This window comes from Amblyomma maculatum, chromosome 1 (genome assembly GCF_055883805.1).
Source record: "Amblyomma maculatum isolate TAMU_Amacu chromosome 1, ASM5588380v1, whole genome shotgun sequence".
Taxonomy (NCBI): domain Eukaryota; kingdom Metazoa; phylum Arthropoda; class Arachnida; order Ixodida; family Ixodidae; genus Amblyomma; species Amblyomma maculatum.
The window spans coordinates 95,435,867-95,580,045 of record NC_139344.1 but is presented as its reverse complement, the minus strand read 5'-3'; the positions used below and the strand labels follow the sequence as shown (position 1 = coordinate 95,580,045).

The window sequence follows — 144,179 nt, the reverse complement described above, 5'->3', positions numbered from 1 at the left end:
TTGCTGTGCAGCCACTATATATATCTTCCAGCGCTTTCACGTACGGCTCGTCTACCCCCTGATTTCGCAATGCCTGCATCACCGCCGAGGTTTCAACTGAGTCAAATGCTTTTTCGTAATCAATGAATGCTATGTATAGGGGCTGGTTATATTCCGAGCATTTTTCTATCACCTGATTGATGGTATGGATATGATCGATAGTAAAGTACCGTTTCCGGAACCCTGCTTGATCCTTTGCTTGATTGCAGTCTAAGGTTGTCCTGATTCTATTAGCGATTACCTTAGTAAATACCTTATACGTAACAGACAGTAAGCTGATTGGTCTGTAATTTTTAAGGTCCTTAGAGTCCCCTTTCTTGTGAATGAGGATAATGTTTGCATTCTTCCATGGTTCCGGTACCGTCGATGACACCAGGCACTGCGTATACAGGGTGGCCAGTTTTTCTAGCACGATATCCCCCCCGTCCTTCAGCAAATCTGTAGTTATCTGATCCTTTCCAGCTGATTTCCCCCTTTTCATAGTTTCTAGTGCTTTCTTGACCTCGTCCTTCGTCACTGGTGGAACGTCTGACGGTTTTTCCCTACCGCCAATCTCATTACGGTCCTGACTACTTTGGCTACTGTAGAGATCTGTATAGAATTCCTCGGCTACTTTGACTATCTTGTCCATATTAGTGATGACGTTGCCCGCCTTGTCCCTTATCGCATACATCTGGTTTTTGCCTATGCCCAATTTCTTCTTTACCGCTTTAAGGCTTCCCCCGTTCTTTAAAGCATGCTCAATTTTCTCCATGTTATACTTCCTTATATCGGCCACCTTGCGCTTATTGATTAGCTTTGATATCTCGGCCAATTCGATCTGGTCTGTTGGATTGGAAGCTTTCATACTCTGGCGTTTCTTAATCAAATCTTTCGTCTCCTTAGACAGCTTACCGGTATCCTATCTAACTATCCTACCGCCTACTTTTACCGCGCACTCAGTAATGATATCTCTGAAGTTATTGTTCCTTGCCTCTAGGGTAATGTCGCCATCCTCAGTTAGAGCTGAGTACCTATTCTGTAGCGAGATCCTGAATTCTTCTGCCCTCCCCCTCACCGCTAATTCGTTGATGGGTTTCTTTCTTACTAATCTATTGCGTTCCTTCTTCAGATTTAGGCTAATTCGGGACCTCACCATCCTGTGGTCACTACATCGCACTTTCCCGATTACCTCTACATCCTGCACAATGGCGGGGGTTGAACACATTATGAAGTCGATTTCATTTTTAGTCTCTCCGTTAGGACTTTTCCATGTCCATTTCCGGTTCTTCCGTTTGCTGAAGAAGGTATTCATGATTCGTAAGTTATTGCGCTCTGCAAACTCAACTAGTAACTCCCCCCTTGCTATTCCTAGAACCAATGCCATAATCACCTACTGCCTTGTCCCCTGCCTGTTTTTTTCCCTACCTTGGCATTGAAGTCGCCCATTAATACTGCGTCTTTACTTTTCGCATTGCCGATTCTACATCTTCATAGAAGCTTTCAACTGCCTGGTCATCATAACTACATGTAGGTGCATAGGCCTGTACAACCTTCAGTTTATACCGCTTATTAAGCCTAATTACGATGCCTGCAACCCTCTCATTAATACTATAGAATTCATCTATATTACCCGATATATACTTATTGACAAGGAAGCCTACACCTAGTTGTCGCCTCTCTGGTAAACCTCGATAACACAGTACATGCCCATCCTTCAGTACAGTATATGCTTCATTCGGCCTCCTAACCTCACTAAGTCCTATGACATCCCATTTCATGCCCTCTAGTTCCTCTAACAGCACTGCTAAACTAGCTTCACTAGCTAGGGTTCTAGCATTAAACGTTGCCAGGGCTAAGGTAATGTTGAACAGCCTAGGAAAGGAACAGAAGTTTAAAATAGCGAAGCGCTGGAAGTTGTAGGCGAGTATGTCTCCTTAGGACAGGTAGTACCAGCTTAGAGGATGTACTTAAATACATGGGATGAGAGCAGGAAGGCATCAGGGTCGATGGAGATTATCTCAGTAATCTGCGATTCGCTGATTATATTGCGCCGTTAGGGAACTCTGGGGACCAAATGCAATGAATGATTAATGATCTAGAACCGCAGATCCGGACCACAAAAGGAAAATAACTAAGAGGATAAGATTGAGATGGAGCGCATTTGGAAGGCACTCACACATTGTGACTAGCAGCTTATCGGTATCACTCAAGAGGAAAGTGTATAAAAGACGTGTGTGATGAGAGGCTAGTTGGTAAGGCATTCTGAAGACATAAAACTACGCAGGAGACAGGACACAGAACAGATGCAGACAGGACGTCATCGTAAAAAAAAAAGAAAAAAAAAAAAAAAAAAACAAGACGACAGCGGCTGACTTATTGCGCCGGGAATCCGCCTTTTGCGCGAGGATGTGGCGCCATCATGCGGGAGCGGGCGGGAAACACATTGAGCGGCAGTGTAGCAGACGACGCGAAAGCGCACCATACGAAATGGCCACGCCAACGCTGGTAGAAAGCGAAAGCTTCCCCCCTTTTTTTGGCCTCGGAGCGGAAAGTAGTGACAGTGATTGCAGCATATGTTCACGCAGTATGGGGGAAGGTAGAGCGTTTTCACAATCCACTCATAACGCACGTACGCATATACTATCTTCGTATTGTAAGAGCGTGTAGCGCGGGCCGTGTTCGACGTGACAGAATGAGACGCTCTCAGGGTGCAGGTTTTCGGCAGACAGGAGAGCGTGGGGGCAGAGAGAGAGAGAGAGGGATCTCAAAGGGCAAAGCAGCCAGGGGTTTGTTGATGCTGCAGAGCTAGGTGGAATCGTCTCCTGTGACTTTGAGCGGCGCATATGCGCGGGGTGTCTTGAGTTACCGAGCACAATGCGGTCACCGCGGCGCCGGCATGATGCAATGGGCGTCGCTTCCTCCTCGCGTCATCTACAACCGTGCAGCTACAGGATTTCATCCACGAAGATCGGCAGAGAGGCACATATACACACCCCGTGAAAAGGGCATTGTCCCGGCCGGAATGCACACCTGCAGGAAACGCGCTGCATTTTTCTGGCAATGTATGATTCAGAGCTGTAGCCGGTTTCTGGCCTCAGGAGTCAGAACGGATGTGGTCGCAGTGGTGAAAAGGTTCTCGGTGCGCAGAGAATGGTCATTCTGTTGTGAAAGGATCTCCAACGTTCATTTCTGCCTCCGCCGCGATTTCTGCGGAATTAACAACTTGGTGACACATGTGAATCTCCTACATATCGGATGCGCATCTCGGTCAGGAACCAACCCTGTTCTACGTCCAGAGCGATCCACTCTGTAAGTGAACGAGCATGAACCCTCCAGGAGACTCATTTATTGTGCCGGGCGGTTTCCTTGCCGTTGCAAACGGTTGGACGAAGACGGCGGTTATCAAGCTCCCTAACGAAGTGCATCTGATTGCGTACATTAAAGGAACAAAGTCCGGATGCTTTGGCGTGCACGAAGGCGAGCCTTTAATTAAAAAAAATACTGTGCGTCGTGCAAGTGTCAATAAGTGCGTCATATATGCTCCGAGCGGCAAAAACACAGATACTACAGGTATGTATGCATCTAAACGAAATATGCATGATGAAAAGTACCTACTGGAGTTTTCACCCAGGCTGTAGCGCACCAGTGATAGCTGCAATGAGGATTTCTTCGGTGCGTGATTGCTTCAGTTGCACCGGGGCCTGAAGGCGATGTATTTTGTCCCTTCTTATCTTTATGTGCGAAAGGGCTAGGTAGCTTAGATATCACAGGCGGCTGTGTGCGCTAGGCCGTAATATTTAGCATGTTTATCGTGACTGCCACCTCACTAACAAGAAAAAAAAAATACGGCGTTTTAATGCACTGCCGTTCGCGAGCCTCATGACCAGCTCAACCACTCGGCTCGCTAACGGCGGTGCATCACAACAAACACCCTTTTTTTTCTTCTTTTTAGTCAGGCGGCAGTCGCGATAAAACATGCTAAATATTACGGTCTAGCGCACACAGCCACCTGTGATATCTGCGCTACCCGGCCCCTTCGCACATAAATAAAACAAACGACAAAATAGATCGCCATCAGACGCGCCGAACAAATGCTCATTGCGGCTATCACTGGTGGGTTACAGGCTTGGTGCAAACTCCGGTAGATACTTTTCATTATGCACATTTCCTTTAGATGCATACATACCTGTAACGAAGTGTTTTTCGCACAGTCGAGAGCACGCAGTCGGCTGCCAAGGTCGCCCATTCACGTCTTGACGCTTGGTTGCCCTAATCCAAGCTTCACGCCGTTGCAGGTCGCGGCTCGCCGAAGGAAACCTAACAAAACGCCTCTTGCATCCCGGCACGCCTCGAGAGTGGCAGCCGTAAGCGGCACAGGTGGTTGGCATCGTTTTACCGAGGCTGTGAACGTGACCGCGCCTCCAGCCCCCGTGCGTTGGCTATGAGTGCGGCGACGAGAAGCGCCGTCGACGCCGCTCAGTGTGTTTTCATCAGTAGCCGCTGGGGCTTCGCGCATGCGCAGAAAACTCGCGCAAAAGGCGGATTCCCGCCTGGGAGGCGGCTGTGTGAACCTTGAACCACACGTGAGCGTCCCGTGAGTGCAATGTAAACTGACAAGCCCCACCTGTAGCTCCCTCCGACGAGTCAGCGCCGCGGTAGCTGGCGCCGTGCCGTCCGTGTTTACCTTATTTTGGTTGTGGTGTTTTCATTTGAAATGGACCTAGTGCGCAGCGAATACAGCGTTCATGTTTTGGTGCGAGAGAGTGCGATCACGGGAATCGGGATACCGAGCAGCAGTGCGCGGTTCGTCGACAATGAGAGCGTGCGCGTGAAGAAATGTGCGAAACAGTGAGCGGTGCGCCAACACGGAGAGTGTGGCTTGAAAACTGTGTGCGAAGTGCATGTGTGAAACGAAGCAGTGCATTTGTAATCGAGTGGTTAATTATTATTATAGCCGTCTATTTTAATTGTGTGTCCAGTCTTTTCTTTCACATCTTTTTTTTTTTTTTTCGTTCTATTGCTAGAAGCGACTCGACTACCAGCAGCGCAAATAGAACGCCTGTGATCAGATAAGGAGGAGCTGCGGTCTCTTGACAGGTGAGTTGTTCGCTGCATCTGAGTTCGGTTTCATTTGTATGCTTGCCGGCCGAAACGAGTTTCCCACTTGCTGCATGCACCGTAACTTTCGATTTTTTTGTCTCTCGTTTCTATCTGTAGTTGAAGAATGCTAAAGTTGTGGAAGAATCTCCGAGATCACTTTACTCGCGAACGGCTGAGGCTGCGAACGGGATGCAGACGGCCCGCCCGCAGTCGGCGATCTTTCTACGCATGCTCCGAAGAGAGCCGCTGACGGCGCGCAGCGCTGAAGTATAAAGGGGATATATTTCGTCTGGCGTAGCGAAACCGGCGTAGCTTGGCTGAACGCAAGCGACGTTTTCGCGCGCGCAGATTTTAGTTTGGATGCCTGGGCGCAGCCATCTTTGTTTGATGGTGGCACCCCGTAAGAGCCAAACTGGAAAAGTCCGCTCCTGCTCCCCTTGACGCCATCTTGGGCTGGTCTGTGCGTGTTGATGCTGCGGTGCGGCAGTGTAAAAGTGCTGTTTCGCGATGCTCGTGAAAGCTATCTAACACCTTGTTGCAATTTTGCGCTTTGTTTGAGTACGTCAGCAACCCGTATACCACCCGTTTGGCATGGCGACAGCTGTTGGAAACAGCACTAGCAGCCGGGGCGTCTGCGATGGACTCCGCTCCGCTTCCGCAGTGAGGATGTATATGTTGTATTTTTTACGATACATGTATTTTCAATTATATTTGTGGGCGAATCCTCTGCCCAAGGGATACGCAAGATACACACACAGCGGGCCGTGTAAGAAATATCTTTTATCTCACAGTCGGGTGCCCATGAAGATGCGGGGGGTCAGGGGTCGTTGCCAGGAGAGCAGCTCGGCAGCGGCCAGCGGGTCATCCAGGAGCGAAGAGGGCGAGGCGACGGCGTGCACCTTCCTTTATAACACTCGCGCGGGACCGGTTCTCCCGGGAACGAGCGGAGAGAGGGAAAAGGGTAGCGCGCAGGGAGTGCTGCGATGTGGAGCGGCCTTTTAATGTGACTGGCTTGCCGCTGCCAGTGGAGCGGGGCCCCACATATTTTATAATCGCAATGGTAACTGTAAACACAAACACATAGCGAATGAACCGTACGGGCCACTACCGAACGCGAGATACTGCAAAAGATGCTTTCCAGTCATCGCCGCATTGATTTAACGTGACGTGCGACCCATTTCGATATACGATCGAGCTGTCCTGCTTCAACAATGAATACTTTCAAGTTTTAAACCTCGATTCAAGAACAGCACATAAGAGAAGTGTCTAAAGTACCATCCGTCGACGTATTGATGCAGCCTTGGTGTTCGTCCTGCAACGCAACAACGTCGTATCCCTGTCCCGTACGTCGTAGCAGCATCGTTTGCCAGGCGTATTGTTGAGCAAAACGTCGAAAAACGTGCGCTCTCAGCTGCACCATGAACGAAGACGACAAATTCGCAGCCCATACAGCAGCGCACACGAAAGCGGCGCAGCCGGCTGGCGCGGCGGACGACGACACTCTCGCCGAGCGACTCCCTAGTCGTCGCTAGGCCTAAATTGTTTCGCATCGAAGACACATCCGACGGCGCTTTGTAATTACTCAGCGATAGAGTAAATGGTCTCTCATGAAACTGCCTTACTGCCGATCCAATTGTACTAGTAAAGGAAAGATGTAAATTTCGGAGACGCCTTTAGCAGCGGAGCCAGCAAGCAGACGATGAGCCGCGCACACCACCAGCGGGAACGTGTTGCAAAACTTGTTTGTATTGCAATTATCAATAACACGGTATGTGTCAGAAATGCGCAAAAAAGATTATTATTTATTATTTTTTTTTTTTTTTTTTGCTGTCGGCTTATTGTTTAAGTGAAGAACATATTTTAGCACGCTCTTCTTGCGCTGGCAGAAGATATCCACCGTATCGTTGGCGCGGAGGGCTTGCGGGAGGCACGGCCTGTCCGGCGTTTAGGTGTTTTTACTACGGCGAAGGAAGTAAGATGGGCATCATATTCGTGAGTCTCTCATTGGTACTAAACTATGCGGCTTACACAAACGTTCATAGGCGAATTAAATCAGAATAGACTGGAAAGCGGTGAAGCAGCAAAGTATCACAGCCGCACTCGGTCTGTCGATGCATGCTTCCCGCATACGCTGTCGGCAATCATCTTGCGATTTATTTGATTGTTTGTGCAGTCCACGATCACGCATTGCTGTCCCGATGACATTACCACTAAAAGGGGCGCTAATAAAGGTATTTAAGTCACTAAAACAACAATATAGCGAGATGCAAGGCTGCGCTGCTTTGCATGAAGCGTGCGAATGCACAATCCCCTCGGTACTGGCCACAATGGGCCGGCGCAAGGAATCTGGTTATAGAGTATTTTTCTCCTCTCCTGCTTGCTATTGGTCATCATCCTCATCATCATCCTCATCATCATCAGCCTGATTATACCTACTGCAGGGCGAACACCTCTCCCATATTTCTTAACCTCATCCGCTCACCTAACTTTCTGCCGCCCCCTGCTACGCTTTCCTTCCCTTGGAATCCAGTTTGTTACCCTAAGCGACCATCGGTTATCCTCTCTTCGCCCTACATGTCCTGACCATGTCCATTTCTTCTTCTTAATTTCCACTAGGATGTCGGTAACTTGAGTTATTTCTTTGACCCACTCTGCACGCTTCCTATCTCCTAATGTTACCCCTACCATTTTTCGTTCCATAGCCCTCTGGGTTGTCCTCAACTTAAGTAGAACTCTCTTAATTAGCCTCCACGTTCCAGCCCCATAGGTGAGTACAGGTAAAATGCAACTGTTGTATACTTTCCTCTAGAGCGATACCGGTAAGCTGCTAGTCATAATCTGCGAGTTGTGCCAAATTCGCTCCATCCCAATCTTATTCTTCTTGTTATTTCCTTTTCATGGTCCGGATCTGCGGTTACTACCTGTCCTAAGTAGACATACTCGCCTACTACTTCCAGTACTGGTACCTATTGTAAACTCCTGTTCCTTCCCGAGGCTGTTGAACATTACCTTAGTCTTCTGCGTATTGATTTTCAAGCCTACCTTTTTACTTTTCCTATCTAGGTCATCAATCATTATTTGCAGTTCATCCCCAGAGTTGCTTAGCAAGGCAATGTCATCAGTAAATCGCAGATTACTGAGGTATTCTCCATCTACCCTTATCCCTAACTGCTCCCATTCCAAGTCTCTGAATACTTCCTGTAAGCAAGCTGTGAATAGTACTGGGGAAATTGTCTCCTTGCCTAACACCTTCCTTTATGGGAATTTTGTTACTTTCTTCAACTATGGTTGCTGAGCAGCCACTATATATATCTTCCAGCACTTTCATGTACGTACGGCTCGTCTACCCCCTGATTTCGCAATGCCTGCATCACCGCCGAGGTTTCTATTGAGTCAAATGCTTTTTCGTAATCAATGAATGCTGGTTATATTCTGAGCATTTTTTTTTATCCTGGTTGATAGTATGGATATGATCGATAGTAGAGTAATAATAATAATTGGTTCACAGGAAGGGAAAGGCGCCGTATCTGTCACACTTGTGTCTGATTTCCGAAAACCTGCTTGATCCTGTGCTTGATTGCAGTCTAAGGTTGTCCTGATTCTATTAGCGATTACCTTAGTAAATACCTTATACGTAACAGACAGTAAGCTGATTGGTCTGTAATATTTAAGGTCCTTAGCGTCCCCTTTCTTATGAGAATGATGTTTGCATTCTTCCATGATTCCGGTACCGTCGATGACACCAGGCACTGCGTATATAGGGTGGCCAGTTTTTCTAGCACTATATCCCTCCCGTCCTTCAACAAATCTATAGTTATCTGATCCTCTCCAGCTGCTTTCACCCTTTTCATAGTTTCTAATGCTTTCTTGGCCTCGTCCTTCGTCACTGGTGGAACGTCGGACTGTTTTTCCCTACCGCCAATCTCAACACGGTCCTGACTACTTTGGCTACTGTATAGAACTCCTCGGCTACTTTGATTATCTTGTCCATATTCGTGATGACGTTGCCCACCTTGTCCCTTAGTGCATACATCGGTGCATTACCGAGAGCAAGCAGGAGAGGAGGAAAATACTCTCTAACCATATTCCTTGCGCCGGCCCATTGTTGCCAGTACCGAGTGGGCTGTGCATTCGCACGCTTCATGCATAGCAGAGCTGCCTTTCACTTCGCTATATTGTTGTTTGGGAGACTTAAATACCTTTATTAGCGCACATTTTAGTGGCAATGTCATCTGGACAGCACTGCGTGATCCTGGAATGCACAAATAATGATAAAAAATCGCAAGATAATTGCCGAGGGCGTATGCGAGAAGCATGCATCGATCGTTCGAGTTCGGCTGTGATATGTTTCTGCTTCATCGCTTTCCAGTTTATCCTGACTCATCTCGCCTATGAACATTTTATGTAATTCAGATAGACTTAGTACCAATGACGGACTCACGAATATGATGCCCATTTCACTTCCTACGCCGTAGTAACCACGCACGCCGGGCTGGCCGTGCCTCCCCCAAGCCCTCCGCGCCAACGATACGGTGGATCTCTTCCGCCAGCGCAAGAAGAGCGTGATAAAATCTGTTCTTCACTTAAACAATAAGCCAACAGCAAAAAAAAAAAAAAAAAAAAAAAAAAAAAAACTTTCTTGCGGATTTCTGACCCATACTGTGTTATTGATAACTACAATAGAAATAAATTACGCAACACATTGCCGCTGGTGCGACGCGCGGGTCGTCGTCTGCACATTTCCTCCGCTGCTAAGGCGTCACTGAAATTTACATCTTTCTTTTACTGATACTATGGGATCGGCAGTATGGCAGTTCCATGAGAGAGCATTTACTCTAGCGCTGAACAGTTACAAAGCGCCGTCGGATGTGCCTTCGATGCGAAGCGATTTAGGCCTAGCGACGACTAGGGAGTAGTGCTTGACTAGAGTGCCGTAGTCCGCCGCGCCAGCGGGCGGCGCCGTTTTCGTAAGCGCTGCTGTATGCTGTGAATTTGTCGTCTTCGTTCATGGTGCAGCTGAGAGTGCAAGTTTTTCAACGTTTTGCTCAACAATACGTCGTGCAAATGATGCTGCTACGACGTACGGGACGGGGGTATACGATGTTGTTGCGCCGCAGGACGAACTCTAAGGCTGCATAAAAACGTCGACGGATGGTACTTTAGACACTACTTCTTTTATGTGCTGGTCGTGAACCGTGGTTTAACTTGAAAGTACACATTGTTGAAGCACGACAGCTCGATCGTATATCGAAATGGGTCGCACTTCACGTTAAGTCAATGAGGAGATAACTGGAAAGCGTCATTCGTAATATCTGCATTCCGCGTTCGGAGGCTGCCCGTACGGTTCATTCGCAGTTTGTTTGCATCTACAGTTACCATTGCGATTATAAAATATAATTCAAAATACATGTCTCGTGAACGATACAAGAGATACACCCTCACTGCGGAAGTGAAGCTCAGTCCTTCGTAGTCACTCCGGCCACTAGTGCTGTTTCCAACAGCTTCCGCCATGCCAAACGGATAGTATACGGTTTGCTCGTGCGCTCAAACAAAGCACAAATAGCACCAAGGTGTCGGATAGCTTTCACGAGTACCGCAAAACATCACTTTCACACTACCGCACCGCCGCATCAACACGAACAGCCAAGCCCAAGATGGCGTCAAGGGGAGCCGGAGCGGACTTTCCCAGTTTGGCTTTTACGGGGCGCCACCATCAAACTAAGATGGCTGCACCCAGGCATCGAAACTTTTGGGTGCACGCCTGCGTCAAAGGAGCCGACGCACGCCGTCGGCACGCGCAAGGAGAAACATAGGCGGAAACGGACCCTTTCACCCTCCGTCCGGCAACCAGAAGAGAGAATGCCCGCACGGTCGCCTTGGCGGTACCGGCCCGTGCGGAGCCACTTGAGCCTTTTTGTCCGAGACGGCGCACTCGTTGACCGAGGTCGATGACCGGCCAAATAACACCGCATTCCTTTTCCGGCTCGTCTGTGTTGCTGCCTTAAGTCGCATCTAACTGTCGCCGTCCTCCGCAGCTTTTAGCTTGATGGCTCCGGGTTCCTGCCTGTGTGGTCCGAGACGGCTGCTTTCTTGCTCAACTCGCTGCCGCTGTTCTTGACAGCTTCTCGGCGACCGGGAAAATCTTGATAAGCTAGTGGTAACAATCACTCGCGAAGAGAGATGGGTTTGCGTTCACCCTGATGGCCTGGCTTAAGGAGAGCATCTCCACAGGCAACAACACCCAATGCGAACCAACACCAACAAAGGAAAGCATATAGTCAAACTTCCCACAAAACAAAACACTGCCACATGCGCAAGCGACCAGAATCCACATAAGATCCATCAGGCTTTTACTAAATCAAACCAATAAAACTACTCTGACCCTCTCAATTTTTCCGGAATCGTGATTCAGAACAAGCTTCCATGTCCCAGGTGAGGCCACCAAATATAAGTCCTGCAGGCTGTATAGGAAAACGTGAGTGGGTGTTCTGCAGAGCTTAGAAAATCAAAACTGAAATTTTCGTCAACATCACTCACATCCCCTTATAATCAGAATAAACGGAACAGCATTGCTAAAAATTTTGACTGAACATTAAGGTTGGCCATGGAGCGCTCTCCGAAGAAGCACACTCGAAATTGAGATCGCTCGAAAGCGGCAGTCCGCGATAGGCAAATTTGTTCCTGAAATAGTGCAGCAAAAAGCTAAGAAAAGCAATTCTGCAGTTGTTCGCTGTCAGTTCACCTGAGGGTAACAATTGTCAAAAAAGTAACTGGACCCCTCTGTTCCTCAATCTGAGTTTACACTTCTCATCAATGCGTCCCTAGCTCTCAGTGATGTAAGACTTCACAATCTCGTCTGGGTGCCTCTTTTTTCCTTTCCTGGTAGCGTTGACGTTACTGACATATGTCACTGGCACATACCTTCCGAAATTTCACATGTCCGAACAGCTTCAAAGCATTAGCGCAATACAAAGTAGCATTTCGTTCCACGAATCCGCAAGCTAAAAAAGACAGCTACTTAGAAACGCTACGAGGGAGTGATTAGAACTCCTGGCCTGTCGAATGGACTACTCTTTCAGGGGAGCCCTGCGAGGTCACGGCTGTATCTTTGTACCTCTGTTGAGGCGTAACAAAAGGCGTGGAGACACGGTCGAGACACGTCCCTGCTTGACCGCCGTCTCCCTGCGCACTCGTGGCACCATGCATACTTTTACCTACCCCGCCGGGGTGGCGCAATGGTTAGGGCGCTCAATATACTGTGCCCAAGGATGCGGGATCGAATCTCGTCCTCGGTGGCTGCTTTTCGATGGAGGCGAAAAGCGAAGTACCCGTGGGCAGTGCGATGTCAGTGCACGTTAAAGAACCCCAGTTGATCGAAATTTCCGGAGACCTCCACTACGGCGTCTCTCATAGCTTGAGTCGCTTTGGAACTTTTATCCTGTGCATGAAGTCGAAAAGCAATGCTCGACACTGAAGCGCAAGCCAGACGAGTCGTCTCCCGCCTCTCCCGTCGCGTTGGGCCTTTGAATGGGTTCTTCCTTGACTGATTTCGAGAAACCAGCTCCGCACATGCTACCGGCGATTCTTTTCCTATAGGTATGCGCGCTGTTGCGTTGCTCCTGCTCTAGTAGCGAACCGACCGGTAGCGTAGAACCGAGTCAGACGTCAAGCTGCAGGCACTTGAACATTGGGCGATGGTCGCCCGAGCAGAGACGGGCCGAGAGTTAGAGAGAACTTCACAAAGGTTTATTTGCATGGTGAACATCAGAGAAGGTACGCACCAGAGAGCACTCGAGCTCTCGTTTTTAACAACTTTCTTCCCCCAAGTACCTAGTTCGGGAATTTTTCTTTTTGATCAAAGTGCAATCACATTCGAGTTCCTGACATGCACACATTTAGGGAACCGCCCACCAGAAACGTCCTCCCAGCGCACTCTTTCCACTCTTGCGGCACGATGGCGACTCCGCCGGGGGAAGACAGACATGGGGGTCCGAAAGAAGGTTTGGCTGCCCAAGGTCGGAACCGTGCGCCACCCACGCTAACACCTAGCGCGGGAGCAGTCCGCGGGAAAGGAATGCGGTAACCGCTCTTCTCCATGGGAAGGGGGGGGGGGGGGGGGGGGCGAGATGACCCGCTTTTTTCTCGGTGCTAAGACGTAGGCGCCGCGGCGCTGTTTCCAAACACAGGCGCGTCCGCTCTTGGGCGAATTCGTTAGCGCCACTGTTCACAGTGCCCCCGGACACAAACTGAGGCAGCTGCTGCTGCTGCTGCTGTCGCTGCCGATATGCGACACATCGGCGCTGCGTCCTGAGTGGTTCTGGTGCCGCGAACTCTGAGGTGTCGCGTGAAGTCTTCTTGGAAACTCGGACGCCCATTTCAACACCACCGTCTCGTTACTCGGGAAGTTCGAAACGTAACAGCTTCTCCGGCGGCGGTTGAAGGTCCCGATGTACAAACGTCGGCAACCATTGTCCAGAGGGATACACGATGTCGTTCTGGTTGGGTTCACTGTTGCTGGTGCTCTGCTGCCCCCGGCGGTCTCTGCAGCTCCTCGTTGCTTCTTGTCAACACCAAGGAGGGATTCTTTCGCTCTGCAGACCAGCTCATTAACAGGAAATACAGCTTCAGTTTGAACACAAAAACAACAGCCACAAAGAGGGCAAGCACCAGGCCTCTATCTACAAGATCCACCAGGCTTTCATGCCAACATATTATTTTAATCCTTCTACTACTACCGCAGCACTTAAAACAACATGAACATTAATTGTCGGACAGTTTCTGAATGTGAGAAAGCTAAATTTTTTCTCTGCAAGAAGGTAGAGAACGTATTGAAAATAAAGCTTTCATTTTTTATGTGGAGGGATCTAATGATTTTGCTAATTCGCAACAGAGCAAAAAAAAAAAGGTAAAGGAACTAAAATAACTCTGCCTGTTTCTGCAAACACATAACAAAGATTGCATCGGATATTGAACTAAATGTGTTCCAGCGCAATCAATGCCTTTTTTTGTTTTTAAAATCTCACTGTCATCCACGTTCGAAAAGGATGCGTCCAGGCTGATACATTTAATATGGTTCCGCTGGGCCTTCCCGTTGAACTTCCGATTTATTTTTCTGGGAAGGTCGGATCACCATTACCGCGTCTCCAGCTTCAAAACTGCGTGATATCGTTGTTTGGTCATAGTACTACTTGGCCCTCATCTGCGCTTTACTCATTTCGCCTCCCGCGAGCTCCTGCCCCTTGTGCAGCCTTTCAAGTAGCGCGAGCACGTATTCTACCACCGTAGGTTCCTCTCCTCGGCCTTCTCACGATTCCCGCGAAGAAATCGGAGTAGCGACCGCAGGGAGCGGCCGTAGACCAGTTCGGCTGGTGTGAATCCCGTGGCCTCATGAGGTATGGTTCTCAGGGCCAACAGTGTTGCGGGCAACCTGCAAGCATCCCAGTCGGCTTTGCAATCAAAGCACACTGCCCTCAGTACGCGCTTCACTACCGAAGTACATCTTTTCTACCGGGTTGGACTGCGGGTGGTACACTGAACTATCGATTAATTTAATTCCACATCTCTCCAGTAACGTTGTAGTCAGTGCGCTGGTAAAAACAGTCCCCTGATCTGACTGTATTTCAGCGGGAAACCCAACCCGTGCGAAAATGGACATGAGTGCGTTCACAATTTCCACTGAGCTTAACTCTTTCAGGGCCACTGCCTCAGCAAACTTGGTGGCAGGACAGATTACTGTCAAAATGTGGCTGTAACCAGTCTTAGTCTTTTGAATGGGACCAACAGTGTCGATCACGAGTCGTCGAAATGGCTCCGTGATCACCGGCACTAGCTTCTTTGGGGCTCTCACTCCCGGCTCGCCCACTTTTTGACATGTGTCGCAGGTCTTTACAAAATTTTCCACCTCCCGAAAACATCCTCACCAGTGATATTCCCGCAGCAACCGAGTTTTTGTTTTCCTGAGCCCTAAATGACCTGACCGAGAGCTCCCGTGAACACAGTGCAAAAGATCGCCGCGGTAGCGTTGTGGTACGGCTAACTGGTCGAACTGCACTACTACTTTACTTTATTGAAGATAACTTCGATAAAGTATCCCAGACCTTTCTAAGATTATCACGTTTTTCCTCGCGATTCCTTCTCTCTCCATGTGCTTAAGATTTTTCAGTGTGGAATCGGCCCTTTGCTCGGCTATCAGGGACGATCGGTCTACCCCCCACAATCTTTGCAAGCTGTCAGATGGCGGCGTTATGAGAACCTCACCACAGGCCTCTTTAAACGCAATGCAAATCCTCGCTACTTTCTGACGTGTCTGGAACGTTTACTTCCCCGATTGTTGGCGCGTGGACTGCCTCTGTGGTGCCTAACGGCTCATTCTCAGACGCGTCAAGATCACCTGACGCTTCCTGTGTGATGTGCCGGCGTTTGGCAGTTAACACACCACTGGCCGTCTACTTTCAAAAGCTTTCTTCTGGCAGTCTTATACTTCAAGTGCTTCCTCTCTTACAATCGCACTTTTTTCTGAGAAGCCTACGCCTCGTGTTTGCTGTTTCTCTTCTAAAGGCTGCCCTCTCCACCCAGCTGCTTTCCTATTCTGGTATTCTTTCTTTGGGCTTCTGCCAGCTCTGCTGCCTTCGAAGCAGTCGTAACTTCTGGCCTGTCTTGCACCCAGTGCCTTATATCATCAGGCAAGCAAGAGTAAAACTGCTCGAGACCGAAGCATTGCGATATTATTTCGCTTTCGTCTTAAGCTTTAACTTCTTTGAGCCATTCCGCTAAGTTAGCCATGAGCTTGTACCTGAACTCCGGATAAGACTCATCTTTCTGCTTTTCAGCTTTGCGAAAATTTTGCCGGAAAGCTTCCGCTAACATCCTATATTTTTTTTTTCCGCAGACTACCTTTTCATAATCGTCTGCATCTTCTTTAGTCAAGCGGGCTATCACATCTGCGGTCTCACATGGCAACGGCGTCAGCAAGCACTGTGGCCACGTTGGTTTACTTAACCCTGCCTTCTCGCAAGTGCGCTCAAAGTTTACCAGAAACAGACCTATGTCCTCTCCTTCCCGATAAGGTTGCATAAGGTGTTTCATTCGGAACTACTTGCGTTCTACTATGCTCGATGCTACGCTCTCCTCACTTTCATTTCGAGCTTTTAGCACCTGCAGTTCGAAACGCTTCAGCTCAAGTTCCTGCTCTAAGCGCTCTCTTCCGCCATGCGTTTCTAATTTTTCTCTTCTGCTTACCTCTTTGATTTCTCTCTCTCAGCAATCAGCTTCAGGCATTCCGAGAGCTCATCGCCGTCTGCCTCAAGTGCCTCAATAGCCTCGATGATAGCTGGCGTTCTCGTTTGGTCCTGAAGATCCAAACCAAGACCTTTGGCCAACTTCAGTAAAAGTGGCTTTTTCAGCGCTTTCAAAATCATGGTTGTCCCGAGTGCTGCAATTTCTTCCTTTCACGAAACTTTTATCGTCACGTACTTTAAGAATTCCTGCTAACGATAAAAAATTTCCACCACCTTTGTAAACTTACTTACTACAAAGCCCGGTAATACCAGTGAAGAAAAGCCAAGCACTCACCGAACCTTGCAAACATGATTCCAGCGGAGTCCATTCCGACGCTGCGTTGCGTCTTGCTCCAGTATCGGACCAACCGGTAACGGAGAGCTGAGTCAGGCCTCATTCTCACAGCCGGTGCTTCTCTCCGTCGCGGCGGCACCGGCGGGGGACACCGCACGACGGATGGAGCGGCGCGATGTTCAAACAGAAAAGGCCGCCGGACGCCGTCAAACCTGTTCGGGCGGAGCTTCGCCGCTGCCACGTGACTTTACGTCAGAGCGCTTTTTTTTTCTCCTGCAAGAAAAAAAATACGAAGGGCGGCTGCCCTCCCTGCAGCGGTGGAAGCCGTGTACTCCGCGTCTGTACGGGGAAAAAAAAAAGGAAGCGTGCTGTCTCACGTGCTCTAGCAGCAGTTTGGAGTTAGAAAGCGTTTTCATCTCAGCTTTGGTAACGGTACAAACACCACGCGTACTGCGCCAAAACAAATGAGTATAATTATAGCAAGCATGTATTAAACCGCAGAAAGTTATGCTCACTCCAATAAAATTATTCTTCGCAATCAGCACAATCACAGAAAACGTAATGAACTATTCTATCAATAAAAGAATTGTTCGCGACAACATGGCAAGATGGTTTTGATACAAGTATTAAAAAATCAAGTTAGAATGGCGCCGACTGGAATATTTCACGCAAATCTGTCGGAAGTCGAGGTTAGCTGTGACGTCCTGCATATTGCAAAATTAAATAAAATCGGCATTTTTTGTTAGCCTCTCGTCCTTTGGTGCTTCAGTAGCTGTACGAAACTCCACGCAACTCAAGAATGCTATCAATATAAGCATTGTTCACCAGCATTGAAACGTTCCTGTCGATATCACCATTCGTGATATTCAGGTAGCGCTTAATATTTCGCTATCACCTGCAAGTGCAAGCAATGCGCGGCTTCAAAAGCGGTGGCTTCCTCTTGAAACGCAGTTTCGTCACAGCTTTTTTTTTTCTTTTTAAGGGTTCTCTGTCTTGCGGGGAGGTTGCGACCTTTTCTTGCATTTCTTTTCCCCATTGATATGCTTTTTCTTTACTTGCTTTCTTAGGCCTCCTCCCCTTGACGAAGTTTTCTTGCCGCGCCATTTACCCGCTGTTTGCATTTTTTTTTCTCTCTCTCTTTTCTTTGTTCAGTTTCATCCTCTGCTCCTTTCCTCACCTCGCCCATTACCTCTTCCTTTCCCTTCTTCACCTGTGTGGCAGTCCTTTTGACTTCTTCTTTACTGCATCGAACCTTGTTTGCCACTCCGTACTTGTTTTTGGTTCGGGCTGTGTCTATATAATGGCTCTTAGCTTAACTTGTGAGCCGCATGCTTTACATGATTTCAATTTGTCAAGAACCTGTTCTGCGTTTGGATTGACTTAGGTTGGTGAGAAAAACTACCAGATTAACTATTTGCAACGAGGTACCGTTTGCGTAGCTCCAAAATGAAAGTGAGTGAAATTCCAATTATGCTACTTGAAAATAGTGTTACCTCAGCATCTCAGATGAAAAAAAAATTACCCGTCTCTTATATTCCGCTTTTAGTGTCGCGACTTCTCGCAACAGTTCAGAGTTGTAACGCCTTCTTATGTCAGCCTCAGTACAAACACCGCACGTACTACGGAACAACAAATAGGTACCGATATATATCAAGCCAGTATCCAAGCTCAGCATAAATGCGCACATCTATATTATTATTCATGGCAGTCAGCGAAATCGAAGAAATCTATAGGAACATATATAATAACTCTGTCATCAATAAAGGAATGAGTCGCCAGAACTTGCAAAATTTCTTTTGATACATCCATTCAAACATACAACTGAAATATTGTTAAGTTTTGCAGGAGGTCATGTTTAGCTGCGACACCCGGTGCATTAAAAAAAAAAGAAAAAAGAAACGGCAGCTGTTGTCTTCTTGTCAGCGCGCGCTTCGCGGGGCGCCAAACAGGAGGGCAACCCCCGCTTTTTTTTTTTTTTCTCTGTGCTCGCGCACCGCCGTCTGCATGCGAGCCCGCGATGGCCGCGCGGCCGCTCCGCCAGCGCTCGCTCGGTCGCGACACGCAAGCCATGACGTTGAGTCACGTGAGAAAAGCGAGCGCGCTCACTGGTCCGTCTTTCGTGGGGCGGAGTCCGCCGCTCGCCGGACCGGCGGCGCCTTGGAACAAAAGCCCCACGGCGCCGGCCACCCGATTTTGGGGAGTTCTGGCACCATTAACTCCCCTTCTCGGGCGAGCGCCAGCGCGACGGAGGCGACGGAGGAGAGAAAAACCGGCTGTGAGAATGAGGCCTCAGACGTCGGGCTGCAGGCACTTGAACATTGGGCGGTGGTCCTCCAAGAAGATACGGGCCCAGAGTTAGAGAGAACTTAACGAAGGTTTATTTGCACGGTGAATATTAGAGAAGGTACACACAAGAGAGCACTCGAGCTCTCGTTTTTAACGCTTTATTCTCCCCAAGTACCTAATTATATTTTTCTTTTTGGTCAAAGTCCAATCACATTCGAGTTCCTGATATGCACACATTTCGGGAACCGCCCACCAGAAACGTCTTCCCAGTGCACTCTTTCCATTTGGCGACTCCGCCGGGGGAAGACAGGCATGGGGGTCCCAAGGAGGCTTGCTGGCTGCCCAAGGTCGGAACCATGCGCCACCCACGCGGACCCCTTGCGCGGGAGCACTCCGCAGGAAAGGAATGCGGTGACCGCTCTTCTCAATGGGGGGGGGGGGGGGGGATATTGTTTCGGTCTTTCCTCGGTGCTAATATGCAGGCGCCGCGGCGCTGTTTCCAAACACACGCACGTCCGCTCTTCGGCGAATTCGTTAGCGCCTCTGTGCAGTGCCCCCGGACACAAACTGGGGCAACTGCTGCCGTCGCTGGGGCGCTAGGGCTAAGGTGCCTCGATGTCTTTCACAGTGGCGTCGCCCCTCTGTCTCCGCGATTTAAGCACCGAATCACAACTTTCTTTCTACCTCCTCGTGCTCATGGTTTACGTTGAAGTAAAGGTTGCTTTGCACCCAATCACGCTGTGCGAGTAGCATTCTTTTTCTTTTTAACACTTATACGCAGTAATCGTGCCCCACGACTGATAATTCAGTAAAACATCGCATTAAAAGCACATATATTTGAAAAAGGCAGAAACATTAGCACACGTAAGTTGCGAGAAAATTCACTGAGCAAGAGGCTTAAGGCAGGTGATTGCCCAGTATAAGACCATAAGAACAAAGTGGCCTCTAAACTACGCAACGTGTAAACATTAAGTGTGTGTCACTGTAGCCGTATGCGCACAAATATAACAAGGACGTGAAGTAGTAAATGCTACAATTACTATTACGAAGTAGCAACGCAAATTCGCATACATATTTAGAGACTATCAAAAAGAATCAGCGAAGAAAACGTGATAACCCGTATAGAAGCGCCTTCTTGTGTCCTCCTTGGGTTAGTGTTTATTACGCTGGTTACATGAATTCAGCGTAAGAATACGTTTTCAACGTGCAGTAAACAACTGCACTTATGCCGGTAATAATGGCTCAGAGTAAAGGAATGGCGAACACAAACAACGTCAGAGTATATGCACGTTATCACGTGCGCAAGAATATGCATAATAATGACAAGTGAGAACTAGAGAGGCAAATCTAGCTCAAGAACAACTGGAACACACAGCAAATAACTAATGTCATGAAACAGGTAAGCCGTTAATCAGGACCTTTAATGGACATGCCAGAAAACGCGACACTTGCAAAAGTCACAAGGAGCAAATAATTATGTCTGCCGCATATACAAAATTTAAAAGGCTTACACGCATCCCTCGAACGCATTCGTTAAACAATCAAGAACCGACCGATATACAAAAAATTTTAACACTTGAGGCCAATTCTCTTCATGCAAATTATAAGAAAATTATTACGGTTATTTTAAAAGCGGACATTCACGCAAAGAGTGCAAAGCGAAAATACAATCAAGAACTGACTGATATAGTAAAATTTCGGTTATACGAATCTGGTGGAAAAAGAATTTGGGATGATACGAATTCGCGAAATTCCCCGGCCGGAGTGCATTGCGTACAATGTGCAAAATTTCGGATGTTCGGGCCACTCTCCCGCACCACTACGAGCACGTGTCCTGTGTCTTCTTCTCTTGAGTGTGTCTTCTTGCGTGCTATTATCTTTAGTCAAACTACGAACTCGAACGCGCGAAATGCGACCGCAACCTTGAGCACTACGCGATCACCAGCCGCGTTGTATGTGCGCATCACGAGAAGTTTGCGGTGATGCGTGGTTCGCACATCGTAGACTTTGTCGGGGACAAAAACGCACAAAAACCAGATCAGAGGGACATGTGAGGAGATGGCTGTTTTGTTCCCCTGATCGCCGGCCGAGCGGCCACTCGCGCGCGCGCGCGCGCGCGCGCGTGTGTGTGTGTGTGTGTGTGTGTGTGTGTGTGTGTGTGTGCGTGCGTGTGTGCGTGTGTGCGTGCGTGCGTGTGTGCGTGCGTGTGTGTGTGTTTGCGTGCGTGCGTGCGCGTGTGTGTGTGTGTGTGTGTGTGTGTGTGTGTGTGTGCGTGCGTGCGTGCGTGTGTGTGTGTGTGTGCGTGCGTGCGTGCGTGCGTGTGTGTGTGTGTGTGTGTGTGTGTGTGTGTGTGTGCGTGCGTGCGTGCGTGTGTGTGTGCGTGCGTGCGTGCGTGCGTGTGTGTGTGCGTGCGTGCGTGTGTGTGTGTGTGTGTGTGTGTGTGTGTGTGTGTGTGTGTGTGTGTGTGTGTGTGTGTGTGTGTGTGTGTGTGTGTGTGTGTGTGTGTGTGTGTGTGTGTGTGTGTGTGTGTGTGTGTGTGTGTGTGTGTGTGTGTGTGTGTGTGTGTGTGTGTGTGTGTGTGTGTGTGTGTGTGTGTGTGTGTGTGTGTGTGTGTGTGTGTGTGTGTGTGTGTGTGTGTGTGTGTGTGTGTGTGTGTGTGTGTGTGTGTGTGTGTGTGTGTGTGTGTGTGTGTGTGTGTGTGTGTGTGTGTGTGTGTGTGTGTGTGTGTGTGTGGGCGCCTCGTCGCCCCTGAAAGCGTCCCTCCCGCTCCACTGGCGCCGTCGAAGACACAGCCGGGGCCATAATTCCCGAAACTCGGCGGACCTGCACCACATGTCGGCAGAAGAGGTTCTTGGAAACCTAGCGGGCACAGCGATGGGCCTAACAAGACGCGGACGCCCACCTGCCCTGAAATTCGAGCTTACGAGGGGGCTGCGGGCCAGCACCGGGGACGCGAGGAGGATTCCTCTATTATCGACACCGCCGAACGAGCGCCGCGACGGCCAGGCTCCAAGGGCCCACGCAAGCGGGGGGCCCCTCTAAAGAAGAAGAGGAACAAGTGAATGCCTGTAGAGGGAAACACGGCCAACCGTCCTCGCACAGTAGCTTGTAAGACGCCGAAGAAAACAGTCGTCAGTCTGAATTTCTGTAAAGTTTCTTCCATGTAGCCATTAAATCAGTTTGTTAAGTTTCACCGGAGTTTTATTCTGTGACCAAATTATCTCAACGCAGACACGACGACAACAACGATTAATACGACAGACAAAAAGTTGGGTGCCGAAACCCGGGACTCGATCTGCCGTGGATTTGTGAGCTCAACGCGTTCTTTCAACGCTCACCTCAACGCATCCACGCCAGGGATGTCTCGGCAACGATTGGTCACAACTACCGATGTCATCGATCCGGTGAGCTTAATTATTGGCTAACTAATTGCGAAGAAAATGGAACGCCTTTTAAAGAAACGGAAGGTTTTGCGCTCGCAAGTTACAATTAAGGGTCAGCAACGAATTCAACGAGCGGCAAACGTCACTAACAACTACTGAAGCTACGTTGCTGCATGCTAGACTCAGCAAGCTAGAGCAACAACTTGATACTGTCAATACAGAAATTGAACCATTGGTACCGGAAGATGACGCAGAAAACGACTACGAGCAAGTATTTGAATATCAAGACCGGATCATAACCTGCCTCGCTGGACTAAAGCTTCAAGTTGATAGTGGTCCGTTATCAACGCAGGCTGCCGTGGAATCAGCGGGTAGTGGCATCATCAGTCAAACGGCCATGCCAGCCACTCAAACGACCACGCCAGCCCCCCAAGCGGCCACATCTGGGAAGACAAGAGTGAAGCTTGTGGTTTCTACTTGGTCATAGGCCACCAACCACCGCGGGTTCGAGCGTCGCGCGAGCCGAAGCCCCGATCAGCCGTCACCGCGCGCGCACTGAAACACTGCAGCGCGCACTCAACCTCCACCGGGAGGAGAGCACTTCGCTGCAAGGACACAAACCTCCAAGTTCACAAAGGAGACGTTTATTGAAACGCCATCCTCCAGCGGCACACACACACACACACACACACACACACACACACACACACACACACACACACACACACACACACACACACACACACACACACACACACACACACACACACACACACACACACACACACACACACACACACACACACACACACGCACACACATACACATATTTACAAACGCACATGCACGCACGTACGCACACACATACACATATATACAAAACGCACATACACACACATACGCAGTCACCGTGTCAAGGGAGCGCGCGAGGAGCTAGGCTCCCCTGCGCGCACGAAGTCACACGGAGTGCGCGCCGCAAGCACGCAAGGGCGTGCTGTGATCTCTCTCGCAGTGACCAAAGGGTTCCTTAGAGAAAGTGTGGGCAACCACCGCAAGGTACGCCTGTCGCGGATCGTTGGATCACGATCGACAGGCTCGAGTTGCGCTCTCAGGTACGACCCGGAGCAGACGAACTCGAGTACACACTGGTCTGCGCGGACAAAGGCTGGCAGACAGGAACAGTTGCGTACGCACCTTGCGATGTCTCGGAGGGGTCTCTCTGGGCCCCGCTCGGAGGGTCGCGCGAGCGCGGCCCTCGAAGCGGTGCCGTGTTCCCGCCAAAAGGCGCCAATGAGAACAGCCACTGGGACGCCAGGGCGGAGCTGTGGCCCGAACGACAGTGACAAGTCGTCCGAGCCCCTCTCCGCCGCCTCAGGCGGGAGAAAGGGAACGAGGAGAACAACTGGGAAGCGGGTGGCGGCCGCGCAAAGGGCAGCCGCAGCAAGCCCGAATCCCACATCCTCCTCTCCTTAATTGCCCTCCTACCCATCAGTGAAAGCACGCGGCAGGTCCCCAGCATGAGGAAAAGAATGCTATTCTCACGCAACAAGTCAACGACACTTCAGTTCCAGCAAGAACGATCTCGAAAAGACACCCTCAAGAAAGACAAACATTAGCAAGGCGCACAAAAAAAAAATTAACAAGATGACATGAAGAATAATGTACAAAGTTGCGGAGGCTAAGTAACGACTATGTACAGAACACAATCATGTACAGAACACAACTATGTACAGAACAACTATGTACAAACACAACTATGTACAGAAGTCCCAAAGATCGTCGGTGCAGCTCAGGGAGCCTGCGGTGACTCACCGCTCGTTGACTTCTGGGTGGCCAACGTTCATCCTTGGCTGCAAACGATCTCGGTCGGTGGTGGTACAGGTTAGGTGCAGGGACAGCGAACATGCCGAAGGGGCCCCGGGTGTGGAAAGTCCGTGACTCCGTGGCGATCCAAGACGCACATGGGAAGACCGCGCGGGGCTTCCTTTCCACCGCGCTCCGCACACGCCGTCAAACACACATGGCGCGACGTCGTCGCCTCCAAGCCTAGGCACGCACACGCACAGCCACTCACACACCAAACAAAGGGTGATGCCGACCTTCGGCGACGAACCTGTCCCGAGCACCTTCGCAACCGCGGCGGCCTTGGGTGAAAGGGGCATCGTCATGCTCCCCGTCCCCAAACGGCCCCAACTTCATTTCCACACACACAGAAAAAGCCGCGCGTCGGGGCTGCCTAATGAGCAACCCTCGCAATTTCAAGAAGAAAGAGGAGAGAAGACGCGCTGTACAAAAGAAGGCACTCACTGTACAATATTTACAAGATAAGAAGCAAGATTGGAAACAGAAGAAAGCGAAAAATGGGAAAAGAGACACAAAAACAAAATAAAATACAAAGGCTGGAACTGAGCGAGCTAGAAAAGGTAGAGACCAACCTTGCTTCCGGGTAGGGTTGAACGAGCAAGCTCGCTCGGTGAAACGGTATGCCTTCGGTTGCGGAAAAGGCCCGCCGTCCGGCATCAATCACATAGGTGACCGTCGCCTCACCTTGTACCGGTGCGGGGCACGGCTGCGTTCCACCGCATCGGGTGTGCCTCGGCGCTTGCCTGTGGTGACAATGGGCACCAGCGCAAGCTTGTCAGACCGTTACGCATAGGCCTTCAGGTCTGCAATGTAGGCACGGCTGGCTTTCCCCATAGGGGGATTCTCCAGCAATGAGCCCCTGCTTGTTACTGGGGAAATGCCCCATGAAATCGCAGGTGGCCATCTGCCACGGACGCACACTGTCAGTTGGTTTCGTCATGCCCGGTGGCTTGCCACCCCTTGACTTCTCCATTTGACAGACATGGCAGGAACGGCAACAGCGGAAAATGTCGCGCTTCATGCCGGCTGCAGTCACCGATTGACTCAGTTTCTTAAAACCTTGGAGCCACTCAGATGACCAGCCAATTGTTTGTCGTGAGAGAACGCAACAGAGCGCCGCCAGACATTGGGGAATAGCCACTTCAAATGGTTCAAGGACTCATCATCCGTGGCTATGTATTTCAGCGCGAGCCCGTCATGGCCCAGCAATTATGAATCCCCAGGGCACGCCGCGACACACGCTGGCTCGTGCCCCCATGCGCCCGCTCAATACAAGTAGCGTAACGGCGCTGCGCCCGCTGCAATACAAGCAGCGTAACGGCGCTTCGTCTCCCAGAGACCGTCGCTGACATCGCGACAAAACGGGTCATTTTGCTGGCCCGTCGTAGCTCTTCATGGCTGAAAACGATCCCAGTCATCCCAAAGGAGAGCCTGGTTTCGTCCCCCCGCAGGTTCGCAGCAAAACTTCCGCTGGCATCGGCGTCTCAGATGTGCTCACAAAGAGCTTTCACCCTCGCCTGCTTTGCGAAGCGCTGCTTACCCGGATAGCGGAATGGGGAACCCGTCTGCGGGCGTCCCCTCCGTGCCGATCTACGGCTCGTCCGCTGTTTCGCCCCCTTCGCCCGCCGTCCGTAAAGACGCCGCCGCGGGCGAGTGGGGCACGGGATAGCGCGTCAGCTACCACGTTCGTTCTCCCCTGTAGATACTGCACCGAAAAGTCGAAATGCTGTAACAAGAGAGAATGGCGCGCCAGCCGGCTCGCAAGTTCAAGGAGCCGCATCAGCCAACTGAGCGCGCTGTCGGTGCGGTTTCCAGAGGAAACCCGGCCGACGCCTCGCCGTTCCCCGAACAGAAATGTCTGCAAGCGGGGTACGGGTGCTGTTGTGCGGGGATGCCGGCAGCGGCGGCGTCGCGCACATTGCTTCAGCAACGGCGTAAAACTGAAACAGCGGAGGCATATGGTCAACGGTCGCACCGCAGGGTGGTCCGAACCATGTAGCGTGTTTCAGTGTCTTTGCCGAGTGCCGCGCAGGGGGCGGCAGGCATGGCGCATGAGCTTGATCGTCAAGGCGACCGGCTCGGCCGATGTGCTGTCCAACGACTCATGAAGCCAGGGACAATTCACGTTGGGCGCAAGTTGTGGTTTCTACGTGGTCATAGGCCACCAACCACCGCGGGTGCGAGCGTCGCGCGAGCCGAAGCCCCGATCAGCCGTCACCACGCGCACACTGAAACACTGCAGCGCGCACTCAACCTCCAAAGGAAGGAGAGCACTTCGCTGCAAGGACACAAACCTCCAAGTTCACAAAGGAGACGTTTATTGAAACGCCATCCTCCAGCGGCACACACACACACACACACACACACACACACACACACACACACACACACACACACACACACACACACACACACACACACACACACACACACACACACACACACACACACACACATACACACACACACACACACACACACACACACACACACGCACACACATACACATATTTACAAACGCACATGCACGCACGTACGCACACACATACACATATATACAAAACGCACATACACACACATACGCAGTCACCGTGTCAAGGGAGCGCGCGAGGAGCTAGGCTCCCCTGCGCGCACGAAGTCACACGGAGTGCGCGCCGCAAGCACGCAAGGGCGTGCTGTGATCTCTCTCGCAGTGACCAAAGGGTTCCTTAGAGAAAGTGTGGGCAACCACCGCAAGGTACGCCTGTCGCGGATCGTTGGATCACGATCGACAGGCTCGAGTTGCGCTCTCAGGTACGACCCGGAGCAGACGAACTCGAGTACACACTGGTCTGCGCGGACAAAGGCTGGCAGACAGGAGCAGTTGCGTACGCACCTTGCGATGTCTCGGAGGGGTCTCTCTGGGCCCCGCTCGGAGGGTCGCGCGAGCGCGGCCCTCGAAGCGGTGCCGTGTTCCCGCCAAAAGGCGCCAATGAGAACAGCCACTGGGACGCCAGGGCGGAGCTGTGGCCCGAACGACAGTGACAAGTCGTCCGAGCCCCTCTCCGCCGCCTCAGGCGGGAGAAAGGGAACGAGGAGAACAACTGGGAAGCGGGCGGCGGCCGCGCAAAGGGCAGCCGCAGCAAGCCCGAATCCCACAAGCTGCCGAAGATCGACCTACTGAAATTCACAGGAAGACGCTCTGACTGGCAACCTTTTTGGGAAGTGTTCGAGCAGGTAGTACATAAAACGAAGATTTGTCTGACATAGACAGATTTCACTACCTGCGAGCATCAGTCACGGGTGACGCGGCAGCGGCACTCGCTGGTCTTCCACCGACCGCAAGGTGTTACAACGATGCCATCCAGCTGCTCAAGAAACGGTTTGGCAACGAGGAGCTTCTGGTTCAGGAACATCTCAAGAGGCTGATCGATTTGAAGCCCGTGCGCTCATCAGACGATATCCGTGGTCTTCGCCGTCTCTACGACACCTTGGCGGCACACATCAAAGGCCTCGAGACGCTCGGACAAAAGCTGGAGTCCTACAGCTCGATGCTACTTCCGATCGTGCAAAGAGCGATGCCACGTGACATCCTGTTGGACTTCAGCCGAAAGTGCGTCGTGGACACCGACAGCCTCGCCTGCGAACAGAGCTCCCTCTCCGATGCGCCGTCACACGCAACTAACGAAAGCGGCCAAGGTACGGTTTCTTCCCTTTTAAAGCTACTCTCCTTTCTGAGAGTAGAAGTGGAAAGTCGGGAGAATTTAAATGCATTACAACGCATGGACCTCAAGCAGCAACCTAGAGAAGGCCTTAAAGACAATTTGAAGCTGCATGGAAAAACGCATGAGAGGCATGTCCGATCGGCTGCGATGCTACATCAAACGCTACCCCATTGACCTGCTTTTCCTGCTGTTCCAACGAGCACAAAACGCAGAGCTGTGACGCCGCAAAAACTTTGGAAGAGAAGAAACAATTTCTGCGGTCGTCCGGCTGATGTTTCAAGTGCACTAAATCTGGACATCAGTCACGAGCAAGCCGCGTAAGCCTGCAGTGCAACAAATGTTGCAAGAAGCATGCCAGCACGATGTGCGTCCCTTCGTACACCGGTAACAGACCACCTGAACCGAATCCCACCGTAACGAATGCGCAAGTAAGCCTTAAACTACTACAACGGGAAACGGCTCTACTTCCAAAAAAACCGGTTTGCTGCAGACCGCAACTGCATTATGTGGTGGAGAGACTTGCAAGGCTCAGGTACGAGTTCTGTTCGACGGAGGAAGTCAGCGCTCTTACATCACAGCTGACACCTCGCGGAAACTGGGATGTACGCTTCTCGGGCATGAGAGGTTGACCGTCGGTGTGTTCGGAGGCCACCAAGACGAACGCGAGTTCCGAAGAGTAAAGGTTACGCTAAAGGCTAACCGCGGAGACGAGCGGGAACTCGAAGTATATACCATCTGCGATCAACCTATTCCCTCACCACCAGAGAGAATAATGAAACGACTAAAGTGCCTTGGTTACGAACCGGCCGAATTCTAACAACAACGGGACAGAATGTGTTGATCTGCTTATTGGATCTGACCACATATGGGACTTCACCACAGGTAGATCAGTCAAATTAGGAAACCGACTGAGAGCTGGAAACATCAGCGGGCTGGACTGTTCAAGGGCCCATTGAGGACGATGCCGAGCAGACCCACTGCTTCCAAACCGTGACACTACGAACATCTGTAATCGAGAGGCAGGCGACAGATATTCTGACGAAATTCTGGGATTTGGAATCAATTGGAGTAAAGGAGGTCGAGGAGAACGACAAAATGTGTCATGCTTTAGAGTTCTTTGAGGACAACGTCAAGCGAGTCGGTAACCGCTATGAGGTTGCGTTGCCTTGGAAATCCGAGATTTCGCTCGAGGATAACCGAGAAATTGCTCTGAAGCCCCTCAATCAATTGGCGAACCGACTCAAAAGGGCTCCTGACCTTCTCGAAGAATACGACGAGGTGATCAGGCAGTACGGTATTCTGGGCATGGCAGAACGCGTAGAAGAAAAGGCCGACCGCAACCACTGCGTTTACCACATGCCTCATCAAGCAGTGCTCCGTGATTCCAGGAAATTGAGAGTTGTATTTGACGCTTCTTCCCACGCTAAAAGTACAAAGAGTTTTAATGACAACCTTGGAACAGGACCCAACTTAACGGCAGACCTCGTCGGGCTTTAATTTGCTCAATTTTCGCAAGTATCGAGTTGCGCTTGTCGCGGACATTGAGCAGGCCTTTCTTCAAATTGGAGTGCGAGAGCAAGACAAAGATGCTCTGCGATTTTTTTGGTTCCAAGAGACTCCTCAGGCCGGTACTTCGTTGCCTCCCATTGAAACGTGGCGCATGAAGCGATTACCGTTTGGAACCACCGCAAGCCCGTTTCTGCTCTCCGCTACCCTTCAGCACCACTTGAAAGCTTGCGAGGAAGAGTTTCCCCACGCTGCTAGCCAGCTGCAGCAAAGCCTTTATGTAAACGACCTACTAACCGGTGCAGATAACGAAGAGGGGGCTCTGAAGCTCTACAACAAAGCCAACGCGATCTTCCACTCCACCTCGATGCAGTTGCACAAGTGGTCGTCGAATAACGAAAGGCTGCGCCGGCTATTTGGGCAAGATGGCAGCGAAAATAAGTATCCAGGATTCCTCTCTGGAGTGCTGAAGGTGCTGGGACTGACCTGGGACCCCATTACCAACCGCCTGACCTTTGCGCCATGTGTCGCAAGCTCCAAAACAATCGAGACAGACACCAAAAGTTCCATGCTGCAAACTACCGCACGGATCTATGACCCAGTGGGATGGCTGTCACCCTTTATCGTACGGGCTAAGATCCTGTTTCAGCAGCTGTGGCGCCAGAACGTCGAATGGGACGATGTCCTACCAAACGACATAGCTGAAGGCTGGAAATCCTGGTACTGTGAATTGAAACATCTTCCCGAGATACAGGTACCAAGTATACTGCGGAGCGGACTTCAGCGGGCCGGCTACAAAAACCCACATGCACATCTTTGCAGACGCCAGTCCCGCGGCCTATGGGGTGGTCGCCTACCTCACCATTGCTTCGGAAGGCGGTCTAACTTCAACGATTGTAATGAGCAGATCGAGGGTGGCTCCACTTAAAGAACTCACGCTAGCAAGGCTGGAGTTGATGGCATGTTTGCTTGCAGCTCGATTGTGCAGCTACATAGTAAAGACGCTCGGGAAGCACCCTGATTGCGTTACTCTTTGGACCGATTCCGCGATCGCTCTCCATTGGATTCGAGGTGACACTGAGCGCTGGCAGCAGTTTATGCGAAATCGCGTCCGTGAGATACAGCAAAGCACCGGATGCTATGAATGGAGGCACTGCCCGGGGAAATAGAACCCTGCGGATCTCCTGACGCGCGGCGTCACAGTTTCCCGCCTTGCGACTAGTGAGATATATGATGGACGGGACCCAAGTGGCTCTGCGCACATGAAAGCGAGTGGCCAAATGGACAGGTGCAGGCAACCTTCAGGGACAAGGAATTAGAGAGCAGGCAGCCAACCAAGGCACTGCCGGCCATGACGTCTGAGGTGACCGCGCCGAAATTAATGAACGTTAGCAGCTACAGCTCTTTCACGAGACTGATCAGAGGCACGGCTTTGGTGCTTCGTTTCATCTTTAGGGCAAGACGACGATGCGATGAAGCCGGACCCCTCACCCCCGAAGAGCTAGATCGGGCCGAACTATTTTGTATACGGAATGAGCAGAGAGAAGGCTTTTCAAAGGAACTGCACAACACTCGAAATCAGAAAGCGGTGCCCAACAACTCTCCGCTCAGAAATGCTTCTCTTGTGGTGGACGAAAATGGAGTTCTGAGGATTGACGGACGGCTACAACGGAGCCACTTGAGCTATGACTCCAAACATCCCGTCGTCATACCAAAGGGAAGCCACCTAGCGAAGCTGCTTGCCCACTACTGCTACCTCAAAGTGTTGCACGGAGGGATACGCCACACGCTTACGCAGCTCAGAGAAAGATATCACGTGATCGGAGCAAGGCAGCTGGTGAAAAGAATTGTAAAAGAATGCGCAACGTGCCAGCGGTTCAACGTACAACCGGCAAACGAAGTGACAGCACCGCTGCCAACAGACCGCATAACAGAAGCCCAACCCTTTCAGGTGACGGGCGTTTACTTTGCCGGACCCCTTGTCGTAAAGGGCTCTCGCCTACGAAGTGCTATGTAGCGCTGTTCACCTGCGCGGTGACTCGAGCCATCCATCTGGAGCTGGTTGCCGACATGTCGACAGGCTCGTTTCTGCTCGCGTTTCGCCGATTCGCTGCCAGACGAGGACTTCCGAGCACCATCTACAGTGATAATGCCCTCGCGTTCAAGAAGGTCAACAGGGATTTGGGCTGTCTCTGGGATGTGATGCGAGGTGACCCGGTACAAGATCACCTTATAAACTCGCGTGTTCAATGGAAATTTATTGTGGAACGCGGACCATGGTGGGGCGGCTTCTACGAGCGTCTTGTCGGACTAACGAAGCAAGCCTTAAAGAAGACGCTAGGAACGAGCTACTTGACGTTCGAGGAAATGTCAACTATGCTGGCTGAAGTGGAAGCGGTGCTGAAGTCCCGACCACTTACTCATGTTTACACAGAGCCGAACGAACCTGAACCGCTCTGTGCCGCTATGTTTCTTACCGGAAGACGACTGACCTCTCTTCCGGAGCTGCAAAGGAAGGAAATCTCTGCCCTGTCCTGTAATCACCTGCGACAAATGATTAAAGGGCATTCACGGGAAGAGACAACCGAACAAGAGCTTTTGAAGTCCGACTGCCAGGGGGACCAGCCTTCGCCGTCCAATTCAGTCGCTCTACCCTCTGGAACTCTCCGACTAACAAATGACTTCGTCATTTCGGGGGGGAATGTGTCGGGGACAAAAGCCAGATCAGAGGGACGTGTCAGGAGACGGCTGTTTTGTTCCCCTGATCGCCGGCCGAGCGGCCACTCGCGGGTGTGTGTGTGTGTGTGTGTGTGTGTGTGTGTGTGTGTGTGTGTGTGTGTGTGTGTGTGTGTGTGTGTGTGTGTGTGTGTGTGTGTGTGTGTGTGTGTGTGTGTGTGTGTGTGTGTGTGTGTGTGTGTGTGTGTGTGTGTGTGTGTGTGTGTGTGTGTGTGTGTGTGTGTGTGTGTGTGTGTGTGTGTGTGCGTGCGTGCGTGCGCGCGCGCGCGCGCGCGCGCGCGTGCGTGCGTGTGTACACGCCGCGTTGCCTTTTTCGGAAATGGCACGGCTGCTTCTTGCCACTGCCGGCCAGTCGACCAGCGCCTCGTCGCCCCTGAAAGCGTCCCTCCCGCTCCACTGGCGCCGTCGAAGTCACAGCCGGGGCCATAATTCCCGAAACTCGGTGGACCTGCACCACATGTCGGCAGAAGAGGTTCTTGGAAACCTAGCGGGCACAGCGATGGGCCTAACAAGACGCGGACGCCCACCTGCCCTGAAATTCGAGCTTACGAGGGGGCTGCGGTCCAGCACCGGGGACGCGAGGAGGATTCCTCTATTATCGACACCGCCGAACGAGCGCCGCGACTGCCAGGCTCCAAGGGCCCACGCAAGCGGGGGGCCCCTCTAAAGAAGAGGAACAAGTGAATGCCTGTAGAGGGAAACACGGCCAACCGTCCTCGGACAGTAGCTTGTAAGACGCCGAAGAAAACAGTCGTCAGTCTGAATTTCTGTAAAGTTTCTTCCATGTAGCCATTAAATCAGTTTGTTAAGTTTCACCGGAGTTTTATTCTGTGACCAAATTATCTCAACGCAGACACGACGACAACAACGATTAATACGACAGACAGACTTCGCGACCGCTATAGTCGCGTAGTACGCTTTGCGAGCGGTCTGCGGCGCCGCTCGGCCGGTGCGTCGCCATCTTTTGTCGTGCTAAGTTGTGCTGTACGCACCGCGAGAAGTCCGCGTAGGCACGCGGTGCTCACGACGCCGACGTCGCGATTGCCTGTCGCGCTGTGAACGTGCGATCGTAATAAACCAGCTCTGCGCAACTGCCTTTCCCATGATTCTGCAAACTTATTCTATTTCGTTTTAATGATACCAATTAATGTTCTGGTGATACGAATTATTTCGAGACCCAGTGAGATTCGTTTAACCGAGGTTCTACTGTTACAAAATGTTTGAGCACTTAAAAACCACTTTCATTTATGTAAGTTGTAATAACAACAAAAAAAAATCACCGTTATATTGAAATCAGATATTCACGGAGTGTAAACAAAATTCGAAACTGAAATAAAAATTTTGCTTTCCTGGCTTTCAGGGCTGCAAAGCTGCTAATCACTTGATCAAAATAGGTGCATTTGCAAGGTCACTTTCAATCGAAAATAATGCCAGATCTGATAGCCTAGACTTACCAATTGTAAATCTCAAGTAGTTTTTTATTAGTTTTAGCTTAGAAAAACTTCTCCCACACGATTGCACAGACACACATATTGCCGCGAAACCTTCAAAATTGTATTATTTGTTTTTTGTTAACAGCCGCCGCCATACGGCCTTATTACTCTGATTCTGGATCGCGTATCAGTTCTGTATTCTTTATTTGTTAATGCTCGATGTTGCGAGTCCCACTTTTATCAGTTTCTTTGTAGCGCAAGATGCACCGAGATCTGTCCCGAAGATTCCGGCCACTCGTGTGTCTTTCTACAATGTTCCAGCTTGTGCTGGTAGCTGTTTGCGACGTTATCTAGATTGTTCTGAGCAACCTTTAAATTGAGCGTTGACGAGTGTGACGGGCATTCTTTGTTCGACGATCGAATAGCACGTTTGCTGCTATCGCCGCCGCCGAGTTGCTTAGTTCTTTTACGGGCGCAAGTCAGCCCAATAAAGAGTTAATTTCAGTACAATCAAGCCTGTGTCTTCTTTTGGTGTCAACGGCCTTGTCACCGCTACGTGACATCTGGTGGAGGTGCTGCCTTTGATCCTTCAAGCGAAGACCCCAGCCAAACAGCCAACAGGCCACCGAACCAGTCGCCGGCTTCAAGGGCTCTGTAAGGGACCGACGGGCACAACAGATTAGCGCGTGCCCCTATGGAACGCTGTGGCTAACGCCTAACAATGGCACTGCGCTAGTGACGACAGGCCGGTCGTGACTGGAACGCTCTGTTCTTTTCTTTCCTTTTCTTTTTTTTTTGTACACGCTGTCTCGACCTCGCGGGGGCAGGTAAGACGCTCATTCAATGCAAGCGCCCAATGGAAGGACGTGACTAGACATGACCCTAGGAGTTTTGCCTTTCCCTTTTTTTATGGGAGAGAGGGTTTAGTCCTTATAAAGTTGAAGGGGGCGCTGGACGTCGGAACGAAACAATCAGGTTGATGTTGGTTGTGATTGGTCGTTGCGGAAATTAGGGCTGCACCTAGGGGGTTAAAACCGAGCCCGAGGGCACGGTCCGGCGTTCCGGAAGGTTTTGATGCTCGGCATCGTCGGCTATGCCGAGGTGGGAATATTTCCCTTTTAGCCGGTTCCAACCTGTATCTCTGCTGTAAATGTTGTTAATATTTGCTGTGTGTATAAAAATTCAGTTTTCTTCTCGTCAACTCCTGCCCTCAAGTCTTCGCTCATACCGTCTCCGACGCGGCGTCTCTGGCTCAAGGAGCTTCCGCTGCAACTTGTATATACCGTCTCTGACGGCGCACCCCTGGTGCATAAGGTAAAAAGAACCACCAACTGAACTTCACTGGCTCCAACCTGAACACGGTCTGCTGCCGGACCCCATTCGATCTCGGAAGGCATCAACGCTGATAATGTCCCAGCCTACAGCACCGGTTGTGTTCGTTCAACCCCGTAAGCCCCCCTGCTTCCATGGACGACCGGACGAGGATGCAGTAGACTAGATGGACCTTTTCGACCGTGTGGCAGAATTCAACAGCTGGAGCGACGCCGCGAAACTCAGGCAAGTCTACTTTGGTCTTCAAGGACATGCCCGAGTTTGGTTCGAAAATCATGAGGCAGCTATGAAGGATTGGGAGATTTTCAAGGAAGCGTTTTTGACTGCCTTTTCAAGCGTCGTCCGTAAGGAAGGAGCCCAGGCCCTCCTTCAGTCAAGACTTCAGCTTCCTAACGAGCCTGTCCTGACGTACGTTGAGGAGATGAAGCGCCTCTTTCTCCGCGCCGACCCTAACATGACCGAAAGGGAGAGAGTCAAAGTTTTAATTCGAGGCGTTAAAGTATCGCTTTTTGCAAGTCTTGTCCGAAATCCGCCAAAAACTGTGACGGAATTTGAAACGGAAGCGTCTGCCATCGAGAAGACGTTGGACACCCCGATGCGCCACTACGAGCGACCACTTCAGCCGGACTACTCAAGCCACTACCCCAGCGCATCTGCGAGCGGAGAGAACCTTCGGGACCTCATACGGGAGATCGTGCGAGAGGAGCTCCGCCGATTGATACCATCATCGCAACAACCCCAGGTGGCGACGCTCGCGGACGTCGTTCGTGAAGAAGTCCTGCAGGCGCTGGGCGTTCCTCAAGCGACGGCTGCGACTGTTCCAGCACAAGAGGCAACAGCGATGAACTACGCTGCTGCATTATGTCGCCCTGCGACCCGACGTGACGACTTTCCGAGCCCTCGCCGCTACCCTCCTGTTCCTGAAGACCGCCCCTTGGCCCCCGCCCGCCAAGCCTGCCAACGACCCCCAGGCTCCAGGAAGTGCGACGCCTGGAGGACAGCAAACAACCGGCCATTGTGCTTCCACTGCGGTGAGGCCGGACACATTCTGCGCCACTGCCCGTAACGACGAATCGGTCTCCGCGGATTTGCAGTCGACGCTCCACGACCACGCCCAGGTGAACGACCGCAAGAGATCGACAACTATCTGCGTAGCGGTGAGATTGCGCCACCAAGCCGTCGGTTCAGGTCTCCATCACCGTACAGGGCCCGCTTTGCGTCGCAAGGCCGTAACGACGATGAAAGTGTGTGCGGAAGATCTCCAAGCCCGCTCAGGGGAACTAAATATTTGGAGGTGAGGTTGCTCAACGGCGAAAAGACTAACATGCTCCGCCGCCGATGACCACTAACGATGACGCAGCCATTTCACCGCCGCTCCACACGGCAACACCGACGACAACACGACCAGAGTGCAAACCGACACCGCCGCCCAGTGAAGTAACAACGGTATTCCCCGGCCATGACCTGAAGAAACGACGGAGCCGAGATCGGACACCAAGGCCCACGTGCAATGCGAGGACGCGAACAAGTGACCTTGAAGTTGATATCGACGGTCGCAGAGTCACTGAAAATAACGGCTTGAGGGGCTAGTTGGTGCTGCATCGTATTCAGAAATGTGGGGCAACAAACACAAACACAAGAGAAGATACACAACACACGCGCACACTACCAACTGTGATAAGAATCTGAAAACACTTCCTCTTCACCACTCCTCCTCTTCTACACTCAGATACATCTCATCTTCCTCTTCTTTGCCAAAGGGATAGTGGCACTTTCTTCCTCGCAGACCATAAACATCGTCCAAACATGGCAGTCACCAATCTCATCTTCCTCTTCTTCTCTTCTTCTGCGAGGAAGAAAGTGCCACTATCCCCTTGGTAAAGAAGAGGAAGATGAGAAGAAGAGGAAGATGAGATGTACCTGAGTGTAGAAGAGGAGGAGTGGTGAAGAGGAAGTGTTTTCAGATTCTTATTACAGTTGGTAGTGTGCGCGTGTGTTGTGTATCTTCTTTTGTGTTTGTGTTTGTTGCGCCACATTTCTGAACACGATGCAGGGTCACTGCCCTAGTAGACACCGTAGCTGAGTATTCAGTCATTAGTGGACTGTTGGCCTCTCAGCTCAGGAAAGTTACCACCGCTTGGGATGGCCCGCTGATTCGCACCGCAGGTGGCAACCTGATTACTCCATCGGGACGATGCACTGCAAGAATAACCGTAAATGGGCGTACTTACCCCATCAGCTTTGTGGTCTTGCAGCAGTGCTCCCGCGACGTGATTTTAGGCATGGACTTCCTAAATGAACATAGGGCTATCATCGACCTGCGATCCAAGCTCATCAAGCTCTCTGCAGACAAAGCCATTCCTGCTACGACGACGTCGATGCAACACATCGCTCTAAACGTCCCCGATGAAGAATTGACCATCCCGCCCCGATCAAGCATCGCATTCTGCGTAGGTAGCGCAAACATCTAAACCGCTCAAGGCATCGTCGAAGGAAATATCCAATTGCTCTTAGAACGAGGTGTCGGCATCGCAAGAGGCATCGCGAAATTCCGGAGAGGTCAAGCTCAGGTGCTGGTAACAAACTTCACTGAAGAATACCGGCACCTCAAAAAAGGGCACGACGATCGCTTTTCTCAACGAATTAGCCGACCTCAAAGATGTATTCGCCCTCCACGACCAAACGCTGGAAGACGCACCGGACCAATTCCGTCAGCCCAAATTTGACATCAACCCGGCATTGACCCACAGCAGGAAAGGCCAGATTCTAAGTCTTCTTCGAAGCTACTCTCGTCATCATCGAAGGTACGACAAACACCACTGGCCAAGCACCGCATTATAACGGACGAACACGCCCGACCACTGCGAAAAAGCCCTTATCGTGTATCGCCGCGAGAACGCCAGGCCATTCGCGATCAAGTTGAGGAAATGCTGCGTGATGACGTAATCCAGCCATCGAACAGCCCCTGGGCGGCACCGGTCGTTTTGGTGAAGGAGAAAGACGGCACACTTCGCTTCTGCAATGACTACCGCCGCTTGAATAGCATAACGAAGAAGGATGTCTACCCGCTTCCCCGCATCGACGACACTCTCGATCGGCTCTGCAATGCAAGGTACTTCTCATCGATGGACCTGAAGAGCGGATATTGGCAAATTGAGGTCGACGAAAGATATCGCGAGAAGACCGCATTCATCACACCGGACGGTCTTTTTGAGTTCAAGGTGATACCATTTGGCCTCTGCTCCGCACCAGCCACATTTCAACGAGTAATGGACACAGTCCTGGCAGACTTGAAGTGGCAAATTTGTTTGGTGTATCTGGACGACGTTGTTGTCTTCTCGTCAAACTTTGAAGACCACCTAAAACGATTACAGACAGTGCTGGAAGCCATCAAGTCATCGGGACTAACGCTAAAAGCAGAGAAGTGTCACTTCGCCTACGAAGAACTACGATTCCTAGGTCACATCGTTAGCAAGGACGGTATTCGCCCAGACCCGGAGAAAACAGCTGCAATCGCACAATTCCCACCGCCTGTCAACAAAAAAGCTGTGCCCCGATTCCTTGGGCTGTGCGCTTATTATCGACGATTTGTCAGAAACTTTTCGCGGATCGCCGAACCATTGACGCAGCTTACAAAGGCTGAGGTACCTTTTAAATGGAAAGCGCCGCAAGGAGAAGCCTTCGACGAACTTAAGCGCCGCCTGCAATACCCGCCTGTACTTGGCCACTTTGATGAAAACGCCGAGACCGAAATTCACACCGACGCGAGCAGTGTGGGCCTAGGAGCCGTTCTCGTCCAGAGAGTGCCGGACAGGAGAAAGTAATCGCCTACGCTAGCAGGTCCCTCACAAAAGCCGAAGTCAATTACTCGACGACCGAGAAGGAGTGCCTTCCGATCATCTGGGCCACTTCTAAGTTTCGTCCATACCTATACGGCCGACCATTCAAGGTGGTAAGCGACCATCACGCGCTCTGCTTGCTGGCTAATTTGAAAGATCCCTCTGGCCGCCTTGCCAGGTGGAGCCTACGACTTCAAAAATTTGACTTGACTGTAGTCTATAAGTCGGGCCGGAAGCATTCCGACGCAGACTGCTTATCACGCGCTCCCGTCGACGCTCCCCCGAAGGACGATGACGACGACGCCTTTTTGGGACCGGTAAGCGCCAGCAGTTTCGCAGAACAACAGCGATCAGACCCTGAGCTGAAAGCGCTAGCCGATTACTTAGAAGGAAAAACCACTTCCCCTCCTGGTGTGTTCAGACGACATTTATCTTCGTTCGCGTTAAGCAAGGGCCTCCTCGTGAAAAACTTCGCACCCACCAGGACTGCGCAACTTCTTGTAGTGCCTAAAAATCTCCGGCAGGAAATTATGCATGCGTTGCATGATGAGCCCACAGCAGGCCATCTCGGATTTGCACGCACGTTGCGTCGAATCCAGGAGAAATACTACTGGCCGCGACTGCCTTCCGAAGTTGCCCACTACGTAAAGACATGTCGTGAGACCAGCAGGACTACTAAATCCGATTCCGCCCTCAGACCTGCCCTTTCAACAAATTGGGATGGATCTCCTCGGCCCCTTTCCAGCTTCGTCTATGGGTAACAAGTGGATCATCGTGGCCACTGACTACCTTACCCGTTACGCCAAAGCAAAAGCACTACCAAATGGTACCGCGGCAGAAGTCGCCAAATTTTTTGTCGAACAAATTCTCTTGCGACACGGCGCCCCAGAACTGCTCATCACGGACAGTGGAACGGCGTTTACGGCGGAGTTGATGCAAGCCATCCTGGAATACAGTCATACAAGCCATCGACGAACAACTGCGTACCATCCCCAGACCAATGGCCTTACGGAGCGCCTGAACAAAACGATCGCGGACATGATAGCCATGTACGTCGACGCTGAACACAAGACCTGGGACGCCATCTTGCCGTACGTGATCTTCGCATATAACACGGAAGTCCAGGAGACGACCAGAGCGACCCCGTTCAAGCTTGTGTAGGGCAGGGAGCCCACGACGACGCTCGATGCAATGCTGCCGCACGTAACCAACGAGGACAACCTCGACGTCGCCGCCTACCTGCAGCGTGAAGAGGAAGCCCGACGACTCGCACGGCTGCGTATTAAAGACCAGCAGCGCACCGACAGCCGACGATACAACTTTCGACGGCGCCACGCGGAGTACAATCCAGGAGACCAAGTGTGGGTTTGGACACCTGTTCGCCGTCGCGGATTAAGTGAAAAGTTGTTGCGTCGATACTTTGGGCCGTACAAAATCATTCGCCGCGTCGGACCACTGCACTATGAAGTCATTCCCGACGAACGTCAGCATCACAACGGCGACGCGACCGCTCAGAAATTGTACATGTTGTACGAATGAAGCCATATTACGCGCGTTAAAGAATCTGTGGTGTTTAAACTTCGCAGTGTTTATGTTCAAGTTGCTTTGTTTTGAAACATCGAGGCGGTTTTTTTTTTTAAGGGGGGAGTAATGCCGCGAAACCTTCAAAACTGTATTTGTTGTTTTTTTTTTAACAGCCGCCGCCATACGGCCTTATCACTCTGATTCTGGATCGCGTATCAGTTTTGTATTCTTTGTTTGTTAATGCTGGATGTCGCGAGTCACACTTTTTTCAGTTTCGTTGTAGCGCAAGATGCACCGAGATCTGTCCAAATATTCCGGCCACTCGTGTGTCTTTCTACAATGTTCCAGCTTGTGCTGGTAGCTGTTTGCGACGTTATCTAGATTGTTCTGAGCAGCCTTTAAATTGAGCGTTGACGAGTGTGACGGGCATTCTTTGTTCGACGATCGACCAGCACGTTTGCTGCTATCGCCGCCGCCGAGTTGCTTAGTTCTTTTGCGGGTGCAAGTCAGCCCAATAAAAAGTTAATTTCAGTACAATCAAGCCTGTGTCTTCTTTTGGTGTCAACGGTCTTGTCATCTCTACGTGAGAAATAGCTACAGCCCTAATGACAGAGTGGGAAGGGAGTCTACAAAATCCCACTCCGTAATGAATGTCAAGAAGTCCAATGCTGCCCAACAGTTGGCGACTTCGAGGGCAATGCCAGCTGCTTTGAGGTGTCTCCTCATCCTAGGAATTTCGATAAGGAGACCGGTGTCAGACAGTCCGTCATAGCATTCGGTAAGTTTCGGAATAGAAACTTCGAGCCCCTCTTCAGTTGAATAAAGAAGGCTATTTGCTTGAACAGTTCCAAACAGAGTTGCCACTTCTCGAATCGCGTTTGGCTCTTGTGCAGAGCTCGGCAGAAAATCTATCAATGCACTCCAGCATCGACCTCTTATTTTCTTCCTGCAACGAAATTTCCGAATCTCTGGCTAGTTCACCCGCCATTATCTTCCTTAACCTGACGCGCCTCTCAACTGCAATTCCAAGTTCATTGCATTTTATGAGCGCCTGCTCAACAGCATTTTCCACTAGGCGACCACGTTCCTTTTCGAGAAAAAGCTTTAGGGTCTCCAACTTTGCTACTACTTTCTCAAGGGATAGTCCTTTTGTCAACGAATACAGTTGCTCAGCATTGACTTTGTCAAGCACTGACCACCACGGGTGCAAATAACACAGGTGCCCTCCTTCTCATTTTTTTTTTTTCTAGTCAGCGCGTAGTGATCAGACGTGCCATTCCTTGAGCAACAGGCATTCCGTGCCTTTCGGCGTTTTGAAAGTGTGAGGCGGATGTGTGACTGGGCCGAAGAGCGAGAAAGGCACAGGAGATAAATGAACATAACAAAAGACTTCGGAGAGATTCTGCCAGTGGTCCTAGCTTTGGAAAGGAGAGTGAGGTGCATAATAAACAAGCCGCCGCCGGGTGTCGTCCAGCGCAGCCGCCGACGGGTGTTGTCTAACACGCTCCCGCGCAGGTGTTTCTGATGGTTATCGGGTTAATGCTGGTCTTTCCAGGGTACACGCACGCACACGGGCCCGGTCCAAAGTTAAAATGGCGTAGAGTCTCTAGCATAAACTAAGGAATGCGTTTTCACGCACTCCTCACAGCAGAATAATTCGTTCTACGAGGAGATCACACTTGTCATTCAGTGTCTTCATCAATGCGCGCATTTTCGCGTCTGTACACAAAAATTATCTCGCCCCTCGACCCTTCATATATCTAACTGCTGCACCCCCCCCCCCCCCTCCTGTGCATTGCACCCGGCGCGGACCTCACCCCCCGCACCTCCTTCGCGACGCCACTGGTCTTTCACCTCCGCTTTCAGGGTGGAGACACTGCATGCTCTCTCCGCCGGCATAAGCATTGCGCGCAACGGGGCGGCGGGCGGTTTCGATGATAAAACTACCGCTATCATGCGAATTTCCGAAAATTTGGTATTCTACCAAGGCAGGATGGTATCAGAGAGTGTTGTAGCTCTAAAAACGAAGTCAGTTGCATTAAATTATGTCATATTTTGTTGGTTATCTGCCCAGAAATGCTTTGCCTTTACAATGCATCTTTACATTCTGATATGCGGATACCCCGTCGCAGTTTGCTCACCTGTGATAGTCAAAATTTCGATTCCTTGGGACTTAGCGTGAACGTCTTTTTGTAGTGTAACAAAAGTAGTCAGTAAGAAAGAGAGCTGTTTTGAGAACATTTTGAGATAGTGACCGGAGCTCTCTCTAGAAGGTTTAAGACTAGTTTGAGATGGTGACAGGAACGTTCTGGAGATCCTGTGTGTAGCATGAAAGTTGTAATATCCGAATAGTAGTAATATATAGTCTTTCTATTTATGAAATGTGTGCGATGGTTATCTGTGGTAGGTGCGATGTAATTTCAGCCTATGTTTCACTTTTTTCTGCCCTCCAGTACGCTTGTACACAAATGAAACTTGGATATTTTTTTGCCATTTTTCGTATCTCTACTCCTAACCTAATGTACCTTTCCTGTCGGAATGTCGTGTGTCAAAGCGCGTCAAAAAATGAGGAATGTTTGCAGGCCATAAATTTGAGACCGAGGTGAACCGTCGGGCCACGCTTTGACGTCATGTCTTTTTTTTTTCTTTTTTTTTTACATTTGGGATACTTTGGTTCTTGTTGCAGTTTGCAAAAAAAATGAATTTGCTGCGTTGAATATATACCTCAGATATCATACTGTAATAAGATATAGGGAAAGGATCTGAATTGACGGTGCAAAAGTGGGTGTAAACTGCATAAAGATAGTTAAATTTTTACGCTAGATGACCCTCCGCGCTGTTGTCACATTGAAGAAACACGATCGCGGCGTTGCGAAAAGTCATCGTGCTCGAACAACAAATGCAGCATGTGTGTACGGAATTTACCAAACCAAGTACAACCATTGCATCATGTAAAGATCACTCTTGAAACTACCAGAACATTACTCCCAAGAGAAAGTAAAAATATTCTGTCCTTTTCCAGTGCATTCGTGTTATTTCAGTCGCCGCACAACTGCGGAGAGCCCCCGCCGCAAGTATTGCTCGCTGCACGCAACTGTCGAGTGGGAACCAACATGCCGCCGGGAGGGGAAAACGGCGGCGCGGAGTGGTACAAAGGGTGTCCTCACCCTAAAAGCGGAGGCGAAAGACATCGAAGCACTCTAGCCCAACGCCCTAGCCGTCGCTGCCGACATGCGACACCACGCCGCTGCGTCCTGGGTGGTTCTGGTGCCGCGAACTCCAAGGTGGTCGCATGAAGTCTTAGAAAATCGGACGCCCATTTCGACACCACCGTCTCATTACTTGGGAAGTTCGAAACGTAACAGCGGAAAATTCTGTTTCACTTGGTTAAAGGAACACATTCCCAGTTGATCCCAGTTGGATAACAATGGATCCCCAACTGGGATCAACTCGGAATGTGTTCCTTTAGATTTTCGCCTGGCCGCTTAGGCATATGTTCTTTCTCTCTAAAATTACGTGCCAGCCTATAGTTTCGCTCCGCTTATGCCCTAGACGTCTCAGGCTGCTTTACCTGTGATGCCTTTGTTTTAGAACGGCACCCTTCCGATGTCTCCCGCATCCCCAGGGACTTGTGCCGTTTGCAAAAAGCGCTTTTCTTTTTTGGCTGTGGCTAAAGGTATGTCGGACGGACCCGATCAATGGTCTTAAAGGTACGTCCGACGGACCCAGTGTGTTTTTCTTTGGGATACGTCGGACGGATCTGGTAAATAGTTTTCAGAGGTACGGCGGACGGACCCGATCAGGGGTAGACCCGATGTGTTTTTCTCCGGGGTACGTCGGGAAAGCCGGACGGACCCGAGACCCCCGAATGTTTGGTAGTAGTGGTTGTAGGTTGTAGCAACAACTTGGTAGCGATAGCTATATGCGTTCGACGTGCATATAGCCATGAGCCTGTATATCGACGTCCGCCGTATCTTTACGAGAATCAAATGGATGCGCCGGACGTATCTTTAGACACTTCGTTTCTTTTTACGTCTCTGGCTAGCGCTTGGATCTCTTGCAAGCATCGCCTGACCACAACTTTCCTCTCACATACGGGGAACTAATACAATACTTTAAATTAGAAAAGAAAACGATACGCAGAACCACACAAACACCTCAGCAGACAGGAGGCAGTAATCTGGAGGAACATAACAGGCTATGACATTCCCAAACCTAACAAAGTACCACAAAATCTGGCCCGAAAAATTCAAAAATAACACATGCACTACATGCGGTGAAGTCTCAGACATCCTTCACATGATATGGAACTGCAAAGAGCAACGAGCACTCAACCAAACGGAGTGGGAGGCAGAGCTGGCCCACAAGGGTCTCTCTGAGCAGCGCAGCCTGCTCACCAGGGCCCGGGAGACAGCCCAGTCCAATAGTATCCTATATTGAGGAAACCACCCACGCTATTCCACTAAACAATTAAAGTTCTCTCTCTTCCGCGCGCTTCCGAGGCGCTTCGTGTAAAGGGTTTCCTGCATTCCTGCTGCTACTGTTATTGTGGCCGTCTGAGTGATCGAACCTAGAGCTTCATTCTTGGTCTGTCTCCGTTTAGCATTCGCTCCAGTTATTGCATGTGTTTCGCGAACAAAAACGGTTTCCTGTGGTTTCTGACCCGCGCGGCGCAGACTCTTTCTCCTGTTCCGAAACGGCCTCTATATGCTCTCGCAGCGCAGCGTTTCTGAATCGCCTGACTGCACTTGACATATTGAAGATCCCATCTCGCTGGCACCTGTACTCGCTACTCCTACTTGACAGTCACCCACACTGAGCTGTTCTGGCCTGTGTAGTTCAAGTACTACGACCTCTCGCTTTCTTCCACCTTCGGTCGGAAGTGGTGCTCTGGGACGTTTGCACATTACCCTGATTGCCTTTCAGGTCACCTAGCTCCTCAAAGGTTACAGCTTTGTCACTGGATTGCCCTTCGCTTCATTTCAAGTCTGAGCTCAAGCACCTCCAGTTCAGCGTCTAGTCTATTTCCTTCCGCTGCTTCGTAAATTTTGCTTTCCACTCCTGTTTTTGTCGTGAAAGTGCTGTCCGAAGAAGAAGAAGAAGAAGAATGTGGTAGACGTAGCCGGTATAACAAGCAAAACTGTTTATTTATACATCGGGTAATGGCGCCCGTTTTCGCTCTGCTTGGCGCGGTTACAGTGGCTAGCCACTGTAGCGCGGTCGCCCATGCCGGGGTCTCCCGGCGGTCCGCCTGGTTAGCTTGCCGCTTGGGGCGCTGACGTCAGTGGCGCTCACAACAGCCCCCTTTCTTGAAAGGTTTGATCTCACAGGTCCAGGCGTTCTGGTCGCTTAAAAACACGCCCACTTCTTGTGGTGCTCGTGTCCTGCAACGGTTGCAGGTGTCTTGCTGTACGTCTTGCTTGTCCTCTGTCGGTTTGTACAACATAGGACTTTGGTTCTGATGTTGACTGTGTTACCACGCCGTGTGATGCAGCTCCAGCAAGGATGCGCACCGCTGTGCCTGGTGGTAAGCGCTCTCGGCTCCGTACCTTGTGCCGGGTGTCATATGATCGTTTTGCACGAGCTCTGTAGGCTTCATTATTTTGTCTGAATTCGCTGTCGTCCTACTTCGGGGCTAGCAGATTTGAAGTGGTTGGTACTGTGGTGTTCAGACGACGACCCATTAAGAGTTCTCCTGGTGAAAACCCTTCCATGCTGGGTGTGGCCCTGTAGGCAAGCAGCGCTTCGTGTATGTTGGAAGACTTCCTCAAAAGCTGCTTTGCTGTCTGCACAGCCCTCTCAGCCATACCGTTGCTCTGCGGGTATTAAGGGCTTGAGGTTGTGTGTGAGGCTCCCCAGTGATGCACTAGTGCTTTGAACTCTGTGGAAGTGAACTGGCAGCCCGTAGTCTGTGCGTATTGTCCGTGGAACACCGTACCGTACCGTGCAAACATTGGCTCCAAGACTAGGGCTATGTTTTTTGTAGCTGTCCTCGGCAGCTGTTCTAGCACGAAAAATCAGGAGTAATAGTCTACTACTACAACATACTCTTTCCCCTCCAACGTGAAGAGATCCATGCCAACTGCATCCCAAGGGTGTGCTGGCGATGGGGTTAGAAGCAGGGGTTCTGTTTCTGGCTTTCTGTGCTCTCTGCAAGTTGGACACTTTTCCACGTAGTCTTCAATGTGCTTGCCTATGCCTGGCCACAATATGCATTCTCTTGCCCTCGCTCGCCGCCTCGTTGTGCCCAAGTGACCTGCATGGAGTTTTTCCAGAACCTCTACACTGATGTCTGGCGGGATGATTATTATGTCGCCTTTGAATAGCAGACCATCAATGCGCGAAATCTCACTAGCCACCTCGACGTACCTTTTCAGGTCAGGTGACAGCCCATGCAGAGTTGGCCATGACGTAGTGCAGAAGGTAGCCACCCTGGAAAGTGTTTCGTCTGACTGGATGCTTGCCCTGATTCTGTCCAGCATTTGGTTTGAAGCAGGGAGCTGTTCAAGTGCTAATTCTTCAAACTCGCGCACTACACTCTCGAGAGTTCTTTCTTTGTCTTCTGGTTTCCCAGATGGCATCCGGGACAGAAGGTCAGCTGCGTACAGCTTTTTGCCGGGAGTGTAGGACATGGTGTAGTCGTACTCCAAAAGGTGCATCCTGAAACGTTGAAGGCGAGGACTCAGCTCGTCAAGTCGTTTAGTCGTCAGCAGCGGTATTAACGGCTTGTGGTTCGTTTCCACGTGAAAGGTTGATCCCAGCAGGTATTTGCGGAAATGTTCGCAAGCCCATGTTATTGCCAGTGCCTCCTTTTCGATTTGGGCATATCTTTGTTCTGCATTCGTAAAGGAGCATGATGCATATGCCACAGGTAGGGCTCTGCTGCTGAGCTGGGCCCCAGTGCCAGTCGGCGTCTTGGTGGAGCAAGTCTCTGAGAGGCTTCGTAAAGTCTGCTAGCTCTGGAAGAAATTTCGCTAGGTGGTTAGCAGAGCCTAACAAAGACCTGACTTCTGACACATCACATGGTGGGTCGAGCTGGACTATGGCCCTGACCTTTTCCGGGTCGGCGCTGACTCCCGTCGAGTTTACGACGTGTCCTAAGAATGTTACTTCTGTTTGTCGAAAGGAGCACTTTTCGATGTTGAGGTTAACACCTGCATCTTCCAGCTTCCTCAGAACCAGCAGTAGGTTGGTGTCGTGTTCCTCAGTTGTCTTCCCTGAGACAATGATGTCATCGTGTAGACAACTCACACCATCTAGTCCTTCAAGCACACGGAGCATTTCTCGTTGGTAGAACGCTGGCGCTGTGGAGATTCCGAAGGGAAGCCTCAGGAACTGGAACCTGCCAACTGGTGTGATGAAGGTTGTTTATTCGCGAGAGTCCTTGGACAGTGGCACCTGCCAGTGCCCTTCTCGTGCATCTAGGCGGCTGAAAACTGTTGCACCTGCTAATTTTGCAGCTCTCGTCCACTGTAGGTATGAGCACACGTTCGCGTATTATTTGTTGGTTGAGTTGACCATAGTCCACGCAGATGCGCAGCTCATTGTTCTTTTTTCGTGCGACAACCATTGGAAAACACCACTCGGTAGCTCGCTCGATCTGATGACTCCCAAGTCTTCCATCCTTTCTAGTTTTTTTTCTTCACAGGTGGAAGCAGTGGAAGAGGCACGCGCCTAGGATAACTGACTGCGTATGACTCAGCATCCTTTTTGACTTTGATGTGGTACTCAGTCTTCATGACTTCAAGCCCGGACTTTAGCTTTGGGTATGACGCCAAGAAGTTGGGGACATCAGTTGACTGTGCGAGGGTTTCGTCTAGATCAAGAAGGCGCTGTAGAATCCCAAGTGATTCTATAGCTGGTCGACTGAGCAGCGGTTCTTTTAATCCTTTGATGATGAAGGCTGCTTCTTGGACTTCAGTGTTGTGCCAGGTGACTGTTGCATCGATGTAGCCAACAGAGGCTATCGCGCTGTCTGGCCTGGGCCTATCAACAGCTGTTGCGTTGATTGATGGGTCCCATGACGGTTCTGTCGTACTGGTCGTGTGCGATTGCAGTCACATCCGCGCCGGTGTCGATCTTGAAGGTAAAAGGCAAGTTGTTCACGGTAGCAGTAATCCTCTGGCGTGTTCACTCCCACGTACTTTGATTTCGCCTAGATATTATAGCTCTCCGAGATATTTTGGTCGTTTTCGGATACTCGAGGTCTCGTCCTTCGGCTTAGACATGCAGACGCGGGCGTAGTGGCCTTTTTTCCCACACTGGTTGCACGTCTAATTGTCTATCGCGGGACTCTGTGTCTTCGTGTGGTCACGCACACCACCACACCACTTGCAGCGTTCATCTCCCGTCTTGTGTGTACGTTGAGGGCGCGACTTGAAAGGCACCTTCGCTTCGTTCCGGGGAGTTTTGACGTTTGTCTGGCCGCGAACTTCTCCCATGTCGAGAGCTGGCTGTTCGATGGAGCGAATTTCCTTGTGTTGAAGTTTCACGCTCTCTGAATTGCGGGCAGCTGTGATTGCTTTTTCGAGAGTGAGTTCTGCGTCAAGCTGCGGGCTCTCGCTGAGTTTTACGTCTCGCAAGCCGACCACGAGCCTGTCCCGAATCAGTTCGTCTTTGAGAGTTCCGTAATCGCATCTTTCGGCCATCTTGAACAGTTCAGTCGCAAATGCGTCGACGTTTTCATGCTGCTCTTGTTTCCGAGAGTTAAATCGCGCTCTCTCATAGATGGAATTCTTTCGAGGTAGGAAATGTTTTTCAAAAGCATTCACCACGGCGGAGTATGATGCCATCTGTTCGTCTGTCAGTTTCAAAGCAGCGAGCACGTCCTCCGCTTCTTCGCTCATGGCGTATAGTAATGTGTTGATTTGCATCGTCTCGTCCTGTCCTGTCAGACCGGAGATGAGTCGGTAGCGTTCCCACCTGCGGTGCCATCGTGTCCAATCTTCGAGCTTGCGGAAATCGAGCTTTTTCGGCAGTTCCACAGCGAGCGGGTTGAGGTACGTCATTCTCGGAGTGCCGCTCGCGCGCTCTTCGTTCGCGCAGCGAGTGTCTGGCATGACGCTGCGTTGGTTATCCCGCCGCTGCCACCATGTGGTAGACGTAGCCGGTATAACAAGCAAAACTGTTTATTTATACATCAGGTAATGGCGCCCGTTTTCGCTCTGCTTGGTGCGGTCATATTCTAGTACACTGTAGCGCGGTTGCGCGGTCGCCCATGCCGGGGTCTCCCGGCGGTCCGGCTGGTTTGCTTGCCGCTTGGGGCGCTGTCGTCAGTGGCACCCACCACAAAGAAGAAAGAAGACAGATAACTCGGTAGTTGGTAGAGGCGAACGACAACAGTCTGTTAAGACAGAAGGTTCATTCGAACGTTATGACGGCAGTGTGTCCCAGTTCTATGTAGAGACGATATCATACCACTAGAAGTCTTCTACACCCGAATGACAATGGTCAACGACGAAAGGCAAGGGGTTCTCATACATGAATTTATTCTCCTATGCCATAAGTAGCTGGAACATCGTAAACTACATGAAGGCACGTCTTTACTTTCAAGCCGAACCTAAGCGTAGTCACGCAGATTGCTGTCGTGACTCCAAAGTTAACGACAATTGCTAACCCACAACTATTTTTTTTCCTTTCACTCTTCTTCCTCTTTTTTTTTTCTCTTCCTCTTTCTCACGACCTGCTTTCAGCTAGATATTCACATGTAAAGCTTAATATTTCTTCATTGGCAATATCCAAGAGCGCTTTACAAATATCAGATTTCTCCACTTGATCATCAACCCATATCTCCTCGCACATCGCCAGGAAAGTCCAAGCACTCACCCGCAGAAGCCTGCACCAGGTTGCATGGACGATACAACCGCATGTCCAAATTGTTCCGAACACTATGCAAACTTAGAACATTGTACAGTCGAACCCGGATATATCGAACCCGGATATATCGAATTTTGGTTATATCAAACTCACGGAATATCCCCTTGAAAATCTCATGTAAAAGTATAGGAAAGCCGCGTCATATATCGAACTCAATTTCACCGGTCGTTCGATATATCGAACTCCGCACCACGCACTCGAAAGTGTGCCTTCCCCAAAGATTAACGCATCACCCTCGGCCGTTTGCCGCGTGACGTTTTCAAGCCACGCGCGGAAGGAATGAGAGGGGACAGTTCGGCCAGGGCAGCGCCGCGCCCATTCCCCAAAGGCGCGCGCATTTGCGGTTATCGTTTCCCGCGCGCCAGCACGTGACGTTCGCAAGCCATGTGCGTGAATGAACCAGAGAGAACCGGTGGGAGCGAGAGGGGCGCAAGGGCGTGCCCATTCTTTTGCCGAGCTATCTCTCTCCTTCTTTCCCAGCTTTCGTTCGCAGTAGCACGCGCTACGCATGTGCCAAGCCAGCTCAACCCGTTTTTAGACACCGTCGGACCCTTTCTCCAGCGTGTGTTGCGAACCCTTTGCGCGTGGCGGCTGACAGCCGCGTGGCTATGGCGCCTGCGGAAGTTCAAAAGCAGCAGATCTATCTTTCTTTTCTTTTTTTTTTTCGAGGGTCGTTTGTTCTTATCGTTGCGTTATACGCGCGGCGTAGCGTAAGATATGGCGTTACGAAGCGGCTTTTTTCTGTTTTTTTTTTTCGGGAGTCGTTTATCCTTGCACGTATGAATCAACAAAGCACGCGGTCAGCTGCGATCATGACACCGGCTTTTAGCATTTTTCGCTTCAAACAGCATTTGCAGCTACTTTATCACGCTTTCCAATGATTTCGTGGCAGTAGACTACGCCCGCCCCAAGCGCGGCGTGATAAATCGAACCAGGCTTGTGCAATGAAACCATCACGGGCAGTCTGCCAAGTTCGCTCTCCGCCGCAGCAGGAGCTATCAAAAGATAAACACGCGCGACGTTATCGCTGCGCAGCATCTTGGCACGCTGCCAAGAAATGAGCTGTGGATGAGACGACCGAAACGGAGTGGGACATGCAAGCGATACGCTGGCGATTTCTGCCGCGGCAACACAGAAACCTTGTTTTGAGCTGCCACGGTGGCTTGAACGGCAGAGACGCAGTTTCAACAAGTTGGAAACTTTTTGCTCTGTCGCTGCTGCTCGTCGCTGAGATCGCTTAATCGTTTGCATGTGAGCGAGCTGGCCTTAACGCTTTTTTTTTTTTCCAAATTCTCGAGTGCAAAAGTGGAGGGTGGGTTCATTATGCGCGTGAGTGGATTACGCGACAAATACAGTATCGTTTTTTCGCATCGTAAGTGCCGTCCCAAGCCGATTTCTGTATATCGAATTATCGATATATCGAACTATTTCGCGATCCCCTTCGAGTTCGATATATACGGGTTCGACTGTATGTCTTCATGCCCTATCGCAATTCAATCACCCCACTTTCCACACCCTCCTCTCCCAACGTGGTGGGCTTTGTTAGCATCTGACCAGCTGAAAGTTCAGTTGGCCGACCCTAGCCCAGGACATTCTTGACACTTAGTAATGCGTTAAATAAAGTTGTTTCCTCTTCTTCCACCCCTGCCGCGCCTTACGATTAATTGGCCAAGTCGACGCCCGATCCACACAGGAGGTGCTGACAAGTGAAGGCGCACGGAGTCGGAGGATGAAGAATATCGCGTTTATTACACCTTTGACGAATCAATCAAGAAGCAATAACAAGAACACCAATGCCTGGACACAGTCATAGTTTTATAGAGTTCATGTTCCCTATATGCTCCCTGAAGGGCGGGCCCATATAGTCGAGCGAGTGTCCTGATCACTTAAACATCACGCACTTGCGAACACTCTCACTTCTGATCACACACCCGAAAGGGTTTCGACTTGGTGGTGAGGAGGAAGTCTCTTTGGTATTGTGAAGACGGCGGCACAAGAAGCACCCAGTGTCTGCCGGTGGCTCTGTGCACACCTGCGTCAAACGAGTCGACGCGCGCCATCGGCACGCGGAGAGAGAAGCGTAGCCGGAAACGGTTCCTTACTCCCTCCGTCCGGCTACCTAGGAAGGAGAATGCGAGCGCGGATGCCTTGGCGGTACCGGCCCATCAGAGCCACTCGAGCCTTTTAAGGCGAAAGCCTTTAATGGCTCATACTCGTAGCTATAACCTTGTCTGCCTGTCCACTATCATGTCACATCTTAACTAGTACTAGTAATAGTTATGACTAACTAGTCACTAACCATTGACTAAGTAGTCACTACTAGTACAAATTAGTCGTTAGTCATGACTAACTAGGTAATGACAGATGACCATGGCATTATCAGTCGTGACGTCATATCCGGCTATGTCTAATAACCGGAAATGACGTCACATCCATTCATGATGTCACTGGTCATGACACCACCAGATCCCGCCGGGCGTCCGATCCAGGCATCCGTGTGACGCCTTTTATTTGGCGCTTCCTCGAACACCGCACCACACAGCAGACGCAGTACAGCAGGCATCAACAGCGTTTCAAATTGGTTTACAGGAAAGAAAAGGCGCAGTATATATCACAATTTTTTGCGGACACCTGAACCGAGCCTTAAGAAAAAGGAGGAAGGTGCAAGCAAAAGAGACAAGTTCCATATAGTGGTGGGCTACGGACCACCGCGATATAGGCTTTCGCCTCCTCGCACTTTAGTTGTCCAAAGTCTTCCTAGTATTTTTCGTCCCAGATAGTGTTCTCGTTGACCAAAGTCAATGACTGGCCAAAAACCGCGTTCTATCCTCTCCGGCTCGTCTATATGCTACTGCCTGTGTACCAGTTGCTAAAAATGAAAATTCGAAGACAGCTGGTGGTTTTCTGGTGCACGTGCATGCAGTTACAAATTTTTTCATCTATTCTGCTGTAATTTTGCACAAACGTTGCCTTTAGAATCAAGCAACTGCAGCAAGGTGTCCCTTTGTTTGGTGGGTAATCTTGAACACTGTACACAGAGTGTAAGTTTGTTGCCTCTCACTGAAGTGAGTAAATTAAGTGGATTTGGGGGCATTTTTCTGTGCTCCTGCTCTGCTGACACATGAGTTATTTATTCGTCTTTGACCTGTGAGTAAAATGACCTTAACTTCCTTTTTGCAGTGACCCATGTCATGGTGGTACTACACAGGTGAAATTGGATGCTCAACAGCCTCGACTTCGTTCTGACCTGAAAAGCCTGCCTATGTCCATAATTTGGAATTGTTAAAGAAGGTGGAAATTATTTAGAATGTGTCTCAAACCAGTGTTCACATGGCGGGGCTGGTCTTCTTACTCTGTGTATGCAGGTTATAAAATTTTGGGTTGGATGCCAGAGCCATACCTTTACGCTGCACTGCATTAGCTGGCACTGGAAATATGCCAAGGTAATAGTGTGGGTAAACTAAAGGGATACTGCCGTAATGGTGCTGGACATAGTTTATAGAGCAAGCCCAGGCTGTTAAATGGTGCAGTTCCCATAAAATGCATGACTTAAGAGGGCAACTGCTGACACTGCACAAAAAGTGTGCAACTTGATGGCACACTCCTGAAATTAAAAACAAATTTCTGCACACTTGTCAGAACTATCTTTTTGAGTGGTACTGTTTACTGTTGGTTTTGTGTTAGTCTACTGTGAGCATTACCTGCCTCTCAATGCCGCGGTTTATAAAATTTTAATTGGAAGCAATCTTTTCCAGTGTGCTAATTGTGACCGGTATCTTTAGTGTACAATGCATCTAGGCTCATGGCAATTCCTTCAAGAAATTTCTGTCCACTCTACTAGCAATCTGTGCTCTGAAACTTTGTCACAGGAGCCTTTGTTGTGTTGTTTTCACATGGCTACCTACAACTTTATCGAAATCCGAAACTATTTTGACAAATTATCCCGCCTCAATTGGAAGCTTGTTTGCGGTGAACTTCCACATTGTTGCCTCTTTTGTAGCATAAGGAGTTTGAAAGTGGCACCTATTTGTTTTGGTTATGCATGATGCGAAAACAGAACCATTTGCAATGAGATTGAGGGAGTGCAAGACTCCAATGCCGAGTATTCGTAGAAGGGCAGGGGTGACACTACCACTGCCCGTCGCCGGAAACTGTGTGGTTCAGAACCTACTGGCAGCATGTGGTCATTGTTCTTTCAAGCAAAAAAAAAAAGTTTACTGATTTCCGACTGGCATGCACAAGTAACGGTAAAGAAAAAAAACTCCATCACAATATGGTCAGTTTCAACCACGATTAACTTCATTAAACATTTTTGCATTTTGAGGATTTTGTGAGTGAAATAACTAGTTTATCAATGCCGTTTTTCCAGTGTATTTTGATATCTCAACTGGTACCAAAATTCTGTCCAAAGAAATGAAGCAGACATCATGCTTGGTGCACTGTAAACTCAATAGTTTCTCTTTTTCTGTGTGAATAAGGTTATTGCTATAGGGCTGTACCAAAAATAAGAGTGAAATAATGAAAAGCTAAATGATTTGGAAGATTCACACATTTCCCACTGTTTTGAACTTGTGGGGTGCTTCCTTTCCCAAAAAAGAATTAAGCAAAGGAAAGCTTGTCTCGAAAGTAGCCGTTGCCCCTCGCCCTCTTTTGTAGTGAGAGCTAAATTGGCCACATTCCTTTAATTTCGACGTGCCTGTTTGAAGAGCGAAGAAAGAAGTCGTGGGAGGCAGTAGCTGGCAGCTGACATGGCCGAGCACTAACTGGACGTAGGGCTTCCCGACATTACATTTGGCAGGAGCTGCCAACTCGGGGCCTCTTTTTTCATATGGGAGGGTGATATCACAATCAGCCTGCCAAGACCCTTGCATTCACGTTATTCCTATGCCTGGCAGGCACATTTATACGGCTCGGTTAAAGCGATGCTTTATATGTTGGCTGGCAGCTTACGCTATCGCGAAGGTAGGAGTGAAAACAGAGAAAGAGGTGCCGTAGTGGAGGGCTTCGGACCACCACGCGATAGTCTTTCACCTCATCACACTTTAGTGGTCAAAAGTGCCCCCTATGACATAAATAAAGCTGAAAACAGAGTAAACTATTTGTGCAAAAGCCATGTCTTTACTTTTAAGCCAAACCTAAACGTAGCCATGCAGATAGATCTCGTGTAACTCCAGGTTTAGCCCCAAGCTAAACCACAGGTAATATTTTTTTCTACTGCCTTCAATGTTTCTGAAGTTTGTAGCTGACCTGTCAACAAAATGCTTTTTTGTTTCAAACTGTGTTTGGAGTTGTGAGGGACGTACAAGTCTATTAAACACATCAATTTGTCCAATCATGCCACCTCACAAGATGATGAAACTAAGAGTCCTTTCAGGATTTCAAACAAAAAAATAGTGTTATTGTTTACGAGAAGTCTGTACCTTGCTAGTTAACGTTCACTAGCCCCTCATGCTAGTAACCTGTTCAAGGGAGGAAAATGCTGCTTTAAATTCAACCTATTTTCAAACTTACTCCTGCGTCAGCTCGATGACTTTGTCTGGCAAAGATTGCAAGATCAAATTTCAGACAGTTTAATCCCACTTGGATGGAAACGAAATGCAATACACCTGTATAGTATGTATTCATAGCCCCCTAAAGACTCACAGGTGGTCTAATGTGATCCGGAGCCTTCCATTGTGGTGTTGCGTATAGCCCACATGTAGAACCACTTGCGGCTGAAACTAGTCCAGAGAGCTGCACTGCGCCATCACTCATAGTCCACAGACAGCTTTGGGCCACTGAGGTCCACATGCTATTCTCCTATTTTTGGCTTGCAGAAGCTTATTCAAATGATCAGATTCCTCAGGAAGCTGAGCACTTCTGAACTTTTATTTGCATTGAAAAAATACTCTGAAATTTCAGGGAACCCACAGGAGATCGGGTTTATAAACAAGTATTTCTCTGTTTGAAAAACAGGGGGAGGAGGTAATGGGCTATAATTATTGTTCCATTTATTCGCCATAAGTACTTGCGAGAATGCGTTAATTAAAGAAGGTTACCATCAAGCAATGCATGCATATGGTAAGCAACACCATTACAGGTTTTAGTTTTCTTGAGAACATCTATGCTGTTCCAATATCCTATGGCCTTGCAAGTGCTAAACAAAGGGAAACCTTAGAGCTATATATGAAGGAAGAGTGGTAAAGCAAAAGAAAATATTATACTTGGTCATCACTCAGAAACTCAACACAGCAGCCTCACGACACGCATTAGAGAATAAAAGTATGGACTCTCCTGTATCACTTTTCCTGCTTTATTACCAAAAGAGCATTCCTTTCCTTTCAAATGTGAAATGTCCTGTGTGACATAGCCCCCTAAAGACTCACAGGTGGTTTAATGTGATCCGGAGCCTTCCATTGTGGTGTTGCGTATAGCCCTGTGCATAAAATAAGAGAAGCCAGATTCTTTTGCAGACAAGATGTAAACACAGGTTGATACATCTACATGTGTGGCTGCTCTTTTGCCTTCCGCAGCAAGATGAAAGTGAAAGGGAGAGAAAAAGGCGCGTCATAGTGGAGGCCGTTGGATAAATTTCGACCATCTCGCATAGCATACGGGCGCCTTTGTTTTTCTGCGCACACGCACATAACTGCCACTTCTATGAAATGTTTTTCTCGCAAGGAAACGCGCAACAATTACTTCACTTCTTGGCAGACACCTCAACCACGCCTGAAATCCCCGGACTGGGGCTAAAAGTACAATGAAATTTATCCTTGCTCTCAAGAACGCCTTGGAGGAAGGGAGGCAGGAGGGAAAGGAAAAAAGAGGCACGGTAGTAGAGGGCTCTGGACAAATTTAGACCATCCAGGGTTCTGTAACATGTACCCCCATTACACAGCACATGGGCATCTTCAATATTATGCCTCCATCGAAACGCTTTATCTGCGGCAGCAATTTAATCCGTGTCCTCAGACTGTCCCTCAACGTTGCACAGAGACGGCGATTGGGTGAAGACACTTGCATTTCTGCTGATAATTCACTGAGAAGACAGCAATTTTTTTTTCCATGCGTGCGAGATAACTCAGGCAAGCAAACTTGAAACATTCCGCTATATCAAGTCCAAATGCAGATTCACTGAACAAAGTAGTCACCAACATTTTTTATTGAATGAAAAAGAGACAACAGATGCAGGAGATATTGCAAACGTTTGTTCACAGCAGATGTGGATTGCACAATGCACACTGATACAGCAAGACAGTGCATTTCACACGGTCTTACACCCTAGTCAGTCTGGTGGCTCATGGCAGAGGCCTGCACTGCTGCAATGCACACAAGGCACAAGGACTTGTTTGGTGGCTTAGGACAATGGTGCACACATGGTAAATTTATGCTCTGCGTGCTTACTTCAGCCCATTCTTGAGGATGGCTAAATTTTTTTTTCTAAAGTACAAACATCCAGTGCACATAAAATGGCTGTAAATGCAGAGAGAGAAAATAAAGTCAGACAGCCCTATGCAACTGATGTTAACAAGTAGAAAGGAAAAATCAATGTCTACAAAACCTATGGACTTCAAATGACCCTTACATGAAAGCCTAGGAAGCTGATAATTAACTTTGAAGGATTTTTCGTTTCAACCACAATTGAAGGTATTACACGTAGAATGTTTCTGTCTGCACCTCTGGCACAGGCCAATGAAATCTTCCACCCACTGTGACCACATCACAGTGCTCAGTATTGTGAAATCACCTGGATAGTGCTTTTATACCAAAGAAACTAAACAAATCTAGAGCAGTTAACATCTGCTTCCTACAGGTAGCTGGATAGCTGTGCTGACTTGCTTCTGCTGGTCAGTCAGTATATTAATATAATTTATCATCGGTCAAAAGAAGACATGTTGTGCCAAGTCACATAGCACTTTAGAAAGGATGCACTATAAATGGAGGAATTGCAGCCCACAAGCAGGCTTTACATGCTGCATTAGCCAATAACTCAGAGGATCACGGTAAAAAGAAGATGCTGTGAAATAGCATTCAACCCAACATGTACGAATAGAAGAAAAGACCCTTGCACAGAGATGTATTTAAAATGTAGGCAACACATTTTTTTAAGGTTAAAGATACAAGCAGAATTCATGCAGTGAATAAAGAACTAATTCAGTCTAAAAAAATTGAGGGAGAGAGGGGGCAAGAATAGCCAAAAGGACAAATAACAGTGCCCAGCTTAGAGAGTAATAATATGCCCTTGATAAGTGAGCAATTAATAAGATTTCATGGCAATTACTCCATGAACACACTGAAATTTTACAATCACATGTAAACTTCATGCTAACCTAACACCACGAGTGAAAACACCAAAGTTCCAAACAAGCACTCTCTAAGCCACATTCACCATCAATGGTCTCATAAGCAGCATAAGCAGCCAAGCAAACTACGCTCAATGAAATAAACTAGGCCCATCTGAAATTTTAAAGAAAACAATTGGGTAAATATTTCCTTCTCTACAGATCTGTTGCAGACTTGGCTCTCAAGTCATTCTCACTCTTTTCTTCAAGTGAATACCTGAGAACCAGATGCTAAATGGTACATACAATACAGCAGACTCCATTTAAATGAAATTTCGTTCAAAGCAAATTACAGACAAATAAATACTGGACTGCCTTGCTTCCTAATACTGCAACAATAAATTTCTTCGAAACTTATACTATACTTTTTATTACTCAATTACTTGTACTGGGTTAGGCTTTTCAGTTGGAAACTGCTTTAAACACTTATCAGTCTGATGACTAGCTCATATTAGCACAGCTTTTAAAAAAAAGGATATCATTTAAAAGATGCTTTTGTGTTATTCCACTCTGAGAAGTAGCAATTGCCTACATCATCAAGGTCAAAATGTACTGCTATGTCACAAAGATGACTAGCCAGGCCAATGTACACCTATCACACAAATTTTGCCAGCGTGCTTTTAGAAAGGCGCTCCAAGTTATCCCCTCACTCCGCTCCAGAACCACATATTTATCCCCTTCCCTGGCTGAAGACAGCACAAACAGTGAACCATCATGCACTTTGCAGAAGTGCGTCTTTTCATTATTTTTATCCATCACCATCCACAAACATGAGGCCAGACAAAATCAACCATGCAAATGTGATGTACCTGGTAACTCTCTACCTCCAAAATTTTTTTTTACACAAAGTGATTAAAAATATATCAACTTTTATTGCTTCATTGTAATTTACAAAGAACATAAGGGCAAGAAACAGCAAAACAAGTTTTTATTCATGCATGAAGCAACAAAATAAATTACTGAATATGCAACAAACGTTTCGCATCACTGTAAAATATCTGCAGCAGTTCAGCTTCACTGCACTCCTTTATAGGGAGTACTGCATTGTGCCTAAAGTGTTCATGTGGAAAATTCACTTTCACACATTGGTATTGTCAAGAAAATTGGTTGGAAATAATTTCTGCGAAAGAGCTCATCTCACATCTAAAGGTTGCGTTTGTATGGTACTCTCAAAGCAGAACGCACACTGTGCCACGCCATTCTTTGAGCACGTCCAGGTTTTTTCTCAGGTGCTTTTTCCTATGTTGCCTTCCAACTGGTTGAAGCAAATCATGCAACAATGTGTAAGTAAATAGGAAGTGTATGTCAGATACATCCTTTTGCTGGATGTATCCAATGATCAGAAACATCCGACAAATATACTCAGTGAATACACTGCCTTTCTTATTTCACTTACAAGGCACATGGTTTTTAGCAGAGTGTCTACTATGTTTAGCTTTAAGTCCAGATGCATCCCCTAACAAACTATAAATGGAAAGTGTGCATTCAAAAGCAGAGTGGTTATTGACGCTGACCTTCATCTACTGCCAGCACACTGAAGCATTGATGCCTTCAAAATCTGCTAAACCCAAAATGAACCACAACAGCTCAGTAGCATCACTTTTTCTTACAGAAGATTGCTTTTGGAAAAAACACTGATGCATCTTCACTTCTGGACCGTTTTTCTGGGGCAGCTCCAACCGCACAGGAATTGTCTGCATCGCAGGTCACCATGTTGGTTATTAGCGGTCATATTATTTTTGCCTGAATATGCCAGCCTTTCAAGTTACTTTTTTTTTCTGCAGCATCCTATGTCGGTGGCAACATCCGCTAGAAGCATTGGGACAATACAGCTCGTCTTTGAAGGGAGCTGTACAGACTGTGTGGATGGAACCAGCTCGTCTTCAGTAAAGAAAGGGTTTACGTTTTTCTCTATGACAGGGTAACTACAGAGCTGTGATGTAGGTTGGTATATACCAAAAACATGCAAAGGGCCCTTGCGGTGGATGCAGGTGTCAAAAGAAAGGCACAGCAGCAAACAAAGGCTTGCGTTGCACTATTTCCAGAGGTTGTAAATGAAAATGAATTAAACTGAATCTGGTGTCTCTCCCTCTTCAAAAAAGTTCACACTTGAGAGTGTTTTAATTTCCATACACATAATTTTTTTAAACATTATTTGCATGAACAAAATTTCTGCCAAGCTGAGCAATTATCTTTTCTCTTATGATTTAAATTTAGGAGCAATACACTGCACTGTAAACAATGTAAAAGCTATAAGAAACATTTCTATACCAATATAAGAATTCTGATAGTAATAACACCCCAGAGAATTATTTAAAAAATGAGCAGAGTATCACAGCACTGCATAATGATAGTTAAGGCTCTAAAAAATAAGCAGAAATATATTTCAGAAAGTGTACAAAATGCATACAAGAATTAACACATCAACTAATAACAATAATGCCATAAAAAGAGGCATAAAAAAAGCTTTGAAAGTTTCGAATACCTGTCCACTTACTTTCCACAGGAAATACCACAATCTTAAGGGCCCACATATACCATGTGCGACGGCTATGATTAAAAGAGCAGATAACAAAATACATCACCACAACAATTAGCATTCAACAGTGCTGGTACTGTCAAACAAACAAGAAGCCTACTACTCACAATAGAACCAAAGGGACTTTGGAACCTTTGTTAAAGGGACTGAGGCGGTTTTCAAATGTGCTAATACTCTAGGTTTTTGAAGTAGATTATTTGTTGATCACGTCTGTGAAGTTAATTTTTTTTATTATGCATAAAACACCTGCACCACTGCCGACTGAAAACACGCAATTCAAATCATCTGTGTCCTGCGTTACTGCTACAGAGGAAGAAAGCAGAGAGAGAAACCTCGCTCTTGCCGTCCGTTGTGACATCACTTTGAGGAGCCAGAGGCATTCAGAGCCATTCAAGGGAGCTTTCGACATGCATGTTCCTCGTCTTGCGTGCGCTGTGGACGTACAAAACATGCCAACTTAGCCTTATGCGCGCTATACAACACTGTTTAGCATGTGTTCGGATGCACGAGCAGCTGTGGCCGTGACAATGTCGTCTTCCATCGTTTCTCACAATGTCAAAAGCTCGCACAATAGAACACTGCTGAGAAGAGAGATAAATTCAAGCCGACTAAAAGAAACATTCTACTTGAAGCAATCTTGTGACTATGAATAAGTGCAGTTTGTTCCTCTTTAGAGCTTTGTCAAAAAGGCATGGCTGAACCATGACGGAGTTTCTTCATTTCCTCGCACAAAAGAATCATGTGAGTTACCATTTCAAAAAACTGTGTTTGTTAAAGGACAAAAAGGGACGTGAGGGCTTATACATACTACTGATTCTAATTCCATTACCTTATGATGATTCAGATCTCATCGGTTCCCAGAGTGAAATCTCGCGATGGGACGGGCAGACAGCATGGGCATGTGGTTGTACTTGCGGATCTCGTTTTGTTGCTCAAAGATACGCGCAACGGCTTCTGTGTTAAAACATCACACAACTCATCAGCTACACGCGCCGATGATCCTTTACGAACGAGAAGGTGATTAAGAGCGCACCGTTGCACCGCAGCTAGGTTGTGAAGGCTTTGCGATCCTGCACAGCACGTGCTTGACATGGTCGTGGAACCCATACGGGAGCGTTAATAGATCAGGTGAGTCGGGCAGGTCCCTTGGTCCGCCCCTCTAGCATTCTCCAACGAAGCTCGACCACACTTGGCATTTCCTGATTATTATGAATTTATTTACAAATTGTGCGCATTTGGTATGCATCACTTAAGGCGCGGCCTCTCCGCACGACATTCCAGTTCAGTCTCTCTGTCGTCATCTCTCGTCCCTGCGTCCATTGTGCACCCTCCGACTCCTCTTTCCCTCCAAGAGTCCTTGCCAGGTCCACCTCTGTCTTCATGTCCCAAGCTTCCAACTTCTCGAAGGTTCGAACACTTCCCAGAAGCCGGCGACCGTTGAAGGCACCAGCTCCCAACCGCGGGCAGCGGCCAGCTCGGACGACACGGGCAGTGTGGCTCATCACCGCTTTGGCTCATCACCGTCTTTCAGACAAATCCTGTGCATTCCCACTGTGCATCTCCCACGCATTTCAGAGAATGTGTCCCTATGCTGCTCCACGAGCGTCCGAAGCTCATTCTTCTGCTCCTCACTGAGGTGATTGGCTGCGAGCATAACCTGAGAACGGGCAAAGCGGGGCAGAGCTGGCAGTGACGGGACTTCACCGAATGCCTCATCTTCCTCGAAAATGACGCCCACTGCGTTCACCCGCATTGCAAACGGTCGGAGTCGATTTGCATGGATACTCCTCCTAGACCCATCCTCGGTTTGCACGGGATAACTGTGAAGTCTCTCTTCACGTACGATGCTTGCGGATCATACCCACTTCGTTGCGAATTTGCCAGCATTGTCTGAGAACTGTTTCGACTTCTTGGAGATGCTTTTGCTTGGCCCTTCTGTTGTAATTTGCTGCATACCTTGTCTGCGTCATGTGGGCTGTTGCGGTGGCTCATTCGTTTGCCGCCGCCAACCCACAAAGACGCTGCTCCCCAGGAGTGTAGAGGCCATCCGGTACTGCCCACTCTCCTGACCAGGTCTTCTGAAGGATAGTTAGCGGTCCGATAGGTACACGGCCATGCATCATTTTAAATGGACTCTCTCCCATTGTAGCGTTCGGGACTTCCCGGTATGCCCAAAGCAAGACAGGCACATGCCGATCCCAGTCACGACCATGGTTCTGAATTACATCGAACAACATGCTCTTGAACGTGCCGTTAAACCTTTCGACAATGGCATTACTTTGTGGGTGTTCGGGCGCCGAGAATCGCGGTGTCGCCCCCAACTCCTGCATGAGGCATGCCGTGAAACTGGTCCCTTGATTGGAACACACTGTTTCTGGCACCTCCATTCACAAAAAGATGTCGAGCAGGGCGTCGCAGGTCGTCCTCTCTCGTACCTTCATCCACAGTGCACCCTCCAACTCCTCTCTCCCTCCAAGTCCTCCTCGCCAGGTCCAGCTCTGTCTTCGCGTCCCAAGCTTCCAACTCCTCGAAGCTTCGAATACTTCCGAGAAGCCGGCGACCGTTGAAGGTACCCGCTCCCAGCCACGGGCAGCGGCCAGCTCGGATGACACGGGCAGTGTGCCCTGAGAGAGCCTACAAATTTCTCCTCCTTGCCGTCCTCCCAACGTCGATTCTCCGATCACCACCACCGCTTCGCTGCTCTGGTTTCGGGAACGTGTTTAGTCTGCCAACGCTTCGCGGGACGCACGGCATACACAAACACGTAAATGCTGACCGTTCGTTCTGCCGGTGCTTGAGGCTACACACAGCGTGCACAAGGCGTGTAGCGTTCAGCTGAATATCATCATCAACCCGACTATACCCACTACAGGACGAAGGCCTTTCCCATATTCCTACAATTAACCCGGTCCTGTGCTAGCTGCATCCACTTGACCCCTTCAAACTTCTTACCCTCACCTGCCCACCTAACCTGCCGCCCCCTGATACACTTTCCTTCCCATAGAATCCAGTTTGTCATCCTAAGTGACCATCGGTTATCCTCTCTTCACACTACATGTCCTGCTCATGCCCATTTCTTCTTGATTTCCACGAGAATGTCAGTAACTTGAGTTATTTCTCTGAACCCCTCTGCACGTTTCCTATCTCTTAATGTAATCCCTACCATTATTCGTTCTATAGCCATCTGCGTTGTCCTCAACTTAAGTAGAACCCTCTTGGTTAGCCTCCATGTTTCAGCCCAATAGGCGAGTACAGTAAGATGAAACAGTTGCATACCTTCCTCTTGAGTGATACCGGTAAGCTGCTAGTCATAATCTGAGAGTGCTTGCCAAATGTGCCCCATTCCAATCTTATTCCCCTCATTTCCATTTCATAGTATGGATCTGCGGTTACTACCTGTCCTAAGTAGACATATTCGCCTAACTACTTCCAGTGCTTTGCTACCTAACGTAAACTGCTGTTCCTTCCAGAGACTGTCGAACATTACCTTAGCCTTCTGCATATTGATTTTCAAGCCTACCTTTCTACTTTTCCTGTCTAGGCCATCAATCATTCTTTGCAGTTCATCTCCTGAGTTACTTAGCAAGGCAATGTCATCAACAAATCGCAGCTTATTGAGGTATTCTCCATGTACCCTTACTTATCCCTAACTGCTCCCCATTCCAAGTCCCTGAATACTTCCTCTAAGCAAGCTGCGGCCGATAGAGGTGAGGTCGCAAATGATTCTAGCTTACCTATGCCTCTGACCTTAGACTGGACAACCTTAGACTGCAATCAATCAAAGGATCAAGCAGGGTTTCGGAAACGGTACTCTACTATCGATCATATCCATACCATCAACCAGGTGATAGAAAAATGCTCGGAATATAACCAGCCCTTATACATAGCATTCATTGATTACGAAAAAGCATTTGACTCAGTTGAAACCTCGGCGGTGATGCAGGCATTGCGAAATCAGGGGGTAGACGAGCCGTACGTGAAAGTGCTGGAAGATATATATAGTGGCTGCACAGCAACCATAGTTCTGCATAAAGAAAGTAACAAAATTCCCATAAAGAAAGGTGTTAGGCAAGGAGACACAATCTCCCCAGTACTATTCACAGCTTGTTTAGAGGAAGTATTCAGAGACTTGGAATGGGAGCAGTTAGGGATAAGGGTAGATGGAGAATACCTCAGTAATCTGCGATTTGCTGATGACATTGCCTTGCTAAGCAACTCGGGGGATGAACTGCAAATAATGATTGATGACCTAGACAGAAAAAGTAGAAAAGTAGGCTTGAAAATCAATATGCAGAAGACTAAGGTAATGTTCAACAGCCTCGGGAAGGAACAGCAGTTTACATTAGGTAGCGAAATACTGGAAGTAGTGGGCGAATATGTCTACTTAGGACAGGTAGTAACCGCAGACCTGGACCACGAAAAGGAAATAACAAGGAGAATACGATTGGGATGGAGCGCATTTGGCAAGCACTCGCAGATTATGACTAGCAGCTTACCGGTATCGCTCAAGAGGAAAGTATACAACAGTTGCATCTTGCCTGTACTCACCTATGGGGCTGAAACGTGGAGGCTAACCAAGAGAGTTCTACTTAAGTTGAGGACAACCCAGAGGGCTATGGAACGAAAAATGGTAGGGGTAACATTAAGAGATAGAAAGCGTGCAGAGTGGGTCAGAGAAATAACTCAAGCTACCGACATTCTAGTAGAAATTAAGAAGAAGAAATGGACATGGGCAGGACATGTAGTGCGAAGAGAGGATAACCGATGGTCGCTGAGGGTAACAAACTGGATTCCAAGGGAAGGAAAGCGTAGCAGGGGGCGGCAGAAAGTTAGGTGGGCGGATGAGATTAAGAAGTTCGCAGGGGTCAAGTGGATGCAGCTAGCACAGAACCGGGTTAAGTGGAGAAATATGGGAGAGGCCTTCGCCCTGCAGTGGGTATAATCAGGCTGATGATGATGATGATGCCTCTGACCGTTTCGATGTTAAAGAACTGAACTGAGGTGTTTGTGGACGGTGTATATGATATGGCGTTGGTGGACACAGGTGCAACCATTTCTATTATAAGCCTCGCTTTTAAAAACTGCCTTGGTCGTAAAATTATGTTTGGTAGGGATAGTGCAGTGACATTGTGTGGTGTTGGTGGCGAACTGTTTAGCCCACTTGGAGTCTGTTCCGTGAATTTTATTGCCGGCCACAAATTCCGAACAGAATTCGCAGTACTTGCTTGATCAGAGTATGACGTCATTCTTGGTCTCGATTTTCTGGAACAATGTGGGGCCACTCTCGACTTTCGCAACGGAGACATTTCTGAATACTCGAATTGAATCTGCTTTGTGTGAAAATTCGCCGAACAATCCTAGCACTCTTTAGGACGACATAGTCATTCTTGCAATGTCAGCAGAGTTTATACAAGTTGTTAGTTCAAGCTGTGCCAGTGATATGTTCAACGCTGTAGTTGAACCACTCACCCTGAACTGCGCAAATAAGTGTTCTGATTCCCCATTGCATCATCTCAGTCGGGAATGGCCATTTTTATTTGTGGCAGTGCCCAGTACAGAAATTCCCAGTGTCACGCACTTCCTGCTCTCATTTCTTCCATGAAGCAATCCCAGGTGGTAAGGGATGCTTCATGATTGTCAAACCATGTCAGTGCCGTTTCTTCAAGAAAGAATACACATTCGCCAGCTTGGTCTTCGCATCCCAGCGGTTGTATTTGCTCACCCGATTGTAATCGGTGAGCCAGTCATCCACGTCTTCCCCAGGCTTGCCATAAATGTACCGGGCTTCCCAAAAGGCTGTGTGGTGGTCAGTTGTGCTGCTGGCATTGGCTACGTTGGAACATCTGCTTGCGCCATCTCTGTCCATAGGGGGGTAGCCCAGCTATTCTTCTGCTTCAGCGGTGTAAGAGAGGTTCCGTGGTGATCTCTACCCCACACCTCCCCCACAGTTGTTACGAGGTTTATTTACACATCAGAGCGGACCCCCAGACCCAGCTTCCTCTCTCTTCTTCCTGTCACACCTGATCTTTCTCGAATACAGAGCCACAGGAAGTGCACGACAATATATATCTTGTAGCACTTTCCCATACCACTCATCTACACCCTGATCTCGCAATGCCTGCATGACCACCGAAGTTTCTACTGAGTCAAATGCTTTTTCGTAATCAATGAATGCTATGTATAAGAGCTGGTTATATTCTGTGGATTCTTCTATCACCTGGTTGATGGTATAGATATGATCGAAGAGTACCCTTTCCGAAAACCTGCTAGATCTTTTGCTTGGTTGCAGTCTAAAGTTGTCCTGATTCTATTAGCGATTACCTTAGTAAATGCCTTATACGTAAGGGATAGTATGCTGATCGGTCTGTAATTTTTCAAGTCCTTAGCGTCCCCTTTCTTATGAATTAAGATAATGTTTGCGTTCTTCCATGGTTCTGGTACCGTCGATGACACCAGGCACTGCGTATACAAGGTGGCCTGTTTCTCTAGCACGATATCCCCCCCGTCCTTTAGCAAATTTGTAGTTATCTAATCCTCTCCAGCTGATTTCCCCCTTTTCATAGTTTCTAATGCTTTCTTGACCTCGTCCTTCGTCACTGGTGGAACGTCTGACTGTTTTTCCCTGCCGCCAATCTCGTTACAATCCTGACTACTTTGGCTGCTGTAGAGATCTGTATAGAACTCCTCGGCTACTTTGACTATCTTGTCCATATTCGTGATGACGTTGCCCGCCTTGTACATCTGGCTTTTGCCTATGCCCAATTTCTTCTTTACCGCTTTAAGGCTTCCCCCGTTCTTTACAGCATGCTCAATTTTCTCCATGTTATACTACCTTATATCGGCCACATTGCGCTTATTGATTAGCTCTGATATCTCGGCCAATTCTATCTGGTCTGTTCGATTGGAAGCTTTCATACACTGGCGTTTCTTAATCAAATCTTTCATGTTTCTTAATCAAATCTTTCGTCTCCTTAGACAGCTTACCGTTATCCTCTCCAACTATCCTACCACATACTTTTGCAGCGCACTCAGTGATAATATCTCTGAAATTCATTGTTCATTGCTTCTAGGCTAATGTCGTCATCCTCGGTTGGAGCTGAATATCTATTCTGTAGCGAGATCTTGAACTCCTCTGCCCTGCCCCTCACCGTTAATTCGTTGATGGACTTTCTTACTTATCTGTTTCGTTTCCTCTTCAGCTTTAGACTAATTCGAGACCTTACCATCCTGTGGTCACTGCATCGCACTTTCCCGATTACCTCTACATCCAGCATATTAGCGGAATTAGAACACAGTATGAAGTCAATATCATTTTTAGCCTCTCTTTTAGGACTTTTCCATGTCCACTTCTGGTTCTTCCGTTTGCTGAAGAAGGTGCTCATGATTCTTAAGTTATTGCGCTCTGCCAACTGAACTAGTAACTCTCCCCAGCTATTCCTAGAACCAATGCCATAGTCACCAATTGCCTGGTCTTCTGCCTGCTTTTTCCCTAACTTGGCATTGAAGTTGCTCATTAGTACAGTATACTGCGTCTTTCCATTCCGCATTGTCAATTCTAGATCTTCGTAGAAGCTTTCGACTGCCTGGTCATCATGACTACATGTAGGTGCGCAGGCTGGTACAACCTTCTTACTAAGCTGAGTATGGGCGTATCCAAATATGGTGCGCACTGAGCGAGGAATATGCGAGGAATACCAGAAATACGCGCACTGAAGTTTCACTGAGGACCATGTAGTTTGTGCTAATAGAGGACACCTTCAGCAGACCGCGATGCGTGTTGCTGTCTACGTTACTGGAGTTGCGGGATTCCTCCCACCGGCAATGCGCATGCGCTTAATTGGTTCCAATGCATGGCAACTCGCCTTGAGGATGATTGCGGCAGTTGCCTGTCAGCTTAGCACACGCCTAGCGTCGGGACCAATCAGTGCAGGAGCACTGCCGGTGGGAGGGATACCACAACTCCAGTAACGCAGACAAGCAACACGAAGCTGCTAAAGGTGTCTAATGACACACACTACTTTTCAAAATGCCTTACTCTATACCACAGCAAGTTTTCATGCAAAGCCTCCACTCCTCACAAAGAAAGTGCTGCATTGTCTGTTGGCGCATCTGGTATGGATATATGCGGTGAAACCCCCGATGGTCATTCTAGTGGAAATAGAGTGCCATAATGACTTTCACAAAGCCACAGAGAGCTGTAATTAGCATGCAGAATAACGAAAGAGCCGCATCGGCAGCCTCTCTGGTCCTCAAAGTTTCGTCATGCGACGTCTTTGCCAATCACAGGCGGCGGCGCGACGCGCGGTGAGCCCCATTGCGCAGGCTGCGTATTTCTGCAGAAATAAGGTTATTTCAGCTACTATCAACCTGATATTCGAGTTCGCAGCATTAAAAACTGTGGGCTTCTGGTGTCCCTTTAAAGAAGTATAGATACATAAATTTGGGTTCATGTTTTATTCTTTGTTATGATGTCTAAGATATTACTGTACACTGATCACCATGTGGTTTCACCTATGGCTACTGAATAATTTGTAATCGAATTTCTTTTCTCACCTGTTTCGGTTTCGGTTTACACAGCCAAGCGATGGCTGTGATGTCAAAGTCAAGTCTAGGTCATGCGAGGGATGAAGATACAGCAATATAATCATTGCTGTGTCGTTTGAATTCACTACAATGATAAAACCAGCCTGCCTCAAGAACAGGAACCACTACAAGTGAAGAATCAGCGATCATATCGCTGTTTTTTCATGCCGCGCATCAAGACTTGATTGTGACGTCACAGCCACCTCTTGGCTGTTGAAACCGAAACTGGTGAGAAAAGAAAATTTAATTATAAATTATTTAGTGGTCTAAGGCGAAAACCGCGTGTGGATAGATATACAGGAATGACTTACGCATCATTAACAAGAAGAAAAATGCCACCAAAATTTGGTGTCCATAGTCCTTTAAGCCTTTCAGTCTATAGAATGACTCATAATGCCCTTTCACACCAGCAGATTTTTATGCATGAAATACTTTTCCCTCCTGTTGGTGGCAACCTTGAAGAGACGTCGAGCCAAAATCGGGAGCTGTCAAACAGGCACCAAACGAGATATAACGAGGCGAGCATTCCGCTCTGAGAGCCCTTGTACAGAACCGGCATCCAAAATTTGACTTTGTCCAAACTTATCAAAACCGGCGTACAACCTAATGACCGACTCAGTGGTGCACGTTCCACATTTAGGTAGGCCATCCCCAAAATTTGCCGTGCTTATGAATTCACTGCACAAGAGAGCAATGAAGCCTGATGAAAGGGTGGCATAACAGCTGAAACCCAGGCAATGAAGAAGAAGTTTTATATTTCCCTTGGACCTTCCCATCATACTAAATTTTAGCACAGGGTGAAATGACTCATGTGGCTGCAGCAATATATATCATCAGCCACATTAGTTTCACTTCAATTTAACATCAAAAGCTACCTCAAGAGTCTAACATCAACGCACAAGCACAACGATTCAACACACATATTTAAGGCTAGGAATGCACATCTAAGAGACATTCAGAGCCTGCTGAGTGACTCAACTGTCACAACACAATGTACATTTAACTCAACATCAACTAATACACAGTAAGACAACCAGTGAAGATTTAGTACTTACTGGCAAGTGAATGAGGTGCTCATACAGTACCTCTCTCCATGATAAAACCATTAAATATAACACTGGCCACCACACATAAAAACAACCTGTAAAGTCTCATTGTGTCATTCCATGCCAAACATCCTAGAAATAACACTCGAAACTCTCCGATTTATTAAAAAAAATACGCCGTACAAAACTGCATGTTCTGAATTATACCCAAAGGCAGAATCTGTGCAAATTGAATCCTTTATTTATTATTGAGCAATGTCTGGTTTCTCACCCTTTGAAAATGTTCAAACTGTGCTCAGCTCATGAATAATTCTTCTTTGAGCAAAAATGTTTTACCCACATTAAGGTGTTCTCACGATTATTTGTGAACAAATCGGAGATGGTTGAGTGCAATGTCTGGGATGTTTGGCATGGGACGACCCCTCTGTACAATTAAAAAATACAAATGAAGCCTCTATTAAAAGCTCAAGTAAAAGCAAACTCTAGTAAAAGCAAAAAGAAGCCAGTAACATGTGGCAAGAGATCATAAAATCCCGCTGTAAGGTTGTTCACAATTTGATTGTTAAAACCACTAAAAAAAAATATATATATACTATAATATAATGTGCGTGCTATATATACTATTTGATCTTTCCTCTTGACAAAAGAGTCAAGCAGTAAACAACAAGTAGAACAATGTGCAAACACAAATCACTAGTGTCATGGCAAATGATTGTGACATTACTAAGTTTAGCATCAGCTATCACTTCCTGCTATACTCAAGGAAAGAAAAAGGCAACAAAAATGCTTCCCCGGAACATGTCCAAAAACTCTAGAAGCAAAACGTCAAAACCCTTCCAAACAACCTTGGCAAAATGTGTTGCGCATTATAGAGAAATTTGGCAATTAATCCTCAAAAGAGGCATTGTTCTTGACAAGGAGGAAAGAAAATCACACGCACACACACACCCTTCCATGCCTAAAAATGCACTCTTCAGGTGTTACATTATTAGCATCATGCACTAACTATCCCGACAGGCAGAGGTAATAGACCCGAGCACAGCTAAAGTGCAACCATGTTCACAGTAGGCGACACTGCGCATGCCGTAACCGGAAAAAATCAGTTTGGTAATGCCTTGTGAGCACTACCTTTAACATCATCTTCACCATAAAAAAGCACACAATGTCTCACAGTATGCTAGACTGTGACGTGATTCGTGCGAAAGACAGCTAACTAGTGGCGCAAACTTGACTGTACCTCCATTCTGTTCAGCACATCTGCTTCTCTCACACACATACACACACACACACACAGTTCCACCAGAACCCAGCACAGTAGCTACATTTTTTCTTTCCAGTGTCCATCAGTCATTAGGCCAACCAGGTCCACCTAGTGACAACACAGCTCGCTCCAGATGCTAGCACCTCTGGCAGCTACTCAGGGGGTCAGGGGGGAAAAACAGCCTCTAGGCAACCTCTTCCTTGACCCTGTGGTACATGCTCAATGAGAGCAACTCCAGCCAGAGAAAGCCAAACAGATCCTCACTGAAGACGACCCAGTGGCCCCGTGAGAAAGATGGGTTCGTGAAACCATGCCCAGCCACCTGGCCCAGGCCGTGGTACCTGTTTAAGAGAAAACTTCAGCATCCAGTTCAACACTCTGACACAGCACCAAAGCAACTAGTGTCATAAACAGCCAGCAGTAAAAACACACAATGCTGTATTACACACGCGCCTCCAAACACCTTTCATATACCTGAAAAAAGCAGCCTGCCTACTACTATATGCATTGTTTGTGTGAGAAGAAACATCTCAAGCAAGGCAGTACACCTAGGGCTCCTACTAAAATAGAGGTGTAATTATATCTTTCATGGTGCAAAGGACGCTGAGACAAGGCTATCTCAGTGACAGGACACATGGGATGTCTAAGCAAAGGTGACTGGTCTTTTTAATAGATTAGTGAAAACTACATCTCAAGAAATCATCAAAGAGTCTAAAAAGTTATTGAGCAAAGTCATTTGTTTGTGTTTGAAAGCCACCTGCAAAGTTAGAGCTTATGTTGCAATAAAAATCACAGCACAGGATATAGAACTGAAGGTTCCATACTTGGTTGCAGCTGCTTTTGGCAATGATGTGAAGGCTAGAGGGGCAGAGCATCTGTAATTGTCATTCCGCACTTTGGACATTGAATGCAAGTATTTTCTATTCACATTACTGAAAGAGTTGGTCCGCTACGCCTGCTGCCAGTGCTGGTGTTGTTGGAAGGGATGAAATAACACTGCTAACATGTACTCAGCATCACACATCATGTGCAGTAAAAGCTCACTGATAGGGTTCTGAAAGTGCAAAGAAAAGAAAAAAGACCGCCTTATGAAAAAAAAAAAAAAAAATCAAAAATGCCTAATTTTGAAATGTTTCATTGAATGAGCTAAGAAGGCAATTAATAATAAGTTCACTCTGTACAAATGTCATTTACCACCTTTGGCACAAGGTCTGGCCAACTCCTTGTCTAGTGCTTGCAGAACTTAGTCCCCATTTGCATTGCCTCAAGTGTGGAAGGTACTCTGCAACACACCTGGTTCCTCAATGGCAATGGTAAAAGAAGCCAAAATCTTCACTGTTTTCAGATGCTTCGCTTTTTGCACCGTGAGAAAGCCACCACGACAGATAACTGGGGCAGCGTTGCTTGTCACGCTGTGTACCTAGACTCAGCCCACTCACATGTCAAGTGCGTTTTTGTTGCTTTTAAGTGCTTTGCCGCCTGGCACTTAGGTACAGTGAGGTCACTGTGTTCTTCCTCTTCATGTTGCTCCCGTAGAGGAATGGACCACTTGTATGTTAGCACATTGTTTTATGTGCTTTGTACGTGTGTGTGTGCACGCCTGCGCGCACAAATGCTTTGCCCCTTCGCACCATAGCACTGCAGAAAAGCCACAATGAAAGTAGATGACTAGACTTTGCCGAAAAAAATAAAGTAAAACTATGGGCAATTTTTAATGTCTGCTATTATTAGTGTACGAAATGGAAACATACTGATAAGGTCTTACTGTACTACTGGTTTTTATGTTAGTAAACTCGCACAACTGTCTCATTCCAGCAAACCAAATGTGGCTGGTGATGGCTGAACCCATGATCTTGTCACTTCACTGCCCTCTAGCAAGTGTAAAAAATATTAATAAAGTGTGGGGGTTTCACACTCTAAAGTAACATATGGGGACACCATAAGGGAAGGTTTTGGATTACAGCAGGCTGCCTTTAAAGGGCCACTGACCAAGGCATGGCATTGTAAACAAACAAGCCCAATGCTTTGATCAGGTATCAAAGACAGTCTCTGCTAAATACTACAACGATGCACATGCCGGGAAGCAGAAAAAAATTAAAAAGTTCTCTCATGCTCCCTTTCGAAAACCAGCTTTCTTGTTCTCTACGCTGGCCTGCGAGCCACGGGAATGACATACAACGCTAGACGGCATCCACTGGTCCGGTCAGTCTCTCTGACTGACGGTTGGGGGGAGGGTGTCTGCTGCTCGATGCGCACTTTTCTGTCCTGCCTTTCGTTTTTGCACAAGCATATAACCACACACAAAAAAAAGGTTTTTAGTTTACTTTTCTAGTCCATGTACACTTCAGAGTATCTGTGTGCTCTGCTGGTCATACACTTGCGTAACCACGAACATAGAAAAGATAGATGCATGTGTGCACGCACGCACGCACAAAGGCATACTGGCCCCTGCCTGATTTTCTAAGAAATGCCGGAGACAGCCTGATGGGAGGGGAGGTGGAGCTCTCTTTTCAGCTTTCAAACAAAAGGTCACCTGGAGGTCACCCTGCACGTTGGGGACTCGGCCTAATGCACAAAGACAGCAAAAAGGAAGAAAAAAAATGTTTCAAAAGGCTGGAGTCATGACATATGCATGTGACCTATTCCACAAGACACGCCTCCCGCTAAATGGGGAGCAGGAAGGGGAGTTTGGCTTGCGGAGGCAAGACGGCCAGGCAGGAGAGTGGAAAACCTCCGAGAGGGAACGGAGGGAGAGAAACATGACAGAATTGGTTGATTGCAGTGGCTTTAACTAAGCTATTAATTAAAATGTTTGTGGCCTTGCATTCCGGGGGCAAAGCTTCAAGGTCATAGGGCAAGAAAATATTTTTGAGTGGAGGGTGAATTGTGGCCCTTCAAATTTTAAATCTATTATTTTTCTTTAGAATAGTGAATAAGACAATACTGCACATAAATCATGATATCGAATTCACCTAAGCTAGCTCAATAATTTACATGTGAATTTTTAATCGCACAGTTTTGGTTGCTACCATTGACTGACGGCTTCGATATCACAGATGAATTGTCACGTAAGTCACGAAAAAAAACTACGATATAATCGCTGTTTATTAATGTTTAGGTGATTCCAACTTTTGGGCAGGCTTGCACAAGAATTGATGCAAATTAAAATAAACAAAGTAGTTGTAGCCTCATGTAATGTCAGCTCATCTGTAACGTCAAAGCTGCTGCCGTTGAAACCAAAAGTAAAACTGCAAGAGAGGAAAAATCCAATTTTAAATTATTTACAGCTGTTTCACACAAACCAAGGGGGCTATTCATTTCATGTAATGTGCTATGCATTATTCTAAAGACAAAGTACACAATTAAACTTTGGTGTCTTCACTTCCTTAAAATGAACTTTAAAGGGGCAAGCAAATTTGTTCGTTTTATCAGAAACTCCCGTAAAGAAAGGTATGTGAGCATGCCAGGTGCATCTAACTGTGTATTACACACGACCTACTGTATAATGGGCGACCTGCGCATCACGCCACTCTCTACGGGAGCGCGTGGCCGAAGAAATACCACGTGACCACTGAGTAGGGACCGAAACAGCCGGTAGATGCCGCCAAAGCTCACCCCCAGAGCAGCGTTTCACGCACTCCGGCTGTGCCTGCAAGCGAGCGGCGCAGAGTTCCGCGGGAGGATTTGTGGAACCATTATTTCTCATGAGCGATAGCTGCGGCAAGATAAAGGTGTGGGTCAGTGAAATGAGAGTGGCAATATTGGGTGTAAGAGCCCCGGAAACATCTTCGATGAAGCCGTCGTCGTCCTTTCGACGAACGCGGTTGCGTTTCTTTAGTTAGTGAGCGTAGTAGCCCAGTTGGAGCAGACTGCCAGTCTGCCTCCCGTGCACGTTCGTTCCTCCGTATTTGATATCTGCGCAGGCAGGCTGTGTCCAGTGCAATTAAATATTTGCCGAATATGCGTGCTCGGTGTTTCCCCCTCCCGTTTCAATGCGCGTAATAAGCTTGTGAACACAAACTGTAGTGAAACGGCGGCGCAACACACAGACAAGAAAGGGACACCAGATCCGCACACTACCAACAATTTATTGAACGGAAAAGTGGCATATACATACAGCTCAAGCATGAGACTCATCGCCTAATAATCGCTGCGAACCTAACACACGTGAAAGCCAGGCGGGAACGTCAGGATACCAAACAAGATATCTGTACCCCAGCAAATAAACTAACAGAAACGGAAAAAAATTTGAAACTGAAGGCAGGACAACTCTTAGCAAAAGCAGTGTGGACCACTCGTAGCAACAGCAGAGTAAGACATGAGAAGCAAAGCAGTCCGGACCCTAAAAAACGAGAGAACAATCCTAGCAAAAGCAGAGTAAAAAAAATGAAGCAAAAGCAGTCAGAAGCCTAAAAAAACCCTAAACCGACAACAAAAGACGAACACAGCGAAAGCAGAGTCAAACAAAAGAGGCAAAAGCAGTCGGAAACCTAAACCACCACCAACAAAAGACGATCGTGGCAAAAGCAGAGTCAAACAAAAAAGAAGCAAAAGCATGCAGACAAAAACTTAAACCAACAACAACGAAATACCAAAAAAAAAAAAGAGACGATCGATTGTAGCAAGTCAAACAAAAGAAGCAAAAGCAGTCAGAAACCTAAACCAACAAGAACACTCGTAGCTCAGGCAGTCAAACAAATGAAGCAAAGCAGTCAGAAAACCTAAAAAAAAAAAAAAGTCGTAGCAAAAGCAATATAGTAAAAAAGGGAAGCAAAAGCAGTCAGAAACCTAAACACAACAACAAAAACGATCGTAGCAAAACCAGAGTCAAACAAAAGAAGCAAAATCAGTCAAACCTAAACAATAACAACAAAAGACGCTCGTAGCAAAAGGCAGAGTCAAACGAACGAAGCACTCCTAACCACATAACGTCACATTATGTACTGTACGACTTTTAAGCCTTGAATTTTTTAGTGGCCTTCCGTTGTTTGGTTAGGTGTCGTTTGACTCTGCCTTTGCTACGACCGACCTTAATTTTGCTGTTGTTCAGAAGTGCAAGATGCCGGGCTAGTTGGTGCTGCTGTTATTTCATTTTGCTGTTGTTGTTTTAGGTTTGACCGATTTTGCATCTTTTGTTTGACTCTGCTTTTGCTAAGATCATCTTTTGTTGTTGGTTTAGGTTTCGGACTGCTTTTGCTTCTTTTGTTTGACTCTGCTTTTGCTAAGTTCGTCTTTTGTTGTTGGTTTAGGTTTTTGTAGGTTTCTGACTGCTTTTGCTTCCCCTTTTTTACTGTGCTTTTGCTACAATTGTTTTCTCGTTTTTTTTTTTGTTGTTTTTTTTTCATTTTTAGGCTCTGGACTGGTTTGCTTCTCATGTCTTGCTCTGCTGTTGCTACGAATCGTCCACACTGCTTTTGCTAAGAGTTGGCCTGCCTTCCGTTTCGAAATTTTTTTTTTTTTTTTTTCCGTTTCTATTAGTTTATCTGCTTGGGTTAAAATATCTTGTCTGGTATCCTGATGTTGCCGCCTGGCTTCCTCGTGTTGGGTTCGCAGCGGTTATTTGGCGATAAGTGTCATGCTTGAGCTGCACGTATAAATATGCCACTTTTCCATTCGCAAAATTGTTGGTCCTCCTGCTTAAAATGCAGGCTACACACTGTGCTCCTGTCACTTGGAATCCAGGGCTGTTTCCCTGACACTGAAAAGCAAGTTGTGCCATAAGAGAAATGTACTTTCCGGACATCACTGAAGGCAACGGAAACTCTACTTTTACAGCATCAGCTGATGATCACAACCCTTTCCTTCTAAAATGATCTCGCTACCACAATGGACGCGGTCGCCCAGAATGCTCGAGTAAGGCGATATTATAAGCATGTTTAAAAGCTGGTGCAGCTTCATAGCTTAAGTTTGGCTTGCCGCGAGATGTTCTTGAGCCACTGATTTCGTACCTCTGTTAGGTCCCTGTCGATGTTCGCCCGCTCAACTTGCAGAGCAGCACGCAACAGTAGACCATAGTGCGTAATGACGCTGCAAACGCGTAGGCATCCGCCGCCACCCACAGACACAGGGCACGTCAAAACTGCCTCTGATTAAGTTATTTAGTGCCTACTTAAAATGAACTCGCCGGCACCGAGTTTTGCGGCCGCTCCAGCCCGTATATCCACGGCCCACATGTGTTCAATCTTCGCGCTCCGTAGCCGGTCGACGGGTCTCGTGATGGGGATGAGTTACAGCACCACTCTCGACAGTGACATTAGAGAACTAAAAAAAAAAACAGCACAAGCAAAAGCAAACCTCCGGCGCTGGGGAGGCGGCGCACGCGCAGGTCGCCCATTATACAGTAGGTCGTGGTACTACATATAAACAATGGAGAAAATAGCCGTCCAGGGAGAGGATAATTGCAGTTAGAGCATCTATTACTGGAGTAAGCTGAAGACATAGGCAACCACATGCATCACTTAACTCGTATGAAAAGCATTCAATCCAACTAAAGCACCAAAAATGAAGTCTTATTAGCCAGGGCCACTTAAGCTAATGGAATAGCTCAGGTCAGTGAGCGGGTCCAAATCACTTGAGTGAAAATGAGTGAGTCCAGATGAGTTGCAGTCAAAACAAGTGAGTGAGCCCGAATGAGTTATGTGTCAATGAGTGAGCCCAAATGAGTGAGCCCAGATGAGTCATGAGTTATTAGTGAGTGAGCCCAAATGAGCTGCGAGGCAAAGCGAGTTAAGAGTCAAAATGATTGAGTGAGCAGGGGTGGAAGTAGGCTTTAGCTTTTTGAAGCAGGCACGGGAGCAACAAAAGTTTTATTTTGGGGCAGCAAAGGTCCAATTTCAGAGCATGTTGGGAGCAATTTATGGCCTGTTTCGAAGCACTTAGGAACATGGCGCATCAAAAGCCACTAAGAATATTTTTCTGTCCACAGTTACAGTAAACTCTCGTTAATTCGGCCTCCAATGAAGCAGAAAAAAATATCCAAATTAACCTAAAGTTTGAATTATAGAATGGGCTCGAAAAAATTGCTGAAAACGGTTTGCATTACAGTAAGGCTATTTGATGAACACATGCATGACAGCTGCCTGCATTTGAGATAAAACCCAAGTGAAAACGACAGTTTTTTCTAATTTCGTCAAGCGCTCTGCTTTGCACACACTGTCGTGAAGGTTGAAGGATTGCTCCAAAATCATAAAAACCTCCCTAGCGTTCTCGCAGTACGACTCAGTAGTATTGATGCCGTTGTGCAAAACGGCCCCGTCACATTTTGAGGATGCTTCACCGCACAGTGACATGGTGAAGCATTGCAGCAAAGCGCACAGTGCGGTGAAAATGCGAGTGACCAGCTGGAAGCAGTATGTGAATGCACGCGAGGGACATGCGTACTAGAACAGCATGACGCCATCTCAAAACAACAATAAAAGAACAGTGATTCCCCAAGCAGCGTTCAATGTGCGTGCCCAACCGCAGTCACAAAATGGCATGAAGTACAAGCAAATCCAAAACTATGAGATCTACCTTTATTTTAGAAACGGCAAACTTCCGACCGTCATCACACTAGCCACAGCGTGCACAATGTGCGTGGGCACAACTGTTAAATGCAATTCAGGTTTGGGGAGCCTTATTTCGATGACCGCTGGTGGCGCGTGCTGTACCTCAAAATGTGGTCTCCCGCTCGAAATAACCAGAGCGAGCCCACTGATGTCCGAATTAACAAGCGTCTACCGCCACAGACATACATGTGCATCGACCAGGACTGCACTCCTAGTTCAAATTATCCGAAGTTCCGAGTTAACAGAGGTCAAAATAAAGAGACTGATTTAGTCTAAAAACCACATAAAAATTTATTAGGGTGCAATGGTTTTAAAGGTTTTTGCTCAAGTTCATGAAAGAAAAATAGAAAAAGGACAGCTACTATAAACAGTAGTGGAATCGATAAGCTGCCATTAATTTCAATTCAGAAAGGCTAGTGCCACCAGCCTTTCGTGAAAGCCGCAATGATAACAGCTTTAGGACAAGCACCACGAGTGAACCGAACTGTCCTGGATGTGGATGCAGCTGCATCTTTTTGTTGCAAGCACCCAGTGTTACTCAAACATCAACAATACTCAGCTAAATTTGGCGCTGCATACTTGCGATGGTCAATTATCGCATAAATTCTTGTTTAGGCGCAGCTTCCATTCTACTGCCAACAAGTTGCAAGACTAAGTGCAACTAATTCTTCATGCTCGAAAACAGATGATGTAGAGAAAGACAGCAGCCACCTAGCACAGACAACAAAGAGCCTAGAAGCACGTTCAGCATAAATCCTGATTGATGACCAAATTCTCTGGGCTTTGCACATAATGTGCTGTGTTTTTGCAGTCACCCATGTGAACGAAGAAAGAAGGAGTGTGAATGGGCTTCGATTTGAATTTTTAACACTTTTATTGGCATGCATGGCTCTAATATTTAGCCAAGGCAATAACAGCTTCCAAACCTACATAGTGAGCTTGTGCATTAAGATGTTTTGTGAATTTTGTTGTAAGTTCTGTGAATTAATTGCCCTGTAATGCCTGGCATATCATTTGTGACAAAGTGTGCAAAAATTCAAATCATTTCTACTTCTGCTCGCAAAACTACATGAATCACTAACATAAAATGCAGAAACAGTCACATACATACAACTTATTTATCAAAGTAAGGTCAAGGCAAGGTGTCAACTGCCAGAAATGGAAGAGGCCTGCTGAAAGGTAATTTCAAGCACAAGCTGACCACAATGCCAAAACAGCAAACTTTTCTGTGCTGGCAATGCTACATTGGCAGGAGATGGAGCAGTTATTTTTTGTTGCTATAGATTTAATGTATGCATCTACAAATTTACACACAGTTTTACCATCCTTAGGTACTCATAAGTCACCAAATTTACCCAGATTTCATAATGTGGCAATTACGTCTGCTTAATAATCTTCCATTCCTTAAATTTCTGTGACTGATTACTGATGAAACCCTGGAAATTCACAACTTTTACCTGACGTTTTTGATGTGGGGGCATTACAGGGTAAGCAATGAACAACATTTTTGCAAAAGGCAAACAAGCACCTATAAAATCTAACTCAACAGCACTCCATTGTGATGCTTTGAAATAACAAGCGAGAAAATGGCCCCGTTACTAGGGTGGCTAGAATTGTTCAGGAGTGAAAAGCGTGGCACGTTTTTTTTACCGGAAATGGCCTCGTTGCTCACCGATGCCGCCAGGGGCGCTGATGCTGAGGGTGCTGTTAGGGTGGATCCGCGGTCGCTGCTCATGCATGGGGGCAAGTGCGCAGACTGCGCATAATTGCATGATTTGCGCACCATGATTTGGCTTTAGGATGCCGCTGAAGGTGAGAACTGGCTCGTTGACGGTGGTTTGTCGACATAATGCAATTATGAGGTCCGAGTTAAGAAATATTCACGGATCAGAATGGCATTCTGTCTAGAGCAGGCAGTTGCGAGAATCATTTCGTTTATTTGTTTTTTTTTTTCAACATAAATTGGCGGAGGTTTAATCTTTAGTTGCCTCCTGCGGTGGGTTTTTTCCCAGTACGCACATCTACTAGCAGCTAATAACAATCTGCCTCTTAAGAGCTTGGATTTGAAGCTCATATGATGTAAACAGAGCATGCAAATTCGCGCTAATACGCCATGGAAAATTTTAACATACGGTGTTGCATGCTTTTCTTTTGCTCTTTAAATAATTACATGGCAAGAATACTTTGTGTCGTGCAGTGCGCTTGTATCGTGAATTAGTGAAAGGCAATGGCAAAATTGTACTGGAGAGCTCCGGATTGATTTTTTGCCCCATGGAGTTCTTTTACATGCTTTGTAATCTCAGCAATTGAATGCTTTTGCATTCCCTCTTCTAAAAAATGCTCCAATGAAATGTAGCTCATGGAGCATAAAAAAAAAAATGTGATGAGTGCCCTTAGCCAGCAAAAAAAAAAAAAAAAAAAAAAAAAGACGTGTTTCTGACAGAGCACTTATTTATTAAAGCTATTATTATGCAAAATCCGGTCGCCGGCATATGTGGACATGATGGTACCTCGAAACGACTTCGGGTGTCCAGAGAAACAAGTGTGGCAGACACTGCACTTTTCGCTTAATCTGCAGCCCGCTAAAGCACGCTTGGCTTCACCTTTTTTTGCTTTCCTTTCACCTTCCTTTTGATTTACCCCTTTCAAAAAAACGAAGTGAACCCGGGTTAAGCAGTAAAATTTAACTACGGAATTCGTCAGTGTAGGTGAGTGCTGGGGCAGCCTATTTTTGTCGTTTCGCCAATCATTTTCCACAAGTCAGTCACTGACTTAGCGCGGAGACAAGTTTTACTGAAAGAGCTAGTAATTTGTTCTTGAATATAGAAGCCCGCCAAGGTCCTACAGCATCTTTCTTCTCCCTCGTTATAAAGGCACATACCTACAGCATCGATGCGGCAAATCGGAGCTGGGCACGTCTTCTTTCTTCATTAGGCAAGCAGCCTTGCAATCCTCACAGGCGATGGACAACACATGTTTCCTTGCCATTTTCCACATGTCAGTCACTGACTTAGCGTGGAGACAAGTTCTACTGAAAGAGCTAGTAATTTGTTCTTCTAGAGTCATTGGATACAAACGCCCGCCAAGGTCCTACAGCATCTTCTTCTTCTTCTCCCTCGTAATAATGGCACATACCTACAGCATCGATGCGGCAAATCGGAGTTGGGCACGTCTTCTTTCTTCATTAGGCAAGCAGCCTTGCAATCCTCACAGGCGATGGACAACAAACGTTTCCTTGCCACGTAGCCGGCGATATAATAAACAGATTACAGGGTTTCTTAGATGTCTCTTAAGAGAGGAATGGCGAAAGCCTATCCTATAATTTGCCTCTCATCGTTAGCCTCTTGTCAACATTCGTTGCAGTGCTATATAGAGGTATAATTGGTTTCCAGGAAAGGAAAGGCACAGTATCTATCACTTTATCCGGCAAATGTGAGTTTGACGGTACCCCACGGCTCCTGTCGCGTGGCGTTCCCTTGCACGCGTTCAAGTGTGGGATTGCAGATGGCAGGGACGCATCCTGCCTCGGCCAATCAGAACGCCGCAAAAGCGGGACAACTTTGCCCACGACATCATGAGCCATTAAAGGCTTTCACTTTAATAAGGCGGGCATCACTTCGTTCTGCTGAGTAGGAAGCATGGCCCACAGGCAATTTAGCTGCATCGGATTGGAGTGGTCGGCTTTCTTCTTGCTGTCCACCGTCGGTCTCGTTCAGTAGCTCCTCTACAGATAGCAACGACTCAACCACGTTATCAGACACATTGCCTCCATTGAGACTTCTTTGGGACGAAGCACCAGCGTTGGGTGTTCTTTCTTTCTTTCTTTCTTTTTTTTTCTTTTTTTTTTTTTCTGTTGGTGGTATTCTTAAAGCGCGCGACAAGGAATGCGAAGCTAGCTAGCCACACAATCTTGCGGACACCGAGCTGACAGCAAAAGAATCTACCAAATTCAGAAGGCAAAAAGCAGTGCGTGCGATGTGTTCTTACCACGTGCACAATGCTACTGCAGCAAATGCGGGCTCCTCGCTCTGACGGCGCCGCTGTCTTCAGTGCCCCCCCGTGGCATCGGTGCGCTTTAGGGGCAGCTTTCGGCGGCCGCTTTGCGCCCCTCAAAAAGTTCTAGCCACCTTATCGCTACCGTACTGCTCAACTACGAAGTAAGCCAATGTTTTGTAGTAACATCCCATTCACGTACCCATAGACTGTTACAACCACTCTATAACAGAACAGCACCCCAAATGCACTCAGTAATTGCATGTACCAACATGAATCACCACCTGTGGATGCAATCATTACTATGGCTCCAATGACTTCCTGCTACAGCATCTCGTCGGTTATCCAAGCACTGTGCTTTTTCTTTTTGACTTAATTATATACACAAGAACCCCACAGGCTTTACTGCGCTGAAGCCTACAGGTTTTTGCAAGCTCGAGCTAATAAGTATCATATTTGATACCTCTGAGTGTTTCTAGAAAACTCTTTTGCATACTGCAAATGAAAACGACAAACAAAATTGCCCCTCTAGAGCAGTAAAGCAATGCTGCACAGACCCTTAGAGTACCTTTCCAAATTGCACTGTTTACTGCAGACGCATATAAATTTGTGAGCCATAACGAAATGCTAAGTTGTGATGCAACTGCACTCACCTTGCGATGCAAACCTTGGGTATCTCATGAAAACGCTCGATGCAGTCACCCGGCACACAGAATGGCTGAGGTGTAGTTGGCACTGAGTTGCATGGTATCTCCGCTGCTTGCACTTCAATGGCATCCAGAGCTGTGATGGACGCTTGCTGCTCTGTCGTGAGTACCATTGAATACTGCAGCACCACCTCAAATGTCACTTGACCAGAGGGCACGTTGGGGTCACCCTGCAGAAGCAGTGTCCTTTTGAGTGCCCAATGCTGCACTTAGGGCCAGAACTGCCACTAGAGGCACAGTGTACTGCCGTAAACATCACAGCCAGGCCACAGTCCAACATGGTGTGTGTGCAACACTGAAAAATGGAGCTCAAAATTTCCTTCCTCGGGGCTACTCTACAGCTGCCACCACAACATGAAGCTGCTACCAGTGTTGACTTAAGATAGTGGCAAGAGTCGCAATGGCATACTCTACAGTAAGCAGTCACGGTCTTAGTAAGCAAGGTTAACGCTCCTGCTTCCAGAGATGCAGCCTGAGAGAAGACAAAACAAAGAATTTTGAGGTGAGGAAAACAGCACAAGCTAAGCCCTTATTTTCTCTGTTGCTGCTGGTATCTAGGAAAATTTCTTTCAAAGGCACTTCTCACTTCTTGAGACTGAAAGTGAAATGTTCACAGTCCTCTTTGGGCTATAAAATATGTAAGTGTGACCAGGTACCATTTAATCAAAAGTTTCCATGCTATTCTAGGCCTGTCACTGTATGGTTTGTACAGCAGGCACCCCTGTACTTCTCTCTAGAACATTAATATACATTCATCACCTCATAACATAGGAGTCCTGGAAGCACTACTGGAGATTCAATACATAGTCCAGCAGCAAGTCGGGTGGCCTGAAGCTTTTAGAATCATCATCATCATCATCAGCAGCAGCAGCAGCAGCAGTAGCAGTACCAGCCTTACTACAATCACCGCAGGGTGAAGTCCTCTCCCGTATCTCCCCAATTAACCAGTCCTGTGCCAGCTGCATCCACTTGACCCCCTCAAACCTCCATAATCTCATCCGCCCATTTAACTTTTTGCCACCCCCTGCTTCGCTTACCTTCCCTTGGAATCCAGTCAACCACCCTTGAAGACCAACGATTATTTTGCCTTAACATTACATGACCTACCCATACCATTTCTTCTTGATTTCTACAAGAAGGCCATCAACTTGCATTTCTGCAACTTTATTGGAACCAGTTTGAAAAATTCCCACCTGGTGGCGGTGATTTAGAACAAAATCTTACGTGACGTCCAGTGTACAATGCAGAAAGGTCTGTGTTATTAACTTCCCTCGAGAAGATAGGATCCTCTCACAGTTCACTTCGAACATTGTCTACCTGCATGAAAACCTGACATGTAGAAAGGGGGCTTCGCAACCCCTCTTAAAAGCTCCTCCAGGACTCGGACCTGAACCCCAGATGGTGAGATAGAGGAAGCTGACTATATACTACTATGGGTGACTGTGTGCACAGCAGTGTATAAAGCCAAGTATAAGGCATATGCTAGATTTGTGGACATTATTTAACAATTAAGTCTCGCTACTGTGAAGCAACTGCCGGCAAAATCTGCAAGGCTAATCCCACATGTAGCATGCGACAACCTCAACCTCGACAAGGAAGCAGCGGTAAGGCTACCACAGCACATGTGCACGTAGGATATACTACATGTCTGTTGTCTGTTCGCTGCCTCCACGCAGCAACACAGGAGGAGGACATTCGACTGGGCAGGCAACGCACTCTACGGACCAAGCGAGCCAGCATGGCATACCCCATGACTAGTATTCCAACCTCAATTCGGTAATAGTGGTTGATCACCAGTTGTGTGCAGCAGCGTCTCTTTCAGTGATGCCCCATTCCTTGTACGTACAGTCGAACCCAAATATATTGAACTCGAAGAAGAATGCAAAATAGTTCGATATATTGATAATTCGACATCCAGAAATCAGCTTGAGACGCCGCTTGCGATCATGAAAAATGATATCGTATTTGTCGCATAATCAACCCACTCACATAATGAACCCACCCTCCACTTTTGCTGCCAAAAATTTGAAAAAAAAAAAAAAAAAAAAAAAGAAAAGAAAAGAAGCGTTAGTCGGTGGCGCGTCCCTTCATGTCAGCCGTCGCATCCCCAGCTCATTTACTGGCAACATGGCAAATGCTGCGCAGCAATAACATCACAGCATGTTTATCTTTCGACTATTGGGCACGAGGACATACCGTGGTGGCACATCTTGGCAGCTCCGCATGATGCAGTAAGTCAGATAATGCGCGTCGCACTGCTGCAGTGTGATGCTTTCCTAGGCAGTTTAGTTGCGCATTAATGCTGCATTTATTTATTTATTTTTTACACACTTCGGTCCAGGCCTGTTGACTATTTGAGGTATTATGCTAACTCTATTCGGCAAGAAGGCATTTCACACAGTCCGTGAGCTGTCAAAGCGTAGTCCCATGAGTTTGAACTACTGCTACAATGCTGCCCATCTGCAGCATTGTTGTCGCTGTTGTTAAAGTGAACATGTGACAGATCCAGTACAGTAAATAAGCATTCATAAATCACGACAACCATACTGAGACAATTACATGCCGCCCCGCTACATTGCTACTTTGCTCGGTAATCATATTTCTCTGATAGAGGAAAAGAGCTCACAGGTGTTGACAGATGCGGGGCACTTCGCACAGTGCCGGCCGAAGTGGCAATAAGTGGCAGTAGTCAAATTTTACAGTGGGGATGGCGCGAAGAAATCTTTTAATGTAACTGTGCAGAGGTGTGTTCCTTTTTGCACACTGACCGCGATCGCTGCCACTCAAGCTTCGGGTGATGTTTGTTTTTCCGCGTAGTTTTGTTGACCCTTAAGTTAGTAGATGATGGTAAGCATGGTTATTTGTTATCTCGATCATTTCAAATTACTGTTGTGCCTAAGATGAGTCACAATGTGTACCCCTGTGCGTGGCAGCAGAAACATTTAGTTTTGGGCATCAATGCCTTCATTGAGAAGAAATCTGACATCTTCCCCCTTTCGGACGAACACTCCTTGCTCCGGTAAGTAGTGCTCGGCGAAGAAGTCAGTATATTTTCTATCCCACCAGCAATCAGACTTCGTTAGCTTCACAAGAGATAAGTGCAAGAACATGAACTTTAATTAGCACTAGTACTTCGGCCGCAACTAATGGAACTCTCTAACTCCATATAGATGAATTCTTGCTCGATGAAATGCATGTTGCCCACATAAGAATGACCACTCACTTCTTTACACACTGGCAACTTGTTTAACCAAGCTTCCTTCAGCTAATTTTTCGGGTAGGAATGGGAGCATGCGATTCAATCCAGTGCCTACTTCAGCAGCAGTACACGAAGCCATGTGATCCCACTTGCTCTCCTAGGTCGACACCAGCGCCGCCCGCTCCAGTGGTGGAGCTCATGCCCAATACTTTTGATGCTAGCTCCTGCGGTGGCGGGGAGCAAACTTGGCAGAGTGCCCGTGATGGCCTGATTGCACAAGCCTGGTTCGATTTATCATGCCGCGCTTAAGGTGGGCGCAGTCCACTGCCACAAAATCATTGGAAAGCATGATAGCTACAAATGCCGTTTGAAGTGAACAATGCTAAAAGCCAGTGTCATAGTCGCAGATGACCACGTGCTTTCGTTGATTCATAGATGCAAGAATGGACGACTCTTGGAAAAAAATAAAAATTTGCCGCTCCTTAACGTCCACAGCCACCATAGCTTACGCTACGCCGCACGTTCAGCATGACAACAAAAATGGCCGACTAGCAAAAAAAAAAGATCTGCCGCTGCCTAATGTCAGCAGCCATCATAGCTTACGCTAGGCCGCACGTTCACAAAAAAAAAATTATATTCATCTGCCGTTTCTTAACGTCTGCAGCCACCATAGCTTACGCTAAGCCACATGTTCGGCACGACAAGGATGGACGACTCTCGCAAAAATATATATATATATATATATATATCTGCCGCTTCTTAATGTCTGCAGCCGCCATAGCTTATGCTACGCCGCACATTCACCATGACAACACAAGATGTGCATCGCACATCACCCGCCGCGCAAAGAGGTTTTACAACACACACTGGAGAAAGCATCCGATGTTCTGTCTGCCACGGGCCGAGCTGGCTTGCCTGTGCATGTGTAGTGCGTGCTGCTGCGAACGAAGACCGGAGAGAGAGGAGAAAGCTCGGCAGAAGAATGGGCACACCCTTGCGCTTCTCTCTATCGAGTTGTTTCCCTTCTTTCAACACCACAGCTGCATTGGCTGCGTCTGCTTCGTACTGGCCGTTGCTAAACATATTCCCTATCGTTCCATCACGCACATGGCTTCCAAATGTCACGTGCTGGCGCGCGGCAAATGATCACAGCAGGTGCGCGCGCCTTTGGGAAAAGGGTGCGGCGCTGCTCTAGAGCAGCTGTCACCAAAATGTTCTGTCTCATTCCTTCCGCGTGTGGCTTGGAAACGTCACATGGCAGACAGCCAAGGGTGATGCAATCTGCTTTGGGGAAGGCGCACCTTCCAGTGCGTGGTGCAGAGTTCGTATATCGAAAGACCGGTGAAATTTGAGTTTGATATATGGCGCAGCTTTCCTATATTTTTACACGAGATTTTGAACGGGATATTTCATGAGTTCAATATATCCAAAATTCGAATTATCCGAGTTCTATATATCCGGGTTCGACGTACCACCTTTTTGCTTCCACATTAGCCTCTATGCCCAACCGAGGTACACACACGCATAGACTGACCTTCTAGTTTGTCACAGTACACTTCTGGCCGTTAATGGCAGTTTCAATTCTGCTTTTCTGACTGTTTTAAGAAGGGGTCGACACTCTGTTTGGGGGTGGTTTTTGGAACTTCGGAGATGCTGTCTGGTGTCCACACTGACAGGAAGCACAGTTATTTTGGCTGCAGAAACATGTATGCGGGTCTCCTCATTCATTATAACTGAGTGATGCAACCACGGTTGTTCACTTCTTCTGAGAGACAGTGCAATAGCCTTAATATATATTTCGACAGTAGCTCAATTTTTGTTCGTAATAATGAGCATTCATTATAACTGCGGCTATTATGAGTGGGCTTTACTGTAGTACTTGGCCCCAAGGTTTCTGTGCATGCCTATACAATTTCCCTGGTGTAGACGTATTTTATATACAGATGATCCAGAGTATCCTGCATTAAATATATTTATTCCTGCAACTTTTTCTTTTTTAATTTCTGTGCACTCTTTTGTTCTTCCTGTTATGGTAGAGGCATTCACTCTCACATTTTCTTCCATTTCCTCTGTTTTCCAACCAGACCACAAACTGCAACCCCACAATGGAAAAAAAAAAATGCTCTGGGTTCTAAGGTGGCATTCAAATATGGGTATCCACCCAACCAGGTTTGAAGTTTCTTACCCTTTTTTTATTTTGACCATTTGACGATGATGCATGACGAAGCTATGAAACCTCAAGTGATGAGGACTGAATCCGTTGGGCAGGTTAGAATACAAGAATGTACAGTCCCCATCTAAAGTATATAGACCAAAAGGCTTGTTTCTATGCTCATTAGTGGAGCTCTCTAACGCATCTAGCAGTCCAATGCTTGGGGGAAAAGAGGACATGAAGTGCTTCCGCTATCATGAGATTATGGTGCAAAATGAGGTGCACTGCAGAACTCAGAAGCAAACCTATTGGGCTGTATACTTTTGATAGAGACTGCACCTAAACACAGATACTGCGCCACCCACAAGAAAGAGGAAGAACTAAAGCTGCCTGTGTCACCAAGACTAGTGAAATGGGAATGGTTCTTGCCTAGAGCAGCCACAATGTTTTGAAGAGGACCATGAAGCCACATATCCCAAAAGGAAACTAAGGACAATGACTGGAGTGAAGCAACATGCACACACAAACATATGCAATGTAAAAAGCCTTCCAGAAAGACTTTATCACTCTGCTGATTCAAGGTACAATATGGCACATCTGTGCGTAATGCCTGAGGCAAAATCTGCTGCAAGCCATGGAAGTACTGCTATTGCACTTCTCCCTGTGTCATACATATTTCAGGAATACCTCATGTGACTTCACATTTTCAGGATACTCCTTAACTGCATGATGGCAATCTAGTGAGCTAACCTGCATCGTGATAACCTAATGCCCGCTTTACTAATCATGCTGATGCTTGATCTCCAACATCATGCCTTAATGAATTACCATTTTTTTTCTATACTACCACCACCACCATGATGCTCACCTGTCATTTCAAATAACACTGACGATGACCTTGAAGAAAGAGAAAAGCAATGCAAGAACGCTTAGAAAATACAGAGAATGAGGCGCAATAAAAAAAAGGCAGCATGAAGCCTTGGAAATTAATGCTTCATAATCCATAATTTCAGAACGTTCACTGCGCAACTCCATGAAAATAAGGAGTAAAAAATTGTGATAAAGATTACCGAGAGTTTCGACGCCCGCAGCTTTGTGCAGCTGTCAGTGTACTCTATTTGGATCAGCTCAACACCATGTGTGCCATAGGTGCCCTTGAAGATGCCTGGCTGGATTGGCACTCCCGTCAATGACGCTTGCAGTTTTACCCGTTTGTAGTGAAACGCATAGCTGCATGCAGGGCAGAGAAAAAAAAAGGCGTATTAATAAATAAGCTCCAATAGCGCTATGAAATATGCGAGAATAACAAAGGTGCTGCAGTCTAAGCTGCACTCTCCACTTTGGAAGGTTGAATTCACACCAAGGGAACAAATTTACAAGCCAGATGATCAACTAAGACGAGCATCTCACGTATGTGCTGTACATTCCACTGCTATCAAGAAACAGAGCATAGTGTTTTCAGGTACTAAGAGAAACCATGTGCACTGTAGTAGTAAGAAGTACTAGCCAAGGAGCTTTGGTTTTTAACTATTATACCATGCAGTTGTATTTTTAAGAAATACAATTGGAGTTTAGGCACTTGTACAAGTCTAGATAGAATTTTTCCTCAGTTTCGTGATATACTGTAGGTTTGTAACAAATCAAGATTCGGAGCTCAAAAACTGAACAAAAAAGCTCACTTGAACAGGCACAGATCAAAGTGAACCAATATTTGTAAGTAAAGTATGAATAGAGCCCTTTGCTTTCAACTAAATTCCAATTTTACCTGATTTTTGTCCTCTCCCCAGAAAAAACTTCTTTGTAGATTGGCTACACCCAATTTCTACCCAAAGATACACTTTATTTAAAGCTAAAAAAGTTTTTTAATGCAAAAGACAGAATAGCAACATGAAAATTAGCTGATATCTGCACATAATCCCAAACCAAGTTCTTACAGTTAACTACTGAGTAAGCCTCTATTAATGCTTGTTATTCGTTACTTGGCTTAATTTGTGGACAAGTTTAAAAAATATGTTTTAGAAGCAAGAGAATGAAACATGGTTACTGGGCATCACTGCATCAATCAGGAACTCCTACGCTAACAATGTACTGTCTAAAGGTTATTTGAAATGACCACTATGATGTTGAACTAAAATTTTCTCAGAGTACAAACGAAAGCAGACAGGTGTTGCACAGAGGCAGAAGTGTTATGCTGCCGGTGGTAATGTACTAACAGCAATAAATGAGAAAAGAGGATACAGAACCTGATTCAGTAACCTTTTTTTCAGCGTACTTTTTTCATACTGTTTATGATAATAATGAAAAAGAAAATGGTCTCGTTCATATCCCATGCAAAAAAGGATATCATGCAGTAAATCGTCATTTGCTGTTGAAAATAACCAGAAAAAAAAAACTCAAATTATACAACATGAAGGGGCCCAAGCAGAGCTATAAATGAGCTGAAAAGTATTAATACAAAGGTACAGCTATCTGCCTGCCTGGATGTTGAAAGGTAGGCATGTATAGCAATCTTTGCAGCGAATGGTTCCCCACATGACTTGGCACCTTCATTAACCTGAAAGCTTATGGAAAATGCTTAGAAAATTATGAAGGACACCTAATTTTTGCCTTTAAGGCTATGATGTGACAGCGTTAACAGCTCCCATCTGCTGCTGGCCTTACTGATCATTGTTCGTGTACATGCACTTTGCTACTTGTTTAATCCCTATGCAACTCCTTAAATTGTGCTCTTTTGTCTTACACATGTTCATTAGCATACAGTCCACCACACTAAGTGAAAGACCCCCCCGACATAGATAAAAAGCGCCACTTTAACAGAGCCATACAAATGTGCCTAGATGGCCTAAGGGATGGAATCCAAGGGTCCCAGAGGATTTGATTCCCATCTCACCATCGCATCTTAGGGAGGCTAAACAAGTTCGCAATGCCTGCCAAATCGGCCATGTTATGTGTTCTTGTGACGACACACAACCTACTGACCAATCAGTGTTTAGCTATGTCACCTGCCAACCACACTTGCCAGAGGTATGCTCGTGACTTTTCTTTCACAGCACCGCCAACACCGGAAATCCCCAAGAACGGGGTCTTTAGCTATGTTGCATTAAAATAACAATCAAAGTGTACTGCTTTAAAGCCTTATTTACTCTCTAACAGTTTCATCTACTCAATGAAACATTTAATTAAAGTAGTAATTTAAAGAACTGGAAGTCACCCGTCACTCACCAAAAAAGGAAGTTGCCAATAAACAGAAACAGGTCAAAAATGCCTACCAAGGACCCAAAGAATGAAGAGCTGTCCAGACAATTCACAGCCTTAAAAAAAATCTCTCCACACATACTCTATCTGGTTTCACTTTGCTATTTTGCTACCACAAAAAAAGTGAAAGCTAAAAATGTGAAGTTCAATGCTCCGATCATTATTCATCAAAGGCATGTGCTGGATTTCTTAGATCCTCCATAAAGACTGCTGCACACTGTAAATGACATGATGACTAGCGTGCAGCCCTTTTATCCAAACACAGAAAAATTCTAAATGCGTACTTGTATCAATTCAAGAGTATGCACAACTTATAAAGCAAAGACCAAGAGCATTGCGACAGGCATACATACTCGAACTGCCTCAGGATCAAAAATTTCATGAGCAGCATCTCCTGGCTGTGTGGGAACTGGTGCATGTCCAGAGGCACTGAGGAGTGTTCATTTAGAAACTCTCGGAGTTCCTGCAAAGCCACCTCAGTGCTGAGCAAGACACTTGAAACACCTGCTTTAGCAATTTTAAACATGCACAGCACTCCAGAAATCCATCCCCTTATGAACAAGATGTATGAAATTTCATAAGTAAGGATTAATAAAATCTATTAGAGCACTTATTCTCCTCTTTTAAAGGTGGCACTTATGTCTGCTGCATTGCCCACGTGAACATGATACAGTGTCGAAGCACGAAGCATATACCTGACTCCAAACATGCACCCAGAGAACAGCCTCTAATTGCTAACACAAGTCAGGCACTACGGTGTGCATGCTACCATAGACACTGTACCATTTGCTTAAATCATCAAAATGCTTCTGTCTTCAAACAGAGCAACAGATTGCCGAAATTCCTTGAAAGCTTAAAATATTTCCAGGCCATTAAAAAAGTACACTTCATTTGCACAATAGCACTACAAAATACTACACTTCCATAACATGAAGTGCAACAGACAATAACTTCCTATAATAATCATCATCACCCTTATCAACCAAACAACATCCAATGCTAGAAAAAAGCCTTTCTCACTGACCTTTAACCCTGTTCTGGGCCAGCTATGACTATAATGTGCCTGCAAATTTTCCTAATACCATCTGCCCACCTGATTCTCTCCGGCCCCCTTCTACATTTCCCTCTTTTGGAATACACACCATAAGAGAAAGATGATTACATGTCCTCTTCATTACACGCACTGCCCATGTCTATTTCTTCTCCTTGATTTCAGCTAAGACATCACTAATTTGCATTCGCTTCCTAACACATTCTGCTCTCATCCTATCTCAAGATCTTCCTTTCATTTTCCTTCTTACAGCTTGCTGCATGATTTGAAATTTAATCCCAAGTATTCTAATTACCCTTTAATGAATATCTACAAGTTGCCATTGATGACATAAAACAGCTTGCTATATGCATTCCAGTCCATTTTCATTCTTCTAGCTATCTCACTCTAATGGTCCAAATCCCAAAGGAGTTAAGATTAACAATAAAAAATGAGCATGACTGAGAAGCAAATATATACAAAAATAACACAATATACTGGTAATTATTGCACTGTGTCAACAGTACAGTGCGGAACACAAACAGTAAACTTTTTAACATTAGGTTATATATTTTGTGCACAGAGCAGACTTTATAGCATTTTGACTTTTCAGCATCCATAAATGTTAATTTTGGAAGTCTTGGGCTCCACTGCGGCGTTATGGAATTCAACGCTGCTTAACGTTTCCCGACCTACTGACACCTGAAATAAATTTCAAATGTACCACCTTAGCATTAACACAGAACCAATAACTGACGCACCTCCTACACTATCTGACGACGGAAAAGTGAGTCTATAAATGAGACAGCGTAAAAACAATCTTGCTGTACATGAATGGCCCAGCAAAATACCGAAAACTTCCAAGAGCCGCATAAGAAAACTAGAGATACACCCATTAAAACCATGCAGCGCCTAAAACACAGTGTTGAAATACTGCTCCAGAATCACAAGTACTACAATGACCCTTTTCACAGCACGACACAGTAGCAGTGGTGCCAATCGTTACAAACGGCACTTTTGCGTTATGGAGACATTTCACGTATCACACGAGCTGTGACACGTGCGGTGAAGCATCCTCAAACCGCAACGGTTCAGCGTACTCGAAGAGTGAAGGAAGCACGTGGATACAAGAGAAAGAAAACTATGAGTAGCCATTAGAACGGCGTGATGCTATCTCAAAATAAAACTAATTAAAACGCCAGCTACCTACACTGCAGTGTCTCAAATGTCGTGACTGACCACATTACGGCCGCAGAAAGTTGTCCCTGAGTATGGCAAACTTTTGCGGCTCCTCGGGGCATTTTGGCTCAGCCTGCAGCAAATTTACCAAATCTCATGCTTATGGAGCAGCGTGGTGCAGAAATATGCAGCTGTATCAAAATGGCGCAATTGGCAGAGCTGTTGCACCCCTCTGTTTTCATATTGCTAATTCTGTGTATTAGTCTGTGCTACGACATTGCTGACTGTACTACACCACCGCAATATGAATGCACTTACACTCTGCTTTGTGGCAAATGTATGAATCGCGACCTGCAGAGCAAAAAAAAAAAAAAAAAAAAATACAAATGGGACCAGGTTGAGCATGTCATGCACTCCGTCAAGACGCGCCACGCATGCAGTGCTGTTTATGGGTCGTTTATGGCTAATAGTATTTCACAGGAAAATGCATTTATCGCCTGCTCATCTTAACTGGTTTCAGCAAGCAACGAATATATACAACTGTTTATACTCTTTCTTTTAATGTTCACCGAGATGTCCTCTTCTTAAACCGCCCCCAAGAATGTCATCCTGCCTAAACCATAGACATCGCATCGCACGCTTAAACACCAGCATCTCAGCCATGAGCAGCTCGTTTTTCCCCCGACGCCATAATACTTTGAAATAACCTACCTGATAACATAATCACATGCTCTGACTGCCCACCATTCCGCAACAAATATGCAACAACGATGTGCAATTCTGCAACAACGATGCTAAAACCTCATCTGTACCTTGTCTGGAACTTGAATGCTTTATTCTATTTCTTTACTTTTGGTTGTTTCTTTATCATGTAGCATTATTCTCTTGCTTCCTTTGTTCTGCCACTACCCAACTCGTTTTTATGCCTTCTTTAATGTAAGGCCTTCGGGCCTTTAAAGGACAAATAAATGAAATGAAATGACTAAAGTTAACCATTGAAGTCTTTCAAATGCACATGAACTGGACTGCATCATCCCGTCATTACAGTTGGGATACTATGACCGCACATCTTCACCCTTTGGGACTATCTATTTCTGTGCTCACACGATCCGTATATGCTTCATGCACTTTTTTTGCGATGATGCAGCACGATCAGCCATGTCAGAGCACTAATAAATTTATACAATAAGCAATGCTAGAACAGCGGCTGCATTTACTGTAGTGGTGCAAAGATGAAAGTAAAAAAGAAAAATGTAGTAGATTATTCTCCTATGACCTACTGTGCTGACTTAGGAAACACACCTCACTTATTGACAAATCACCGAATTTTAATGAGAGGTGCCATTTTCAATGAAAACAGAACTCCTGCAAGCAACAAAGGCCAAAAGACATGTAGTAAAGGTTTACTGATCCCTGAACCCTTGGATTAGTTTTAGCAAACAGTAAGGCAGTTTTTGTAAGTAGATCCATGAGGCTAGGCTACACTGTTATTCGCTACCAAATGGTGATCCTGGAGCCCTTCTCGGTGTGGACATCAAGAGTTTGAATTCTGTGGTGTAAAAGAAATTATGAATTTGAATTTCTCGCTAATAAATGCACTTTTTACAGCTGGATAAACATCCACAGTCAGAAAGCACAAAAACGATTCTAACTAAATACAAAAGTCGAATGAAGTTGTTTTCAGTGTCCTTTAATTTATATGTTCAAGCTACCATTAGCTAAGGGGCAAACATCAAAACATTAAACTACATTAAACTAAACAGGCAACGAAATGTATGCTTAATGCTTATTAACCATACATCACATTTTAAAGTCATGAGTGCTTTAGGAATAACATTCAGGAGTTCTGCTTTCTTTTGATCAGCCATTCCCTGTGAATAAAGAAGGTCAATTTTATTAAAGCAATTTAGTTAAACTGCCTCCCTCAAGCCCATCCCAAACACAGCTATTCCAACATGTAACTGCAACTGGTCTCCAGCATCCCCATCAGAGTAGAAAGCTAAAAGGCCCTCAACGCTACCTGCCAAGATGAGAAATAGGTTCAAGCCCTAGGTAATTACGTTAGTTTTCACTTTGGTAACCTTTAAGGAATAATTTTTTCACACCTTAAAATGTGTACAATAATTTTTTCACACCTTAAAATTGCCACTTATATTTTTCATGCGTAGACATGCGGATTATGGTGTTGATGCAATGGCCGATAAGGACTTCACTATCACATGTGCTTCATTGCCAATTTATGAACCACAAAAGAAGCATTATCACTATGGGTGTATCAATATCTGAGATGAAACTGATAATCGGAACTTTTCGAATGTTTCAAAATTACTGAATATACCCCAGTTTCACAGCAGTGCACGCTTCAACCGTGATGCTCGACTGTGTGGACTGCGCAGTGAAGCACCCTCAAAACGAGACGGGGCCGTTTTGTGAAGAGGGACCTTCCATTTTCTGAAGGAGGCCTTCTCGACAGTGTACGCAGAGTGAAGCACTAGATGAAACTCAAAAAAACCATTGTTCTTCGGCATCATCTCAGATGCAGACAGCCACTGCGCAGATGTTCATCCAATAAAACTACTTTGATGAGAGTTTTTCAGGCCAATTCGATAATCTGAACTTTCAGTTAAACTCGAGATTTTTTTCTGGTCCGCTGAAGAGAATTATGAATTAACGAGAGTTTACTGTATCCAGCAGCAATATTACAGCTCCACCCAGCTTCGTGTAGATTTTTCCTGCACAAAAAAATGGTAAATGGTATCCTGCACAAAATTTATACTGGATTTTTCAACACAGCGTATGCCTGCGCAATTCTAGCTTTATTTTATTTGCAAATACCATGTGAATTCTTAAATAAATAATAAAATGAACAATGTCTGCTATGTTTGAATTGTCAATTATTTTTTTTTACCAATCAGATATTCAATATTCAAAAGCGTTTTGTTTCCCCATATTTATATTCGATTCATATTCAAAAATTTCAATATTCGCACACCCCAAATTATTACAAAAGAATGCAGAAATATAATTCCTTGCATCTTCTACAATGTTAAAGCAATCCATACATGCAACCTACTTCAAAATTCGTGCACCAACACCTAGCAAGCAAGTTCTGTTTTTGCGTCATATCTACCACTGTTTTATTTCAAGAGATAGAGAGAGAAGCATTCTTTACCAAGGTACATGGCAACAGACATACAAATAGCTACAGCAGTGTCAATGTGCAATAAATTTATCTTTGCATGTTTCAGTTGCATCCCTGATCGATAGAGAAAAACATTCCTACTCTTCAATGGCAGAACTCCTACCTGGTGCTTCCCATTTGGGTGGCGGTGATGGCTTGAGTCACAACACTTAAACATAAACTCATCCTTTGAGATCTGAAACACAAATATAAAGAAACTATTAGCCAATGTTACACCGTCAACTGTATAACAGCCTGAATGGTTGCTGTAAGAACAAGTGGCACATAAATAACAACTATGTGATATGCTAATATTCTGTCTATTGCAGCAAATCTGTTAGTGCTCTACACATTACAAAAATTTTAAAGCTCGTATAACGAGCTTTATTGTAGGTGAGCTCATTTATTAGGGCTAGGCCAAGAGATCCAGTTGCAGGTCCGTGCTCATCTAGCTGGTGCTATTGTTACGTGCCAGTGCGCTGGTGCCCCGTCATCATCTTTACAATCATCCCCTGGAAGAAGAGGGAGCCATCCTGGCCACTTGAGGAGACAACAACACGTGTGGGTCACAGCATGGTTTAAGCAAGACATGTGGACACTCTCACGCCCACGTTTTTCAGATCTTGCGAGGGCGTGATGGGCTCAACGACGGGTGAAGTGTGCTCAAGATGCAGTAGGGTCCCTGGTATTTCGGTAGCAGCTTGGAGGAGAGCGCAAGTGATGTAAGAGGCACACGTAGCCAAACAAGGGTTTGTGGAAGAAAGCTGCTGGTTGCCCAACATGAGCGGCCTCAAAACGATCTTTGTCGCCCCCTGGGCGGAAGATGCAAAGGAGCGGGCGAGCTGCCGGCACTCCTCAATGTGTCTACAGACTTCAGATACGATGATGTATTCAGAAGAATTGGGCTGGTAAGGAAGTATTGTGTTAAGTGGAAAGGATGGCTCGCGTCCATATAATAGGAAAATGGCGAGAATCCTTAGTGCTCTACGTAGCAGTGTTGTATGCATACGTGATGAAGGGTAGCAATGTGTCCCAGTTGGAATGATCTTCAGCCACGTACATTGGCAACATGTCACCTAGTAGACGACTGAATCGTTCGGTCAGACCACTAGTCTGCGGGTGGCGAGCCGTAATAGTACAGTGAGTGATATTACATTCCTGCAGGAGGGACGAAACTACTTCAGATAAAAATAGACATTCATGGTCGCTCAGCAGTTTGCGCGGTGCTCCATGATGAAGTATGAGGTGTTGTAAGATGAAGGCAACAACATCGCGTACCAGGTAAAATGATCCACTGCTACGATCACCCAGCGGTTTCCGGTTGCAGTGTAGGGAAGCAGGTCATAGAGAACAATGCCGACTTGGTCGAAAAGCCTGGATGGGCAAGGGAGAGGCTGCATGGGGCATGTCGAATGGTGATGGCCGGGCTTGCAGCGTTGACAATCAGGGAAGAAGAGAACGAACTTGCAGAAGTAGGTGCACATTCCACGCCAGTGGTAACGCAGGCGAAGCCGTGTATAAGTCTTGAAGGCACCAGCGTGAACGGCTTGTGCATACTACAGCATAGTCAACACAGGGAACGGTGGTCCATAACAATTTCAAATTATCTTCGAGGTCATCGTCTTTGTTACATTAACTTCACAAACACCATGCCCCATCCTTTAGGAGCACCCAATGAGAGGGTGCACCCAGAAAGGCAAGTTGATGCCAATGGGAACAGGGCCGCAACAAACACACAGTGAGGTCTCGCCCACATCGGTTGCTAGCGGTTGTCAGGAGTGTTTTCTTTTTTTAATTTATAATTATTTGTACATGATAAGGTTCACGCACAGCTTTCAAAGTTGACCAAAGTACTTACACAAATCCCTTCTATGAATTTGCTGAATTATAATATTGCCATAAGCATCGTTTCACGGTTATCAAGGTTAAGTAAACCAAACAAGCGATAAATATTTCATCACTTGTTACTAAACCACAATAATGAACACAGAGCTCAAAGCGCGACTGCCATCGAGAGAAAGATGCCGCAGCAGTAAATCGGAAGCATGTGCACGACTGCACTGGCCTCACTCGAGCATGCTCAAGGAGCAAACTACTTTCTCAGCTACTGGAAGTGTGGCCATTGTGGCTGCAGCGAATGGTTGCCTCCAGTAGCCTGTCACTCATCATGACATTGGACGTATGTTTACCTCGATACAGAATAGTTCTAAAAACTATCACTACAGACTCATCAATTATCTAGTGAATTTCAAGAAACACAACTTTTTAAAATGAATAATAAATCGCTGACTCTGTTCCAAGGACTTATACTTCGGGCGAATGATCCAATGCATTCATTCTGCACATCAAATACATTTGCCAGCAATCTTTTAACCCATTTCCCGGTCCCTTTAAGGCCTTGTGGCTGACACAAGAATCCAGAGTAGAATAACCTGCTATACGACTACACCAATCCTAAGACAGCTTTTGCTGTAAAAACTGAGAGGACGGTTAAGTGTGTGCAAAGCAAATGTCTGAGCATTAGCATTAGCTGTGGTGTGACAAAAAGTTGTTTACAATAATGTTCTGTTTTCTTTTCTCGCAAAGTCAGATAGCTGGAGGTGAGTCTGGGCACATTCAGGAGTACAGTGATACTCTGAAGTGAACTTCTCCTGAAAGATTGTCTATAGCAGTGGCATGTACGTCTGTTAAGATACACTGCTACACACTGCTTAGAGAATATGAACCTGAACTCAAACCCCCATATGAACATGGTAACACAAACTATCCTTGCAGGCTGAGGTGTTTGAAACTGGGTTTGCACACAAAAGGGCACAGTGTAGTATGTGGAGCCTCTTACAAGCAAGCACCCTTAAAAAAACTGGGTGCCTGGCCGGGGAGCATTCATACCAATCCTTGTCTGGCAGTAGGTTTCCAGCCAACCATCTTCAGCAGCCGAAGCAGAGGCCCAAGCCACTAAGCCATCCATCGTCTTTGACATGACGTGGTGTGTGGACGTGTCCAAGGTGATTGGTTCGTTTGTGTGACGTCATCAGGCAAGCTGCCTACGTATAGATCTGTGTCTGCGAAAATAAACCCCGTTCTGCGTTCGCCAGTGAACCAGCTCTGTCACTCTGTCTGCCGCTATAACAGTGGCGACGAGGACGGGATGGTCCTGTGGCATTGGGCGTTCATACGACGATGCCGTGTCTATGGTCATGGCCATGGTTGCGAACATCGGCTTCTCAAGTTTCGACGAAAACCAAGATAAGTGGGACATTTTATTTACTCGCCTGGAAGTATTGTTTGAAGCGAACAATGTTAAGGCAGAAGATAAAAAAAGAGCACTCTTGGTGTCTGCACTATCAATGGAGACAATTGGCGTTTTGGCCGGACACTGCGCTCTGCGAAAAGTAAATGAGTTAAGCTACCAGGAAGCAGTTGCGTTTCTTAACGACCATTGCACGCCAAACTGCAACGAAATTGCCGAAAGTTACAAGTTCTTTTCTAGAAACCAGACAGCCAGCGAATCCGTCCGAGATTATGTCATTCAGCTCTGCAAGCTTGCTGATGAGTGTAATTTTGGCACCAGCCTTGACCGCACTCTGTGTGACCGTATTGTTTGTGGGATCCGAGATCACGCTGTCTAACAGACTCTGCTTGTAAAGGCCACTCTTACACTAGCCGAAGCCGTAACTAGTGCCACTGCAGCAGAAGCCGCCGCAAAAGAAGTGACCACTATAGCAGCGTCTGATAATGAGACAGCTGTGTGCAGTCTCGGTGGTCAGTCGCGGCAAAATAAGAGCCGGGGCAAAATAATATGCGAGCTCAATTTTTGTGCGCCTGCTGCGGAAACTGCAACTATGACACAAATGAGTGTCCGCACAAGAGAGAACAATGCTTTCGTTGTGGCAAGACTGGCCATTTCGCAGTAAAATGCCACTCACAACCACGTGTACGGCTCGGACGCAGCCGGCATGATGGAGATGCTTGCGTCGTTGAACAGGACAGCGTGCTGTCTGAAACTGACATAAGTGATATTTCAACCGTCTTCACACTAAAAGAAAAGCCTTGTCTGTCATCGGCACTGCGAAAAATGATTCATTGGGGTCGCGTCTCCCTCAACATGATAATCGATACGGGATCACCATTTTGCATCATCCTGAGAGAGGTATATCTAAAGCATCACCTGAGCTGGCCGCGTTTGTTAAAGTGTAAACAACAACTCAGCTGCCAGCTGGAAAAGCTGCCCATTCTTGGGGAACTGCTTCTACAAGCGCAGTTTGTGGGAAAGACTGTGCCTGCTACCCTGATTGTTATAGGCTGCTCATAGCGTGGCATTGAACTCGATCTGCATTGAGGTTTTCAAGAAGGATTGAAGCGTCCCGTGCTACACGGGCGTTTTCAATGAGCATTGAGAAATTTTCCTCATGTGCGCTTTAGAGCTCACTGATGACGAGGGTGTCCATGACCGCTTTGAAATCTCAAGAGCGCTTGAGGAAGCAGCTTGAAGTCAAGCAGGCTCGGGCTTGATTGCACTTGAAAGTTGCTGTGTGACAACCTCGATCTGCATTGAGTTGAATGCAGATCGAGTTCAATGAGGATCGAAAGTGACCGTGTGACATAGGTATTAGTCAGAGTGCCTTTGAATCGGGCAAGAGGGAGGCCGAGCTTTCTTCTTTTTTCTCTTTTAGTAGCCGTCATGTCGCTACATGTCGGCACCATTTCTTTTACACCACCGTAACTTGTTCAGTATTACTTGGAGAGAGCTGCCATGTTTTGGAAAAAGTTTTCGGAAACTTCGACACATTTGCACATTTAGATGCACAATTTAGGCATGCCCGTGCCTTCACGTGCATTTCATTTTTTTCTTTTCAAATAGCTTCATGGCAAGTCCAGCTCTCCTTTCTCATGTTTAAAGCTCTGTCTTTCCTCTTTCCCATCAACCACTTTCAACCATGCACAGGTGCCCTGAGGATAAATTTCCAGTCATTTTAATTTGGTTACATCGAATGGTCACACACTTTAATTTATTTTCCTCACAGTATCAGGCATTCTACACCGAACAGCTTAATTTATTTTTAGTGTCAGGTATGGGACTTTGCAATTTGAGGGAAAAAATAGCTCTGTTTACGTGTGGCCGAGATCTTCTCAACATAAGTAATGGTCATGTGCCTACTGTTTTCCTTTTTTTCATCCAGCTTATTCTTTTCTTTGCGCCTTTCCTACGCTTTGCCTTTCCTATATTTTGTCCTACTCCTCACGTTTATATACCTTTCTCCTCTTTTTTTTTTTTTTTCTTTTCACTCATGGTATTCTTTGCGCCTTATGTCTATCCTATCCTTCTTATCCACTGCACAATTACCTCAACTTTTTTTTTCTCACCTCATGCTATTCTATGCGCCTTGAGACTCTCCTATATTTCTTCCTGCTCCTCATGTTTGTGCCTCTCTCTCTCCCCCTTGTTTTCTTTTTTTTTTTCTACTCACGGTATTCTGTGTGCCTTGGATCTCTCCTATACTTCTTCCCGCTCCTCATGTTTGTGTCCCTCTCTTTCTCTCCCGGCCTTTTATTTTCTTTTTATTATAATTTTCCAGGTACACTTCTGTCTGATGTAAGTTTGGCATGCTTGATGGTGAAATACAGGGGTGGTTAAATGTTCTCAGGACACTCCAAATAGCCAGGGAGCAGCTACTCTTCGCTATTAGCCCCGAGAGCGAACACTGGCGCCGCTGCGATCGCCTCAGTCTGACGTCACGGCAAGGACTCCGCCAGCCGGGCTGCTGCTCCTCCCGGCCGATGCCGGCTCCTTTCGTTCGTTTTCGCTCGCGAATAATCGTGGAGGCTTATTGCTCAGTGCGCAGTGAAAATCACGGAAGAAAGCCGGTGTAAGCTTCCACTTTACCCAAAGTTGTTCAAAATGAAGGAGGTTAGATTGATAAAGTTAAGAATGGGGAAGCAACCGTCGGCATTGCCACTAGTGTGCAGTAAGCACTTCAAAAAGGAAGACTGTGTAGCCGGTGTACAAGATACTAGGTGAGCCGTACGTGTAGCGACGCTTTTACGGGCTCTTTGTCAACTAGCCTTTTTTTTTTAATTATCAGTGTACAAGAACAAAGCTATTGCCAGACGCTGTTCCATCCGTCAACCTTCCCGTGCGTCCTAGCGATGCAAGGCGATCGTTCCCGGGATCGACGAAGCGGCGGCGTAAGTAAATCAGCCATTGCTCAAACTTTCGTTTCCTCGATCTTTGTGTCAGTGAGCGCTCAGACATTTTGCTCAGTAGCGGAATGTCCAAACTGAATCAACTGGGACCCTGATTAAGTTTTTGTTTAAAATGTGTCTCACGGCAGTGGTGTCCTCGTGTTCATTCATGCCGCGAAATTTTACACAATTCCGCACAGCTGTGCTGGTCTTTTTGTTTGAATGCTGATATTTTCCAAATTTTCCAAGACACGGGGTGCAGATTCAATGCAACGCATCCCTAAAAACAGCACTTCAGTAAGGGTTGTGATAGGGAATGTTTTTTTTTTGTTTGTTTGTTTCGGGCTCCGTGAAGCCCTGCCTTAGATATATACGTCTCAGACTTGTGTGCTATGCAACAAGCGTGGCTTTAAAGTGCACGTGATGTGCAGCTGCTCTGCGCTTTTCTGAGGTAATGCCCAAACTTCGATGAGGCCTTGTTTCAGTGTTTTTTGAGGTTGTAGCCTGAATCACTCTATCTGATTCTAGGTGAAAGAGGCGTTCCCGCAAAGTAGTACCAGTTCTGCGCACACGCAGAGGCTTTGACAACACACAAGAATGGGGACAGTAGTGAAAATTCGAGCGCCGTTTACCTATGGATACGCTATGCGGCCACTATTCCTTTGTGATGATTCACATTAACGTGAATGATTTTTATCAAGCATTCAGGAAAAAGAAAAACATTTAAATATCCCGCATTGTCTTTAGTTCTGACTATGAAACTGAAATACATGAGTAAGCTAGAATCGTGATAAATTATCGGCTTTTGCTTCCTCACCACTACTGTTGATCAAAACAAACAATATTTACCTTAAACTTCGAGTGGAGAGCTTGTTACAACATAAAAATGAAGTAATGAAGCCACAAGTCATCCGTAGATACACGAGGAATATTCTTTTATCTAGCCACGTCACCAAATGTACATGAAAATACTGCATTTCAACCTTATCACTCTAAGCATAATGTTACCCTAAGAACAGAGGACTGGCCTGTTTAAACAAGACCCATTTTTAATCCTCTTCACATATGGATTCAATGAGCTGTTTGTAGTATTTAACAAAACGAAAAAGTTTTCAATGCGTGGCGAAAATTTAGTGATATCTCTGTATCTGTAAAGAGTGGTTTAATGGCATAATAATTCTGTAGTTTTTTTTCTCTCAAGGACCAACACACAGCGCTAACCAACTCACAGGAATTTCTGAAGGTATGTAATACAGTTTTGTACACTGCTTGCCTGTTTCACCTGCAACTGTTTTTTTTTCTCTTTTTTTTTTTTTTGACAGAGCTTGCGCTTTTTTCTTTTCAGGAGTTACCGTGAAGGTTCAGAAGCTTTTCAAGGACGTTGGGATTCAGCTCAGCGCGAATGACATCTTCAAGCAAAAACAGCTAATAACGGTTGCAAAAATCATTGATGAAAGTGGTTTCGCTGCTTCACTAAGGCAGCGACTTGTTTCGCACGCTTTGTCCACATAGGAATTTATGCTCCTCAGTGAAAGGGAAACTGGAAAGAAATTTGCAAATTAGTGCCCCCACGACATCCCATGCGCGCACGGCTGCGGCGCAATAGGCAGAGGCGAACGGAATGACGGAAATGTTTACGACACGGTTAATAACTCATATTGCTGACCATCAAAATGCGCGTTGCTCTTGGCAAATCATGCGTAATTGCTTCTCAAAAATGCCCGACAAGTAAGATGATTCTAATAAAGTTTTAATCAGTAGCCTCTTTTAAATAAAAATCCGTGCACAAATTTCACAGCGCGCAGTCCATAATACGCGCTCTGAGCAACGTCCACAGCAAAACGGTACAAATTTATCGCGTCGCAGGCATATAGACCTATCTTCATGGTTGCATTGCATTCGTAATACAATCATACAATCATGAAGATAGTGACTCCACGCACATCATCAGTTTCAAGGGACGACACACGAAAGGCTCCTGCGGCGGCGACGGCACCAGCTGCTCCCGTCGCGGCGAGCGCTCGGGCACGCGCGAGACTTGCGCTCACCGCGACGAGCCCATGTTTCGTGTTTTTAAGGCAAGAGGAATCATAATTAAATACTTCTTTTTTCCTGACACTCGATCGGTGCTGTCTGCGTTGTTCATAATGCTGTTGTTATGAGAACAACCGAGGCCGCAGACTCTAAGCTACGCGGCAACACGGAGAAGCCAGAGCGATCGGCGCAGGCAGTCCTTGCCGTGACGTCACGTCGGGCTGACCGCCAGAGGGCGCCACTCAAACTTCTCGGGGCTAATAGGGAACCCAACCTCAAATTTGGCTGCACAACTGCACAGCACGCTCCTCCCCTAGTGGCGAAATTCTGCGGCACTCACCTGGCACGCCGCCGCCGCGGTGCCTTGACTGACCATGCAACACGAGCTGCATACTCTTTCTCTCTCCACGTGTTGCTCGAGCCCGTGCACTGATTATGTTTGTCAATGGGCAGTTTTGCAATGCCTGAAGTGGTGTCACGGCTGCCTAAATGTGGGGATGCGTTCTGCTTGTCTTGCTCGCTTCCCTTGCATCTTGCTCAGACGACGCACTCGCCTACTGGACTGGGTGTTATGCACTGAAACTCTAGGCAGATGGAATGAATCGTATATGTAAGTGAAATATCAATGCAGTAGGTCATGACTCTACAGCTGTAACTAAGAAGTCATTGGAATAATACATCGCCTGCGGCAACATGAGAGAGCACACCGGCGGTCCTTCACAATACAGTTTGACCTTACTCGGCCCCTCCAAACCGGCAGCACATACAATTTCAAGGGAAAAAATGGCAGAAGCCGTCTCATATGCAAAGTCCTGAGGGTAGCAAGCAGCGCAGCGCTGCAGTTTACAACCTTTACACTTTATAGTCTTCGGCGTGACCTTACAAAAGCGGTGCCCCATTGAGCATACAAAAGCAATGTTATGGTAGATGTTTTTGAGATCAACAACCAAAGTTCATACTGCGTTTGTATGCCACGGTGATGCCACCAAAATGTTTAGTTTAAGTGACATGCTATTTAACACAACCCTTAATTTTAGGCTTGGTATGGTTTGGTTTATAGGGTTTTAATGTCCCAAAGTAACTCAGGCTATGAGAGACGCCGTAGTGGAGGGATCCAAAAATTTCGACCACCTGGGGTTCTTTAACATGCACTAACATCCCACAGAACACGGGCGCCTTGCTTCCCGCCTCTATCGAAAAGTGACTGCCGCAACTGGTATTCGATTCCGTCAATTTTAGGTTCCGTGCTTTGCATTGGGCGGACCGATATATTCATCACCACTGCAGAGGCATGCAGTTGATCTCTCCGATTCCTGCATTGCAGTTGGAGTTGGCACTGGGTTGTTGGCATCTCGGCTTTCAAGCATGTTTTGTTCCGCGCTGGAAGAGAGCGGACTCATTTGGCGCTTAGGCAGTAATGCGAATCTTTAATATATGTGCACGGCATCCCTGGCAGCTATGCGCTTATACTTCTGTGTCGTCACTTTTCAGTTGTCCAGCAAAAATACTTACAATGGCAATGTAATGGCGTCAAAAGGACATATGGCCATGACGATGCCATCAGAGTGGAATCAATAACCTGCCAAAGAACAGTTTAAAAATGGACATGCTCAGGTCAGTGAGCAAGTGCACCTTACTAAAGAAATAACGAACTACAATCTGTGGCAAACATGCTCAGCATGTCCATTTACGAACTGTTCAGTGATAGGCCACTACTTGCCTTAGGAGAGCAAAGATTGTCATGAACACATGACCCCTTTTTTCAAGATGCTACTTCGGCACTGTATGAAGATTTCCTGCACAAAACTAAAACATGAAGCAGAGGTAAAAGCACTCTGTTTTCAGGAACGCTTGCGAATATATTAAGAATGCGTATGACTGCGTAAGCACGAAATGAGCAGCTTCATTCAAGAGCGGAACACAACATCCTTGAGCGTGGAGATGTTGACAGCAAGAAGGCAACACCAACCGCAAACACATGCCAGCAAATACAAGTAACTACAGATGTCGACTATATGCCTCTGCAAGAGTGACGAATATCGAGGGACGGGTTGAAGAGCATGTTGCCTAATCTAAAAAAATGTTTGGGGCATGACCGAGTGTCGAGAAACACATTCATTGCCTGCTTGTTTTCTGACAATAAGGAAAAGTACTCTTTTCACTCTAGTGTGAGCAGGAAGGAAAGTAAAAGCGCTGAAAACATAACCCTGTTAGTTAATACTTCGTAGATATGTATGAAATATTTCACAGAAGTGTCAGCAACAAGTGCTGAAATCTCAACATACATATGCGGGTCTTCACGCGCATGAAGATACTAAACGCTTCATTCATTCATTCATTCATTCATTCATTCATTCATTCATTCATTCATTCATTCATTCATTCATTTACCTACGGCACCCTAACAGGGACATTAGTGCAGGGGAAAAAACACTGCAGTCATACAGGTGGTACAATTCAGTACAAGTAGACTCGGCAAATACAAGACTCGAGAGATGGAAATGGAAATAATGCAGCAACCAAAACCTTTTTGGAAGCTCAAGCAAACAATGCCTGCTCTATCATGATTTTTGTGGAATGGAACAATTAGAAACCAGAGTGTCGAACAAAATTTTTTCGGGTTTGTTCCGGGTTTGAGTTCACGCCTTTCGGGTGTGGGTTCAGCTCCAGAGACACACTAAATTCCGGTTCGATCGGGTAAAAAAAAAGGTTCTGATGTATTTTTTCTACTCCACTTTTTCAGTTTTCTTTCCTGATTCAGTATATAACGAAACCTGAAAATTCATATAGTCGTCAGATATGATTGGCTCGACTTGGCTGTACAGACCTCAGCAAAATGTTGACAATGAATGACCGCTGATTAGAGCAGGATGGGGGGAAAAATAATTATTATTTCCACTGGCACACAACCAACTAAAGCTGTCACACGCCAAAAGGAAGTTAGAAGAAAATAATGTTTCCTGGTGTGCTTTTCAGTGGTGTGCTTTTCAGGTCCACAAAATTTCAAATGAATTTTATTTTGGAGCGAAACCTCTTACTGCTACGTGTTGTGGAGTTACTTTAGATAAGGTGTCTGCAGTTATCAGATGTATGGCACCTCACTCACATACCGCCGGTTTGGGCCAAAGCAAGCCGAGAGCACAGCCCAGCTGCATTGTGCGCCTGCGCTTCCGCTCCAAAGGAAGCAAAAGCACAAGTTATAAGCCCAAATGTTTAATGCACAGAAAGTTGTGTCAAAAACACTGCACTAACCCCCAGATCTCATTACAACCCATAGCGCAGCCACAACATTCGAAAGTGGAGCCGCGGCGCAGCGCATACAAGGTAAAAGCTACTCGCGTTCACGGCTGAGTTAAGGGCGCTCGCAGGCCACACGGCTAACCAAAGGGTCAAAAGCGTTCATGATACGTGACCAGGGAGGATGAGAGATGCGTGGAGCTCATCTCGATGACACAAGTTGCACGTCGATGGCTCAACACGTGTGGCCACCAGCACTGGCCGGCAGTGACAGAGAGCCGTGCCAAACTAGGCCTTTCTGACTCAGCAGCGTCGGCACCGGACTCCTTTCAGGCCTGGTCTCAAGCAAGCATACAAGGTACCCACGGTCTCCGGCCAAAGCCGGGCAACCCGGAGAGAAAAATGTACGCACCTACCTGAGTCGATGGCGGCTTCCCTCATCCACTTCTCGCGCGCGGCCTCGCGTTAAAACACAAGCTTATTACGTTACCAGGAGGTGGACCAATGCGGACACAAGACCGTCATGGGAAGAACAGAATGGCTGTTCTGGCAACAGTTCTCAGAAGAGCTGCCTTCGGGAGAGTTTAGCAGTGCGACTGCCAACCCTTCCCCCTCGCAATGACCCCACAGGGGGTATTCTAGCTAGCAAAACAGCAGCACCAGCTGCATGTTTCACATCGTTCCGGAAACAAAATCCTCACAATGCATGACAATGTTTCGTCTGGCTCCCACTAAAGGACTTTGAAATCAGATAAAGGTCAAACCAAGCACACACCCCAAGACTAATGATGTATATACCATACGTGTGACTGTATATCACACAGCATGCAGACACCTTTGCATTTCGCATTTCAATGGAGGTGAAACTCAAAGGCACTTGTGTGTTGTAGCCCAAAAGGCACTGACAAAAGTCCCCTCTGCCACGAATTGGGGTTGCAGTCATTATTGTATTTGCCAAAAAATCAGATTAATTAAATGTCTAGTGGCACTTTGGAAATAAGCAAGAAGAGCGTTTTACAAGCCGCGATAAAAGAAAAAATAATGAAGGTAAGTTGTCAGCAAAAGTGGGTTGAAACTGTACTGCAAACCCGTTAGGAATGGTTCCTCCGATCTGTTCCGGTTCGGGTGCAGTTCCAAGATAGCAGAAAAAATTCGGATTTGGTTCAGTTTCGGGCAAAAATTCGGGCTCGGTTCCAGTTCAACACCCTGTTAGAGACATATAGACATATGGCATGTGAAAAAGCACAGGCCCGCGAGCTACGAAAAGCTGGTGTCAAGGTAAACGCATGTTATCGTACGCCAAAAAGAACAAAAGTATGAAAAAGCAGCTATAGTTCACCTAAATATTGACACAAGCATCAAGCTTCACTCCCGCAAATGGTCGTCTGCCGCACCACAAGCTGCAGCATGGCGGAATACGAAAAAAGAACTGTGAAGGGGCGTGCTGTATTACTTTTTTCACCACTTTATCATCTAGGAGAGTGAGAACAATGAGGTCTGACACTCCCTCAGCGCACACTCTCATCGCCGGGGCACGGCGTGATGTGCATCTGATAGCAGTGCCGCGACAGAGAAGAGCAGCCAGTCCCAGCTACTCAGAGCAGCCTGGGAACTTTTGACCACCCTGTACCTGCTTGTTTTCACAGCAGAGCCACCAGAACCACTCATGCAGTCTTTTGTTACCGGACAAGCTTCCTAAGGCTCAAGATGATAGCCCATGGTGACTGCTTCATTCACTGCTCGCACTTCTATCATCACCGTCGATTCAAAAGGCTGGTGCTGTATAGACCTTTGCAACGAGGGCCTCCTGGGCGTCACCATATTGCTCGCTGGGCTGTTATGTGCGCCTGACGTCAATATGGTGGAGGCGGCAGGAAACCGGTTTGCAACAATCCAGGGAGGAGGCGTTTCGACAACCTCCTCGCCCGATGCAAAGGTCTATAGGTCACATGCTGAAAATATTTTTCATAATTAATTTCCTCCAATCGCTTCTGGTTTGTTTTAGATTTCCTTGTGCACAAATATTTCTCATGCTACATGCTTTTCTAGTTCATGAAAACCTTATACATATTAGATCCAGAGCAATATGCATTATAACTCCGCTACCACTGTGCTGTCATCGTTTCTACTACAGCAGCCCTCACTGCGTGTACACACAACTCACAGCATACCACCATCCTGCTGTGTTTCTTACACTTGCTTAACCAGACTAGACCGAATCAAATCTTTTGTAGGCTACACAGTGACCCAATGTGCGGCAAAAACGTGTGTCGTGCTAAATATGATGGCACAAAAGATCGATGAAACTGGTTTGGAGCAGCTTTAGAGCAGGGAAAGCAGTTTGGATAAGAATGGAGCAAATGGAGTAGCACTTCCACCCCTGCTTATTATTTTATTTCCAAAGTTTCAATCCTCTGGGTTGAAACTTTCTATTTTAGAATTAGTGGCTGAAATGAAGACTGCAAAACTCCTCCCCCTGACAACAACTGTTATGTACTGAAGTACTTATACTGCCAGTCTCACTGAAAGTTAGCCGTCAAATCAAAGCAAATGCTCACCAACATGTCATTTAAATTGCTGCCTTTGATTACAAGCCATCATGACTCGTAATGATTGCTCAGTAGACTTGACAAGAGGACTTATTGATTATAGTGGAACAAAGGTGTTATTCCTTCACAAAGAGCAGGACTGTGGAGGCTGCATAAAGTGCTCTATTTTCATTTCAGATGCAGCACCCTGTCACGGTTGCAGTGGAAGACAAAAGCAATCAAACCAATAACTGCACTTGCTCAAAAAGCTCTGTTTCTGGAAGTCTTATCTTCATCGCGTTCAAGTGGGGACCAAAATAATCATTAATTCTAAATAAGAAAAGACATACAAATATGCATCATACCTCCAAAATGAGTGCTTCATGGGGTCCTTTGTAGCCACCTACACAGATGACATCTTCTTCATTTTCCCGGTAAACAGGTATGGAAAATAGCATCTTCTTCCGTAGGGGCTCCGTGATGAAAGGGTCCAGGGGAGGCATCAATTCAGTTCCCACAATGGCAGCAAGTGCAGGATCAAACTGCAAACGTGTAATTCTTGTCACAGTTATACTTAATCACTCTGCTCTTCTGAAGCATGTATTGTCACAAGTAAAAATTACACTCTGAGTTGCCAATTCACCGTTTTTGTGAGCAGACCCTTTTTGAGGCAAATAACAAAAGCATTGAGCTAAACTGTTTAGCTCAAGCTATCAGTTGACAACCCTGTTTTAAAAATATGGGACAGGTTAAACTATGAGGGGCATTAAAATTACATCCCGACCTTTTTTTTTTTTTTTTCAGCATTAGAAGGGGCCCTGCCATTTTTTGTCAGCATTGTCACATGAAACAAATCTTCGCCCCAGCCCATGGTAACCCAGAGTTTGTGAAAGTGAAGTCATGTGTTGGAAAAAGATGATGGAGCACATGGTGAGCACACACTTCAAATAGCAGTAGTGATAAAATTTCTTGGAAAGTGTATTGTGTTGTTTTGGATTGCATGGCACTTAGACACCTGAGGTCACCATGCGCCAATTGGTACATTTAATATGTCTGGCTGGTAGAAGGAAGTTAAAAGAACTTAGCATTAAAACTGGAGTAAACCATTTGCATCATTTAAGGCAGAATCGAGAGAAGGAATTTCAACTAGTGAATTTTGTCCTAAGAGTAAGCTAGAGTGCAACAGATATGCTCGTTATAAAAGTGTAGGAAATGCTTTCTTCCCAGTTTTTCTCAGTTTTATACAGGAAATCATTATGCAGTTTGTGGTGACAACCTCTCCATAGTGTTTGCGTGTTTGAGTGTTTGCAAGAAGTTCTGTTCGAACTGAAGGCAACATAAAATTACTTTGATGAAACATTGTTGACAACTGCACATTCTCTATTATTTGATCAATGGCTTCACTATGTGTAGCTGGTTATTTACTTCATTGCCACATGATGGCTGCCATTTTGAGGCGAAAGCTTCACGACAGCACCTCGGGTCAAGGTCAGCGAGGGCTGCAATTTGACTTTCATTTGACCTGCAAGGAACAGGAGGTCGAACTGTTGCTATGCGGTTCAAGTGTCCACGGAAAAAATGTGATAGATACTATGCCATTCCTTTCCTATAAACCAACACATAATGTCCGTATGAGCTAGCCACTGACCTTCAAAAAGCCACAAGACAAAGTGTGGCTATAAATATACTATACTATGCCTTCCTTTACCCAGAGCGTCCGGCCGCTTGACCTTCAGGTGGTGACCTTCACGTGATTAAAAGTAGGTGCCCACCCAAAAGTATACTGCGCCTTCCTTTCCTAAAAGCCTACCTTGCAGAAAAAAATATGTCCCGCCGCAGTGGCGCAATGGTTAAGGTGCCTGACTACTGTTCCAGAGCACCCAGGTTCAACTGCGACCGTTGGCGGCTGCGTTTCGATGCAGACACAACAGAGAGGCATCCGTGTGCTGTGCGATGTCAGTGCATGTTAAAAATCCCCAGGTGTTCGAAATTACTGCGTAGCCATCCATTACCCAGCACCTCTTTCTCTCTCTTCACTTTCACTACCACCTTCTTCCCTTCCCTTACAGTGCAGTTCAGGTGTAAAAAAAAAAATGTGTGACAGATGCTGCTCCTTTCCAATCCTGCATTTATAAAATATGAGCAAAAGCAGATTGAAAGGCAGTATTAATAGGGATATCGCGGTACTTTCACAGCTTTCGCTCATATCATTAGGTTCAAGCCATCCCCAAATCCTAACAATTTTATCTCAGTTTTCTTTGGGCAAATTTTATGGCATCTTTAAGTGGCATATTCATTTACTGTATTTTAGCACCACAGGCAGCCGCAGCACATACAGCAACCCTCTTGTTACTGCTGGTTTCTAGATAGATTGGTACCCAGCAGAATTTAATTTTGTGTTCTCGGGTTTTAACTAAGCAGAACCTCTATATAGTAAAGTTGCTCGGACCGGCAAAAATCTTTACTTTATCACGGTCTTTGCTATTTATTATCAGTTGTTGGTGATAACATGGTCCTGAAGATGCTGTCTGCTAATTAAATGGCTACTTACTGAACATGTATTGTTGCTTAACGAAAAAAACACAGTAAAGTACCTTCCATCTCTCTTTTTTTGTCTCTCCGTGCCATTTTATCTTTTCAGTTATAAAATTTTTCGCTTATATCTTGCAGAAGTACCTCTTAAGCATGAGGGCAACGTGGCTAGAATACAATAGAGTTTGGTTTCATGTGAAAACCAAAGCATTGCATGAACACTACATCATATTCCACTGCTTCTGTTTTTTAAGAGGCAATAGGTGAGAAATGCGTGCAACAGTCAAGCGCTGAAAAACCGCACATGTCGCACCTTCAGTTCTTGCCACTACTGTCTTGTGCTGTGAACATTTGGACGTTTCTTCCCTTCCCTATTTCTCACCGCACTTTTATTCACTTTTACTTTCTGAACAGACTGCGCTGCCTTCTTTCCATGCTTGTAGACAGCTTTACATTTTTCTTACATGCTACATGCTTTCCCTTATGACTCCAAGCCTATGTAAAGTTTGCTTGTCCTGAGTGCTGCTAAGCTTGGTGATAGTAAAGCTATAAAAAAAAAAAAAAAAGAAAACACTAGGTGTTAAAAAAAATTACCTCGCAATTTAAGGTAGTGCGCATGCGGCGATGTCATTCTGTAGGAACTCAACATTGCGGCCAGATGCACTTTACTATAACCGATGTTTACCGAAAATATCTTTACTATAAAAGAGAAAAAGTACAGTCATTTTTTTTATAAAAGTGTGTTAATGTGAGGTCACACACAGAAGGGAAGTTTGACCAAGGTGGCAGTAGGTCAGGTCTCCAGCCAGTACCTAGTGGCAGTTACTTTGCTTCTTCAAACCGATGAGTGGGATTTAAAACCACAGCTACCAGATATAGCTCTGGTAGCTGTTCTAAATGTTCTCCCAAGCCATGCAGAGTTACTGCAAAGTATGGCTGAAGATAAAGAGCAAATTGTTGTTGTCTTAAAATGCAGAATGGTAACTACAATAGCTTCACATATGGTTTTGAGGCTAATTTGATGGGCTGCAACATGACACCAGATGACAATAGGCCTTATGCAAAATGTGGTGCCATCCATTGGCCGCCACTTGCTATCCGTCATGTTGAAGGATAGCCTCCCATGCCGCAACATAGATCTGGGTACGGACGTCATGCGCGCTCGAGTTCGTTGTTATTCAGGATGCCTCATATTGCTCCATGATTCCCTGTACACAGAAGAAGAGCAAAGACGCTCAGGAGAAAAAAAGTAAGGGCATTTGATTCAAGCAAATTTCTTTTTTTTTCCCTTCGTAATCACTGACATCCGCGAGACAAATGTTGCTGCTTCGTTGCTATGTGCTAATCAGCAGCATTGCTGGGCAAATTTCTTTATCGCTAGATCGTGAAAGAGATTAGGATGAAAACGCTTTGTAGGCACCAAGAAAATACCATAAAAATATGTTTATTTGTTGTTGTTTTTTTTTTCATTGCGGTTCAGTGTAAATGTAATTCAGTGTAATTGCCATGTATAGTGCCCTTCCTGATTTTTTAAAAATTATACTGTAAGCCTTCTTCAGGCTCATACAGGAGTGGGTCAAGTCAATTGTATGTAGCAACAGTACAAACAAAAAGGAACACAATGAAACTGAAAATTAGCGACAATCAACCTCATTTTCATTGGCGAAAAAACGTTCAAATTTTTGAAAAAAGACAGGGTTAGCAATGTTAACAATTTCACTTGGTAGCGCATTCCATATTTCGATTGCCTTAAGAAAAAACGAGTATTTAAACGTGTCACAACGTGCCCAGAGTGGTCTAATACAATAATTATGGTAACCTGGGTGGAGTGGCGTTGGGGTGTTTACAGGTAGTCCTCCTTATCTATGTTTATTCTGTGATTATAAAGTTTGTAAAGAAACTTCATTACAGCCGTTTTCCGATGACAAAACAAGGTCTGTATCTGTGCAGTGATGCACAAGGCTGTTGTGCTTTTATGACGTGAGTATTTTGAACATGTGAACCGTAATACTTTCGACTGAATTTTTTCTAACTTTTTGATCAGGTACGCTTGATGGGGATCCCAAATTATGTTCGCATACTCAAGGATAGGTTGGACAAATGTATTGTAGGCTGTTAACTTCGCGTGCGGTGGAGCTATTGCTAGTCTGCGGCGAAGAAAACCAAGCTGTTTGAACGCGCTGCTACATATGTTGTCGATGTGTGTGTTTTACTTAAGGTCTTGGGTTAGTGTGATCCCCAGGTATTTTGCTTCGGCTACGTGTGGTATCGGGGAACCAGATAATCTGTAGCTGTAAGACAAAGGAATTTTTTTTTTCTTGTTATGTTTATATACGTCGTTTTGGAGATGTTAATTTGCATGTCCCATGCTGCACACAAGTCAGAAATGTTTTGTAAAAAAGATTTAAGCTTCATTTGATCACCAGAGCTGTTCACGACTCTATAAATCAGACAGTCATCTGAAAAAGCTCATTGTCACACCAGGTTCAGCACACAAATATCATTCACTTACATGAGAAACAGCAGGGGCCCAAGAACGGAGCCCTGTGGGACCCAAGAGAGGACTTCAAGGTAATCCGAGTCGAAACCATTTATTGACACGAACTGTTTACGGTTGGAAAGGTAGGCTTCTATCCACACTGCTATTTTCAGATCTATACCTATTGATTTTAGCTTCAAAATCAATTTTTTATGGTGAACACGATTGAAACCTTTAGCGAAATCTATGAGGATTGTATCAGCCTTAGTAGAGAATTATTGATGCCAGGTCATGTGTGATTGGATTGCGATTCGTCATGTGTGATTAGACCTAATCATGGTCCGCAGTATGTCTGTAAATAAATAAATAAAAATGTTGGCCTCACAAGAAGGGGCAATCATGGTCCACTGTTTTGATGCGGTCACGGCTTGTATCAGTTACCGCTGCTACCGCTATACGACTCAACGGTTTCACATGGGGTTAGTTTGTTGTCCAAACATTTGTTTTGCTTTAGCAAGGGCAATGATAGGAATACGGTGAGTGCAAGTGGTTAGACTGAGCACCAAGCGTTTGCACTACACAATGTCAATAATTTCTGTTCTCATAACGTGTTTGACCTTTCGCGCTTCTCATTCCGGGTAACATCATGGAAAGGTGATTATCTGTGGAACTACGGCTTGCTTGCAAGTATTAGTATATTCTTGCAGCACATTGCAAGCCACGTCCACAACACGATAGGTTGACCACGCGAATTCGTTGCTCTGCTAGAGTACCTGTCAACGCTGGCCACAAAAGTGAGTAGTAATGTAATGATCACGTAGCTATTGCAGAAAGAAAAAATATTGCAAAGTATAATTTTCATTATAAAAAGTGCACGGTCACTTTTATAATGTATATATTTAGTGGCAGCAGCTTAGTGTTTTGGTGCTTGGCTGCGGACCTGAAAGACGCTGGTTCAAGAAGGCTGCGGCGGTCACATTTTGATTGTAGTAAATTGCTAGAGGGCTATGTGTTTTGGCATGACAGTACTAAAAAAAATCACAGCCAATTTGCACAGTTAATCAAACGCCAAGTAGGTGCGCAGCACTGCTTATCGCTACTATATTTTTCATGCATTCTACACTTTGTTATGCTTCGTTTTGCATGAACACGCTCGGCACGCTTGCTCATTCTCTGTGATTCTAGGTTCTTGGGCTGTTTACCTGCAATATAAGAATCAGTAGAGTCGCGTTCTTGCTGTCTTCGTAATCATAGTACTTCAGCACGTCGAGCATGGTAAACCTGCGCCGCAGCGCCAGAAATCCCGGCTTCATCTACTGCGACGCGAAGCAAAGGCGTGGCGCAGCCGCGTACTCAGCTTTCCTTACACCATGTTCAGTGGTTCTTATTACAAATAAGCGAAAATAGGCACGATGTATTTCATCCCCCTCTGGAATGCACTGCTCTGAGCCTGAAAGGTCTAGGTGGGATCAAAGGGGGAGAGAGAGAGAGAGATTTGAGGAGAATGTAGGGAATGAGCAAAACAGATGCTCCAGAGTTTCTACATCAACACATTCCAAGCATGAAAGAAGGTCTCCAGGACGAAGAATGGTAATCTAAGAGCAGGGAAATGCGCTTGAAAGCGAGCACCAATTAAGGCGACGAGGTAAGCACAAGCTGCTTCACGACGCGGAGAACGGCTCGGAGCTAAGGTCCAGGGAGCACTGCACATGCACGTCTGCTGTCCATGAAGGCTGAGGAGTGACTGATGCGAGGAGAGAGATGCCAAAGTTGAGGACGTGCGAGCAGCACACGACTGCTCAGTACGGAGTAACACACGCTTGTACAACATTGCCCGGTGAAGGCCGCGACGTCTGCAACTGTGACAAGCCCTACTCTCTCACTGGTTGGATCTGTGTGGCCGCTCCACCACCTCGCTGTTAAGTTGTGCAATGTAGGTGTCGCCACCTTCTCTTTCCCTTCAAGTTCATGGCAAGAAGGACAGAGAGAGAAAGAGAGAGAGCGGAATCTGCTGCAGCTGCGCGGCCGCTCCGCCTCCTCAATGCCGAGGCGCAATTTCTCTTTCTCCCCTTCAAGTTCACGAAGAGAGAGAGCGAGCAGCTTCGGAAAAACATCGGCGAAATTTGTGATTGCAGCTAGTAGTGCTATGCACTAAAATATAGATCATGAGGGGACTTGAGCGCTTTTGGTCAAATCTTGGACATCCACTTCAAACCAGTGCGTACAGGTTTGACTTGTATGCACTGGTTTGCAGTGGAGTGATGAGTGGCCATTTGATGACCTCTCATCACTCATAACTGCAGACTCAATTTGCCAGCAAAACAACTTTTCGAAAAGAACTTTTCTAATGTAAACTATTGCAAGAAGCGCTTTAATAAACTAAGGGAGTGGCGACAGTCATCCTTCAACATGGTGCCGTTCCGTCGGTTTCGTTTTTCTCTGATAGATGGCAGCCGCTTTGCATAAGGCCTACAGTGACACCTCCAGAGAGCTTACTGGCTTGCTTGTCACAGCGAAATACATTATACCTTTTACACATGTTTTTGCGTTGTCAACACAAAACAAATAAAAAAATTAGGCTTAATACATAAATTATGTCGCTGTAGTTCTTTAGTAGTCCACGACAGTTCTAATTTATTAGGAATGCCATATTTTATAGCTTTTTAGGGTCGTAATAAAAGCCTAGGTTTTGTCTCTGGGCTCCGTAATACAGGGATTATCTACTTTTTGGCCATTCTAAAGAGCCCTCTGCCATTCTAAATGGCAGAGGGCCAACTTGATGCATGCTAGATGACCATGCAGAGTGCACAGGAACATTTGAGCTAGACCAATCCGTGAAGGAGAGGCCTTGGGGCCAGCTGACAGGAGGCCAGTGCAGCCTGCTTTGAGGGTGGTGGAGAAGCGCGAGCTACTTTCACCAGGGGCGTGGACGGCGCTGCAGGCACTGAAGGTAGCTGTTATCCTGCACCATTATACCAAAATTGAATAGGTAGGTTTTTGTGACAATGAAAGTTGCTTCCATGCTACTCTGAAAGTTACGTTTAAATTACTTTTAGTGTCGCCATTTCTTTTTTTTTTTTTCTCCATGCTGGGCAAGATCAAGACTAGGCCAGATGACTGCCTATGCGGTTCATGCAAACATGCAACTCAACTTTGCAGTTGCCATTAGGATACTTATGGGAAGTACATTTAGCATAGGTGAGTTGACCGCAACAGGTGCGTGAGCTGTGGCGATATTTTTGAAATTTGCAGCAGAAATGTGGGTTAAGAGTGTATTGCCACACTTTCAGTTTCGTGTACCCCACGTTCATGGAATCTGGGAGAATGCTCAACTCAAATGTGAGAACAATGTGCTTCACTAGTATTTCCTTGTTTTCTTGTCTTATTTTTGTGCGGTATACACTAGTATCATTTTGGTCTTTTAGTCCTCCAAGTAGTTTTTCCTCAGTCAAGTATCTCAGGCTGCCCTTCCATGGACTGTATTCAGAGTCAGGTGTGAAAATGAAACAGTGGTTTTTGCAAAAGATCTGACTGTTTCCAGTTTTTCGTACTGATGTCTGTAGAACACTTCCAGCAAGAGATCAACATTTACTAGCTTTTGCAGCCTTGACGTATGGTTCCAGTTAGAAGTTTTGCAACTATGAATGGTGGGATCAGTCAAGCAGTTTTTCTGTCTTCAGAGTAAATCCCATGGAAGTGCAGATATTTATTTTCACTCTTTGTGAACATTTCCATGTCATCTTGGTGTGCCCTCTTTTGGTGCAAGGATTATCGGTTGCAAGAAGGAAAGCCGCTATGAAAAAAATTCATTTTTTGGTTACGGTGCCAGCTGCCCACCATGGAGCCCAACAAGGAGACAAGACAATCGCTTAAAAAAAAAAAAAAAAGCCCTGCTCACTCCAGCTGTACACCCTAACTAGAACCAAACACGCCGTAATTCAGTGTGACTAGCCCACGGAGATAAAATACTTTTAAGAGGCACAACTCCCGGCATGCGCTGCCTGCAGAGGCGAGCAGAAAGCGTGACAGTGGAGAGGAGGAACAGACGCCGTTGTCACTGCATATCACAGATGGCATTACTGGGCAGTGCTCCAGGAGAGCACTTTTTCTGTATGAAGAAGCGTATGAAAAAACACCATGCTCGCGAGCACAACGTGCATTCCCGAGGTCGCTTAAGCTGTTCCCCTTGAACAGCTCGAAAATAGACCCAACCACCCCAAACAACAGCAATAAAATAATAAAAACACCTCAATGCCACACACACAAGCCGACCCAACCACCCCAAACAACAGCAATAAAATAATAAAAACACGTTCAACGCCACACACACCAGCCGTGCTCACTGTAGAGATACATACGGCGTGTATGAGTTAGCTGGCCGTTGGCACGGTGTGAAAAAAAATAAAACAGTTAAGCATCCCATTCTCGCGCAACTGCATGCACGTGTTGCTAGCTGGCGATACACGCCAGTAGCCTTCCACACACTACACTTTTCAGCCGCCCAAAAGCAGTCCACTCCAAAAAGACGTAAACTGCCCGCAAACAATGCACCAGGAATAGCACCACACAGGCCCAGTCATCGAGAGCACGTTTCCCTCCAGTGTCCTTGCTGCCAGCCCTGTATTTACTTTGGCTCGACAGACTTCTGTGAGCAGCGTATGCCCCAATAGTTAGGATAGCCAGGGTGGGCGTAATGCGAGGAGCTGCTTAATAAAAAAAAAAAGAAGAAATGAAGATGAGGATCAAGTAAACAGCGTCTGTAGTGAGAAGTGCATGACCCACTGCCCAGCCGCCTGCAAACTTAACTGGTGTCCTGCAGCCACATCATTAATAGCACCGGAACGTAGGTGCTTTGTTCCGAAATGCAACAGCAGGTATAGGAATTGCATTCCTGCTAATTTGTACACTCATGCTACATAATTTGGCCCTTCCTGAATTGAACTAAACGAATGAAATAGCATCAAGCAACCAAGTTAGAAAATATGATGTTTTAGTCGGCGGATTTTAGGCACAGCCTCTGGCTCTGGATTAATTTTCCTCATTGTCCCACTCAAGAGAACAATGGAAACAGCAAGCTCTCGGATACATGTTTCTGATGATGTCATAATGAAAAACAGTGTACACAAGACACAAAACAGAGCCCAAGAAGGAACACACACACCCCTCCAGTGCTGACTCGCAACTGAGATCTAATAAAGAAATTTAACAAATATATAAATAGCCACCTGCACATGTACATTCATGTAAAAGCAAGTTTACGCACGGCATAGATTACTAATCTGGAACGAAGTCCACCCACTCACCCAAGTAGCTGAATTCCCTAGCAGCGAATGCTTGCCTAACTGAAGTTCTTTTCTGCAATCATGACCAGGTCACCTTAGGGGTTATATAGAAGCCTTTTCCATTAGAAGAAATGCTGACCGGTTCGTTAGTGCCCCTCCTGTGGCCGCTAGATAGAATTCCCCTACTTGGATAACAGGATGCACTCCACTCCCGATTAGTAATCTATGCCATGCGTGAACTTGCTTTCATGTGGGTGTGATGTGTGCATGTGGCTACTTTACATGTTCATTTTCTTAAATCTTCAATTGCGAGTCAGTGCTGGTGGTGTGTTCCTTCTTGTGCTCTGTGTTTTGTCTGCATTTTTTTTTTTTTATATGAATCTTCACCAATTAGCCCAAACGCATGCTTTGCTCCGATACTATCTCAGAAAACTCACTGTCACGTCTTCAGCTTTTACTTTTTTTACAATTCAAACAATATGATAACCATCGCATTTTCAGCAATACTTTGCGAAAACACATCTGTCGTACGTCACTGAAGATAAGTGTACAAAGCAAGAGTATGTCTATGCACCTGCAACAAAATTCCTTCACAATCGAAATCATTTGCAAAATTCTCTGTCGGTTTGTTACATGGTGAGAACTATTAAAGCTCATCTCAACTAAACAAGGTGACGTTCCTGCACATCACTGATCAACCAATGGCTGGAATTCCAAAGTAGGTATCTTCCATTACTATGACCTCATGATTTAACAGAAAGTAGGTGTGTGTAACATGGCATTACTGCAGAAGAAAAAGTTGACCGCGCACACAGAATGCCCCTTCCAGACAAGCACAGAAATGTGTGCTGACTTAAGCGTGCTCCATTCATGGGGAACGCCATGAGGGCGTCATCTGGCGGCAGGCAGAGGAAGCAGGTGGCACAGTGTGACCTTTTCTGGCCGCGAGAGAGGGATGAGTTTCGTCTCCTAAATAGTTCTTGCCTCGTAGATTAGCTAGACAAAGGTTAACCCACATTGCCTAGAAGAAAAAAACCAAAGGGAGGAGAAGACAAGATAGTTATAAGAAAAAAGGATAGGAAAGTGAATGATGCAGGGGAGGATAGGAAAAGGCGAAAGCCGATTTCTTCCGGTCGGGTCAGCCCAGAGATGCCGTCTACAAGAAGCTAGGGCCAAAGTGGTGTGTTGTCTCTGCTGATGGGCCTTAGAGGTCCAAACACTCGACATCAGGTGAACCATTAGGATCCCCTTTTCCCCGCATGCGTGGCCAAGCGTGGCTGTACAGGGTCCATAGTACGCCAAACATTTGCTTTAACAGATGCCCCATGTGGGGCCTTGGACAATACATGTCTGCAAACGTGCATTGCACGACATGCATATTACAGGAACTGGACTGAAAAATACTACAACACTCCCCTTACAGCCGCCCAGACCTCGCATTGAATGCTTTCCATCTATTTGGGGGCCACTGAAAGAGTTCATTATGAGGACAGCGCAAAAGGGTCAAGGACAAGAAAGAAACAAGAAAACAATAGGACAGGCATCATGTTCTTCCCTTGTCCCTTTCATGCCATCCTCAGAATCAACCTATGAACCAACTAAGCCAAAGAGAAGTACTTCTTGTAACGCCCCTGCTACGCAGGAACGAAAAATGGCATTAAACACCTACTTTAGGTGTTAATGCCATTCGCGTGGTGCTATACACCCGTAAACTAATGGCAATCCTCCTAATGACATTTGCAAGGTAATGAGTTTGGCACAACTCATTCGACCTGCGTTCGGCGATGGAATGGGTACTCTCGTGCCCAGCGCTTATGCCAGTTAGCATACATTCTGCATATAAAAGTTCATCTAATAATTAAAAAGGGACACATTCGTAATATCTGGTTTATATCAGCATCTATACAAGTAACTGCTCTTAACTTTTCTGCAACATTTTACTACTATACACGAACATGACCACATGCAGCCCACAAAAAAAATTATTAGGTTGGTAACATGCATTTGTAGCACGGTTCAACAAGCCACTTACATCCAAGGCAAGTTAAGATGCTGAAATCAGCATCTATGACGCAAGGTAAACTGGATGTCGTCAGGCGAGAAATGGACAGATTGAACATTGAAATCTTGGGTATCAGTGAGCTCAAGTGGACCGCAATGGGAGAATTTAATTCCGGCAACCATTATGTCTTTTATTGTGGGCACGAATCCAGGAGAAGGAATGGGGTCGCTCTCATAGTAAACAGAAGAATGGGCAAAGCAGTGCTAGGGTACAACCCCAAAAAAGATCGAATGATTTCACTTCGGATCCAAGGTCATCCTTTCAACATAACAGTTATCCAAGTCTATGCACCAACCACTACTGCTGAAGAAGCTGATGTTGAGAGATTTCATGCTGACCTGCAATGCCTTTTAGACCGCACTCCATCATCCAACGTCCTTTTTCTCATTGGAGACTGGAATGTTAAGGTGGGGAGTGAAGAAATATCCGAAGAGTGAAGAGTGAAGAGGCATCCTGAAGAGTGAAGTTGAATGGACCTTAGCCAGCCTTGCTAAGAACAAAGCTAGCGGAATTGATGGCATTCCAGCTGAGTTGCTTCAAAACCTCAACCATGACGACGCTGTTAACGTTCTGTATACATTATGTCAGAAAATTTGGACAACCCTGCAGTGGCCACAGGATTGGAGGAGGTCAGTTTATATCCCCATTCCAAAGAAAGGCAGTGCCAAAGACTGTTCCAACTACCGCACGATCGCGCTTATTTCGCATGCTAGCAAGGTAATGTCGAAAATCCTCCAAGGTAGGCTGTAGCAGTATGTGGATCGGGAGCTTCCGGATGTGCAAGCTAGGTTTCGCAAGGGCAGAGGAACTAGAGACCAAATTGCCAACCTTCGCTGGATCATGGAAAATGCAAGAGAGTTCCAGAAACCCATCTACTTCTGCTTTATTGATTATGCGAAAGCGTTTGACTGCGTAGATCACAGCAGATTGTGGCAAGCTCTCCAAGAGATGTGAGTTCCAATTCACCTCATCTGTCTCCTCAGGAACCTGTATGAAGGGCAAGAGGCCACAGTCAGAACTGGGCATGGTCTTACTGATTGGTTTCGGATTGAGAAAGGAGTGGGACAAGGCTGCATACTGTTTCCCTGCCTATTTAACCTATATGCTGAGTGCATTATGAGGAATGCTGGTCTGGATGAGTCTTCAGCTGGAGTGAAGGTTGCTGGGAAACGTATCAACAACCTTAGATATGCGGATGATACCACTTTAATGGCAGAAAGTGAAGTGGAACTCAAGAGACTTCTGATGCGCGTACAAGAAGAGAGTGAGAAGTTTGGGCTTAAACTGAACATTAAAAAGACAAAGATCATGGCGTCTTGCCCTATCAAGTCCTGGAGCATCAAGGGACAAGAAGTGGAAGCTGTGACAAATTTTCTCTTCTTGGGCTCAAAGATTATCCCGGAAGAAGACTGCAGCCGTAAAATTAGGAGACGCCTGCTTCTGGGAAAGAGAGCCATGGCTAGCCTTGACCGCCTAGTAAAGAGCAGAGTCATTATACTGCCAACCAAGATCCGTATAACTCGTGCTATGGTCTTTCCAGTTGTGATGTATGGATGCGAGAGTTGGACTGTGAAGAAGGCTGACCGCCGAAGAATTGAAGCATTTGAATTGTGGTGCTGACGGAGACTTTTGAGAGTTCCTTGGACGGCCAGAAGGTCAAATCAGTCGATATTGTCGGCCATAAGCCCAGACTGCTCATTGGAGGGTCAAATTCTAATGTTAAAGCTTAGCTACTTTGGTCATCTGATGAGAAGAGAGGAGTCGCTGGAGAAAGATTTGATGATGGGAAAGGTTGAGGGTCACCGGAGAAGGGGTCAGCAGCGAACGCGATGGTTAGATGGCATCCTCGAGGCGCTGCAGATGAAGTTATATGATGTTAGGAAGATAGTGAGAGACCGGAAAGCGTGGCGTGATATGGTCCATAGGGTCACGAAGAGTAGGACACGACTGGACAACTGAACTGAACTGAGCTTAAAGCATTAGGTGCTTAATGCCATTTACCACACCCGTGTGGCCGGGGTATAAAAGTTCCTCAGAGGCTGACATTTCAACTATGATGGTGATGTGAAAAATTCAGTCCAATCATGGCTGTGCTGTGCTCTATGCTGCTAGCAACACAGCAATGATTAAATGTTAGAGAAAGTGTGCCAGCGTAGCTAGGGAATACATTAAGAAATGAAACCCATGTCTCACGTTTAAGTATGTTTTACTATTCGAAAGACAAAGAGTACCAGTTTGAGCTGAACACCCCTCACACTTTTGAAAAAGAAATGTATTGCACAGCTACCACTTTATGTTGCACAATAACTCCTTCCTGCGCCAACCAGTGTGCGTGCTTTCCCAAAGATTGGCACGTCATATGCTCCTCATGGTTACAGTGGCCAAACTCATTGACCCTCAGATGTTTACAGGAAGCCAGGTCAGGAACTTATGCTAAGAAAGCTTTACACTACTGCAAATATGACATTTGTAGAAACTTACCATGACCTGAAAGAGGCCGCCATAAGAGGAGACCTGTGGCTGCCAGAGGCCCAAGCAAAATCGGTACTTGTGCAGCACTGTCATGAGAAAGGAAAAAATCAACACGCATTTTAGTGCTTCATCTAAAAAAAAAAAAAAAAGAGGAATGTATGAAGCATAATCAAAATACAAGGCTGCAAAAACAAATCGCAGCGAAGGCAGCAACTCCACAATCAGCAAATACCACGTTACCTATGCACTGAATTTCATACAAGGCAGCAGTTCTCAAAAAGAGTGCGTATTTTCCTTGATTTTGCTAAAGCTTTTGAAAAATACATAATATACTCTTCCTGATTGAACTTCAAACATTTACACTGGATTCGAACATGTTAACATGACTAGAATCTTTTCTGATTAATTGTTCTCAGTACATTAGTTTTAACAGCCATGACCCTCCATTGATAAAAGTAACATCAGGGACACCTCAAGGCTCTGTTTTGGTCCCTTTACTTTTCCTAATATGCATAATGATGTGCCTAACAATGTAAATTATATGTCGACAAATGCATTGTCGATAGCAAAGTTAACAATGATGGTGACAGGCTAGACCTACAATTAGACCTAAATAATATCCTTCTCTTATAAAAAAAAAAAAAACCCAACAAGAACAACAGAACTAAACCATAAAGAATAAAGACTAATGAGTATATCAAGATGCATGTTTACTGCGCAAATTGGACGCTCATACCAATGTCCAGCATGAATGTGCATCACCATATTGAATATCACTTACATTAAATTGGAAGCCACATATTATATACATTCGCAATATAATGGCTAATGCTAACCGCAAGTAAGGATATCTGCTACGAAACTTCAGTAAAGCTCCCACTCTATTATAATTACTGCTTTACGAATCTATTTTACTGTCCAAACTGGAGTACTCATCAACATCAGTCAAGGATTATAATAATGCAACTTTAAATAACTCTTTAGAACTCATTCAGAATAATGTTGTCAATTACATTCTTTCCAACTATAGCAGCATAGCCAGCATTACTAACATAAAGACCAGCCTGTCCCTGCCCTGTCTGTCACTTCAAAGGAAACATTCATTTTTGTCTCTTTCATAAGGTTTATTGCCATCAGTATTATCAATGCCAATATATTGTCTTTCGCAAACTGATCAATAGCACCAAGTTCATGTTAGTCACTGCCACACAAACACTTCTTATTATTCATCCATGCCACACACTGGCATTATTTGTGTCATATGATTTATGTAAACCCACTCCCTCTATGATGCTTAAGCAATTAAATGTTAAGAAACTAGATAGTTTGAAGAAACACAACGTACTCACTTTACCTCCCCTACAGTTTATACAAATAAAGACCTGAAGTATTATATACATCGGATAACCTAGTATCTGAAGACACACAGCCACACCAACCACAAAAAAAAGTGACTGAAGTAATGTGTCAATAAATATTTATTACAAATAAATGTACTTGAGAACCAGGTTCATAATTATACAGTGTGCAAACAATGGAGGAGGAAGTGGCATCGTAACCAAGATTGGAGAAGTATAGTAGAATTAAAATGTGGCTTGATGAGCATCCCAAACAATGTTCAAGATTCACAGTAACATTAAATACAGATGGTAAAATCATGCTAGTAACTACACCACTCAAAAATAGTCACGCTGCTGAAGCCAACATTGCTTTGGAAGTGGTGATATACACGGGGCAAAAAAAGCCCATTAACAAAGAAATCTTCAATTTCATCATATGAAGATATGAAAACAAATAAAGTGACGTCAAAGGAACCTCTACAGTACTTTTTGCATTAGCAAAAAGGTCTTAATCACTTGACTTGTGACAAGACAAAGCTTAGTTCCACCATCTTGACTCAGGAGTGGAGAAGGAAAGCAGTACAAACACTAAATGCCACCAAGTTCAACCAAGTTCCGCTGAATTCGAAGTGCAGGCTTCTGTTCGGAAGGTAGTAACAACCATTGTTCCAGATTCAGATATTCAAGGTCCAACATACCATGACAGTCCATTAGATGTATGATGTTAGCAGAGTTCGTGTCTTTTCTGGCCGTCCTTACTTAGCTATCATTTCAGAGGAGCACGTTTAGGAAACACTACCACGTTTTGCCATGTTTCTGAACACATTTCAGACATGCCTGAACCACTGCCTTATGCAATAAGTTCTACATACCAGAAATTTGGAAAGATAGAGACTAATTTCTATTTCAGGCCAGTGAAGTATTTCAAACAATGCCAATAATTAAACAGAAGACACTGGGCTGTGCCCATGGACAGAAGGTAGACGTCTAGTCAGTGTCAACGGCAAAGCGTACTAGACTGCAAATGTGCCCAAATTAGCTCAAAGAGTTTTCTTTATGTAGAGAAAAATCTAAATGCTGCTTGCCAACTAAATACCATTTGCGAATATTTTCATGGCATGAAAATCCTCAGACACTCAACTCCACTGTCAACATACAGCCTAGTGCGACTGGAAAGAAAGACCTAAAATTTCTTGTGAGCTGTTCCCACAGTCTACTGGACTCAAGCCATGTTACTGATGTGATCTCGATTATTCTATGTATGACAAAGCCTAGCTGTCCGACACCGATTCTGTGCCATTCAGTGCTGCACTTTGAGGTGTGCTGGCAAGAGTCGTGGCTATGCTCAGTTACCAATCATCATTCTGGGTTCTAGCTAGCACGAAAAAGCTGCTGCAAGCAAAACCAAGATTTCCTTTGTAACCACTGTTCCTGCACTAAGCCGGACTATTAGAGAAAAGAAAAGGCAATGCTAAGTGGTGCAAAATGTTCGTGAAAGAGTGCCAGCACTGCACCAGAGGCCCCCATTTAGGCATGAATGGTGCTCGGGCACACTGCGCTGCACAGGTCAACTAAGTTTCAACAAATTTGTACAATGGCGAATAAGCCCATCTTATTGCAAAGCAAAAGAACACGGCACAGCTTGCTGCTAGGAAACAAAACAGCATGTTTTTTATACAATATAGTTATAACGATGAGAATGACTCCCAACAAGCCACATACAAAAGCCAACAAAAGAAACACAAGTGCAAGTAAGGGAACTTACGTTTTGTGTAAACATCCTTGAAGATGAAATTGCCAACATGCTTCACTTTCACAGCAAATTCTGGAATGAATTGAAAAATGGGTCAAACAAAAATGAAGGGAGCTCCTTCATGCAAAATAAAAAACTGAAATTATTTTAGTTATTTTGCCCATTACAAAAACAACCTCAATGAATGTCACCACCTTTTAAGTCTGAATTTTTTCACATATCCTTTCCCAACGTCCAAAAAAAAAACCTCTAACAAGTCAATAACACAACTACCATAATCAGTGCCATAATGAACCTGCACTTCTCAAAACTGGACAAATATAGTAAAGCTTAAAAAAAACTTGCATAGCTCCCAAGAGCAGCCTTACTTTAACTCAGAACAGCTCTTCAACTAGATTAAGTAAATATTCTGTATTATTCCAATACAGACAATTTTTAATAAAATGAAAAACAATTTTAGGTCACGGATAAAATTCTGATTAAGAATGCAACCTTCTAATCTCGTGGGAAAAAGAAACAAGTGGATGGTACTCATTAATCATTCATTAATCTCTTAGCAGCTTGAAACGACCAAGCTACAGTGAGATTCAAGTACTTCATTTCTACACAATCAAAATGCTACCAAAGCATCGAACATTGTGCTTTGTAAGATTTTATAGTGAGTGGTATACTTCCAAATTGTTTTTCAATAGGAATCAATAAAACTGGTGCCTCAAAACTACAAAATGAGACCACATTAAACTGCTCAAAAAATTTCAAAACCCAGAAGGGCCACTGATCAATCTAAGTTTGAAATTTTGTTATAATCTGGTTGTTGCAAGGCATCACTTTCTGAACCAGGGGTCGTAAACATTTCTTTAGAGGACTCATAGCAAAGTTACAGCCACCAAAATCAAACTACAGCACCATACTCCTCTCCTTCCCTCACACCTTTGAAGAGTTGCTCTTTCCTGCCTAGTTGACTAGCCTCTGCAAGCAAAATTCACTCTCCTCCTCCGCTTTTATTAGGAGGTTTGAAGTCTGATGAAGTACACCAGGCACAGACATCATAAACCCGCTTTGGCAGATATCTTTCTCTTGCTTTTTGCTACTTCTAGGATGTGAGTGCAGGGAAAGAGGCACCCCCAGGCGGTCTTTTGTTCAAAAGGTGAGAACGGAGCTTTCGGCGGCACACTCATTCACCCCTTATAGGGCTGCCTGAACTCAATGGGCAGCCGAAGCACGGAGGAGGAGCTCTCTCTGGCATTTCTTAAAAAAGAAGGCCAGTGCATGCATGCTTGTCTCTGTGTGTTTGTGTACTTCTGTGCATTTGGTCTTTCCTGTGCTCGTGGTGAGTGAGTGTATGTGTGGCACAGCACACAGGACACTCTGAAGCATAGCATACATGGACAAGAAACTAAAAGCCTTCTTTTTGTGCTGTTGTATGTCAGTACGAAAATGAGAGGCGCAACAGAAAAACACATGCAAGCCGACCAAATGATGTGATGTGCTTCGCCAGTCAGTCAGAGACAGTTCAGTTCAGTTCAGTTCACTTTATTTTCCTTTCAAGTGAAAGTGGAAGACGAGGCAAAAGGTGTGTAACCTGACAAGGCCTCGTCTCCCATGTGCAGCTCGCAACAGGCAACACGTTACGACGCATACAAAGGGAAATGTCCTGATTAACAATACAGCAAATTAAAAAAACAAAAAATAGATATACAAGTTACATAGGAACACACAATGCAGTTTACAGTATAACACCACCTTGGAGCGAAACAAACACATAAGAGAATATGCGACAGCGCGAAGATGAGAACAAAAATGCAATAAAAATATGGATCTGTATTTGACTGGAAATATCATGACGACATAGACTGTAAGGAAAAAAAAAATCAAGAAAAACGAAAACTGATCATTTGGATTCAGATGGGTGCACCTATATTCAATAAATATATTCCGTGGTCTTTAGGAATGCTTTATATGCTGATTTGAAGGAATTAAATGGTAACGTAAGATCAATCCTGTGTTCATGAAGGTTTAGTAATTTTACTGCTTGATATTCAATATCCTGTTTGCCATAATTGGTTCTGGCTTTTTTTGTTTTATGTACAAGGGTTCGAAAGCTATAATGCGGAGATATATCTGTGTACCTTGTGTACAGCTTTCTTTTATGGATGATTTGCATCAGTTTAAAGTAATATACCTTGTTGGCTGGTAATAAATCATATTTTAGGAAGAGTGGCTGGGTTGGCAAGTCACTTATTTTACATTTGTAGTTTTCAAATAGACGTAGAATGCGCTTCTGCAGTACAAGCAGCCTATCGTAATTTCCTTTCGTCGTGGTACCCCAGACTAATATTGCATAAAGTAGACGCGAGTAAAATAATGTGTAATACAAAGTTTTTTTAAGCCAGAGAGGGATAAGAGGAGCTATACGGCTAATACAACCTACGGCACGGGAAAGATCGGTTAGAAGGTGATTAATATGCGGAGTCCAGGATAAATCTTCGTTAAACCAGACACCTAAAAATTTTTGTGTAGACACCTGATCAATATATTCCATTCTGTATTTAAGTGTAATGTTTTCTTTAGAAACTTTGTTAACTGGTTTGAATAGTATAAACTTTGTTTTGTGCGTGTTCAGCTGTAAACTATTGTTCTCGAGCCAGATAGACAGCTGGGATAGGTAAAGATTGGCTTCCTTTTCGATCCCCTGGACATTTTTGCCCGTGAAAAATATACTAGTGTCATCAGCAAAGATGGTTATTTCAGGTGTGTGTTTAACCTCAGTTATATCATTTATATACAACAAAAATAGTGTGGGACCTAGTATGGAACCTTGGGGTACTCCAAGTTTTATTTCTAGATTTTCCGAGCGCTCTCCATTGAGATTTACGAATTGGTGTCTGTCTGATAAATAGCTTTTAATAAGGTCTGATGCAACGCCTCGTATTCCATACCTGTGGAGCTTATAAAGCAAAGTTTCATGGTTAACTGAATCGAAGGCCTTTCTTAAATCAAGAAAGATTCCCAGAGTGTACATTCTTGTTTCAATATTTTTTATAATTAATGATTTTACTTTAAGCAGGGCCTCTTCGGGCGTCTTGTTCTTTTGAAACCCGAACTGAAAGGGTGAGATTATCTTGTGTTTCTGGATGAACCCAGTCAAACGATTATTTATAGCCTTTTCGTATACCTTTGAAAATACCGGTAAGACTGAAATTGGTCTGTAATTTGTGAACTCATTTCGCGTTCCTCCTTTGTGTATAGGTACCACTTTAGCTATTTTAAGCTGATCTGGAAATATGCCAGTTGAAATAGATACATTTATTAAATGTGACAATACAGGGCTAATTTCAGACGAAACATACTTCACGGTCGAGGCTTGTATGTCATCATAACCACTTGCCGCATTTGGCTTTAACTGCTGTATTAGCTTTTCAGTTTCCGCTGGCGTAACAGCACTTAGTACTATAGACTTAATTTGTGAACATACATTGCTTCTGTTGTCGGCTGGGTGTTGGGGGCACATTGCTGTATTGATAAAGTACTTATTCATTTCATCTGCTAACTGTTTGCCGCTGTATACATTGCTGTTTAAAAACATTTGTTGCAATGGGGGGGAATTTAGGTTTTTGCCGACGAGGGCGTTTACCTGTTTCCATATTTTTGCAGGATTACTTTTTATTTTCGAAAACATTTCTTCATAATATTTTAACTTCGATTTCTTTATATCAGCGTTTAATTTGTTTCGAAATTTCTTGTACTTCGCAAATAGGTTTACGTCTTTAGTAGCAAGAAATCTGTGGAACATTTTATTCTTAGCTGTTATTCGTTTAAATAATGCGTTATCTATCCATGGTTTCTTTATTTTCTTTTTGCGCTTTTTTGCTCTTTGTAGAGGAAACGCAGAGTCATAGCAATTCATGAATATATTTAAGAACGCTTCGTATGCTTTATTTGCTTCAATCTCTAAGTATACTGGACACCAATCCACCTGTTGAATTAGAGCTTTAAATGTGTTGAGTGACAGCTCATTGATATTTCTATGCTGGAAATAATTGTCATTATTTGTCTTTTGCGATAGGGGATGCGTGACGTAAAAAAGAGGTAGATGATCACTAATGTCGGACGAAAGCGTGCCAGAAATGAACTCTGAGGCAACATGGTTTGTTACACAAACATCAATGGATGTAGAGCAGCTGGGAGTAATTCGAGTTGGTTCGGTTACAGTATTTACGCAACCGTACGATGCAATAAGATTATTAAAATCACGTGAATGAGTGTCATCAGAAATTGTATTGATGTTGATATCACCCATGATAAAGAATGGCTTTTGACAAGATTTACAGTATTCAAGCACCTCCTCAAACTTTTCCAAAAAACGTCGCTTATAACCGGTTGGCGGTCTGTACACCACGACAAGTATAAATTTATTTGTATCAATCCCTAAGAACTCAACGTCAGGATTTGAATCCGTAATGTCATCAATTACATCACTTGCGTACTGGTGCCGCAAGTAAATGGCGACACCGCCACCTTTTCCGTTTCGATCCAACCTCATGCACGAGTAATTACAAATTTGAGGGGAAGAATCGGTTCTATCTAACCAGGTCTCACAAAACAACAATGCGTCAAAATTCACCTCTAGTTCATCCAGATAAGTAATCAAGTCATCCTGTTTGTTCCGTATGCTTCTCAAATTCAAATAAAACAGAGAAAAGCATGGTTTAAAAAGGCTGACCCTTTCAACAAGTGAAACACATTCTGTAGAGTCATCCATTGACACGTGCAGCATGAATTCCCGGCTGACACAGGGTGTTGAACCGAAATTTTTTCGGGTTCGGGTTCAGTTTCGGCTCCGGAGACACATTCCGTTCCAGTTCGAACCGGTTCAACCCAGCACGAACCGGTTCAAATGGGTTCAGGAAGAAAAAAAAAACTTCGGGTGTGTTTTTTTTACTCCACTTTTTTAACATTGTGTTTTCTTTCCTGTTCCAGTACATAATTAAAGCTGGAAATTTATATAGTAGTCCGTCTATTGTTTTTGTTGTCACATGTGATGAGCTCCACTGGTCGTACAGGCCTCAGCAATATGTTTATAATGAGTGAGAGACGATTAGACCAGGATGTGGGAAAAATAATGAATATTTTCATTAGCACGTAACCAACTAAAGCTGTCACATGCCGAAAGAAAGTTAAACGAAAATAATGTTTCCTGCTGTGCTTTTCAGCTACACAGAATTTCACATGAATTTTATTTCAGAGCAAAACCTCCATTACTGCACATGCAACAATGTTTCCTCTGATTTCCACTAAATGACTTTGAAATCAGATCAAGGTCGAACCAAGCACACAGCCCAAGACTAACGACGTATAGTATATGCCATATGTGTGAGTGCATATTGCACAGCACGCGGATGCTTTTGGATTTCGTGTTTCTATGAAAGAGAAACGCAAAGGCACCTGTGTGTTATGGCCCGAAAGGCGCTGACAAAAGTCCCCTCCGCCACATATTAGTGTTGCAGTGGTTATCGTATTTGCTGGCGAACAGATCAATTAATTGTATTGCTACTGAGGCAAAATGCGATGTTACCACCGTCTTATTGCGCGTCACGGTTGTCGGCATAAGCATGCTATGTACATTCTTCTAGAGCCACTTTTAGGTTAGTCGCATAATTTTCAACAAGCATGACATGGCATCATGGCTGCTCACAAATATTTCATTATCTGCTTATCACCTTCAACATAGTCTTCAGCATTCACACACTTCTGGATTCAGTGCTGCCACAGCTGGTAACAGTTTTGGAACAAGGTTTTTGGAAGGCCCTTCAGGAGATTCTCAGTTTTTGCCTGAACCTCTTAAACTGAGGTAAAATGGGTTCCCTTTAAGCAAGATTTAACTTTAAGAAATAAAAAAAGTCGCATTGAGCCAAATCAAGTGAATAAGGAAGATGCTTCATCACAGTAAGGTTTATGCTGATAAGAAACTGCTTGACAGATAGGGCCGTGTGAGCGGATGCATTGTCCTGGTGCAACAGCCATTCATCACTCCATAGCTGTGACTTTTTTTTCCTAATTTTTTTCACGAAGACTTTTTAGTAGTTCAATGTACCAATGTTGATTACCAGTTTGACCACTGGAACCCACTCAATCATTACAATTTCACTCTGTTTTGAACCTACACACTTAGTCTCGTTTCTTATGTGTCACACCTCATATGTCCACTATCTTGGCTTTTTTACTTCCAAGCCCACTAGAGCAATATCCAATTATTTAAGAATGACTCCACTTCATGCTTTGTTTAAAATCAATTCACCTTAGAACTAAATATACTTACATATGATCAGTGGACAGCAAACAGAACGCGTCTTTTAAGTTTTTCTGCACTTGTTCACAGGAAGCCGCTGGGATATCGTGGAACCCTGCTGCGCTATCGTCTGATCTGCGCCAGTACGTCCGGCTGACAGTCGAAAGACCATCGTGTCGATCTTCGCATCGATAGCCACGGAGCCACGTGACCACAAGTTGGCTACAAAAAGGACCGACACTACAGGCCTGCTGTCATTCACGCGGCAGCAGTGGACAGCAACCAGAACGCATCTTTTAAGTTTTTCTGCACTTGTTCACAGGAAGCCGCTGGGATATCGTGGAACCCTGCTGCGCTATCGTCTGATCTGCGCCAGTACGTCCGGCTGACAGTCGAAAGACCATCGTGTCGATCTTCGCATCAATAGCCACGGAGCCACGTGATTACAAGTTGGCTACAAAAAGGACCGACACTACAGGCCTGCTGTCATTCACGCGGCAGCAGTGGACAGCAACCAGAACGTGTCTTTTAAGTTTTTCTGCACTTGTTCACAGGTTGGTGGTGCTTCTAGCCTTTCTTATAAAAAACAAATTTTATCTTGTCCACTGCTGCCACTTTGAAGGGTTTTTTTAGATTTCTTGACGATGCCGGATGAAGATGCAAAAGAGTGTTTGTCATGTCATGGCCCGTTGCCTGAAGATGGCATGTATATTACGTGCACTGGTTGCAAATACTCGTACCATCTAGGCAAATGCTCTGGGGTGAAGACCACTAACTTCCGTACCAAGGGTGCTTCACTGACGTCTAGTTGGATCTGTCCAACCTGTGAACTTGGACAGAAAAGATGTAGCACCGTCCTCACGCCAACTGAAGACTCAAATATTTTGAAGAGGTTAAAAGAGTTAGATGAAAAGGTTACCCTTATCCTCCCCCTCGTGTACAAAGTTGACAATTTGACACAACTATTGAAAACAGTCAGTGACATTGAAACCTCGATAGAATTGCTTTCTGACAAATACGACACAATTTTGAACAAGTTAGACAAGCAGGACTCTGACATTGCAGCCTTAGAAAGTAGAGTCGAGAGCATAGAGTCAGGAACGTCACCGAGCACGAACGAAGTCAAACTAAAGCTAAATGAACTTGAACAGTACAGTCGCAGGCAAAACATGGAGGTACATGGACGCGCGGAGGAAGCAAATGAAAACCTGCTAAGAAAAATGAATGACCTGGCTTGCAAACTTCAGCTACCCCTGCTTGAAAACAGTAACCTGGACGCACTTCATAGGCTACCAGCACGAAAGGGGAAAAAGTCGATCGTTCTTGCTCGGTTTGCATCTGTCCGACTAAAAGAAGAGTGGATGCGGAACCGCTCACGCCTTGAGGATAAAGCACCTGACCTGAAATTTTTGGACAACCTCACCCCTTTCAATAAGCGCCTTCTTTGGTTAGCGAATGGAAAAGGCAAAGAAAAGAACTATCGCTTTGTATGGCAAAAAAAATGGTCACATTTTTGTGCGGAAAACCGAGGGCGTCAGTGCAATCCGCATCCGTGATGAAAGTGACTTTGATAAGATGACATTTGCTGCATCGGTAGTGAACTTCTACTGTGAATGACAGTCGCAATGGAGAGCAGCCGTTATCACGATGCCACCTCCTTTAGATGTATCAAGATTGCAAAAACTAAATCTGGATGCTTTTCTTTTTATCATCTGAGTGCATGTAGCTTAAAGAACAAAGAAGAAGAAGTAGGTACTTTTTGTTCGACATTAGATCATGATTTTGACGTGCTTTCTTTCACTGAAACGTGGTACACTGACTTGAACGATGTCTGCTTTCCGGGTTACAGATGTGAAGCACTGTTCAGGAAAAACAAAAAAGGGGGTGGTGTAGCTTTGTACATGAAAAACAGTATTCCTTATGAACTGCTCCCGCAATGCACAGTTTTGAGCCCCGCATACGAGTCACTTTTTATTCAGACAGGTGCATTCATCTTTGGCGTAATTTATCGGCCACCTTCTTCGTCCCTTCAAGAGTTTTTTCATTTTTTCGACGCTGTATTAGATGATTTTGCCTTGCAAAGTAAACCTGTGGTAATAATGGGTGATTTCAATATTAACATGCTAGAACAGTCACATTCTGTGAATGAATTCGTTGATATAGTATCGGCCAATGGGTTTTATAACATAATCACAAAACCTACCTGCATCACACACTCCAGCGAAACACTTATTGATCTTTGTATAACAAACAGCGATATTCACGGTACAATAGCAGGAGTACTCCTGAGTGACGTCAGTGATCACCTATCAACTTTCTGCTTCATTCAAAGGTCATATAAACAGATCGTCGAACGTACCGATCGACCACAGAATTTCTGGGTTATAAGCAAGATCAAAATTGACCATTTTCGTCAACTCGTTTCCTCTATAGACTGGAGCGAATTACTATGCGAGGAGGATCCTAATATTTTGTACGACAGATTCTTGGATAAAATAATAAAGTTGTATGAATGTGCTTTCCCAGTTGTAGCAACAGCCAAATGCAGAAAAGGAAGGAAGCCTTGGATTACGCGAGACCTGCTTAGACGAATCAATGCACGAAATAGACTTTTCAGCCAGTTTATAAAATCGAAAGATTTGTCAGTCCTGAAAGAGTATAGAAAAATTAGAAATAAGTTAGGTGCTGATATAAAAAAGTCTAGAATTAACTATTACGCTCAGAAGTTCTCGGATGTTTATTTTGACCCTCAAAAAACCTGGCGTACAGTAAAAGATCTTCTACAGAAACCGGAGAAGAACGTACCAACTCAAATGACAATTGGAGGAACTGATCTTAGTGGTAAAGATCTTGCTAATGAGTTTAACAGGCGCTTTTTGGCACTTGGAGCCTTTCGTGCAACAACGTCCAGAAATACTGGACAATATGTAGAATCTAATGTACAACATAGCCTTTTCCTATATCCCACAACTCCTTCAGAGGTTAATGACATAATACTTGGCCTCAAAAACAGCTGTTCCTGTGGTTTTGATGGCATTAAGGTAGCACCAATTAAAACAATTGCTGACTTAATAGTTAATCTACTTTGTCATCTGACAAATCTAATCTTGACAACAGGTGTTTTCCCCGACAAAATGAAGATAGCAAGAGTGGCTGTTTTGTTTAAAGGCGGTGCTGCAAATATCATCAGTAATTACCGACCTATATCAGTTCTCCCGTTGTTTTCCAAATTAGTAGAGAAAGTGATTAATATTAGAATCACTAACTGCCTTAATAAACATGAGTTAATCTCTTTTAGCCAATACGGATTTCAAAAAAATAAATCGACTGAATCTGCTTTGCTTAGTATCAAGGAAAAGCTTATCAAAAACATAGAAAATCATCTGTACACATTAGGTGTTTTTCTAGATTTTAGTAAAGCATTCGATTCAATTAAACATGATATACTTCTTAACAAACTGCCATTTTATGGAATACGAGGGGTTCCACTTAAACTATTGCAGAATTACCTTTCATGCCGCTCTCAGTATGTTGTTGTCAATGGTTTCACCTCCGAGTCTGAGTTGATTAAATTTGGGGTTCCCCAAGGGTCAATTTTAGGACCTACCTTGTTTCTTCTGTACATTAACGACATTGTATCTCTACCAGAAACTCCTCCTATCATCCTTTACGGCGACGATACAAGTGTATTTTTTTCAGCAGAAAACTTAGACTCCTTAATTCCACATGTAAATTTATGGCTTGAGAATTTATCTGATTGGCTTATTGCAAATGAGCTAGCATTAAATGTTGACAAAACAAAGTACATTGTGTTTACTCCAGTTAACAAGGCTGTTCATATTAGTAATGAAGTGATATTTCAGTCGCGACCACTAGAACGGGTTTCAGAAATCAAATTTTTAGGCGTTCAGTTTCAGGAAAACCTGAGTTGGTCTTGTCATGTTCGCTTCATTAAACGCAGTGTTGCACAATGCATTGGTATGCTCAATCGGTTTCGTTTACTGTTGCCTCGTTATCTCCGGCATCAGCTCTATTTCAGCACTGTTCACTCGCGGCTACATTACTGCCTGCTTGTATGGGGCAGCACTTCGAGGACAAATATGGAAAGCCTCTATTTATTACAGAAGAAAGGTGTCCGCTTTATTGAAAATCTATCACGACGTGACTCGACATCATTACATTTTAGGCCAAATCGAATTCTGGACATTGAATCATTATTTAAGCTGCGATTGTCAGAGGTTGCCTTTTCAGATTTTAAAAGCAATCCAGCACTATTCATATTCAAATATACAAAACATGAGCCACATTACGAATTTAGGAAAACCATTTTTATCAAGAACAACTGCCGGACGAATTATGGTAGACAATTATTCAGTTGGCAAATTCCTAACCTCCTGAACCTCTATCCTGACCTGATTGATATCATGAAAACCTGTTCCTCTCTGCCTGCCTTCCGGAAACAGGCAAAGATTTTCTTCTTTAGTCATTTTCTTCAGTGAATGCCACGTGAATAAGTTTAAACCAGCTGGTGTCTGTAAGCAATGCAATGTTCGCATATTATACACTGTTTGGAAGATCAAGTTCTTCTGGAATGTCTTTCTTTTCGCTCTGTCAAATTAACGTATCTGTTTGTATTATTTTTTTGAAACAAAGGTGTTTTTTTTTTGTCAAGCAAACCTATCTGTGGGTATTGTTTGTTTTGTAACAAAGGTGTTTTTTTTTTCCTATGTATATATTGCAACGTGAAACCGTTTGCTGTGTTCTTGCTATGCTCCAAACTTGCTGTGTTCTTGCTGTGTTCCAAACTCTGTCTGCATGAATGCAGGGTGTCTAGGGCCCAGTCAGGTGACCACGCGTGTCACCTTTAGCCCTCTTCACCCAGACAGTTTTGTCTAAATCAAAATAAACTCAAACTCAAACGAAATCTAACCCCAGTAGGAGCCTTACCTCTCGTGCGACAAGACTTCCGAAAATGCTGAATGCGGTGTTCATATAAACATAACCAGCTTTTCATCCTATCATATCTATCACGAGTGGAACTGCTGTATGCATATATAATCGATTCACATTCATTACTCTTTTGTACCCAGAATTTCCATTCAAATTATGTTGTTACCTGAAGCTTCTTATTAAAATTTTATAATACTCTTATTAGGCACTTTTGCAAACTCTAGTTATGCCTATCCATACGCAAACAGAACTGAGGTAAAGACCCTTGCAAATCACCATATCGCCAGCACCTGTCCTTTAGTAGCTAAGCCTAGCACTAATTTTTGTTATGTTCTTTGTTTATCGGCGCCGGACCACAGACTTACCACTTTGTTTGCTAAGTGAGATGCAACTAGACTGTTGTAGAAAAAGTATGGTCATGCAGTTTCTACAATGTTCGAGTTGATTGCTGGTGGTTTAGGTGCTTCAGCTTTAAATAAAATGCGGAGAGTGATTGGCATTCTGATTTCAATGACCAGTGTGCTTGTTTTACCAATGATGAGATGCGGCAGCACAATGACACAAGGATGAGAGAGAAGTTTACAGGACGAGCACTAACTTTAAAAAAATTACGTATTTAAGCACACAGTCCCTAGCAGGAACACTCGCGCATGCGCAAAACCTTCTCACTCATAGCCGAATTTTAAACTTAGAGGGTGAGAGTGCTGGCAGGGGTAAAGAAAGCCCTACCATTAAGCCCAAATCGCTACTCTCATGGACTATACTTCTGGACTTTGCGCACTTTTACAAAAGCATTTTACCGGCTGAAAACACTAAGAAATGGCAATGTCTACAGGAAGATATTTTGCAGCTGCAAGTTACGCCATTATTTAACAGCCAGAACCATGACAATACCAAGTGCCAGGAGGCTGCTTATTAGTTTTCGTCCAACTGGCTAGGCACATGCAAGGCCATATGCTTAATCCATGATATCTGCAGCCCCAAGGCTGAGTGATCAGTCGAGAACATTGTTGCTGGCTCCTCCCCAGCAAGCATTCTGTGCAATATGCCCATTCTTGCTTCGTTTTGGTGCGCAGGGAAGGACACTAGTGTTACAGGTGACATGCCCTCGAGCAGTGTCACTGTTGTTTTGAAAGCCCATGTGATAACTAATCCACAGCATGTCCTGCTTTCTGCAGCCTCGTCTGTCTCTATGGTCACAGTAATTGAAAGGCAGAACAACAATCTAGTTTGGCAATTTAGGGCTTTTGCTCTCGAACATGATTCCAAGAAATATTGGATTACCCTGCAGAGGTAATCAGGACGCAATTCGTTTATCTGCATCCCTTTAAACATGCATTTAAAAAATGAAAACAAAACATGTTACTGGGCTAGTTGGTGAAGCATAGTTTAGTAACAAGTTATTCAGCACTATATAAAAGACACGGGCACAGGAAGGAACGCAGCGTTCTAGTGTTTATTCTCATCTTTTTTTTTTTTCCTCTGCGGAACCAAGCACTTTAGAAAATAAAAACTTCGAGTTCACGCGTACGCACACACGATACAAAAGGAAAAAAGCTTGTTATTCTGCTCGCACAGCTGGAAAAACGCAACATTAATGATCCCAAATCCAGTCATACTGAGAAAAAAGTTGCAAATGCGCAATACAGAACCGAACCGTGCTGTACGCTTTCATCGTATGAATTTAGTTTATGGGGTCTACCATAGCGACTAAAGCTCTGAGGAATGCCGTAATGGAGGTCTTCGGGTAATTTGAACCATATGGAGTTATTTAACGTGCACCAAGTACATGGGAGTCTTGCCCTGTCGACATGCAGCAGTCGCGGCAGGTATCGAACCGGGTCGCCCGCCTCAGCAGTCGAGCGTCCGAACCACTGAGCCACCGCGGCACGACACACAAGTGGTAAGCATACGAAGCGTTTCGCAGCGACAACTGATTATTTTTAGGGACAGAAAAAAAAAAAAAACTGAAACGCATGCGCGCACTACAAGTCACCGCAGCGTGACATTTCGCGCGACGAAAACCCGCGCTTATCGCACAGGTGAGTCAACGTCGAGAAAACTATGACCCAGACGTTTTTTCTTGACGTCAGGGGTCGCAAGCACTAAAAGCAATCTACAAAAGCACTTTCACGCAAAAGAACGACAGTTATCCGAAATTAGCGACATAGTTTCGGTAACGAAGATCTCCGACGGAGAAGGCAGTCTGCGACAGCTTCATGATGTTTGGCGGTCACCGCGCGTAAGTAGTTGCCGAGAAACTCACCTTGCGCACATCGTGTTCGCCAGACGTGTTCTATGCGACTCGCTTCATAAAAGGAACGGCATACTTGGGAGATCACTGCAATGTCTTTGCCATTCAAATAACTGAAGATCTTTGCTAAGACCTCAGGCGGAAAGGACTCCATGATGAATTTATTGATAGCACTAGCGCTGCATTTTTTAACAAGTGTGGAGGCATTAAGTTTCTGTTGACAAATGAAAATGGAAGTTACTTCGTTTGGGTGAAAATTTTTTCTTTCCTAGCAATAAATCATCGTACACATAACGCAAAATACTGTTCAAAAAAGTTCCTTTGCGATCATCATATACATGAAACCGTGCGCAAGCCCAATGGGCCGATGCATTTATCATTTACCTTGCTATGCGCATTCAGACGATTCAGAGACGCAGAATTCGGGGATATGCCAACATAAATTGACTACACCGTCTATGCGTCGAGATATGTTATGTTTACATTTTTAAAACAGTACATGAAAGTCGTTTAGAGTGACTCCTTGGAGGCTGTAGTGGAGGCTGGCTGGACACTCTTCAGCACGGGTTTCTCAAGCAAAACACAGCGGTGGTGTTTTCTCTCTCTCTCTCTCTTTT

The 144,179-nt window shown here is 45.8% G+C and overlaps 1 protein-coding gene across 1 annotated transcript; it reads right to left on the bottom strand.

The window, feature by feature from the left end:
- Positions 1-70,943: 70,943 nt before the first annotated feature.
- On the bottom strand, positions 70,944-143,861 carry LOC146203241 (F-box only protein 31-like). Its single transcript, XM_084588608.1, has 9 exons — positions 143,575-143,861; positions 130,082-130,141; positions 126,986-127,062; positions 112,515-112,691; positions 98,292-98,363; positions 93,131-93,240; positions 90,593-90,752; positions 84,118-84,341; positions 70,944-72,265 (listed from the first exon to the last, which is right to left on the bottom strand). The coding sequence occupies exons 1-9, from the start codon at positions 143,714-143,716 to the stop codon at positions 72,109-72,111; spliced, it is 1,179 nt and encodes a 392-aa protein (XP_084444734.1). The 5' UTR covers positions 143,717-143,861; the 3' UTR covers positions 70,944-72,108.
- Positions 143,862-144,179: the final 318 nt, after the last annotated feature.

Coding starts and splice junctions, on each gene's coding strand:
- LOC146203241 (XM_084588608.1), bottom strand. CDS start 143,716: ATGGAGTCCTTTCCGCCTGAGGTCTTAGCAAAGATCTTCAGTTATTTG. Junction 112,692..126,985: donor GCGGCCTCTTTCAGGTCATG/GTAAGTTTCTAC, acceptor ACACGTTTGCAG/TTTGATCCTGCACTTGCTGC. Junction 72,266..84,117: donor CCCAAGGTTTGCATCGCAAG/GTGAGTGCAGTT, acceptor TCTCTTAAACAG/GTACCACGGCCTGGGCCAGG.